Genomic DNA, 144,179 nt, shown 5'->3' with positions numbered 1-144,179 from the left:
CATATTATCATGAATGAGAATGTAAGCTATTTTCCATGTTTGTTTGTCCCCATACGGTAAAAGGAAGTTCCTACGCTAATCTAGGGTCTTGTCGGAGAAAACAACCCTTGCCGAGAACGCTTAGAGGATGGGTCATTTATAATCAGTTGAGGGTGCTGCTACCGGCAAGCCACCTTGGCGCGACCGACCTTGCCCGCGCATATAGCCCCGCCATAAGCGCTCGAAGGAGTGGATCTTGGGCAGCTTGTCGGGGGCGTAGCCTCCGACAAGGTATCGCGACAAGGCCCCCTTCCGTGACAAATTCCTAGTACCGAGAAGGTCGAAAATTCTCAGGGAAAGGAAATGCTTTGTCGGGACCTTTGCCGGCGCGGTTGCCCTGCCGTGGGTGCTTTGAGGAGTAGATCCTTAGCGACCTGCTGGAGGTGCCGCCGCCGCCAAGGTTTCCTCAGCGTAACGGATGTCGCCTCTTAGGTTGCTAAGTGGGGCTCGAAGCAAAACAAGGGCATGCCCGACTACGCCAAGTTCCCCTCGTGGCAAGTCTCGGAAATTGGTTCTCCCATCCTTGCCGGAGGTTAGCGTAACACATATCTATGCATACCAATGTATAAAAAGATCAGTAAGAACTGCGTAACGCTTAACTTTTCACTTATGTTGAGCACAAGATTGAGCTCGTCTCTGCATGAAGGTGCATATGTCCTGCAGACAAGACTTGCGCAAAGGGAAGGTTGCTGGGAGCCCCGGGCATCCGAGCTTCATGGTTCACCGGCAAGAATGTTGTTGGCTGCACGCGGTCAAGGCGGCGCTGGACCTCCCTCGGAGTGACAGTCCCCGACAAGGAGCTATCGTCTCGCCTGGGGTGGTCTCCCTTGCGCCCTCGACGGCAGTCCATGCTCCTAGGGGCGAGCTTGCTGGAACGAGTGTCTGGGGTCTAGCCGGAGCCCCTGGCACGTCCTCGACAACAGCGCATCCCCCCGGAGGGGTGCGCTCGTCGGAGAAGGTGCCGGGAGTCCTACCAGAGCTCCCGGCACATAAGCTCGACAGCAGCACGACACCCTGGAGGAGGTGTCTTCGCCAGAGTGCGTGGAGTCCCAGGGGCCCTCCTCCCCTGGTCTTCGCCCGAGCCTTCATAGTTTTCTGGGATCTCTAGCTTGAACGGGCGGAAGCTGGGCCACTGCACACACCACAGCTTTCGAGTAAACGCTGGGCAGCCCACCTCGTAAGGCAGGTCGCCACGGTACTAGGGTGCAGGTGCGCCGACAGTGGTCCAAGCGCGCTTATCTGACTGATAGCTGCTACCCCACAAACAACAGTGCCAGAAAATGACACGTTGACGGAGGCTGGGCTTGCATTGGTTTTTCCCTTGAAGAGGAAAGGGTGATGCAGCAAAGGAGCAGTAAGTATTTCCCTCAGTTTGAAAACCAAGGTATCGATCCAGAAGGAGGGTCTCGTCAAGTCCAAAGTACCTGCGCAAACACACACAAGCTTGCACCCAACGCTTCAAAGGGGTTGTCAATCCCTTCAAGATTGTTTGCAAAGTGAGATCTGAAGGCGGAAAGTGCAACGAAGTAAAAAGTGTAAGGCTAAAAATATGGTGTGGAGTAGACCCTGGGAGCCATAGTGTACACTAAAGGCTTCTCTCAAAGTAGCAAGTATTACACTGGGTGAACAAATTACTGTCGAGCAATTGATAGAACCGCGCAAAGTCATGATGATATCTAAGGCAATGATCATACATATAGGCATCACGTCCGAGACAAGTAGACCGATACTTTCTACATCTACTACTATTACTCCACACATCGACCGCTATCCAGCATGCATCTAGTGTATTGAGTTCATGACGAGCAGAGTAACGCCTTAAGCAAGATGACATAATGTAGAGGGATAATCTCAAACCAATGATGAAAACCCCATCTTTTTACCCTTGATGGCAACAACATGATGCGTGCCTCGCTACCCCTTCTATCACTGGGTGAGGTCACCGCACGGTATGAACCCAAAACCAAGCACTTCTCCCATTGCAAGAATCATAGATCTAGTTGGCTAGACAAAACCCACAACTCGAAAAGAATTACAAGGATATGAAATCATGCATAAAAGGGATCAGAAGAAACTCAAATAAGATTCATAGATATTCTGATCATAAATCCACAATTCATCGGATCTCAACAAACACACCGCAAAAGAAGATTACATCGGATAGATCTCCATGAAGATCAAGGAGAACTTTGTATTGAAGATCCAAGAGAGAGAAGTCATCTAGTTACTAGCTATGGACCCGTAGGTCTATGGGGAACTACTCACACATCATCGGAGAGGTCATGGTGTTGATGAAGAAGCCCTCCGTGTCCGAATCCCCCCTCCGGCAGGGCACCAGAACGTGCCCCAGATGGGATCTTGCGGAGACAGAAGCTTGTTGCGGCGGAAAAGTACTTTCGATGATCTCCTAGATTTGGGGATTTTTATGGATTTTATAGGCGCAACTCCTAGGTCAGGGGACGCTCAGGGGGCCCACAAGCCTGGATGGTGCGGCCTCCCCCCTGGCCGCGGGGTGGGGCTTGTGGGGCCCTTGAGGCTCCCCTGCCTTGGCTCCCAAGCTTCCCGATCTTTTTCCGTTCCAGAAAAATCTTTTCGGCGATTTTCTTCCGTTTGGACTCCGTTTCAAAATCTCCTCTGAAAGGGGTCAAAAACATGGAAAAAACAGGAACTGGCACTTGGCACTGAGTTAATAAGTTAGTCCCAAAAAATATATAAAAGACATGCATAACATCCAAAGTTTGACAAGATAATAGCATGAAACCATCAAAAATTATAGATACATTGGAGACGTATCAAGCATCCCCAAGCTTAACTCCTGCTCGTCCTCGAGTAGGGAAGTGATAAAGAGCGATATTTTGATGTGGAATGCTACCTAGCATAGTTGTCCTTTGCAACTTCTTTCACGTGGCATGAATGTTCAGATTCTTAAGATTCAAAACAATAGTTTGCTATTGGCATGAAAACAATAATACTTCAAGCAAACTAGCAGAGTAATCATGAACTTTCAAAATAACAAGGCCAATGAAAGTTATCCCTACAAAATCATATAGTCTGGCTATGCTCCATCATCCTCACACAACTAATGTAAATCATGCACAACCCCGGAATTGGCCAAGTAATTGTTTTCGCACTCTTACTTTCTCAAACTTCTTATAACTATCACGCAATACATGAGCGTGAGCCATGGATATAGCACTATAGGTGCAATAGAGTGTGGTGGTGGTTGTGAGACAAAAAGGAGGAGATGTCACATTGACTCGGCGTATCAATAGGCTATGGAGATTCCCATTAATAGATATCAATGCGAATGAGTAGGGATTGCCATACAAGAGATGCACTAGAGTTATAAGTATGTGAAAGCTCAAAAGGAAAACTAGTGGGTGTGCATCCAACTAGCTTGCTCACGAAGACCTAGGGCAATTTTGAGGAAGCCCATCATTGGAATATACAAGCCAAGTTATATAATGAAGATTCCCACTAGCATATGGTAGTGACAAAGCAAAAAGCTCTCAATCATCAAGAACATGGTGCTATCATGAAGCACAAGTGTGGAAAAAGATAGTAGCGTTGTCCCTTCTCTCTTTTTCTCTCTCTTTTTTCATTTGGTCTCTTAGGCCTCTCTCTTTTTTCTTTTCTTTTCTCCTTTTTTTGTTTTTGGGCTCTTTGGCCTCTTTTTTTTATTTCCTCACATGGGACAATGCTCTAATAATGATGATCATCACACTTTTATTTACTCACAGCTCAAAGATCACAATGATGATGAGTCCATAGGAAATGCCTCCAGCAGTGTGCCGGGATGTGCAACGATCTAGCATGGCGTATGACGTTGAAACATCTGGCTAGCTATCTTACGATCATGCAATGGCAATATGAGAGTGACGGCACAAGTCATGATACAGAACAGTGGGAGTTGCATGGCAATATATCTCGGAATGGCTATGAAAATGCCATAGTAGGTAGATATGGTGGCTGTTTTGCAGAAGGAATTTGGTGGGTTTGTGCAACGGTGAGAATTGCGTGGCACTAGAGAGGCTAGCAAGGGTGGAAGGTGAAAGTGCATCTATACCATGGGCTCACATTAGTCATGAAGAACTCACATACTTATTGCAAAAGTTTTTATTAGAAATTGAAACAAAGTGCTAAACGCATACTCCGAGGGGAAGGGTTGGTAGGTCTAAACCATCGTGCGATCCCGACCTCAACACAAAGGATGACAATCAATAGATCAATTATGCTCCCACTTCCTAACATAGCGGTTCACCATACGTGCCTGCTACGGGAATCACTAACTTCAACACAAGTATTTCTAGATTCACAACACCCTACTAACATGACTTTTAATATTACTACATCCATGTCTCAGAACTATTTGAGAGGAATCAAAACTTCTCTTTCTACTCAATGCACATGAAGATGGAGGTTTTTGCATCCTCTTTGGGTACCTATCACATTTGGAACTACTTTCATAGCATAAGCCAACTACCAAATCACGCACCGCCGTGCTCTAAAAGATATAAGTGAAGCACATAGAGCAAAAGTATCTAGCTCAAAAGATATAAGTGAAGCACTATGAGCATTCTAGCAAAATCACGATGAGTGCATGTCTCTCTCTCTCTCAAAAAGGCGTGCAGCAAGGATTATTGTGACACAACAAAAGGAAAATACTCCTACAATACAATACGCTCCAAGCAAAAACACATATCATGTGGTGAATAAAAATATAGCTTCAAGTAATGTTACCGATGGATTGAAGATGAAAGAGGGGATGCCTTCCTGGGGCATCCCCAAGCTTAGGCTTTTTTGTGTCCTTAAATTCGGCTTAGGATGCCTTGGGCATCCCCAAGATTGAGCTCTTTCCACTCCTTATCTCTTTGTTCATGAGAAGATCACCCAAAACTTGAAAACTTCACAACACAAAACTTACACAGAAACTCATGATAACATTAGCACAAGAAAACAAACTACCACTTCTTTTGGTACTGTATAAAACTTGAATTCTATCTATATTGATGATGGTCTACCGTATTCTAACTTTTCCATGGCTAGTACCCCCCGATACTAACCATAGTTTCATCAAAACAAGCAACCAACTCAACAAAAACAGAATCTGTCAAAAACAGACCAGTCTGTAGCAATCTGTATACTTCGTATACTTCTGGTACCTCAAAAAATATGAAAAAATACGACGGTCTGGGAAAAAAGCATATCAATCAGAAGCAAACAGAACCAACTCAAAAGCGCTTTCTGAATAAAAATGAGAAGTCATCTCGTGAGCGAAAAGTTTCTGTCTTTTTCCACCAGGATCAAACAACCATTACCAAGACTAGTCATAAAGGCTTTGCTTGGCTCAAACACAAAAAGAAACACAAAAAGCACAATCACAACAGAATTATGAAAGTGTGGACGCAACAAAACAGAAAGAAAAATATAAATTCATTGGGTTGCCTCCCAACAAGCGCTATTGTTTAACGCCCTTAGCTAGGCATAAAAGCGATAGAATCATGTATCGTCGTCTTTGGTGCTCAACCATAAGTGGCCCTCATCATGGATTCATAAGGCAATCTTATTTTCTTTCTAGGAAACTGTTCGATGCCCTTCCTTAAAGGAAATTGAAATCTAATATTCCCTTTCTTCATATCGATGATAGCATCGATAGTCCTCAGGAAAGGTCTACCAAGAATAATAGGGCATGTAGGATTGCAATCAATGTCAAGCACAATGAAATCCACGGGTACATAGTTCCTATTTGCAATAATAAGAACATCATTGATCCTTCCCATGGGTTTCTTGACAGTAGAATCAGCAAGATGCAAATTAAGAGAACACTCTTCAATCTCATTAAAACCCAGAACATCACACAAAGACTTTGGAATCGCAGAAACACTAGCACCCAAATCACACAAAGCATTGCATTCATAGTTTATGATTTTGATTTTGATAGTAGGTTCCCACTCATCATGAAGCTTTCTAGGCATAGAGACTTCCAATTCAAGTTTCTCTTCAAGAGATTTCATCATAGCTTTGACGATATGATCGGTAAAGGCCTTGTTTTGGCTATAAGCGTGTGGAGAATTTAACATGGATTGCATCAAGGAGATGCATTCAATCAAGGAGCAACTATCATAATTGAATTCCTTAAAACCCACAGTAGTAATTTCATTACTACTCAAAGTTTTAACGTCTTCTACTCCACTTTCAATGCTTTTAGCATCAAGATAGATGGACTCCAAATCATTGGGGCACTTTTCAACCAAAGTGGATTCATATCCAGCCCCAAAATCATTATGTTTGACACAAGAAAACAAAGATTCAATGGGAGTCACACCAAGCACTTTAAGATCTTCGTGATTCTCATCACGAGAACACGCCTTTTAAGCCATTCATGTCTGGCATGAATTTGGGCGGTTCTTTCTTGGCTCTCAATCATGGAAACATGCATGGCTTTCAAAGTTTCATCCATGTTGATTTTGGGAGGAGCACATCTAACTTTCAAAGCATCAACGTCACTAGACATTCTATCAACGCTCTTAGCCAAATCGTCAATTTTGAGTAGCTTTTCCTCTATGGACGCATTGAAAATCTTTTGAGAGTTGATGAACTCTTTGATAATACTCTCTAGATCAGAGGGCAATCTATTGTAATTTCCATGAGTATTGTTGTAGGAGTTGCCAAAATTATTAGAGGAGTTACAAGGAAAAGGCCTAGGAACATAGTTTCCTCTAAAAGCATTGTTGTTGCCAAAGTTATTCCTACCAACAAAATTAACATCCAAGCTAGCGTTTCTACTATCAATCAAAGAAGACAAAGGCATATCATTAGGATCCAAAGGAGCACTTCTACTAGCAACCAAATTCATTAACTCATCCATCTTAGCGCTCAACGAGTTAATTTCTTCTATAGCGTGTACCTTCTTACTAGTAGGTGACCTTTCAGTGTGCCACTGAGAGTAGTTCGTCATGATGTTGTCTAACAGCTTTGTGGCCTCCCCTAACGTGATTTCCATGAACGTTCCACCTGAGGCGAAGTCCAAAATATTTCTAGAAGTGAAATTCAAGCCAGCGTAAAAGATTTGTATAATCATCCAAAGACTCAAGCCATGAGTAGGACAATTTCTAATCATTAATTTCATTCTCTCCCAAGATTGCGCAACATGTTCACGATCAAGTTGCTTGAAATTCATGATATCATTACGGAGAGAGATGATCTTAGCCAGCGGAAAATACTTGGATATATAAGCATCTTTGCACTTATCCCAAGAATCGATACTATTTTTGGGCAAAGCGGAAAACCAAGTTTTTGCGTGATCTCGCGACGAGAAAGGAAAAAGCTTCAATTTAATCATGTAATTATCCACATATTTTTTTCTTCTGCATATCGCAAAGCTCAATGAAGGTATTGAGATGGGATGCGGCATCTTCACTAGGAAGGCCAGAGAATTGCTCTTTCATAACAAGATTCAGCAAAGCGGCATTGATTTTGTATGACTCCGCACTAGTGGCGGGAGCAATCGGAGTACTAATAAAATCATTATTATTAGTATTCGAGAAGTCACAAAGTTTGGTATTTCGTTCAGCAAGCAAGCAAGCACACAAGCAAACAAAGAGCAAGTAAGAAAAAGGGTGAACGAAAAGGCGAACGAAAAAGGCAAATTGGTGAAGTGGGGGAGAGGAAAACGAGAGGCATCTGGAAAATAAAGTAAATGCAAGAGATGAGTTTGCGACACCTTCTTGGATGAGTTCTTCACTTGATCTTCCTCCCCGGCAACGGCGCCAGAAATTCTTCTGCTATCCCACAAACAACAGTGACAGAAATTGACACGTTGATGGAGGCTGGGCTTGCATTGGTTTTTCCCTTGAAGAGGAAAGGGTGATGCATTACACGAGCAGTAAATATTTCCCTCAGTTTGAGAACCAAGGTATCGATCCAGAAGGAGGGTCTCGTCAAGTCCAGAGTACGTGCGCAAACACAAACAAGCTTGCACCCAACGCTTCAAAGGGGTTGTCAATCCCTTCAAGATTGTTTGCAAAGTGAGATCTGAAGGCGGAAAGTGCACCGAAGTAAAAAGTGTAGTGTTCACTAGAGGCTTCTCTCAAAGTAGCGAGTATTACGGTGGGTGAAAAAATTACTGTCGAGCAATTGATAGAACCGCGCAAAGTCATGACGATATCTAAGGCAATGATCATACATATAGGCATCACGTCCGAGACAAGTAGACCGATAATTTCTGCATCTACTACTATTACTCCACACATCGACCGCTAGCCAGCATGCATCTAGTGTATTGAGTTCATGACGAACGGAGTAACGCCTTAAGCAAGATGACATGATGTAGAGGGATAATCTCAAACCAATGATGAAAACCCCATCTTTTTACCCTTGATGGCAACAACACGATGCGTGCCTCGCTACCCCTTCTGTCACTGGGTGAGGTCACCGCACGTTATGAACCCAAAACCAAGCACTTCTCCCATTGCAAGAATCATAGATCTAGTTAGCCAGACAAAACCCACAACTCGAAGAGAATTACAAGGATATGAAATCATGCATAAGAGAGATGAGAAGGAACTCCAATAAGATTCATAGATAATCTGATCATAAATCCACAATGCATCGGATCTCCACAAACACACTTCAAAAGAAGATTACATCGTATGGATCTCCATGAAGATCATGGAGAACTTTGTATTGAAGATCCAAGAGAGAAAAGAAGCCATCTAGTTACTAACTATGGACCCGTAAGTCTATGGTGAACTACTCACGCATCATCGGAGATGTCATGGTGTTGATGAAGAAGCCCTCCGTGTCTGAATCCCCCCTCCGGCAGGGCACTAGAACGTGCCCCAGATGGGATCTTGCGGAGACAGAAGCTTGCGGCGACGGAAAGTACTTTCGATGATCTCATGGATTTTTTGGGATTTTTATGGAATTTATAGGCGCAACCCCTAGGTCAGGGGACGCTCAGGGGGCCCACAAGCCTGGATGGCACGGACTCCCCCCTGGCCACGGGGTGAGGCTTGTGAGGCCTCTGAGGTTCCGCTGCCTTGGCTCCCAAGCTTCCCGATCTTCTTCCGTTCCAGAAAAGCTCTTTTCGGGGATTTTCTTCCGTTTGGACTCCGTCTCAAAATCTCCTCTGAAAGGGGTCAAAAACATGGAAAAAACAGGAACTGGCACTTGGCACTGAGTTAATAAGTTAGTCCCAAAAAATATATAAAAGGCATGCATAACATCCAAAGTTTGACAAGATAATAGCATGAAACCATAAAAAATTAGAGATACGTTGGAGACGTATCAATAGCATGTTTGCCTGTTGCGTTCGATCTGTGTGCAGGCGTCTTCCTTTCGCCTTTCCTCGAGGACCCGCCGCTGATCGCGGCAGGTTCATGGATCGGGCAACACTGTTGAGTCGTCGGAGACATTGACCCGCGGAGGCGGCGGGCGCCGCTTCTGCTGATGAGGGGAGTGTACCGTGGTGATCCCGTCCGTGGCCTTTTCGCCATGGATGCGGGTCGACCCGGAGGATGGTTGTCCCGAGGGCCCTCCCTGTTGTGGTCCATCGCTATTTGCATGGGCAATGAGGCTCTGGATCATAGCCCTCTATTCCTCGCGCTTGTTTTCTTCCGAGGAGTAATCCATGAGCATTTGCGCTTTGACCAGCGCTTCTGCCGGCGTAAGCATTGGCGAGATGTGCGAGGGGCGTGAGGTGCTCTTACTCCTAACAGAGTTAGAAGGAGCTCCGTCGCGTTCTCGTGCATGCGCGGCGCTTCCCCCCGCTTCTGGACGTGCGGCGTGACCTCGGGCATCCTGAGAGGGATGCACCGGAGATTTCCCTCGGCGCCGTCGCTCTCTACGCACGGACCGGAACGGTCGCAGCGTGTATGCTTGAGAAGGCGCCTAAGAGGGCGCCCGCGCATCCCCGTAGTTTACTGCACCGCCCGTGGACACCCAGCTCCATCTCCAGAGGCATTGGGGCGGGGACCATCGTCGGGGCCACGGACGGCACGGTTGGCCTGGGTCTGGTCGCCGGAGTGTCGGGGAGGCTCACGACCCCCACTTCCTATGTCCATTCCCGCTTCGTCGCCTGCCTATGTGGTCGCAGGCATATCGGGTGCTGGTGGGTCGGTCGCCGCTGCACCCCTTCTCTTCGGAGGCATATCATTGACGATGTCGAAAACTGGAGCTCCGGACGCTAGGTAAGATTAGCACACCTCCTTCCCCCTACCTGGCACGCCAAAGATGTCGTGGAACAACACGAACACCCATGGAATCTATGGGTCCTTACAGTTCAGCGGGGGAGGTGGATGCACGAAGGGCAGACGTAAGGATCGGGGCACAATCGTTTTACCCAGGTTCGGGCCGCTCGGAGGCGTAAAACCCAACTCCTGCTTCGTGTTAATGATGTAAAGGTGATCGGCAGCTTAGCGTTAATCATCCAACTAGCTAACCTCCCCAAATGCATGCACAGGGCCTCCTTTTATAGGTAGAAGGGAACTCCCACAGAGGCAGCATAGGGTTTTCACGAGATGCACAGTAGCACAGTGCACCCACAAGTTGTATAGTAAGATAAAACGGTTCTGGCATCTTAGCAAACGCATTAATGGCTTTGTCAGGTGCCCCACAAATGGGACAAGCGTGTGTTCCATCATCACTATGCCCCCAGGTTCCGCTCGACACGCGTCGATCGAAACGACACGTATCAAGTGGCTAAGGGGAAGCTTGATGTGCGTTGGAGTGTTGGTAGCTGCCCCAGCAAGGAGCTTGTCGGGGTCCTCCTGCCTTCCTCCCGGCGAAGGGGCTTGCTGGGGCCTTGCTTCTGGTCTTTGGTCTTGGGGCTCATGGGCCTTCAAAGTAACCTTGGTGCGGCACTTTGGGAAATTGCTCTTGCCAGGATCGTCCTGCCCGGGGCTCTACTAGCCCCTGCTCTAGTTTCCACTGGTTCATTGCCAGGCTCTCCCAGTAGAAGGGGCTTGCCGGGGTTGGCGCCTTGTCGTCTGCCAAAGAGGTTCTTGTGGGCTTCGCCCCTGCCCCTTATTGTCCTTGGCAAGGCTCGTCGAGGGCTACCACTGCCCGTGCACAAGTCAGGGGTACTATTGGACCTATTCTTTAGTGGACCAACAATCATGTCTTACGTCCACACACGACTAGCCTCACTCATGGTAGATCTTCATGAAGTAGGCGATCTCCTTGCCCGTATAAACTTCTTGGTTCAACTCCACAACATAAACTAGAAGGCTCCCAAGCGACACCTAACCAATCTAGGAGGCGCCACCCTCCAAAAGGTAATAGATCTGATAGAATGATGAACTCCTTTCTCTCGTGCTTCAAAAGATAGTCTCCTCAACACTCAATAACTCTCTCATAGATTTGGCATGGGTAGGAGAGATTGTTTTTGTGCAAAGAAACTTGGGGAGCCTAGTGATAAAGTTTCAAATGGTTGGATTGGAATCTCTTGATCTCAACACATGAGTAGGTGGCTCTCTCTCAAAGACATGGATCTGGAAAGTGTGTGTGTTCTGAGTGCTTCCTCTGTGAGTGAGAGGAGGTGTAGCGGCATATATAGGCATCCCCCAAAATCCAACCGGTACAACATTATTGCCAAACTCGGTGACACCGAAATGCATCTCGATGGTACCGAGTTGCACTAAATGTGGCAACTTTTGAATTCTTTGTGAGACCGATATATGAATCTCGGTGGTACCGATACAATGACGTAGGGCAGTTTCCATATCTCGATGAGACTGCTTTCAAACTCGGCAATTCCGACTCTTGAGATCTTCGCAAGAGAAAGTTAGTCACATGCTTTCGGTGGTACCGATGTGAAACTTGGTGGTATGGAGAGATTAGGGTTTGGCAAAGGATCTGTCACTCAAAATATCGACAGGGTCGAGTGGGAAAACTTGGTGGCACCGATTTTTGTGTTTTGTATTGGGACAAAGATATTTGTGGGACAATGACTGGATATTTTTGGTGCCTATCTCTAAGCACTTAAGCAACCAACTCATCATAATACCTCACCCCCTTTTATTAGTATTGGCTTTCCTATGGATTCAAAAGTGATTTCTCACAAATATAAAATGTAGAGTCCTCTTTCTTGCAATCCGATTATTTTCCTTGCATCAAGGGGTTTATCTTCACAATCGTTTAGCCAATGCATCTCTCAACTTTTCTGAAATATACTTGGATAAGACCGTTGGTTGAATGATTCATATATTGTTATTAATTACCAAAACCAGCTTAAGGAGCAATTGTGCTTTCAGTCTCCCCCTTTTTGGTAATTGATGACAACATATATATCAAAGCTTCGACAAAAGATATAATCAATCATTAGCTTCGTCGCTTTTGAGAAGTATGTGAAAAGCAAGAGCTCCCCCTAAATTTGTGCATTATTTTAATTTGCGTTTGAATGCAAATGCACAGTCGATTAGGATCATGGGTCACTCTTCCATGTCACATACATCTTGGTGGTGCGCATAAATGATATGAATGAACCATAATGCACATAACACCAAAAAATAAGTGAATGATCGTCATGTAGATAGCTCAAAGGTATAACATAGTAGCATCAACAATCAAAGTGTATGATCAAACATGAAAGTTTAAGTCAGCGAAAAGACCAAAACTTTTGCAAAACCAAACGAGAGCAAATAAAATGCAAAGCTCTCTCTCTCAGCCGTAATTGATCCATACACTTCTCCCCCTTTGGCAACAAATTACCAAAAAGTTCAAATGTCTAGAACTAAGCGTCGCTCTGGGCTCGATCTCCTCTGGTAGCAGTCGATGGAGTGGTCAAGAGAGCGTCGGCAAAGGATTCTGGGGATGTCCCTAGAGATGGAGGCATAGACACTAGAGGTGTAGGAGCTGGAGCTGAAGCTGAAGGTGCTGATGCTTGAGCTGATGAAGTTGGTCTTGCTTTCACCACTGGCACGGCTACTGACCTAGATTGGGTCCTGAACTAAGTGGTCGTGGGAAGAGGCGACTCTTCATCATCACTGCTGGAATGGGGAATCTGCACTGAATCAACTTCATGCTGGAGTTGCTCAACTGTGGTAGTCAACTCCATCACTTTGACATCCAAATCATGGAATTTTGTCTCCACGATCCTCTCAAGGCTCTTCTAGTTTAATAAAATCTCTGAAATACTCTTCTCCATCCCTTGGATGGTGCTGACAAGAAAAGACATATGCTCTGCCGAAGTTCTGAGGTGTGGAGCTGGAGCATCTCTAGCTGCCTCTGCCTCTACTGCCTCACGCGCTGAAACTGAGCTGGGATGGCTGGGGTCGATCACAACTACATTTTCCTCGAACTCTGGCCAAAGTGGAAGGTGTGGACGATCAAGTTGATATGCATGCTTGCCAATCTTGGCATTGATGAGCATCTGAATGTATGGTGCATACCCACAAGATCTCTTCTGATCTGAAGTAGTCCTCCTGTCAGTCTCTACTATCAAGTCCATCACTCTGAACCGGGTGTGGGTGTCTAAGTGGTGCATCATGTTAATGGAATAACCTCTCATCATCTTGTCATATCCTGATTTAGGCATCAAGGTGTGTCTCATAATAGTGTTTGTTGTAGGTATTCCTACTTGCAGAAAATAGACAAAGCCAAATTTATGTGTCTGACGATACAGATGGGGCACTAGATTGTACATCTTTGCCATTGTATTGTGATTCATATTGGATTCTGAGTACACACCCAAATCTCCCTCTTGTGCCTTTGGGGCACCAATGATAGTGGCCCACTCATCTATGGTAGACTCATATCGGTGACTTTCCATTATCCATACTATCCTTCCATTGGGATAAAAATGAGTAATTGAATAAAATGGCATGATCATCTCATCGTTCTAGGCAGTAATCTCTCTGCCAACAAAATCTTCAATGTCAACTAGCCTCAAATTCTCTCTCACATGAGGAAATTGTCCTCATTGGCCTTGATGTAATCCGAGTCAACATATCTCATGTCACTGAATGAAGGACTCTTCTCTAGCAACACTGTCTCGTGGAAATCTTGTTGCTCCTTAGTGTTGAAACGATGATCAATAGTAGTTTTTCTCCTGATCCTTAGTGTTGAAATCTTGTTGCTCCTTAGTGTTTTGTCTTAGGAAAAAGATATTTGTGGGAGAATGACTGAATATTTTGGTGGCTATCTCTAAGCACTTGAGCAAAAAATTCATCATAATACCTCACCGCCTTTTAATAGAATTGGCTTTCCTATGGACTCAAAAGTGATTTCTCACAAATATAAATTGTAGAGTCCTCTTGCTTGCAATCCTATTCCTTTCCTTGCATCAAGGGGTTTCCCTTTGCAATCCTTTAGCCAATGCATCTTTGAACTTTTCTGAAATATACTTGGATAAGATCGTTGGTTCAATGATATATATGTTGTAATTAATCACCAAAACCACCCTAGGGAGAAATTGTGCTTTCAGCAATCCTCTATCTATTTTTGACCAACAAATGAGTCCTTTATGGCGAACCTGCATCATTGTCCTCGTCGCTGCCACCATCTTCTGTCGGACCATTGTTCAGAATAAAATCAGCATGAATAGCATCCTCTATTAGAGGAGGGGTGCTAATTTCTATTGTGGGCTGACTCCAGGTCATAGTATCGTAGATCTCTTAACAGCCTACACACAATGGATGCCTACACCTGACCTACGTCCATGGCCTTCATAGCCTACCAGCGCGCAATTGAGGTCTATATGTGAGAGGTTATGACCTGGCTGGACCACTTCATATATAACAAGGATCTTCATGCAACATTCATCGACCATTTCCTTGTATTTTTCCCAAGCATAGGCCTCCACAAGGGGGGCCAAAGTGCACAACGACCTATGGCATATGCTGGTGTCATACCTTCCTTCCAACATTACTACAGAACTTTATTTCACATCCATCTCTCGCCTCACCTTATCAACAAGTTCACCAATAATTGGATCCTTAGGGAAACACAACACAAGGCTTTTGGTGTTCACAAATTCCACACTAGTGCTGCCAGATTGCATGTTAAGAGCGATGTCGTGATTTAAATGCACTACATTACGATACGCGAGCCTACATAAAAAGCAAAAATAGACAACATTAACCCACGTCAGGTGCATTGGTTGGCACCCCATATTACCTAACAATATGTAATACACGACTGATATACATCCTGCCAAGTTGGTTCATAAGAAGATCACCTACTGCTTTCGGCTGATCTAGCTGATGCCGCATTGTCTCCACTCTTCTACCGATGGGGGATTTGGTGTTGAGGCGGAGGTTGGTAGGACGAGGGATGATACTTGTGATTTGTGTTGGGTTTTCTGTGAAAAGGAACGGGTAATTGCAGTTGTGACAGCCCGAGACCGACGCTCCAGAAGATTCCCCTCTTATTCTGTTGTCGTCGTGGGATTAGATTGTTTGTCGCATTCATCCTCGCATCATTTGCATCAACTGCATTGCATCGGCACTCCGTTGCCGCCAGTTTTCAAAACTTGCATCCGTTATTAGTTGCCAGTTCTCTCTGTTTTGTCGTTGACCGTTTCGAGACCAACCACACACGCACGCACCCGCGGCATCGTTAAAACCTTGTTTTTAAAAGTGTGTATAAAACTTTCTCGAATTGGGATGAAAGTTGGCGTGTGGTCTTAATATAGTGTAGGTAGGCCGCCTGCCAAATTTTGTCGCAATCGGAGTTTGTTTTATACTCGTACCATTAAATATATAGCAGCACTATAGCCGATTTAGTTATCGGACGTTGCGGTGTTTTAAAACTCTATCACGGGACGCACCGTTTCCCTCTTATCCCAACATAGCTCATCTACACAGCCAATAGACCCACCTAGCTACTTCCTCCGTTCGTAGTCATCGAATCGCAATCGAACGGACGAGGTCCACCCCACCATAGCCCAACCCTATAAAAAGAACCACCCCATGGTGGAGCTCTCTCACTCCACTAGGGTTACCCCCTAGCCATTTTTATATACACCCCCTAGAAAAACCGCACCTGCTAGCTCCACCTCCTCTCTCCCCAAAATCCAATCTCAGGTCGGATCTTGACCATTGGATATCCATCCAAAGGCCTAGATTTGCCCAGTTTCCCCACCTACCGGACACGTCCGCGTCACCAATCGGACATGTCCGACGACCAAAGCCAGAGCAGAGGCTCCTGCAACTCTTTCGATATGCACCGAGAAGCTCACTCCGTAGCCTCCAGCTCTTCAGCCGAATACCGAGGGTCGCCGGAGCATCGCCGAACGAGGCTAGTGCCCCTGGTCTTCCTCTCTCCTTCCTTATCTACCTCCTCCTCTCTCTAATCTCCTCTCTCCCTCGTGTGTCCATGCCAGGGAGCCGGAGATCGCCATCCATGGAGCCCTTGCTCACTGCCAGCCATTCCGCCGCCGGGAATGGACCCCTCGGTCCCAGATCCGGCCACTTCTGAGGGCCGTTGTCGCACGAGCTGCCCCAGCCGCGTGCAGCGCCGCCCACGTCGGATCCCCGCATCCTGGCCGCTGCCATGGCTCCCGCCCGGGAGGACGAGCAAGCGCAGCGCCTCCTACTCGTTGCAACCATGCATGGGCTGCGTGATCCACCCCAGTCTAGCCGAAGTCAGCGCCAGGCCAAGCAGCCAGGCCAGCTGGCCCAGCCAGCGCTCACCAGGCCGGCCTCCTGAGCCACCATCGTCTAGGCCGCAACGAGCGAGATGAGCACCCCCAGTTGTGCCTATCCCCCGCCCCCGGCGCATTATAGTTTCTTGTGCCCATGGCCAGATTCGGCGTGTAGCAGATTTCGGCCAGTTTAGTTTAGTTTTTTAGGTTTGCGAATTTATTAATTTCTGAAAACTTGCATATTTTTAAAACTTGTGTAGCTTTTAATCCGTACATCGGATTGCAGTAAGTCATAGATGTAGAACGTGTAGAATTTCGTGTAGATTATTATTTTCCAGCTTTCATGCATAATTAAAATTATTAGACATATTGTTTGCATTGGTTTGCATGACAACGTGTTAAAATCGGTTTAGTCTGTAGTTAATTAATCGTAGCTCCGTTGGAGATGAGACATATATGTAAATGGACTAGAATGACAAGTAGAAAAATGTGAACCACTTTGTTTTGCTATTTAACAAACTTAAAATACGTTTAGGATATATCTGGACAGATTACAAAGTTAACACATGGGGTCAGTTCGGAGATGCTATATGTCGTTTCCGACCTCACTTAAAATGCTTAGATTGGTAGTTCATTTCTGCTTCACCCCTTTCCATGTTTAAACAACATTTAATATTGGCGTGTACCTAAACGAGAGTGAACTAAATATTTGAATGTGGAGTTTTGTCAATATGCAATTCGTTGCATATTGAGATTCACTTAATGTGTAGCATTTGATTGTTGTGAATTGCCATGCCATGCCTTGCATCATTGAAATGGACATGCATCATATTAGGTTGCCATTAACGTTGTGCATGTGTCGGGGTGAATATCGTGTGTTGATTCTTGTTTCCGGTTTGCTTTGTCTCGATAGAGTTCTACAAGCGTGTCGGTATGTGAGGGTCCGTTCGACTACTTCACGATGTCGTTCTTCTTCCATGCGGGATCACAGGCAAGATGATCATTTCCCTAGATACCATAACTATCATTGCCATGCTAGTTGTTTCGTTTCTATCGCTATGTCTCGATGCCTACCACCTATTTAATAAGCCTCTCAACATTGCCATGAAAACCTTCAGCCTTTCTACAACCTAGCAAACCACGGATTTGCTATGTTACCGCTTGCTTAACCATTGGATAGTGTTGCTAGTTGCAAGTACAGTTGCTTCCATGTGATAATGTGGGTTCCTTGTTATATCACCTTATAATTGCTATTTAATTTCATGGACCTATATACAAGGTAAAAGGTGGAAGGCTTGGCTTTCTAGCATGGTGTTTTGTTCCATCTATGTCGCCCTAGTTTCGCCTACCGGTGTTATATTCCATAATTGAGCGCTCCTAACACGATCACAGTTGTTATGGGGACCCCCTCGATAATTCGTTTTAGATTAAGACTCGTCTCGCAAGGCCCAACTTTGGTACTACATTTGCCTAGTAACTAATGAACCACATAGGGAGTAAGTAACCCAAGGAAATTTAATCAACCCCAGGCCAGTGCTCCTCGTGAATGTTGGTCCAAAAACGGCACACTACGGGGCCACCACGGGGTAACTTGAGGTTTGGTTTTACTCGTAGTGTGACCCATCCGGTCATGTCCTGAGAACGAGATACATGGCTCCTATCGGGTTCGTCGACACGTCGGGCAGCCTTGTTGGATTAGTTTTACCTTTAATGAAATATCTTGTGCATCGGGATTCTGGTGATGCTTTGGGCTATATCAGAGTTCACGTTTTCCACTAAGGAATTCGAGGAGATCACGAGTTTAGTGAGCGAGGCTTTGTATGTGGTTTGTGGTAATTTGTGATGGACTAGTTAGAGCACCCCTGCAGGGTTAAATCTTTCGAAAAACTATGCCAGCGGTTATATGGCAACGTGGAAACTTTGTTTAACATCCGGTTTTAGATGACCTGAAGTAAACTAAATTAAAACTAGCCAACTGAGTGCGTAACCGTGAATGTCTCTTTTGTGATCTCCTTCTCCGATCGAGGACACGGTGGGGTTATGTATCATGTAAGTAGGTGTTCGGGGTCATTCATTTGATCATCAGTAGTTCATGTCTGATGTGCGTAGATCATCCTCCCCCTCTATTATTCTTGTACTCGTAAGTTAGCCACCTCAAATAAATGTATATGCTTAGTCCCTTGCTGCAGCCTCACCACTTAACCATACCTCACCCATTAAACTTTGCTAGTCTTGATACCTTTGGAGATGAGATTGTTGAATCCCCTCTGGTTCATAGATTACTACAACACCAGTGCAGGTACAGGTAAAGCGGTACTTTGACGTGAGCGCGATGATTGTGCTATTTGGCGTTTTCTTCTTCATCATCATCGATCTATTATGGGTTCCAGGCCAGCAGCCTGGGATAGCAAGGATGGACATCATTCTTTTATCATTTGTTTTCGTCCATAGTCGAACACTGCTCTTCTTTATGATTATTGTATATTACTGTATTGATGTGAACTTGGTGTAGCTTATGGCGAGTGTAAGCTAACTCCTTATACTCATCTTTTCAGTACTTGTACTTGTAACGATATCCATTCTTGACAAATGACAAGATACGTTTCTATCCCTGTCGAGGCCCTCATACCAAAATAAGGATAGGCTTGCTTCTTGGGCATTACAAGTTGGTATCAGAGCAGTACCAACCTATGACCCTTGATTAATCAAACTTGGCTGAGTTGAGTGTTGTGAAAAAACTGCTTTGAGTCTAGTTATATATCGAAGAGTAGGACTCTTTTTTTCCTCTTCTATGCTCTAGTGAGGAATCTTGATGTAATAATTTAATTCTACTCCTCTTCTCAGTCAAAAAAATTTAGGATCACGCGGATATTTTTGGAATCTATATGATGTCGGAGTTCTGACTTGGTGCCTCCTGCTATGTTGATTTTATTCCGGGGAGTTGGGCTCCAAGGGATTCTTGAGCACATCGTTATCATTTAGATTTCTTAGTACCTCACGACGGAGGATGTTAGGAATTGCTTCAATACTAGTAGTGGAGAGATAAACCCGGCATCCCCAGTACTAGTGCAGAGAGTTCGGTGGTACCGCTATACTTAGTATCGTTGTGTTTTCGAGGATCTGAGATAAATGAGTTTCTGAGATATCTGGTTATGTGTTGACGGATGTGATACACTCGACGGGTAGTGTTATTGCTAGGAGTTGAGTGATGGATTTTACTCCTTGTATCCGTGGACCCGATTGCATGACAAGAAATTTCGAGAGTTCTTACGTGGGAATTCAAGTAGTTACTTATAGGACAATCTTCTAATAGATGCACGATGTGAGGTTAGGGTTCGACATCTAGTAGATTCGTTTGTTCACGGTCGGCTTACAGCGGTTCTCGTTGTGTCTTAAAGATTCCTTGTAGCTTGCCACGACTCTGGGACGCTTCTATGTCATGTGCACTGCCTTGTACATCATGGCTACTGTAGGATAGAGCCCGTGTGATCCTGTCCACAAAAATATCAGACGAAATCTATGTCATGAATTTGTTCCGGCTTGTTTCGTAAGCCTCATCCTTTGTTTGTTGGATTGTGGTAATTCGAGGTGCTTCGATGTCAAATGGTGATTTCATATCTTTTCCAAGAGGTGTTCTCATATTTTATGGGAATGTTGATTCTTTTGCTCAGTCAAGTTTTCTTATCAATTCTTTCTGTTGGTGTGCTTCTCTTCAAGTGATCAATCTCTTATTTCCTTCCGGAGTTCATCTCATTTGTCCCAAGTTGTCTTTGTTTTTCCCCGCCCTCCCGCCCTTTTCTCCAGTGATACAATTCTCATCCAAGTGTCTTGTTTTCAATGTTGCTTCCGCCATCTTATCTTTTGTGTTGTTTCCGGTGATTCTTGTCAAGATTCTCAGGAGTTGCTAGTTCATCATTCTTCATTCTTGTTTGTTCTTCTCCGGTGGATTCAATTCATGCTTTAGGTGTTCATCATATCCTTTTCATCCTTTAAATTCTTTCCCATGTTGAAAATTCTTATCAAGTCTTTCTTGTTTTCCATTTCTCTCTCATATCCGGAGTGCTAAAGATCCTCAAAAGTTTCTTGTCTTCAATCCTTACAATTATTTCGAGGGTCTGACCTCTTCAAGTTTCCATTTGTCTGGTGCAATATCTCTATTCCTAATCAATTGTTTCAATGGTGGTTTCCTTGAGTGGACCCATAACCCACAGGTTTTCCCAGGATCTTTCCTAGATCTTCTAATCTTTTCCCACGGATCTCTAATTCTTTTGAATTACAGTGTAAGTATGAATTTCATTAGTCATATTCCTTCTCCAAGATTTCTTCAAAATTAATTCTCATATTTTCCTCAACCTTTCATTCTTCATTATTCCAGAGTGTCTGAGTAATTTTGGTGTTGTTCTCGTCTTTATTCTCAGCTTGGAAGAACGAAGTAGTGTTTCTCTTAAATCTTGGTCCATTCTCTTGAAGACTCATCATTTCATCTTTGTGTTATCATCTTTAGTTGTTCTCGATCATGAGAAATTCTTTCCATATCTATCCGGGGCTTTTCAGATTTGTTTTTATTCTCGATCCTCCGAAGGCCATCATTTCAGAAGATTTCTTCGTTCTCACCTTTTAGCTTTCATTCTCAAATTTTTTCTTTTTTTTTCTCCGCTCATCTCTCAATTATTCTGGTGCCCCATTTAAGTTTTCTGTTAGGCGGCTCAAGATCTCTTCATTCTCAAGGTGTTCTTCAAGATTCTTGTGGTAGTACCTCAAGTATTCTTTCTCTGCATTTGAAAGTGCAATTCTTCCTCCTTTATCCTTTGAGGTGGTGTTACAGCATTCTTGTTAGTGGAGGAGTCTCAAAGAGACTTTGTTTCAAGAATGAGATAATTAAACCCACGAATTCCTTCAATCATGAGATATTTCAACCCATGATTTCTTCATTGAGCTATCTTGATTTAGGCTGCACCTAAATCATTGTCTAAGGATTGTTTCTATTATGGTGTTGCCATTAATCGAAGTTTTCAATGTTTCCTCTCGGTGTAAGAAGATTTCATATCCTGTTTCTCCCAATGAATCAATTGTTTTCCAACTGTAGTTGGTTGTCACCTCATTGTTGAAATAGTTTTCAGAAGCGCAGAACAAGATTGTTCTTTCGTTGTTTATTTTCCAATAACTCTATTCAATTCTTCTTGGTAGGCTGCTCCTCAATTCAATTGTGATAGTAGTTTTTATTTTCTTCTCCATTCCATCTTCCCAATGATCTAGTTTCTATTCTCATGTTCGGGAGTTGTGGTGGTGTTGCTCTCGACAATCTATCGTCTTGTTCTATCAATCATGTTCTCTCCTTGCTTATCCAATTTAGTTAGTTGTCGTGAATCTTCTCAAGATCTTTCAATCTTATCAAAAAAATTGTCCCTTTTTTCTACCGAAGTGTTGCCGAAATTTTGTTTGAATTCTCTCTTGTTCCTCATATCATTCTTCATCTCTCTACAACTTTAGGATTCATTGGTTTCACTCGTTTGTCAAAGAAGCAACTAAGTTTCACCTCCTCTTTCTCTTCCTCTTCCCCTTTCATTCATAGATCTCGGGGCGAGATATCATGTTAGTGTAGGAGAGTTGTGACAGCCCGAGACCGACGCTCCAGAAGATTCCCCTCTTATTATGTTGCCGCCGTGGGATTAGATTGTTTTTCGCATTCATCATCACATCATTCGCATCATCTACATTGCATCGCCACTCTATTGTCGTCGGTTCTCTCCATTTTGTTGTAGACCGTTTTGAGACCAACCACACACGCACGCGCCCCCGGCATCGTTAAAACCTTGTTTTCAAAAGTGTGTACAAAACTTTCTCGGATCGGGTTGAAAGTTGGTGTGCGGTCTTAATATAGTGTTGGTAGGCCGCGTGCCAAATTTCGTCGCAATCGGAGTTTGTTTGATACTCGTATCGCTAAATATATAGCGGCACTATATACGATTTAGTTATCGGACGTTTTGGTGTTTTAAAACTCTATCACGGGCCGCACAATTTCTCTCTTATCCCGCATAGCCCATCTACACATCCACTAGACCCACCTAGCCACTTCCTACTCTCGTGGTCATCGGATCGCGATCGGACGGACGAGGTCCACCCCACCATAGGCCAACCCTATATAAGAACCACCCCATTGTGGAGCTCTCTCACTGCACTAGGGTTTCCCCCTAGCCATTTTTGCAGCCACCCCCTAGAAAAACCCCCACCTGCTAGCTCCACCTCCTCTCTCTCCGATATCCAATCTCAGGTCAGATCTAGACCATTGGATATCCATCCAAAGGCCCAGATTTGCCCAGTTTCCCCACCGACCGAACATGTACGGCGACCAAAGCCAAAGCCGAGGTTCCCGCAGCTCCTTCAATTTCCCCCGAGCAGCTCGCCCTGCAGCCTCCAGCTCACCGGCCGGACACCGAGGGCCGTCGGAGCATCGCCGGACCAAGCTAGTGCCCCTGATCTGCCTCTCTCCTTCCTTCTCTTCCTCCTCCTCTCTCTAATCTCCTTTCTCTCTCATGCTTCCATGCCAGGGAGGCGGGCCTCGCCGTCGATGGAGGTGTTGCTCACCGTCGGCCGTTCCGCCACCGGGAACAGACCCCTCGGTCCCAGATCCGGCCAGGTTCGAGGGCTGCCGTTGCGCGAGCCGCCCGTGCCGCCTACACCCCCGCCCTCGTTGGAGCCCCGCATCCCGGCCTCTGCCATGGCTCCCGCCTGGGAGGACGAGCGGGCACAGCGCCTCCCACTCCTTGCGACTGTGCGTAGACCGCGTGATCTGGCCCGGCTCTGTTGGAAATATGCCTTAGAGGCAATAATGAATAGGTTATTATTATATTTCCTTGTTCATAATAATCGTTTATTATCCATGCTAGAATTGTATTGATTAGAAACTCAAATACATGTGTGGATACATAGACAACACACTGTCCCTAGTGACCCTCTAGTTGACTAGCTCGTTGATCAAAGATGGTCAAGGTTTCCTGGCCATAGACAAGTGTTGTCACTTGATAACGGGATCATGTCATTAGGAGAATGATGAGATGGACAAGACCCAAACGATGACCATAGCATATGATCGTGTCAGTTTATTGCTACCTATTTCTGCATGTCAATGAATCTATTCCTATGACCATGAGATCATGCAACTCCAGGACACTGGAAGAAAACCTTGTGTATCAAAAGTCACAACGAAACTGGGTGAATATAAAGGTGCTCTACAGGTATCTCCGAAGTTGTTTGTTGGGTTGGAGTGACTCAAGACTGGGATTTGTCACTCCGTGTGACGGAGAGCTATCTCGGGGCCCACATGTTGGAATTATGCCCTAGAGGCAATAATAAATGTATAGTTATTATTATAATTCATGTATCAAGATAATAGTTTATTATCCATGCTATAATTGTATTGAATGAAGACTCATTTACATGTGTGGATACATAGACAAAACACCGTCCCTAGCATGCCTCTAGTTGGCTAGCCAGTTGATCGATGATAGTCAGTGTCTTCTGATTATGAACAAGGTGTTGTTGCTTGATAACTGGATCACGTCATTAAGAGAATCACGTGATGGACTAGACCCAAACTAATAGACGTAGCATGTTGATCGTGTCATTTTGTTGCTACTGTTTTCTGCGTGTCAAGTATTTATTCCTATGACCATGAGATCATATAACTCACTGACACCGGAGGAATGCTTTGTGTGTATCAAACGTCGCAACGTAACTGGGTGACTATAAAGATGCTCTACAGGTATCTCCGAAGGTGTTAGTTGAGTTAGTATGGATCAAGACTGGGATTTGTCACTCCGTGTGACGGAGAGGTATCTCGGGGCCCACTCGGTAATACAACATCACACACAAGCCTTGCAAGCAATGTAACTTAGTGTAAGTTGCGGGATCTTGTATTACGGAACGAGTAAAGAGACTTGCCGGTAAACGAGATTGAAATAGGTATGCGGATACTGACGATCGAATCTCGGGCAAGTAACATACCGAAGGACAAAGGGAATGACATACGGGATTATACGAATCCTTGGCACTGAGGTTCAAACGATAAGATCTTCGTAGAATATGTAGGATCCAATATGGGCATCCAGGTCCCGCTGTTGGATATTGACCGAGGAGCCTCTCGGGTCATGTCTACATAGTTCTCGAACCCGCAGGGTCTGCACACTTAAGGTTCGACGTTGTTTTATGCGTATTTGAGTTATATGGTTGGTTACCGAATGTTGTTCGGAGTCCCGGATGAGATCACGGATGTCACGAGGGTTTCCGGAATAGTCCGGAAACTAAGATTGATATATAGGATGACCTCATTTGATTACCGGAAGGTTTTCAGAGTTACCGGGAATGTACCGGGAATGACGAATGGGTTCCGGGAGTTCACCGGAGGGGGGCAACCCACTCCGGGGAAGCCCATAGGTATTTGGGGGGGTCACACCAGCCCTTAGTGGGCTGGTGGGACAGCCCACCAATCCCCTATGCGCCAAGATAGAAAAATCAAAGGAAAGAAAAAAAAGGGAAGAAGTGGGAAGGGGGAAGGACTCCCTCCCACCAAACCAAGTAGGACTCGGTTTGGGGGGGGAGAGTCCTCCCCCCTGGCTCGGCCGACCCCTTGGGGATCCCTTGGACCCCAAGGCAAGGTCCCCCTCCCTCCTCCTATATATATGGGGCTTTTAGGGCAGATTTGAGACGACTTTCTCACGGCTGCCCGACCACATACCTCCATAGTTTTTCCTCTAGATCGTGTTTCTGCGGAGCTCGGGCGGAGCCCTGCTGAGACAAGATCATCACCAACCTCCGGAGCGCCGTCACGCTGCCGGATAACTCTTCTACCTCTCCGTCTCTCTTGCTGGATAAAGAAGGCCGAGATCATCGTCGAGCTGTACGTGTGCTGAACGCGGAGGTGCCGTCCGTTCGGTACTAGATCGTGGGACTGATCGCGGGATTGTTCGCGGGGCGGATCGAGGGACGTGAGGACGTTCCACTACATCAACCGCGTTCTCTAACGCTTCTGCTGTACGATCTACAAGGGTACGTAGATCACTCATCCCCTCTCGTAGATGGACATCACCATGATAGGTCTTCGTGCGCGTAGGAAAATTTTTGTTTCCCATGCGACGTTCCCCAACAGTGGCATCATGAGCTAGGTTCATGCGTAGATGTCTTCTCGAGTAGAACACAAAAGGTTTTGTGGGCGGTGATGTGCGTTTTGCTGCCCTCCTTAGTCTTTTCTTGATTCTGCGGTATTGTTGGATTGAAGCGGCTTGGACCGACATTACTCGTACGCTTACGAGAGACTGGTTTCATCGTTACGAGTAACCCCCTTTGCTCAAAGATGACTGGCAAGTGACGGTTTCTCCAACTTTAGTTGAATCGGATTTGACCGAGGAGGTCCTTGGATGAGGTTAAATAGCAACTCATATATCTCCGTTGTGGTGTTTGCGTAAGTAAGATGCGATCCTACTAGAGACCCTTGGTCACCACGTAAAACTTGCAACAACAAAATTAGAGGACGTCTAACTTGTTTTTGCAGGGTATGATTGTGATGTGATATGGCCAATGATGTGATGTGATATATTGGATGTATGAGATGATCATGTTGTAATAGAAATATCGACTTGCACGTCGATGGTACGGCAACCGGCAGGAGCCATAGGGTTGTCTTTATACTAACATATGTGCTTGCAGATGCGTTTACTATTTTGCTAGGATGTAGCTTTAGTAGTAATAGCATAAGTAGCACGACAACCCCGATGGCAACACGTTGATGGATGATCATGGTGTGGCGCCGGTGACAAGAAGATCGTGCCGGTGCTTTGGTGATGGAGATCAAGAAGCACGTGATGATGGCCATATCATGTCACTTATGAATTGCATGTGATGTTAATCCTTTTATGCACCTTATTTTTCTTAGAACGACGGTAGCATTATAAGGTGATCTCTCACTAAAATTTCAAGACGAAATTGTGTTCTCCCCGACTGTGCACCGTTGCTACAGTTCGTCGTTTCGAGACACCACGTGATGATCGGGTGTGATAGACTCAACGTTGACATACAACGGGTGCAAAACAGTTGCGCACGCGGAACACTCGGGTTAAGCTTGACGAGCCTAGCATGTGCAGACATGGCCTCGGAACACATGAGACCGAAAGGTCGATCATGAATCATATAGCTGATATGATTAGCATAGGGATGCTTACCACTGAAACTACTCTCAACTCACGTGATGATCGGACTTGGGATAGTGTAAGTGGATCATGAACCACTCAAATGACTAGAGAGATGTACTTTTTGAGTGGGAGTTTAACATATAATTTGATTAAGTTGAACTCTAATTATCTTGAACATAGTCTAAGTCCACTTTGAATATATTTGTGTTGTAGATCATGGCTCACGCAAGTGTCATCCTGAATTTTAATACGTTCCTAGAGAAAGCTAAGTTGAAAGATGATGGAAGCAACTTTGTAGACTGGGCTCGTAATCTTAAGCTAATCTTACAAGCTGGAAAGAAGGATTATGTCCTTAATGCTGCGCTAGGAGATGAACCACCCGCTACGGCTGATCAGGATGTTAAGAACGCTTGGTTAGCACGTAAGGAGGACTACTCAATAGTTCAATGTGCAGTCTTGTATGGCTTGGAGCCGGGACTTCAACGTCGCTTTGAGCGCCATGGAGCATTTGAGATGTTCCAGGAGTTGAAGTTTATCTTTCAGAAGAACGCCCGGATTGAGAGGTATGAGACCTCCGATAAATTCTATGCTTGCAAGATGGAGGAAAACTCGTCTGTCAGTGAACATGTACTCAAGATGTCTGGGTACTCAAACCGTCTAGCTGAACTAGGGATTGAACTCCCGCAAGAAGCTATCACTGACAGAATCCTTCAATCACTGCCGCCAAGCTATAAAGGCTTTGTGTTGAACTACAACATGCAAGGGATGAACAAGTCACCCGGCGAGTTGTTTGCGATGCTGAAAGTCGCAGAGTCTGAACTCCGTAAAGAGCATCAAGTGTTGATGGTGAGCAAGACCACTAGTTTCAAGAGAAACGGCAAAGGCAAGAAGGGCAATTCGAAGAAGAGCGGCAAGCCTGTTGCCAATCCGCCGAAGAAACCCAAGGTTGGACCTAAGCCTGAAACAGAGTGCTTCTATTGCAAGGGTATGGGTCACTAGAAGCGCAATTGCCCCAAGTATCTGGCAGATAAGAAGGCGGGCAAAGAAAAATCAGGTATATTTGATATACATGTTATTGATGTGTACTTAACCGGCTCTCGTAGTAGTGCCTGGGTATTCGATACCGGTTCTGTTGCTCACATTTGCAACTCGAAACAGGAACTGCGGAATAGACGGAGGCTGGCGAAAGACGAAGTGACGATGCGCGTAGGAAACGGTTCCAAGGTTGATGCAATCGCCGTCGGCACCGTGTCACTTCAACTACCATCGGGATTAGTGATGAACTTAAATCATTGTTATTTAGTGCCTGCGTTGAGCATGAACATTATATCTGGATCTTGTTTATTGCGAGACGGTTACTCCTTTAAGTCTGAGAATAATGGTTGTTCTATTTCTATGAGTAACATCTTTTATGGTCATGCACCGAATGTGAGAGGATTGTTCATATTGAATCTCGATAGCGATACGCATATACATAACATTGAGACCAAAAGAGTTAGAGTAAACAATGATAGCGCCATATTTTTGTGGCACTGCCGCTTGGGTCATATTGGTGTAAAGCGCATGAAGAAACTCCATGCTGATGGACTTTTGGAGTCACTTGACTTTGATTCACTTGACACGTGCGAACCATGCCTCATGGGCAAGATGACTAAAACTCCGTTCTCCGGAACAATGGAGCGTGCAAGTGACTTGTTGGAAATCATACATACCGATGTGTGTGGTCCAATGAGCGTGGAGGCACGCGGCGGATATCGTTATTTTCTCACCTTCACTGACGATTTAAGTAGATATGGTTATGTCTACTTGATGAAGCACAAGTCTGAAACATTTGAAAAGTTCAAGCAATTTCAGAGTGAAGTGGAAAATCATCGTAACAAGAAGATCAAGTTCCTACGGTCTGATCGTGGGGGTGAATATCTGAGTTTCGAGTTTGGTACTCACTTAAGACAATGTGGAATTGTTTCGCAGTTAACACCGCCTGGAACACCACAGCGTAATGGTGTGTCCGAACGTCGTAATCGTACTTTGTTAGAGATGGTGCGATCTATGATGTCTCTTACTGATTTGGCGTTATCATTTTGGGGTTATGCATTAGAAACAGCTGCATTCACTTTAAATAGGGCACCATCAAAATCCGTTGAGACGACACCATATGAACTGTGGTATGGCAAAAGACCAAAGTTGTCGTTTCTTAAAGTTTGGGGATGTGATGCTTATGTCAAAAAGCTTCAGCCTGCAAAGCTGGAACCCAAAGCGGAAAAATGCGTCTTCATAGGTTACCCAAAAGAGACAGTTGGGTACACCTTCTATCTCAAATCCGAAGGCAAAGTGTTTGTTGCTAAGAACGGAACTTTTCTCGAGAAGGAGTTTCTCTCGAGAGAATTGAGTGGGAGGAAGATAGAACTTGACGAGGTTGTCGAACCTCTCATCCCTCTGGATGGTGGCGCAGGGCAAGGGGAAACCTCTGTCATTGCGACGCCGGTTGAGGAGGAAGTTAATGATGATGATCATGAAACTCCAGTTCAAGTTTCTGTTGAACCACGCAGGTCGACGAGATCACGCGCTGCTCCAGAGTGGTACGGTAATCCCGTCTTATCAATCATGTTGTTAGACAACAATGAACCTGCAAATTATGAAGAAGCAATGGTGGGCCCAGATTCCAACAAATGGCTAGAAGCCATGAAATCCGAGATAGGATCCATGTATGAGAACAAAGTATGGACTTTGGAGATGCTGCCTGAGGGCCGCAAGGCTATTCAGAACAAATGGATCTTTAAGAAGAAGACGGACGCTGACGGTAATGTGACCGTTTATAAAGCTCGACTTGTGGCAAAGGGTTTTTCACAAGTTCCAGGAATTGACTACGATGAGACTTTCTCTCCTGTAGCGATGCTTAAGTCCGTCAGAATCATGTTAGCAATAGCTGCATTTTTCGATTATGAAATCTGGCAGATGGATGTCAAAACGGCGTTCCTTAACGGTTTCCTTAAGGAAGAGTTGTATATGATGCAACCCGAAGGTTTTGTCGATCCTAAAAATGCTGACAAAGTGTGCAAGCTCCAGCGATCCATTTATGGACTGGTGCAAGCATCTCGGAGTTGGAACAAACGCTTTGATGAGGTGATCAAAGCATTTGGGTTTATACAAGTGGTTGGAGAATCTTGTATTTACAAGAAAGTGAGTGGGAGCTCTGTGGCGTTTCTAATATTATATGTGGATGACATATTACTGATTGGAAACAACGTAGAGCTTTTGGAGATCATAAAAGGTTACTTGAATAAAAGTTTCTCTATGAAGGACCTAGGAGAAGCTGCTTACATTCTAGGCATTAAGATCTATAGGGATAGATCAAAACGCCTGATAGGACTTTCACAAAGCACATACCTTGATAAAGTTTTGAAGAGGTTCAAAATGGAACAGTCCAAGAAAGGGTTCTTGCGAGTGTTACAAGGTACGAGATTGAGTAAGACTCAGTGCCCAGCAACTGATGAAGATAGAGAGCATATGCGCTCCGTCCCCTATGCTTCAGCCATAGGTTCTATCATGTATGCGATGCTGTGCACTAGACCGGATGTTAGCCTAGCCATAAGTATGGCAGGCGGGTTCCAGAGTAATCCAGGAGTGGATCACTGGACAGCGGTCAAGAATATCCTGAAGTACCTGAAAAGGACTAAGGAGATGTTTCTCGTGTATGGAGGTGACGAAGAGCTCGCCGTAAAGGGTTACGTTGATGCAAGCTTTGACACAGATCCGGACGACTCTAAGTCACAAACCGGATACGTATTTATTCTTAATGGGGGTGCAGTAAGCTGGTGCAGTTCCAAGCAAAGCGTCGTAGCAGATTCTACATGTGAAGCGGAGTACATGGCTGCCTCGGAGGCGGCTAAGGAGGGTGTCTGGATGAAGCAGTTCATGACGGATCTTGGAGTGGTGCCAAGTGCACTGGATCCAATAACCTTGTTCTGTGACAACACTGGTGCCATTGCCCTGGCAAAGGAACCAAGGTTTCACAAGAAGACCAGACACATCAAACGACGCTTCAACCTCATCCGCGACTACGTCGAGGAGGAGGACGTAAATATATGCAAGGTGCACACGGATCTGAATGTAGCAGACCCGCTGACTAAACCTCTTCCACGGCCAAAACATGATCGACACCAGAACTGCATGGGTGTTAGATTTATTACAATGTAATTCACATGGTGATGTGAGGGCTAGATTATTGACTCTAGTGCAAGTGGGAGACTGTTGGAATTATGCCCTAGAGGCAATAATAAATGTATAGTTATTATTATAATTCCTGTATCAAGATAATAGTTTATTATCCATGCTATAATTGTATTGAATGAAGACTCATTTACATGTGTGGATACATAGAGAAAACACCGTCCCTAGCATGCCTCTAGTTGGCTAGCCAGTTGATCGATGATAGTCAGTGTCTTCTGATTATGAACAAGGTGTTGTTGCTTGATAACTGGATCACGTCATTAGGAGAATCACGTGATGGACTAGACCCAAACTAATAGACGTAGCATGTTGATCGTGTCATTTTGTTGCTACTGTTTTCTGCGTGTCAAGTATTTATTCCTATGACCATGAGATCATATAACTCACTGACACCGGAGGAATGCTTTGTGTGTATCAAACGTCGCAACGTAACTGGGTGACTATAAAGATGCTCTACAGGTATCTCCGAAGGTGTTAGTTGAGTTAGTATGGATCAAGACTGGGATTTGTCACTCCGTGTGACGGAGAGGTATCTCGGGGCCCACTCGGTAATACAACATCACACACAAGCCTTGCAAGCAATGTAACTTAGTGTAAGTTGCGGGATCTTGTATTACGGAACGAGTAAAGAGACTTGCCGGTAAACGAGATTGAAATAGGTATGCGGATACTGACGATCGAATCTCGGGCAAGTAACATACCGAAGGACAAAGGGAATGACATACGGGATTATACGAATCCTTGGCACTGAGGTTCAAACGATAAGATCTTCGTAGAATATGTAGGATCCAATATGGGCATCCAGGTCCCGCTGTTGGATATTGACCGAGGAGCCTCTCGGGTCATGTCTACATAGTTCTCGAACCCGCAGGGTCTGCACACTTAAGGTTCGACGTTGTTTTATGCGTATTTGAGTTATATGGTTGGTTACCGAATGTTGTTCGGAGTCCCGGATGAGATCACGGACGTCACGAGGGTTTCCGGAATAGTCCGGAAACGAAGATTGATATATAGGATGACCTCATTTGATTACCGGAAGGTTTTCGGAGTTACCGGGAATGTACCGGGAATGACGAATGGGTTCCGGGAGTTCACCGGAGGGGGGCAACCCACTCCGGGGAAGCCCATAGGTATTTGGGGGGGTCACACCAGCCCTTAGTGGTCTGGTGGGACAGCCCACCAATCCCCTATGCGCCAAGATAGAAAAATCAAAGGAAAGAAAAAAAAAAGGAAGAAGTGGGAAGGGGGAAGGACTCCCTCCCACCAAACCAAGTAGGACTCGGTTTGGGGGGGGAGAGTCCTCCCCCCTGGCTCGGCCGACCCCTTGGGGATCCCTTGGACCCCAAGGCAAGGTCCCCCTCCCTCCTCCTATATATATGGGGCTTTTAGGGCAGATTTGAGACGACTTTCTCACGGCTGCCCGACCACATACCTCCATAGTTTTTCCTCTAGATCGTGTTTCTGCGGAGCTCGGGCGGAGCCCTGCTGAGACAAGATCATCACCAACCTCCGGAGCGTCGTCACGCTGCCGGAGAACTCTCTACCTCTCCGTCTCTCTTGCTGGATAAAGAAGGCCGAGATCATCGTCGAGCTGTACGTGTGCTGAACGCGGAGGTGCCGTCCGTTCGGTACTAGATCGTGGGACTGATCACGGGATTGTTCGCGGGGCGGATCGAGGGACGTGAGGACGTTCCACTACATCAACCGCGTTCTCTAACGCTTCTGCTGTACGATCTACAAGGGTACGTAGATCACTCATCCCCTCTCGTAGGTCTTCGTGCGCGTAGGAAAATTTTTGTTTCCCATGCGACGTTCCCCAACACCACACGGTAATACAACATCACAACAAGCCTTGCAAGCAATGTGACTAAGGAGTTAGTTACAGGATCTTGTATTACGGAACGAGTAAAGAGACTTGTCGGTAACGAGACTGAACTAGGTATGGAGATACAGACGATCGAATATCGGCAAGTAACATACCGAAGGACAAAGGGAACATCATACGGGATTAATTGAATCCTTGACATAGAGGTTCAATCGATAGATATCTTCATAGAATATGTAGGAGCCAATATGGGCATCCAGGCCCTGCTATTGGTTATTGACCGGAGAATGACTCAGGTCATGTCTACATAGATCTCGAACCCGCATGGTCTGCACACTTAAGGTTCGGTGACGTTTCGGTATAGTTGAGTTATAGGTGTTGGCAACCAAAAGTTGTTCCGAGTCCCGGATGAGATCCCGGGCATCACGAGGAACTCCGGAATGGTCCGGGGGTAAAGATTGATATATAGGAAGTCCTGTTTTGGTCACCGTAAAAATATTGGGTACTTCGATAGTGTACGAGGAGTGTCGGGAGGGTACCGGGGACCATCGGGAGGGGTGTCACGCCCCGAGGGGCCTCATGGGCTGTGGGAGGAGGTAAACCAGCCCCTAATGGGCTGTCCTAAGCCCCCACTAAGGCCCATGAGGTTTGAGAAAAAAAACCAAAGGTGGAAGAGGAGGAAAGGTTCCAAGTGGAGAAGAGGAATCCTACTCCTAGTAGGATTGTAGTTGGACTCCTCCACCTCCAATTTCGACAAAACCTTGAGGGTTTGAGGCTGCCTCCTGCCCTCCCTCCCTCCAATGTATACTAGAGGAATTAGAGGCAGCCTTAAGCCTAATTGCCACGTGCTCCCTCTACTTCACCTAGATCGGTTTCTCCTCTAGTATAGTTCGGCGGTGCTTAGGTGAAGCCCTCCGGAATTAGTTCACCTTCACCACCACCACGCCGCCGTGCTGGAGAACTCATCTACCTCTCCGCCCCTCTTGCTATATCAAAAAATGTGGGGATCATCATCGAGTTGTATGTGTGCTGAACGTGGAGTTGTCGTCCGTTCGGCACTAGATCGGGATGGATCGTGACGGAATCGCGGGACAGATTGTGATGAGATCGCGGGACGGGCTGCGGTTTGAATCGCGAAGATGTTGCACTACATCAACCGCGTTATATACGCTTCCTCTTAGATATCTACAAGGGTATGTAGATTCACTCTCCCCTCTCGTAGATGATCGTCACCATGGATAGGTATTGTGTGTGCGTATGAATTTTTTTGTTTCCCATGCTACATTCCACAAACAGTGGCATCATGAGCTAGGTTCATGCGTAGATGATATCTCGAGTAGAACACAAAATTGTTTGTGGGTGTTGATGTTCAATTTTCTGCCCTCCTTAGTCTTTTCTTGATTCAGCGGTATTGTTGGATTGAAGCGGCCCGGACCAACTTTACTCGTACGCTTACAAGAGACCGGTTTCATCGACTGACATGCAACTTGTTGCATAAAGATGACTGACGGGTGTCTTTTTCTTCAACTTTAGTTGAATTGGATTTGACCGAGGCAGTCCTTGGAGAAGGTTAAATAGCAACTTGCATATCACTGTTGTGGTTTTGCGTAAGTAAGATGCGATCATACTAGATACCCATAGCAGCCAAGTAAAACATGCAACAACAAATTAGAGGACGTCTAACATGTTTTTGCAGGGTATGCATGTGATGTGATATGGCCAAAGACATGATATGATATATTGGATGTATGAGATGATCACGTTGTAATAGTCAGATATCGACTTGCACGTCGATGCTACGGCAACTGGTAGGAGCCATAGGGTTGTCTTTAAATTTATTTTGCGCTTGCAGATCCTCTTGCTATATCGCTAGGCACTAGCTTTAGTAGTAACAGCATAGCTAGCGCGACAACCTCGATGGCAGTACGATGATGGATATCATGGTGCGGCGCCGGTGATGATAGAGATCGTGTCGATGCTTTGGTTATGGAGATCAAGAAGCACAAGTTCATGGCCATATCATGTCATTTTTGATTTGCATGTGATGTTAATCCTTTTATGCACCTTATTTTGCTTAGGACAATGGTAGCATTATAAGGTGATCCCTCACTAAAGTTTCAAGATAAAATTGTGTTGTCCCCGACTGTGCACCGTTGCGACAGTTCGTCGTTTCAAGACACCACATGATGACCGGTGTGATAGACTCAACTTTCACATACAATGGGTGCGAAACAGTTGCACACGCGGAACACTTGGGTTAAACTTGATGAGCCTAGCATGTACAGATATGCCCTCAGAACACAAGAGATCGAAAGGTCGAGCATGAATCATATGGTTGATATGATCAACATGGAGATGTTCATCATTGAAACTAATCTCAACTCACATGATGACCGGACTTGAGTTAGTGGGTTTGGATCATGCGCCACTCGAATGACTAGAGGGATGTCTATTTGAGTGGGAGTTCATAAGTAATATGATTAATTGAACTCATTATCATGAACATAGTAAAAAGGTCTTTGCAAATTATGAGGTAGCTTGCGATGTAGCTCTACTGTTTTAGATATGTTCCTAGAGAAAATTTAGTTGAAAGTTGATAGTAGCAATTATGCGGACTGGGTCCATAAACTGAGATTGTCCTCATTGCTGCGTAGAAGGCTTATGTCCTTAATGCACCGCCCGGTGTGCTAAACCTCGAGCGTCGTCTCTGGATGCTGATAATATCTGACATACACGTTTTTGAAGACTACGTGATAGTTCAGTGTGTAATGCTTAACGGCTTAGAATTGAGGCGTCGGAGACGTTTTGAACATCACCGAACATATGAGATGTTCCAAGAGATGAAATTCGGATTTCATGCTCGTTCCCTTGTTGAGAGGTATGAGACCTCCGAAAATATTCTTTGTCTACAAAGTAAGGGAGAAAAACTCTTCACTGAGCATGTGCTCAGATTTTCTGAAAACTACAATCGCTTGAATCGAGTGGGAGTTAATCTTCCAGATGAGATAGTGATGGTTCTCCAAAGTCACTGCCACCAAGCTACTAGAGCTTCGTGATGAACTATAACATATCATGGATAGATATGATGATCTTTGAGCTATTCGTGATGTTTGACACCGCGAAAGTAGAAATCAAAAAGGAGCATCAATTGTTGATGGTTAGTAAAACCACTAGTTTCAATAAGGGCAAGAAGGGATACTTCATGAAACGGAAAACCAGTTGCTGCTCTAGTGATTAGACCCAAGGTTGAACCCAAACCCGAGACTAAGTGCTTCTGTAATGAGGGGAACAGTCATTGAAGAGGAACTACCCTAGATACTTGGTAGATGAGAAGGCTGGCAAAGTCGACAAATGTATATTGGATATACATGATATTGATGTGTACTTTACTAGTACTCCTAGTAGCACTAGGGCATTAGATACCGGTTCAGTTTCTAAGTGTTAGTAACTCAAAATAAAAGCTACGGAATAAACGGAGACTAGGTAAAGGCGAGGTGATGATATGTGTTGGAAGTGTTTTCGAGGTTGATGTGATCAAACATCGCATGCTCCCTCTACCAACGGGATTAGTGTTAAACCTAAATAATTGTTATTTGGTGTTCGCGTTGAGCATAGACATGATTAGATTGTGTTTATCTCAACACGGTTATAAATTTAAAGAGAATAATGGTTACTCTGTTTATTTGAATAGTACCTTCAATGGTCTTGCACCTAAAATGAATGGTTTACTGAATCTCGATCATAGTGATACACATGTTCATAATATTGTTGCCAAAAGATACAAAGTAGTAACGATAGTATCAATTACTTGTGGCACTGCCGCTTGAGTCATATTGGTGTAAAACGCATGAAGAAGCTCCATACTGATGGATCTTTGGACTCACTCATTTTTTGAATCGTTTCATACATGCAACCATGCCTATTGTTGTAAACGCATGAAGACAGTCCATGCAGATGGATTGTTTAGAATCACTTGATTTTGAATCACTTGAGACATGCAAATCATGCCACTCGGGCAAGATGACTGAAGGCCTCGTTTTCATTGAGATGGAACAAGAAAGTAACTTATTGGAAGTAATACATTTTGATGTATGCACTCCAATGAGTACTAAGGCACACAGTGGATATCGTTATGTTCTAAATTCACAAATGATGTTAGTATATACTAGTGTATTTGCTTGATAAAACGCATGTTTGAATTATTGAAAGGTTCAAGTAATTTCAGAGAGAAGTTGAAGATCGTCGTGACAAGAGGATAAAATGTCTACGATGTGATCATAGAGATGAATATCTGAGTTACGAGTTTGGTACACAATTAAGACAATGTGAAAATTGTTTCACAACTCATGCCGCCTCGAACACCATAGTGTGATGGTGCATACTATGATGTCTCTTATCGAATTTTATCACTATCATTTTTGGGTTAGGCATTAGAGACAACCACATTCACTTTAAATAGGGCACCACATAATTCCGTTGAGATGACACCTTATATACTATGGTTTCGAGAAACCTAAGCTCTCGTTTCTTAAAAGTTTGGGGCTGCAACGCTTATGTGAAAAACTTTCAGCGTGATAAGCTCGAACCCAAAGCGGATAAATGCATCTTCATAGGACACCCAAAACAGTTGGGTATATCTCCTATCTCAGATTCGGAAGCAAAGTGTTTTTTTCTAGAAACGGGTCCTTTCTTGAGGAAAAGTTTCTCTCTAAAGAATTGAGTGGGAGGATGGTGGAAACTTGATGAGGTTATTAAACTGTCACTTCAACCAGTATGTAGAAGGGCGCAGGAAGTTGTTCCTGTGGCGCCTACACCAATTGAAGTGGAAGCTGATGATAGTGATCACGAAGCTTCGGATCAAGTTACTACAAACCTCGTAGGTCGACAACGTCACATACTGCTCCAGAGTGGTACAGTAACCCTGTCTTGGAGGTCATGTTGTTGAACAACAATGAACCTATGAGCTATGGAGAAGCGATGGTGGGCCCAAATTCTGACAAATGGCTGGAGGCCGTGAAATCCGAGAGAGGATCCATGTATGAAAATAAAGTGTGGACTTTGGAAGAACTACTTGATGGTTGTAAGACTATTAAGTACATATGGATCTTTAAAAGTAAGACAAACAATGATGGTGAAAATTCACCATTAAGAAAACTCGACTTGTCTCAAAGATGTTTCTGACAAGTTCAAAGAGTTGACTATGATGAGACTTCCTCACTCGTAGCGATGCTAAAAGTCTGTTGGAATTATGTTAGCAGTTGCTGCATTATTTATGAAATATTGCAGATAGGATGTCAAAACATTGTTTCCTCGACGGTTTCCTTGAGGAAAGGTTGTATGTGATACAACCAGAAGGTTTTGCCGATCCTAAGGATGTTAACAAGTATGCAAGCTCCAACTATCCTTCTATGGACTGGTGCAAGCATCTCGTAGATGGAATATACGCTTTGATGAGATGATCAAAGATTTTGGATTTATACAAGGTTTATGAGAAACTTGTATTTCCAAAGAAGTGAGTGTGAGCACTATAGAATTTCTGATAAGTATATGTAGTTGACATATTGTTGATGGGAAGTAATGTAGAATTTATGGAAAGCATAAATGGTTGTTTGGAAGGAGTTTTTCAAAGGAAAACCTGGATAGAGCTACTTGAACATTGAGCATCAAGATCTATAGAGATAGATCAAAATGCTTAATAGAACTTTCAATGAAATACATGCCTTGACAAGTTTTTTGAAGGAGTTCAAAATAGATCAGCAAAGAAGGAGTTCTCTACTTTGTTGTAAGGTGTGAATTTGAGTAAGACTCAAAGCCTGACCACACAGAAGAAAGAGAAAGGACGAAGGTCGTCCCCTATGCCCTAGCCATAGGCTCTAAAGTATGCCATGCTATGTACCGCACCTGATGTGTGCCTTGCCATGAGTCTGTCAAGGTGTACAAAGAGTGATCCAGGATTGAATCACTGAACAGCGGTTAAAGTTATCCTTAGTAACTACTGGACTAAGGAGTTTTTTCTCGATTATGGAGGTGATTAAATAGTTCTTCATAAAGGGTTACGTCAATGCAAGCTTTGACACTAATCCGAATAACTCTGAGTAGTAAACCGAATTCGTATAGTGGAGCAATCATTTGGAATAGTTCCAAATGGCGCGTGGTAGCATCATTTATACGATCACATGGAGATTGGTAAAGCACACACGGATCTGAAAGGTTTAGACCCATTGACTAAAAACCTCTCTCACAAGCAAGATATGATCGAACCCAGAACTGTATGGGTGTTAGATTCATTACAATCACATAGTGATGTGAACTAGATTATTGACTCTAGTGCAAGTGGGAGACTGTTGGAAATATGCCCTAGAGGCAATAATGAATTGGTTATTATTATATTTCCTTGTTACTAATAATAGTTTATTATCCATGCTAGAATTGTATTGATTAGAAACTCAAATACATGTGTGGATACATAGACAACACACTGTCCCTAGTGACCCTCTAGTTGACTAGCTCGTTGATCAAAGATGGTCAAGGTTTCCTGGCCATAGACAAGTGTTGTCACTTGATAACGGGATCATGTCATTAGGAGAATGATGAGATGGACAAGACCCAAACTATGAATTTAGCATATGATCTTGTTAGTTTATTGCTACTATTTTCTGCATGTCAATGTATCTATTACTATGACCATGAGATCATGCAACTCCCGGACACCGGAGTAATACCTTGTGTGTATGAAAAGTCGCAACGTAACTGGCTGACTATAACCGTGCTCTATAGGTATCTCCAAAGGTGTATATTGGGTTGGCGTGAATCAAGACTGGGATTTGTCACTTCGTGTGACGGAGAGGTATCTCGGGGCCCACTCGGTAATACAACATCACAACAAGCCTGGCAAGCAATGTGACTAAGGAGTTAGTTACAGGATCTTGTATTACGGAACGAGCAAAGAGACTTGACAATAACGAGATTGAACTCGGTATGGAGATACCGACTATCGAATGTTGGGCAAGTAAGGTTCAGTGACGTTTCGGTATAGTTGAGTTATAGGTGTTGGTAACGGAAAGTTGTTAGGAGTCCCGGATAAGATCCCATACATCACGAGGAGCTCCGGAATGGTCCGGGGCTAAAGATTGATATATAGGAAGTCCTGTTTTGGTCACCGTAAAAATTTTGGGTACTTCGATAGAGTACGAGGAGTGTCGGGAGGGTACCGGGGACCATGGGGAGGGGTGTGATACGTCCATTTTATATCATGTTTTCATGTTGATATTTATCACATTATGGACTGTTATTATACTTTGTGGAACCATACTTATGCCTTTTCTCTCTTATTTTGCAAGGTTTATTTGAAGAGGGAGAATACCGGCAACTAGAATTCTGGACTGGAAAAAAAGCAAGTCTGAGTCCTCTATTCTGCGCAACTCCAAATGCCCTGAAAATCAACGTGGAATTTTTTGGGGATATATAAAAAATACTGGGCGAAAGAAGTGTCAGAGGGGAGCTGCCAGGGGTCCACAAGCCTGGTTGCCGCGGCCTAACCCCCCCCCCCCCTCGTCGCGGCAACAGGGCTTGTGGGCACCCTGGTGGCCCACTGGCCCCCCTCTTTGGCTATATGAAGGGTTTCGTCCAAGAAAAATAAGGGTGGAGCTTTTTCGTGGATTCGTCGCCGCCACGAGGCGGAACTTGAGCAGAACCAATCTAGGGCTCCGGCAGGACGATCCTGCCAGGGAAACTTCCCTCTCGAGGGGGAAATCATCGCCATCGTCATCACCAACACTCCTCTCGACGGAGGGGAGTCATCTCCATCAACATCTTCATCAGCACCATCTCCTCTCCAAACCCTAGTTCATCTCTTGTAACCAATCTCCGTCTCGGGACTCCGATTGGTACTTGTAAGGTTGCTAGTAGTGTTGATTACTCTTTGTAGTTGATGCTAGTTGGATTACTTGGTGGGAGAGTTTATGTTCAGATCCTTGATGCTACTCATTACACCTCTGATTATGATTATGATTATGCTTTGTGAGTAGTTACTTTTGTTCCTGAGGACATGGGATAAGTCATGCTAATAATAGTCATGTGAATTTGGTATTCGTTCGGTATTTTGATATGATGTATGTTGTTTTTCCTCTAGTGGTGTTATGTGAACGTCGACTACATAACACTTCACCATATTTGGGCCTAGAGGAAGGCATTGGGGAGTAGTAAGTAGATGATGGGTTGCTAGAGTGACAGAAGCTTAAACCCCAGTCTATGCGTTGCTTCGTAAGGTGCTGATTTGGATCCACTAGTTTAATGCTATGGTTAGACGTTGTCTTAATTCTTCTTTCGTAGTTGAGGATTCTTGCGAGAGGGGTTAATCATAAGTGGGATGCTTGTCCAAGTAAGGGCAGTACCCAAGCGCCGGTCCACACACATATCAAACTATCAAAGTAACGAACACGAATCATATGAACATGATGAAACTAGCATGACAGAAATTCCCGTGTGTCCTCGGGAGCGTTTTTCCTCTTATAAGACTTTGCTCAGGCTTGTCCCTTCCTACAAAAGGGATTGGGCCACCTTGCTGCACCGTTGCTACTACTTGTTACTTGTTAATTTTCGCTTGCTACGTTTCACCTCACTACACCATCACTTGTTACCGCTACTTTCAGTGCTTGCAGTTATTACCTTGCTGAAAACCGTTTATCAGAGCCTTCTTCTCCTCGTTGGGTTCGACACTCTTACTTATCGAAAAGACTACGATTGATCCCCCATACTTGTGGGTCATCAGGGTGTCACACCCCGAAGGGCCTCATGGGCTGTGGGAGGATACATACCAGCCCCTAGTGGGTTGGCCTAAGCCCCCACTAAGGCCCATCAGGTTTGAGAAGGAAAAAACCCAAAGGTGGAAGAGGAGGAAAGGGTTTCCAAGTGGAGAGGAGGAATCCTACTCCTAGTAGGATTGGAGTAGGACTCCTCCACCTCCAGTTTCGGCCAAACCATGAGGGTTTGAGGCTGCCTCCTCCCCTCCCTCCCTCCTATATATCCTAGAGGAATTAGAGGCCGTCCTAACCTTAATTGCCACGTGCTCCCTCTACTTCATCTAGATCGGACACTCCTCTAGTCTAGTTCGGCGGTGCTTAGGCAAAGCCCTGTTGGGTTAGTTCACCACCACCACCACCACCACGCCGCCATATTGGAGAACTATCTACCTCTCCGCCCCTCTTTCTAGATCAAAAAAGTTGGGGATTGTCATCGAGATGTATGTGTGCTAAACGCGGAGGTGCCGTTCGTTTGACACTAGCTCGGGATGGATCATGGTGGGATCGCGGGACGGATCGTGATGATATCGCGGACGAGCTGCGATTAGAATCACAAAGATGTTCCACTACATCAATCGCGTTATATACGCGTCCGTTAGCGATCTACAAGGGTATGTAGATTCACTTTCCCCTCTCATAGATGATCATCACCATGGATAGGTATTGCGTGTGCATAGGAATATTTTTTGTTTCCCATGCTATGTTCCCCAAACAGGCTAGCCTAAGCCACCGTCACGCCTAGCAGCTAGGTGAGCTGGCCCAGCCAGCGCTCTACGAGGCCAGCCTCCTCGGCCACCATCGATCTGGACCGCAGCCCACGAGCTGAGCACCCCCACTTGTGCCTATCCCCCACCACGGACGCATTATAGTATCTTGCGCCACTGCCAGATTCAGCCTGTAGCAGATTTTGGCCCGTTTAGTTTTTTTAGATTTGCAAATTAATTAATTTCAGAAAACTTGCATATTTTTAAAATACACGTAGCTTTTAATTTGGAAGTCGTATCGCAGCAAGTCATATATGCAAAATGTGTAGAATTTCACGTAGATTATTATTTTCCAGCTTGCATGCATAATCAAAACTATTAGATATGCTGTTTGCATTGGTTTGCATGACAATGTGTTACAAATGATTTAGTTCGTAGTTAATTAATCGTAGCTCCGTTGGGGATGAGCCATATATGTAGATGGACTAGAACGATGAGTAGAATCAGGTGAACCAATTTGTTTTGTCGTTTAACAAACTTAAAATACATTTAGGACAGATCTCGACAGATTACAAAGTTAACACATGGGGTCAGTTCGGAGATGCTATATATCGTTTCCAACCTCATTCAAAATGCTTAGGTAGGTAGTTCATTTGTGCTTCACCCCTTGCCAAGTTTAAACAACATTTAATATTGGCGTGTACCTAAACGAGAGTGAACTAAATATTTGAAAGTGGAGTTTCGTCAATATGCAATTCGTTGCATATTGAGCTTCACTTAAAGTGTAGCGTTTGATTGTTGTGAATTACCATGCCATGCCTTGCATCATTGAAATGGACATGCATCATATTAGATAGTGATTCATGTCGTGCATGTGTCGTGGTGAATATCGTACGATTCTTGTTTCCGGTTTTCTTCGTCTCAATAAAGTTCCGCAAGCGTGTCGGGATGTGTGGATCTAATCGACTACGTCGGTTTGTCTACTTCATGGAGTCGTTCTTCTTCCAAGAGGGACCACGGGCAAGATGATCATTTCCCTAGATACCATTTCTATCATTGCCATGCTAGTCGTTTCATTTCTATCGCTATGTCTTGATGTCTACCACCTGTTTAATAAGCCTCTCAACAATGCCATGAAAACCTTCAACCTTTCTACAACCTAGCAAACCATTGATTGGCTATATTACTGCTTGCTTAACCATTGGATAGCGTTGCTAGTTAAAGGTGCACTTGCTTCCATGTGATAACATAGGTTCCTTGTTATATCACGTTATAATTGCTATTTAATTTAATGGACCTATATACTTGGTAAAAGGTGGAAGGCTCGGATTGTTAACCTCGTGTTTTGTTCCATCTTTGTTGCCCTAGTTTCGGCTATCGGTGTTATATTCCATATTTTAGCGCTCCTAACACGATCGGGGTTGTTATGGGGACCCCCTTGATAATTTATTTTAGATTAAGACTGGTCTGGCAAGGCCCGACTTTGGTACTACACTTGCCTAATAACTAATGAACCACATAGAGAGTAATTAAATAGAGGAAATTTAATTGACCCTGGGCCAGTGCTCCTCCTGAGTGTTGGTCCAAAAAGGGCATACTGCAGGGCGACCATGGGGAAACTCGAGGTTTGGTTTTCCTCATTGTCTGACATATCCGGTCGTGTCCTGAGAACGAGATACGTGGCTCCTATCGGGTTCGTCGACATGTCGGGCGGTCTTGCTGGATTAGTTTTACATTTGACGAAATATCTTGTGCATCGGATTCCGGTAATGCTTTGGATTATCACAGAGTTGAGGTTTTCCACTAAGGAATCCCAGGAGATCACGAGTTTCGTGATCGAGGCTTTCTATGGGGCTTGTGGTAATTTGTGATGGACTAGTTGGAGCACCCCTGCACGGTTAAATCTTTTGGAAAGTCGTGCTCGCGGTTATGTGGCAACATGGGAACTTTGTTTAACATCTGGTTGTAGATGACGTGAAGTAAACTTAAATAAAACTTGCCAACTGAGTGCGTAACCGTGACTGTCTCTTTCGTGAGCTCCTTCTCCGATCGAGGAAACGGTGGGCTTATGTATGATGTAAGTAGGTGTTCAGGATCATTCATTTGATCATTAGTAGTTCACGTTTGTTGTGCGTAGATCACCCCCCCCCCCCTCTTTTATTCTTGTACTCGTAAGTTAGCCACCTCAAATATATGCTTAGTCGCTTGGTGCAGCCTCACCACTTAACCACACCTCAACCATTATGCTTTGATAGTCTTGATACCTTTGGAGATCAGACTGGCGAGTCCCCTCTGGCTCACAGATTACTATACCACCAGTTGCAGGTATAGGTAAAGCGATACTTTTACGTGAGCGTGATGATTGCGCTATTTGGAGTTTTATTCTTCTTCATCATCGATCCGGGATGGGTTCTAGGCCGGAAGCCTGGGATAGCAAGGATGGACGTCGTTCTTTTATCGTTTGTTTTCGTCCATAGTTGGACCCTGCTCTTCTTTTATGATGACTGTATATTATTATATCGATGTGAACTTGATGTAGCTTATGGCGAGTGTAAGCCAAATCCTTATACTCATCTTTTCAGTACTTGTACTTGTAACGATATCCATTCTTGGGAAATCACGAGATGCATTTCTATCCTTGTCGAGGCCCTCGCGCCAAATAAGGATAGGATCGCATCTTGGGCATTACAAGTTGGTATCAGAGCAGTACCGACCTAGGAGCCCCCTTCATTGATCGAACTTGGCCGAGTCAAGTCTAGTGAAAAAACTGCTTTGAGTCTAGTTATATATCAGAGAGTAGGATTATTTTTTTCTCCTCTTCTATGCTCTAGTGAGTAATATTGACGTAAGAATTTAATTCTACTCCTCTTCTCACTCAAAAAAAATTTAGGATCACGTGGATATTTTTGGAATCTATATGATGTTGATGTGACGGAGTTCTGACTTGGTGCCTCCTGATGTGTTGATTTTATTCCGAGAAGTTGAGCTCGAAAGGATTCTTGACCATATCGTTATCATTCATATTTCTTAGTGTCTCAAGATGGAGGATGATCGAAATTGCTTCTATACTAGTAGTGGCGAGATACTGTTGTAGAGAGTTCAAGGGTACCTCCATATTTAGTATCGTTGTATTTTCGAGGATCTGAGATAGATGAGTTTCAACGATCTCTGGTTATGTGTTGACGGATGTGATACACTGGACGGGTAGTGTTATTGCTAGGAGTTGAGTGATGGATTTTACTCCTTGTATCTGTGGACCCGATTCCATGACCAGAAATTTCGGGAGTTCTTAGGTGGGAATTCAAGTAGTTACTTATAGGACAATCTTCCAACAGATGCATGATATGAGGTTGGGGTTCGACATCCAGTGGATCCGTTTGTTCACGGTCATCTTACAGTGGTTCTCGTTGTGTCTTAAAGAATCCTTGTAGGGTTCTACGACTCGGGGACGCTACGTATGTCATGTGCACTGCCTTGTACATGATGGCTACTGTAGAATAGAGCCTGAGCGATCCTGTCCACGAAAATATCAGTCGAAATATCTCTCCTGAATTTGTTCCGGATTATTTCGTTAGCCTCATCCTTTGTTTTGTTAGAGTGTGGTAATTTGAGTTTCTTCAATGTCAAATGGTGATTTCATATCTTTTCCAAGAGGTGTTCTCATATTTTTTATGGGAATGCTAATTCTTTTGCTCAATCAAGTTGCCTTATCAATTATTTCAATCGGTGTGCTTCTCTTCAAGTGATCAATCTCTCATTTCTTTTCGGAGTTCATCTCATCTGTCCCAAGTTGTCTTTGTTTTCCCCCACCCTCCCGCCCTTTTCTCCAGTGATTCAATTCTCATCCAAGTGTCTTCTTTTCAGTGTTGCTTCCGCCATCTTATCTTGTGTGTTGTTTCCGGTGATTCTTCTAAAGATTCTCAGGAGATGCTAGTTCATCATTCTTCATTCTTGTTTGTTCTTCTCCGGTGGATTCAATTCAATCTTTGGGTGTTCATCATATCCTTTTCATCCTTTAAATTATTTTCCATGTTGAAAATTCTTATCAAGTCTTTCTTGTTTTTTATCTCTATCTATCCTATCCGGAGTGGTGAAGATTCTCAGAAGTTTCTTGTCTTCAATGTTTTCAATTATTTCGAGGGTCTCACCTCTTGAAGTTTTCATTTGTCCGGTGCAATATCTCTCTTCCTAAAAAAAATCAAGAGTGGTTTCCTTGAGTGGGCCCATAACCCACAGGCTTTCCCAGGATCTTTCCTCGCTCTTCTAATCTTTTCCCGAAGATCTCTAATTCTTTTCAGTTATGGCGTAAGTATGAATTTCATCAATCATATTCCTTCTCCAAGATTGCTTCAAAATTGATTCTCATATTTGTCTCAACCTTTTATTATTCATTATTCTTGAGTGTCTCAATAATTTTGGTGGTGTTCTCGTCTTCATTCTCAGCTTGGAAGACCGAAGGAGTGTTTCTCTTAAATCTTGGTCCATTCTCTTGAAGATTCATCATTGCAGCTTTGTGTTATCATCTTGAATTGTTCTCTGTCATGAGAAAATCTTTCCATATCTATCTCGTGCATTTCAGATTTGTTTTCATTCTCGATCCTCCGAAGGCTATCATTTTAGAAGATTTCTTTGTTCTCAGCTTTCAGCTTTCATTCTGAAATTTTTCTCATTTTTGTCTCTTCGTTCGTCTCTCAATTATTCTAGTGCCCCATTCAAGTTTTCTGTTCGGCAGCTCAAGATCTCTTCATTCTTAAGGTGTTCTTAAAGATTCTTGTGGTAGTACCTCAAGTATTCTTTCACTGCATTTCAAAGTGCAATGCTTCCTCCTTTATCCTTTGAGGTGGTCTTATAGAATTCTTGTTAGTGGAGGAGTCTCGAAGAGAGTTTGTTTCAAGAATGAGATAATTAAACCCACCAATTCCTTCAATCATGAGATATTTCAACCCATGATTTCTTCATGGAGCTATCTTCATTTAGACTTCACCTAAAGGTTTGTCTAAGGATTGTTGCTATTATGGTGTTGCCATTAATCCAAGTTTTCAATGTTTCCTCCAAGTCTCCTTTTGGTCGTGCCCTATTAGCTTGTGCCTCCCTCGTGTGCCTTTCGGTCTTCTCCCGAGACCTCGAGGTCTCCTTTTGGTCCAGAAAAAATAATAAAAAAGTTTCCTGGCAATTGGACTTCGTTTGGTATAGTAAACTTGAAAAGTAAAAATCCCGCAGAAAACAACAACTTGCACTTCGCACTTGGTCAATAGGTTAGTGCTAAAAAATAATATAAATTGGTAAATTATGACTCAAAAAGTATCCTAGAATGATAATATATCAACATGGAACAATAAAACAATTATAGATACATTGCAGACGTATCAAGGGGATGCGGCCGGGGATGTTGCTTTCGTCACGGGCACTAGCCGGTGTATGACGGGCTGCCTAGAATGATCGCCAGATCCATGGGGAATGTAGGGGGATCTGTGAGTCTGGCTTTATGGAGTGGATGCTAGGAAGGGGGTGACTTGTTTCGGGGGAGGGTGGGTGGGTGCGGAGCAGTAGGGGTAACCGGAGCTCAAATAGACAAATTGCACCGCGATGATTTTTTTAAGAATGCACACGTGAATGCAAAAAAGGGCAAGGGCGAAGGACAAACTCGTCAGTTAGGATGCGGACGAGGCCGACATGAAATGTAGAATTGAAAGGAGGCACACACACCTGAGACCACATGACAAAGCTTTCACTACATGAATCAGCTTTGCCGTCTGCCATAGCGAATGACAAAGGGTCACTACACTGACGGCCAAGCTCTTTGTCCTTCGCCGGTCGATGGCCAAATTTCTACGACTGCTTGCATCGCTAAAGGGCCTTCTTTGTCGTCTGCCTCCATGCAGCGGACGGCAAAGAGTTTTGTCATTTGTCTGACATGACAAGCATACGACAAAGTATTTAGACTGCAGCCGTCAAGCACCAACTCCGTTAGGTGGCTAACGGAGTATTTGCCATTTGCCATTGATGGGGTCTTTGTCGTCTGTCATTGATGGGGTCTTTGTCGTCTGCCTGGGCAGCCCTTTGTTGTTTCTAGGTGGCAGCCCTTTGTCGTCTTCCAGGCGCGACCCTTTGTTGTCTACCATGTGCGGCCCTTTGTCGTCTGCCAAGTGCGGCTCTTTGCCGTCTACCAGACACGGCCCTTTGTCGTCTGCCAGGGGCGACCCTTTGTCGTCTGCCAGGGGCGGCCCTTTGTTCTCTGCCATGCGCGGTCCTTTGACGTCTACCGTGGGCTATAGAAGACGACAAAGTGACCATATGGGTCAGCCGACTGCCCCAGGTTGCACACGTGGGTGCCACGTGGTGCCTTTGTCATTCGCTAGCACACAGCAAAACGCTTGTATTGGCACTGTTTTGTTTGCTTTTAGTTATTTCCCTGTATTTTTATAATACACATATGGTATATATAATATCTAACACCCACTATAGTTTCAAACATCATATAAGAAGCATAGGCCATGTATCGAATATCATATAAGAGCAAGACAACAAATAGGCTAGCTTCCAATACATACAGATAGTTCCAATCATCATTTTGGATAAGATGATTATAATACTTATCCTATCTTCATACATACACATAGTTTCACAATGTTCATCAATACAAATCGAAACAAAAAGTGAACAGTAGTAGTCAATCAATGTTGGCTTCCATGAATGCCAGCTTCCATGAAGTGAATCAAATCTGCAAAATGAGAATAAGAAAGTTAGAAGAAGAAGAAGAATAAAACTAGAAGAAGAAGAAGACTAGAAGAAGAAGAAGAAGAAGAAGACTAGAAGAAGACTAGAATAAGAAGAAGAAGAAGGAGGAGGAGGAGGAGGAGGAGGAGGAGAAGGAGGAGGAGAAGAAGGAGAAGAAGAAGAAAGTGGAGAAGAAGAAGGAGGATGAGAAGAAGAAGAAGGAGAAGAAGAAGAAGAAGAAGAAGAAGGAGGAGAATAAGAAGGAGAAGAAGAAGGAGAAGAAGAAGGAGAAGAAGAAGGAGGACAAGAAGAAGAAGAAGCAGGAGGAGGAGAAGGATAAGAAGAAAGAGGAGACGAAGAAGAAGGAGAAGGAGGAAGAGGAGGAGGAGAAGAAGAATGCAACGAAGAAGGAGGAGGAGAAGAAGGAGAAGAAGAAAGAGGATAAGGAGAAGGAGGAGGAGAAGAAGAAGGAGAAGAAGAAGGTGGAGGAGAAGAAAAAGGAGAAGATGATTATAATACTTATCGTATTTTGAGCTTATTATGTCATTTTAGAGGAAGATAAGCTAAGTTATAAGATAACCAAGGTCCTTGTGCTATTTTTGAACTAACTAAGCTAATTATGTCACAAATGAACTAAATAAGATAATTATGTCATTTTGGAGGATAATTAGCTAAGTACTCCCTCTGTTCCTAAATATGAAGTGTATGAGTTAATAAAAAAGTCAAACCTTGTTTATGTTTGACCAACTTTATAGAAGAATATATAATGATTTACAATACTAAATATATATAATATGAAATTTTATTTCATGATGAATCTAGTAATAATGATTTGGTATTGTAGACTTTGATATTTTTGTCTACAAACTTGGTCAAAGTTAAAGAAGTTTGAATTTTAAAAAAAAACAATACACCTTATATTTAGGAACGGAGGGAGAATGTCTTTCTTGTGGAAAATAAGCTAAGTATGCCACATAACACTAGACAAAACTTACCGTCGTCATCATCCAGGATGTGAATCACGGGGTTCGCTAGGGGTGGGTTCACTTGGAGAAGGTTGCCCTGGAGAAGGGTTGTGCAATGCGGCTCGGGAATTATTATGCACCAAAGATATTTTGCAATGTATCATTAGCATGGTGACACTCCAATGTTAATACTAGTAAATAATGACAATTGAAATGAAACACACCGTTCCACCCGCAAAATGTCTAGCATCGGCGGAGGGGTTTGGCCGCTCTGGAGGCACATAGACTGCACATTTGGTTTTGAAGAGTCGGTCATATCAGTTAGTAATGAAACAGACATTACATGCATGATTTCGCTAATGTGAAAAATAAACTTACCACAAGGAGATCATACATGGCCTAGTTAGCCACCTCATTCTATGGCCTCTCCTCCTCCAACAACCGAGCCTTGTTCTGCTCCGTGGACCGACCCGTCTCCGCTGCCATCCGGTCCCTCTCCTCCAGAAGCTCATGTATAGCAGTGTGGGTTGTCGCTCTCTCTCTCTCTCTCACTCTCTCTCTGAAGAGCATCCTGCAACACCACTCCTCGTTAGCATTGTAATCATCGATGGCCACACACACAATGTAATGGATGAAATTTTTCTAAGTCCATATAACTAACCTCGATGGCGAGATCGACTGGCCGTGGACGAGGCTTATCTCAGGACAGGAGCTCGTCTGACGCGCCTTGATCTCCGGGAGAGTGAGAGGATAACGTATCAGCCCATCTCCAATGGCTATCGAGCCATGGGGCCTCCTGCCACCAGATATCATCACGAGATCTGGATCGAAAGGTTACTGGCTCGGGTTAAAGTCCTCCCATTTCCTCGCCCTCCGCCCTCCTTATATCTCATGAGCTTGTTGTGGGAGGAGATGTTGGTGAACTTCTCTGGATGATCTAGGTCAGACTCAGAGAATGCCTTGGCCTTCTTGTAGGAGGCAGTATGGGCCATGCCATAGAGGTCATACAACTCTCGCACCTCTGTGTTATTGTGATGTGCCTAAAAGAGAGGAACAAAGTATTAGTAAAGGGCTCAAGCTAGCATGAAGAATGAATTGCACGAATCATGAAGAAAACAACATACCCAGTTTCGTCCGAACTGAAATAAGTTGGCGATGCCTTGATGGTGTGGCACACCAACCATTTGGGCACGCCGGTCCTTCGCATTGTCGTGGGCAGCTTGCCATTGGCCTGTGCACCACTCATCCACCAATGCCTCCCAACAATCCATCTGATCCGCACACCATCTCGGGGGCACCTATAAGTTAGTAAGGAGAAATTTGAGTGCTATGCCTACGAAACAAATAAAGAAAACTGCGTACAAGGCCTTAAGAATAGGTAATTACCTTCATGTATTGCTCCTTCTTCACATACTTTCCACAGCATGACTTCTTGTCCTTCTTAATACCATGCATGGCGTAGTAGTCTCGAACAGCCCACGGCCGAGCCTCGTGGCATAAGTTCTGTAATAGCCGCTTGCACTCAGCCTCGATAACCTTGGCCACCGCCTCCTCATATCCCTCCTTACACCTGTAGAAGGTCTGCAATCAAACGAGATGTCGGTGATGCGAGGTCGACACCTATGGGAATCAACATGAAACCCTTGTGATCGTAGGGCGGGGAGAGGTGACGTGAAGAGCAGAGTTAACAATCAGGACCCAGCAAGCCTGTTTACCCAGGTTCGGGCCGCTTACGCGTAAAACCCTATGTCATGCTTGTCTGGTTGTATTAAGCGTTTTGTTGTCGATTGTTACAGTGAGCGTTGATGACCGTCTTATGGGTCCATGTCCAAATTGTCTAACCCCTTCGAAATGAGCAAAGGGCCTCCTTTTATAGGCAAAGGGGTCGCCTACAGTGCTCGGTGGTAGGTTCACGAGGAGGTACAGTGAACCTAGGGCGGTGCTTATCCATCTACCGTTGTTAGGTGCATTTAATGCACGTCTTGTCCTTGTCAGCGATGTGCTGGTGAAGACACGTATCTAGGTGTTTCGACACCTGGACGTTGTGCTGGCACATGCAGAATGCGCTGGCACTTGGGGGCGGTTGCACTGTGGCAAGGGCGGTTGCCCACCAGTGGCCAGGACCGTCATCCCGACAAGGAGCTTGTCGGGGTCTTGAGTCTTCGCCCCCGCAAGGGAGCTTGCCGGGGGCTTCAGTCGTCATCCCAGCAAGGGAGCTTGCTGGGGTCTTGTACTTGGTGAGTTCATCACGCCCACCAAATGGGTGCATCCTTGGTCATCTTCCCGGCAAAGCAGGCTTGTCGAGGCCTTGATAATCTTGGGGGTTGTATCTTGACTGGGTCCTGCCATGCTCTGCCGACAGGGGCTCTTCGCGCCCGTCCACAAGTCTGGGGCACTAGGGACCCCAGTCTTTAGTGCACCCATAGGAGCCCCCGGGCCTGGGCCACACACGTATGTGAAGCGTTGTTGGGCCAGGCCCAAAGAGGTGCACGGTCTTTCGTGGCTGGATCCGCTGGCAGTTGCTTTTCCCGCGCCGCGCATTGGACGCGCGAAGTGGGGGGTTCTGCGTGGAGTGGCCTTTCCACCTCCTGAAACGCCTCTGCCATGCGTGTGGCATGCACAGTTATGGATGGACAGGTGGCAGACGTGGCCTTAAAAGGCGCAGTAGTGGTTGGGCCCACCCGTGCATGCATTGGTTCAGCAGGGCGGTTCCCTGTTCGCATGTGAGCACGAGCGATTGGGCGAGAGGAGTGGTGGCTTCTGGAGCAAGGGAGGCTAGTTCCCGCGCCCGTCCTATAAATAGGGAGGGTTTGCGGGGGGTTTTGCTCACCCAACTCCTTCTAAATCCATCAACTCCTCAGCCTTGGTCTTCACGGTCTTCTTCTGTCTATAGGTGGCGCTCGCGCCTAACCATGGTTAGGGGACGGGGTCGGCCACCGACGGCTGCCAGGGCGGCGAGAGGATCCCGTTCGAATCATGCCACAACTTCTAGGGGCGCCATGGCGGAAGACGGCCCGAGCGCCCGGACTTCTACTCCTCCATCTCTCCCGACCTCATTCTCCTCCGTGCAGTGCTGGTCCCGGAGGAACCATCCTGGATCGCGCGGAGGGCCGCTCCATGTCTTCCTGAACTCTAGTCCGGCGAGCGTAGTTCCTCGCCAAAGACAATATTTCTAGGTTAGAGTAGATCATATCATCCATGTAATATGTTTGAGAGTATCCCAAACAAATGAATGAAAAGACTGTTATCCCTTTCTCCGATTCCATTCTTTGTATGATTTGTCTTTGCATTTTCTGGGAGCTTGCCGGCAACTACCGGCAAGGCTCCTTTCTGTGTTCAGTGCAACCATAAAAATCGCCAAGCGGAGCTTGAGACAAAATCAGGCGCTACGTAGCCGCTTGCTGTGTTGATCAGGTTCGAAACAGTTTGAAGGCGCTCTGTGGCTATTCAGGTCGTTTGAACGAGTTCGAAACAAAGACAAGGTGCACTGATCTTTGGAAAGGTCCCAGTATGCGCAGACTCCACACACAAATATTGGAAACTTTTAAAGGGAAAACAGAGGATCTAACTACTTCAGATGTGAATCTTAAACTTGAAACGTATCTGCTCGCGTCGTGGTTGCATGGCGCTTGAATCTTTTGCCGGGGCGTCGGGGTCCCCGGCAAGAAGGAAATTACTGCTCCCGGCAGCTTTTTCTCCAGCAAAGACTTCTTGTCGACAGTCCGCGACCGTCGTTTGGAGAAAAAGTTGGCCAGGGTGTAACCCCTTTACTTTTCTATTGCTAGGTTGTGCGTGCGGAGCCCCTGCGCGCATCTCGGGCGACGATACGACGCTCTCAGGGGCAGAACACTTACGCTGGAGTGTGCGTCGGGGCTTCGGGACCGTTTGGCGCATCCTCAATGATTATGCATCACTCCACAGAGGTGCGTCCGCCGGAGTATGCACCGAGGCCTCTGTGAAGCTCCCAGGTACGCACTCGACAGTTGCGCGTTGGTCCCGAGCGACGCATCGGCTTGACGGTGCCGCCTTTGGAGCCTACACCTCCCTGCCTCGCGCTCGCGCAGGCCTTGCGAAGTCGTAGCAGAACAGAGCGTCCGCCGCGATACCCCGTTTCCGGGGGAACTGCAGCGCAGCGCCCAAACTTCCAAGAATCTGGTGCTGAGTTTTCTTAGATTTGCGCAAAACTCCACACCCCCTACCTGGTGCACCAAAGATATCGGCGATGCGAGGTCGACACCTATGGGAATCAAGATGAAACCCTTGTGATCATAGGGCAGGCAGAGGTGACGTGAAGCGCAGAGCTAACAACCAGCCCCCGGCAAGCCTTTTTACCCAGGTTCGGACCGCTTACGCGTAAAACCATACGTCCTGCTTGTCTGGTTGTATTAAGCATTTTGTTGTCGATTGTTACAGTGACCGTTGATGACCGTCTTATCGGTCCATGTCCAAAGTGTCTAACCCCTACGAAATGAGCTAAGGGTCTCCTTTTATAGGCAAAGGGGTCGCCTATAGTGCTCGGTGGTAGGTTTACGAGGAGTTACAGTGAACCTAGGGCAGTGCTTAGCCATCTACCGCTGTTAGGTGCATTTAATGCACGTCTTGTCCTTATCAGTGACGTGCTAGTGAAGACACGTATCCAGGTGTTTCGACACCTGGACGCTGCGCTGGCGCATGCGGAATGCGCTGGCACTTGGGGGGTGGTGGCACTGTGGTAAGGGCGGTTGCCCACCAGTGGTCAGGCCCGTCATCCCAGCAAGGAGCTTGTCGGGGCCTTGAGTCTTCGTCCCGGCAAGGGAGCTTGCCGGGGCTTCAGTCATCATCCCGGCAAGGGAGCTTGTCGGAGTCTTGTACTTGGTGAGTTCATCACGCCCAACAAATGGGCGCGGCCTTGGTCATCTTCCCGGGAAGGCAGGCTTGCCGAAGCCTTGACAATATTGGGGGTTGTATCTTGACTGGGTCCTGCCATGCTCTGCCGGCAGGGGCTCTTCACGCCCGTGCACAAGTCTGGGGCAATAGGGACCCAGTCTTTAGTGCACGGACACGAGACAACACTGATTAGTACAATAACTATCTATATTGTTAATTTTAGATTGTGTAAAAGGAGAAATTACCCAAAAGTTGTTGATCACCATCTCGGCCTTCATGTGGCACAAGACACCATCGATAATCTCCTCCGATGGGGCATGGGCAGCCTTGTAGTGCTCCTAGGGAAATCCTAGTGTAGGAACCTTAGTGTGACGACTAAGATGCGGTCCTTTCCGATTTGGGAACGAGGCCCCAAAATGGAAAGAAGCGCATCCAAGCGTTTCGCAAGCACGATAACATATCACATACATAATAATAGAATGACAAATAGGGATTCATCTGCCATCTCATAAATAATATCAGAGTTTACATCACACATTTATTCAAACAAGGTAGTTCCGCTACGGACTACATAACATGAGAAAAGGTTATGCTACCCTGCATGCTTGCCCACGATCACGACCACACCTTAGTCTTCTGGATAGTTCACGTACAAGCGGTCGTTCTCCTCATCGTACTACCACGCCAGCTGCGTGCCATCGGGATCACCTGTATCGGGCGTACCTGTACCTGTTAATGTGTTGAAGTAATCTGTGAGCCACGGGGACTCATCAATCTATGACCTCGGTGCCAGAACTAGTCAAGTTATTAGGCAAGGAAGGTTCAGTGTTTCGGTCGCAGCATCCTAAACATTTATGGTGGCTAACTTACGTAGGACAGATATAGATGGTGGTCTATGATAGCGGGCGAAGTCTAGCTGACCACTAAGTGATCCTGAACACCTACTTACGTCAATCATAACCCCTCCGTGTTCCCGATCGAAGAGAGGTCTTCGAAGGGGACAGTCACGGTTACGCACACAGTTGGCAATTTTAGTATAATTAGTTCAAGTTATCTAGAACCGGATGCTAACAAATATTCCAAGTTGCCACATAACCGCGGGCACGGCTTTCCGTAAGATTAAACCCTGCAGGGGTGCTCCAACTAGTACATCACAAATGTTCACGGGCCGCAAAGTAATCCTCTATCACGAATCTCGTGATCTCATCGGATTCCTTAGAGGAAAACCTCAACTCTAGGGAGAACCAAAGCTTCACCGGGATTCCTATACGCAAGATATATCGCTAAGGTAAGACAAGACTAGCAGGACCTCCCGTCGTGTGGACGACCCCGATAAGAGCCGCTTATCTCAGTCTCACGACACGACGGATGAGTCACACTACGGGTATACCAAACCTCAGGTTGCCCTGTGGTGGCCCCATAGTTTGCTCAATTGGGACCAACACTCATGAGGAGCACTAGCCCGGGTTGTTGATTAATTCCTCGGGGTAGCTATTCCCTATGCACATTATTATTAAGTGATTAGCAAATTAACACCAATGTTGGGTCCAGCCGGACAAGTCTTAACACTACACGATTTATCAAGGGGGTCCCCATAACAACCCCGAACGTGTTAGGAGCGATCCGTTATCGAATCAAACAACAGTAGCCGGAAACTATGGCGGGAATAACAGAACAAAACACCCGGCAAAAGGCTAGGCCTTCCGTTATTTACCAAGTATATAGGTGCATTAATTAAATAACATATTTAACATAATGATATCAAGCTCATGTTATCACATGAGACAAAGCACCTGCAACTAGCAACGCTAACATTAGTAGCAGAGCAAGCCTACTTAGCCATTCAATATTTGCTAGGAGGGGAAAGTGTTTGGGTTTCATGGCAATATCAGGAGGCAAATATGTCAGTGGTAGACAGCGAGCATATGACGAAGGAAACGTGAATCTAGCATAACAAGTCTAGAGATGGAATCAAGGTCATATCATCTCGCGTGTGATGTCTTCAGCTTGAAACTGCTCTTGTTCGTCCTGCACGTACTCTCCCGGATCCACGTAATCGCTCTCCGATCCCGGTGCTACGCAACATAAAAATAGCATACAATGAACAACAGCACCACAAGATGCAACAAGCACATGATGCATGAGATGAAAATGGACATGCATCTCTATTGTAGTCACCTGCACATGCCTGAGAAGAAAATACAAGTTCCTGTACAGAACTGCACTCTAAGCTACCTTGAAATGCATGAGGATGACATGAACAGATGCATCATGCGAAAACGATGCAAAAACATATAAAGAACGTTACGAACGGAGCTACGGATCAACCGGAAACAACGAAACAAGAAATGGAGTCCTAAGGATCAAATCCAACACAACACACTCCAATGGCATACTTCTGGTATTCCCGGGTTGCCAAATCACAAAACAAACAAGTAGGGATGGGGTGGTGCAAGGAATATCACCACACCATCAACTATGCACTCGCAATCATCAAAACATCAAAACTATACATTTTGTCCTGAACAGCATCATAACAGTTTGGGAGCTACATGCAAAGCACCTACAGCCACCCAAACGTGTCAAATAGGATATGTGGCAGAAGCTATTCAAAAGCTCTACAAGCATGAGCAAAAACATAATACAAAAGACTCTCACACAGAAATATCTACAGCTGCTAACTTGGACAAAAATATCAGTTTTCAGGGACTTAGTGAAAATCTCAGATTCTCACTAGCTGTTTATGCTCTGAAGCATTTTGACAGCACCTAGACAAACACAAAAGCTACAACTCCTCAGTTGATTGCAAGGGCTGATTCCCAACACATAAACTTCTACAAGCACAACTACGAGGGTAGAAAATAACAGCAGTTTCTCACACTTAGTGAAAATCACAGATTTTCACTAAACTGGAATTTTCAGCCACATGCCTACCTTGACTAGGCACAACTTGCAGATATGAACTCCTAAGCATGAAACAAAACCAACATGCTATAGAGGGGTTCACCCTCTATTGCCACAACAAGGAATCAACCTCTTGGGCTCATCACATCACATGGAACCAAGCTCTAAACATTGAACAAAACAGAAATATGGCATTCCCAGAAAGTGATCCAAAGTGGAATCTGAACCCACCATTGGATTCCTGGGATGATTCTACCCCAATAACATATATAATACATAGGCACTTGCATAGAACAAATGGGCACAAACTTGAAAGGAAAATCTACATGGAATCACAAGGGGGTGAATAGTGCTATATCACATGCTACTCACTAGATCATCATCTACACATGCACTTGCACACTCTCGCAAGTCCAATGGTGACATGAGGGTTTAGACCTCATGTATGTGTGCCATAGCACATCACCATTCACACACACATCCTCAAGCATATACCACTCACATACATACACTTCATCATGCATCCTACACCTACACATAGAAGCTAGCCACAAGTGCTTATCAAGGCACATCATGCCTTCGGCATGTGTGTGACACCACACACATGCTCACACACACATGCACACACAAACATCACTTGATCATCTACACCACACACAAAGTATGTGGAGGGGGAAACCCACACACACTCACAAGATCATGGCACTTGCACCACACAACAACTTCACACTCTTGGGTGATGCTCCACACACATGCACATCATGGAAGCTTGCATATGCACATAAGCATCACTATAGTTCCATACACATGCATTGATACACACACCCATACATGATAACTACACATACATATATGCACTCAAGGCCTACACATGCAAGCAAACTACTAGGGACACCTACTTGTTGTGAGGAGAAAAAAAAATATCACACAAAGTAATCCTAACAGGCCACAACAATTAGCATGGTAAACAAATGCAATTCTGAAAAGAAATGGCAAAAAAATAAAAGGAATGAGGGGATTCGAACCCAAGACCCCCTACTAATGCTCCTGTGCTCGATAGAACTGGGAAGTCAAGGAGGGTAAGCCATCCCCCTGCGCTACTGTGCCGAAACAAATCACAAAAAAAGGGGGTGGCGCCGCGGGGTGTCGATCCCACGACCGCCTGATCAACAAACCACACTGCAAATCACTACGCTGCGCTACGAAACTTAACAGAGAAGAGGGGGTTTCCCTATTGGGTACCCCTTTGTGCTCCTGCAACAGAGACAACGCGGTGTCGCTCGCCGGAGCATGACCTCCACCGCTACTGTTGCGCCAGCGGATCATCTAACGCTACTACTCCCGCTGCGTGGGACGTCGTTGCTTTGAGGAACGGGACGAGCAGAGCACATACGCACAACACATGACATGGAACCAACGCACTCTTCTCCGAACAGAGGCACGGCAACGATCAACTAGGCCGGATGTAATGAGGGGGGAGGGAGGAAGGAGCTAGGCTCACTGAGGGGAAGGAGTGGAGAGGGTCCCGGGCAGAGGAAGAAGCCTGAAGAAGAACCGGAGCTGATCGGATGTAGAACCAAAGCAGAACCGATGCAGGGGTACGGGACCGCCGGGAACGCGTCGAAGACGTGGTCCTGCCCGGTGATGTGGTCGCGCCCCGACCTCAACGATGACGGGAATGGAACGCGGATGCCTTCCCCGAGCTCCTTGACATGCTGGCCGGCGCCGGAGGCGAGGGACGCACGGTGGACGACGGCGGCGGCCTACTCCTATCTCTCTGCTATTCACCTCTACAGATCTTACCTTTGGGGAAGGGAGAGAGATATGGAGGGGAAGTGGCGGCGCTAGGAGGGGGATGCGGAACCCTAGGCACTCGGGCACGCACACCGAGGCTATATGGACCACGGATGGGACGGTGCCGTCAACTTCCTCGCTCTCTCTCTCTCTGATGCTCTGACGGAAAGCAAGCACGGCAATGACGCCGTCAGGAGAAAGAAGAAGGAGCGCACGGTGGGCTCTCGCTAGGGAAACAAAGAGAGAGAGATGGGCCTCGGGAGGGGGAGAGAGTCCCATGCTGGCGCCTGATAAGGGAAAAGAAACCGACTGGGGTTTCTTATTTAAAACCAACACAGACAAAAAAATAAATACACCGGCTAAACTGAGATGCTAAAAATAAAGCAAAAAATACCCCTGGTCATAAGGAATTATGACCTAATTGAATAAAATATAAAAGGAATATTTGGAGCAACTAAATAATTAAAAAACAGAATTTAATCCTTTGTTTTGTGAATATTTGCACCTCTCAAACAAAGTTTCAAAACACTAAATGCATAACAACACATCCACCAGAGATCATACTAAAACATGGGCACTTTTGAATCAAGGATGGAACAAGTGAATCTTGACCTTGAGATAAATAGAGAGGGAGTTGTTTTTGAATCCTATTGCAAACCACAAAGTGCTTCCTACTTTCAAACAACACCCACATCATTTCACATATCATCATCACACCACATACACATGATCACAAGGCAACAACACAACAAGGGAAAACAAGACAAGGCGACATCACATGAAATAACACATGCATTGAACTCTCATGGCACTGACAAGATGGACCCACATACAGAAGGTTCCAAATATCGCAAGTTACACTCTTGGGGCATTACACTTACTCTCATCGGGCAACGTGACAAACCCTCGAAAATTTTGCAGGCAAAGCCCACCAAGGACGGTGTTTGGCTTACGGACTCCAAGGGGGTGATTCCAACCCCTGCGGTATGACAAGGTCAACACATTAGATATTTGAAGAAACTTGAAGGCAAAAGGTACAAAAGGAGTAAATGGACTTACTTCTCCCCTTCAGGCCTAACATCGGCCTCTACTCGCGGGTCGCCGGCATGACCGAGATACGTGTACTACCACATTGGTACATGGTGACCCCCTCAACCACCTCGCCCTCACTATCACTAAACTCATCCCCGCCACCATCAGAATGGCCACTCAGCCCGTGAGTCCGATCTGGCCAGGTATCCCATCCGGACGTATCCGCATTGGCCGAAGCCTCTGGGGTGGGAGTCTCCTGGGACATAGCCCCTGGTACAGGAGTCTCGTGGGCTGAAGCATCAGGAACCGGAGTCTCATGGGTTGAATGCCCATCGACCCGAGGCTCTTGTACCACAGTCCACATAGCCACCACCTCAAACGGGTCCACCATAGTAGTCATGTGCTCGGGTGAATGAGCTGGGGGTGGCGGCGAGGATGGCGTAGCAGCCCGCCTAACTCTCCCGGAGCCACGTCATGTACCCTTCGCCTTCTTCCCTACCGTATCTCCTCTCTTGGTGGGTAACGATGCCGACGAAGAAGCACCTATGGATGTCCCTAGACTGTCTACCAAGACTCTATGGAGAGATAGGGGTGGAATGGAAGTACCCCTCGCGCGAGCCGCCGACGAAGATGTACCCGCCGAGCGATCTGGACCCGCGCCCACCATCTTTCAACACCTGCCATGATAAAGAGTAAAATAAATTAGTACAACATAAAAATTGAATACTTGACATGAATAATAATACATACATATATAATTTAAGTTGGGATGCATACAAACTAATAATAGTCTAGATCAATAAATGCATCATCATCATCACTATCACGCGTGTCTTCATGAATGACGTGCTCATCGGGTTCACTGACATCAACTTGTTGAAGGCCTTTCTGTAATCGGTCAAGCATTGACAGGTCATTCGCAGCAGTAACCTCTTCTAGTTCTGGCTCTACTGGTTAAGGCTCACGGGTGAAGTCAGATTCACTCTCGCTGTCTACTTCCATGTTCTAGGGTGAAGTACAACGGTTCGTGAAATGTTTCTTGGAAAGATGTGTTTCTTGGAATAATTCTCCTTCATATGTGTCTGTGTTAATGTGAGGTTCATAATCCTCTTCATCTAGGGGAGCTGGTCTAGCATGTGGTAGCACTTCATAAACAACATCCCAACCATTCGGGTTCTTATTAGTTTCGAGGCCCACAGTAGATAGAAAACTTGGGTCGCTTGTTGAGTCCTAATATAAACACCGGGAACATCTAAATGGGTGCTTTCATTGATTTTGACTAGCCCTATATGCTGATGAGTCATTCTATTCTCCTTCGGCTGGAACCAATAACATTTGAAGACTACGATGTTCGGTGGGTTTTCACCATAGAATTGAAGTTCATAAATTGTTTCAACTCTTCCATAATACACGGTACCTCCTTCACCGATAGCAAAGACACCACAATTTGTAGATTACCGGTCAGGCATATATAGCACTTTACCAAACGTACGAAAGTGATACCCTTTGATGTTGTATTTCTCAAATGAACGGACCTTATAGTCAAAACCATTAACGACTTGTCTCAATTCGGAGTCCATAGACTCTGAATTAGCCTACAAGTTTAATATGAGATGATTTGTGCATTAGCTGCAAATTAGACCAAGAAATTAAATGGTCTATTATTAATAATTACCATTTGTTTGAACCAAGAGATGAAACCGGGATAGCTGCCTCCATGCTTTGCCAGAAGTTCATACTATTCGACAGAATCATTTTGGATTACCGCTCCATCCGAGGATTTGGCGATGGTATAAAATATCCGGGAATAAGAGTAGTTCAAAGGAATTAGAAGTTGCGGAAAAATGTACCGAGAACTTACTCGATGTACGCCTGCACTTCTGTTAGGTTGTTAAGGATATACAACAAAATGGTCCGCCATTCTGCGACATCCAACATTATTGGTTTCAAAGAACCGGCCGGTGCGAGCTTCCCTTTGAATAGGTTGAGGTTGGATCCACCTTTTTTAGGGTTGCCATCATTGTATCGAGGCTTCGGATTATAAAAATGACGATTTTGGCTTCGTAGTGTGCTGTCACGAAGTTTGACACCTCCTCACTAATGAATGCCTCGTCCATCAATGCTTAAATTATACGTTTATTTTTACATTTAGCTCGAAGCATCTTCTGCATCCTCTCAGTTTCAAAGCACCAACGATTTTGCATGGGCCCACCCAATCTTGCCTCGGTCGGGAGATGTAAAATCAATTGATGCATTGGATTAAAGAAGACCAGTGGAAAGATATTCTCTAACTTGCAGAGCAAATACGGCGCCAAGTCCTCCATGTCATCTACCACGCCAAGCGGCAGTTCTTTCGCACAAAGAACACGGAAGAAATACCTCAGCTCTGCGAGTACTAACCATTCATCCTCGGGTATAAAGCCATGTAACATCATCGACTTTACCCGCTCAAGCCATATGTGCCCATTATGACTCTTGACACCAAGTATTTTTCAATTTTTCAAGACTCGCTCCCCTCTTTAGATTCGCTGCATACCCATCGGGGAACATCAAGTGCATTTTGACCCACGAGATAATTTCCCTCATAGCTGGCCTTCCAAGATTGAACCAAGCCTTTGGCTTCAACAATTTACGCTTTCCTTTCGATTGTCTCATGTCTTGTAACGGTCTATGACATAGTCTCTTGATCGACTCTAGCCTTAGGATTATCCTTTGAATTCCCCTCTATGCCAAACAATGTACCAAAAGTGGCCTCTCCGATATTCTTTTCAGTGTGCATCGTGTCAATGTTGTGTGGAAGAAGGAGGTATTTGAAGTAAGGCTGATCCCACAAGCATGTCTTGTCAGTGCAGGCGTATTCCGAATTATACCCCTTGAAGTACCTTAGACACTCTGGATTAGGCTCTAGAGCGTTTAACTTATCCAGGATCAGTTGTCTTGTCAACGCAGGTGGTGCCGAGTTTTTGAAAACTTTACCTTTGGTAAAGTTCTTCTTGTCTTTTCTGAACTGATGGTGAGGATCCAGGAATTGTCTATGCAAGTCAAAGCAACAATACTTACGACCGGCCTGCAACCAATGAAACTGAAGAGCTGCCTTGCATGTGGGGCACGGGAACCTTCCATGCACACACCAGCGAGAGTATAGCACATACGCCGGAAATTCATGCATCGAGTACATGTACCAGACATGCATTTTAAAGTTTTCTTTTCTAGCGGCGTTGTATTTCTTGAACCCATAATCCCAAGCTTCTTGTAATTCATCCTTAAGCGGTTGCATGTACACATTCATATTCTTCCCCGGATAGTTGGGCCCTGGAATTATCAACGTTAGGAATTTGTTCTTTCTTTGCGTAATCTGTTCGAGGGAGATTGGGTGGATTGACATACCTGGAAGACTTGCAAATGGGACAATAGTTCAAGTCCGCATACTCAAGCCTAAATAAGGCACATCCTTTCTCAGAGACATATATCTTATCATAGGGCATCTTAAGTACACGAAGTATTTTGTCCGACTGATACTGGTTTTCACTCATGACTTGGCCATTGGGTAGAAAGCGTCCAAATAGTGTCATCATCGTGCCGTAGCATTCCCTTCCCAAGTTGAATTGAGCCTTCAAAGCCATTATTTGTGCAATGGCATCCAGCTGACAAAGCTCGGTGTGCTCATGGAGAGGACGTTTTGAAGATTCCATCATTTCATAGGAGGCCTTTGCAGATTCCTCCATCTCATCTCTAAATCCCGAGCATCATCAAAGTCTTTCACCATGTCTTTGATCCCAGTACCATGCTCGTCGGTGCTATGATGAACCACCTCAGCTCTACTGTGTTGTCTAGACTCACCATGAAATGTCGACACTGTATAATCAAACTTAAAACCCCTCTTGTGCAGGTGTTTAATCATTACAACCTTTGTCCTCCTTTTATAGTTGTCGCACCCAGGACAAGGGCACTAGTTTGTTGTTTGGCCATTTGCAAATGAGGCTTTCACAAACTCCTTGGTTTTTATAAACCATCATTTCGTCATCTTTTTCTGACTAGTGTGACCGGTGTACATCCACGCATGATCACTCATCTTGCCTAGCTGCCAAAGACACCATATATATAATTCAATATGTATATTCATAAGTTAATCTAGTTTGTAAATTTTATTATGTCCATGCAACCTACATGCAAATAGGTAAAGATAGGTCCTAATCCCACCCGAGTATGTATAGAGTGAGTACGTTCTCCATGCTCTACCCCATTCCGAGAAAAAAAATTGGCAACACCTCCCCGTTGTTCTCCAAATACACGTCACAGCAAAAGCCGAGAGAATGTGCATCCGGAGAACAACGGGGAGGCGCTGCCGAAACTTTGTCTTGGAATTGGGTAGAGCATGGAGAATGTACCCAATCTACACATCCTCGGGTTGTCCGTGGAAATAGCTGGACAATCCGAATGAGTTACTATGATAAATATGCAACTGAATGCATATTTATTGATGCAACACTTTCGGATGGGAGACCCCTAGGTTACTCGACTTAGCGTGAAAATGAAATCTACTGACATGACTAAAAGAGCATATGAGGTTTATAACCCACAAGTATAGGGGATCGCAGAAGTTTTCAAAGGTAGAGTATTCAACCCAAATTTATTGATTCGACTCAAGGGGAGCCAGAGAATATTATCAATATTAGCAGCTCACTTGTCAATTCAACCACACCAGAAAAACTTATTATCTACAACAAATTATTTAGTAGCAAAGTAATATGTAAGTAACGGTAACAGTGGCAAACATGACAGTAGCAGTTTCGTAGTGATTGTAACAATAGCAACGGAGAAGTAACTTAGCAAAGACCAATATGTGGAAAGCTCGTAGGCAATGGATCAGTGATGGATAATTATGTCGGGTGGCATTCATCATGCAACGGTAAAACATAGGGTGATACAGAACTAGCTCCAATTCATCAATGTAATGTAGGCATGTATTCCATATATAGTCATACGTGCTTATGGAAAAGAACTTACATGACATCTTTTGTCCTACCCTCCCGTGGCAGCGGGGTACTATTGGAAACTAAGGGATATTAAGGCCTCCTTTTAATAGAGAACCGGACCAAAGCATTAGCACTTAGTGAATACATGAACTCCTCAAACTATGGTAATCACCGGAAAGAATCCCAGTTATTGTCACCGTGGGGGATGCGGATCATAACTCGTAATAGGTGTTTATAACTTGCAAGATAGGATCTAGAACACATATATATATTCATCAAAACATAATAGGTTGAGATCTGAAATCATGGCACTCGGGCCCTAGTGACAAGCATTAAGCATAGCAAAGTCATAGCAACATCAATCTCAGAACATAATGGATACTAGGGATCAAACCCTAACAAAACTAACTCGATTACATGATAGATCTCATCCAACCCATCACATGTCCAAAAAGCCTGCGATGGAACTACTCACGAACTATGGAGAGCATCATGAAATTGGTGATGAAGGATGGTTGGTGATGACGACGACGTCAATTTCCCCTCTCTGGAGCGCAAATCAGACTCCAGATCTGCCCTCCTGAGGAAGAATAGGAGGTGGCGGCGGCTCCGTATCGTAAAACGCGATGAACTCTTCTCTCTGATTTTTTTCTCCGCAGATGGGAATATATAGGAGCGGAAACGAGGTCGGTGGAGCTCCACGGGCCCCACAAGCCGAGGGGCGCGGCCTAGGGGGCGCGCAGTGCAGGCTTGTGGCCTGGGGGTGGCCCCCTCTGGTAAATTCTTTCGTCGGTACTTTTGATTAAATCTAGAAATATTCTACGTAAATTTTCAGGTCAATCCGAGAACTTTTATTTCTGCTCAAAAATATAACCAAGGCAATTTTGCTGAAAACAGCGTAGTCCGGGTTAGTTCCATTCAAATCATGCAAATTACATTTCAAAACAAGGGCAAAAGAGTTTGGAAAAGAAGATACGTTGGAGACGTACCAACTCCCCCGGGCTTAAACCTTTGTTTGTCCTCAAGCAATTCAGTTGATAAACTGAAAGTGATAAAGAAAAACTTTTACAAACTCTCTTTGATCTTGTTGATGTAAATATGTCTAACTTATGTTCAGGTTTTCAGCTCAGATTATAGACTAACCACATTCACAATAATATTTAGGTCTCATGTTTACTTATATCAATGGCGTAATCAACTAGCAAGCAATAATAATAAGTCTCGGATGACAACAAATTTATCAAAACAATCATAATACAATATGATAAACTGGTATCTCACTAGCCCTTTCTCAGACCGCAAAACATAAATGCAGAGCACCTCCAAAGAGCAAGGACTAACTAGACATTGTAATTCATGGTAAAACAGATCGAGTCATACTCATACTCAATATCAATTAATAGCAAAGCATGTAGATGAAGAGGGTGCTCTCTAACTGGTGCCTTTTATGAGAAGAGGATGACTCAACAATAAAGTAAAATAGATAAGCCCTTCACAGAGGGAAACATTGATTTGCAGAGGTGCCAGAGCTCGAGCTTTTAAAACAGAAATGAATCAAAAATTTGGGTGGTATTCTTTCATTGTCAACATAACAACTAAGATATCTCAATATCATCCATGATAAATACATTATAGGCGGTTTCCAAACAGAATAGTAAACTTTTTACTCCCCGTCCACCAATCAATCACATTCCACGGGTACCGTCCATACAAATAACAATCGTGGGGGAGTTTTGTTTCATTAAGTTTGATTTGAATTTTGAGCATGGAACTAGGCATCCGGATTACCAACCACTTTCTCGTGAATGATAGTGAATCAACACATATCTTGAGAATAACCCACCTAGCATGGAAGATATTGATAGCCCCTACCCACCACATAAGCGATTCGGGCATACATTAGAAAATATTTATTTGAAGGTTTAGAGTGTGGCACATGCAAATTTACTTAGGACGGCAGGTGAATACCGCATATAGGTAGGTATGGTGGACTCATATGGAATAACTTTGGGTTTATGAGGATGGATGCATAAGCAGTATTCCTGCTTAGTACAAGTGAAGGCTAGCAAAAGACTAGGAAGCGACCAACTAGAGAGCGACAACAGTCATAAACATGCTTTGAGATTAACCAACATTGAATACAAGCATGAGTAGAATATAAATCACTATGAACATAAACATCATAGAGGCTATGTTGATTTTGTTTCAACTACATGCGTGAATGATAACCCACAAGTATAGGGGATCGCAACAGTTTTCGAGGGTACAGTATTCAACCCAAATTTGTTGATTCGACACAAGGGGGAGCAAAAGAATATTCTCGAGTATTAGGAGTTGAGTTGTCAATTCAACCATACGTGAAAGACTTAGTATCTGCAGCAAAGTTTTAGTAGCAAAGTAGTGTGGTAGCAACGGTAACAATAGCAGTGACAGCAGTAGCGGTAATAGTAGCAGCAGTGACAGCAATAGGGGTAACAGTAGCAGCAGTGACAATAGTAGTGGCAAAGTAACGTAGCAAGGACCAGTAGGAAAAGACTCGTAGGCATTGGATCGGTGATGGATAATTATGTCGGATGATATTCATCATGTAACAGTTATAACATGGGGAGATATGTAACTAGCTCCAGTTTGTCAATGTAACGTAGGCATGCATTCTGTATATAGTCATACGTGCTTATGGAAAAGAACTTGCATGACATCTATTGTCCATCCCTCCCGTGGCAGCGGGGTCCTAATGGAAACTAAGGGATATTAAGGTTCTCCTTTTAATACAGAACCGGAACAAAGCATTAGCACTTAGTGAATACATGAACTCCTCATACTATGGTCATCTCCGGGAGTGGTACCGACTATTGTCACTCCGAGGTTGCCGGGTCGTAACACATAGTAGGTGACTACAACACTAATGGAATTCAATTATTTGCCGTCGGCCTCTTCTTTGTCGTCTGCTCGCTGATGGCAAAGACCCTATTTGCCGTCAGTCTTGTCTTTGCCGTCTGCTGGCGCACGGCAAAGAGCGGGAGGGCAGACGGCAAAGAGCACGGGGCGGCCCACCACACACCCCCTCCCACCCCATAACGGGCGCTCCCTTTGTCGTCTGCCCTCCTGCTCTTTGTCGTCAGGGGCGAACGGCAAAGAGAGCCCCCTCTAGCGGCCGTCTCCCCACCCCACGTCCCCCTATCTCCTCCTCTTTGTCGTCGGGGGGCGGACGGCAAAGAAAGCCCCCCCCCCCCTAACGGTCGTCTCCCCACCCCACGTCCCCTATCTCCGACATCTCTCTCTCTCTAGCCCGCTCTCTCTGCTCGTCCCCCGCCCGTCGGCCGCCTCCCCTCCGCTCGTCCGAGCGCCGCGGCACCCCTCCTCCCCCCCGCCCGCCAGCTGCCTCCCCTCCCGCCCGTCGGCCGTCCCCCCCCCCCCCCGCCCGCCGGTCGCCTCCCCTCCCGCCCGCCCGCCGGCGCCACCCCCCCCCCCCACGCCCGCCCGCCGCCTCCCCTCCCGCTCGCCGGCCTTCCCCCCCCCCCCCCCCCGCCCGTCGGCCGCCTCCTCTCTGCTCGTCCGAGCGCCGCGCCACCCCTCCTCCCCGGAGCACGACCTCCCCTCCTCCCCGCCCCCTCCTCCCCGGCTGCCCCTCCTCCCCGGCTGCCCACCGCCCCGACGTCCCACTGCCCCGGCCGCCCCTCCTCCCCGGCTGCCCACTACCCTCCTACAATAGGTGAGTTTACTTTTTGTTATTTGATTAGATTTAGTTAGTTGATTTAGTTATTTGATTTAGTGGTAATTTAATTAGTTGTTTTAGTTAAATAGTAGATTTAGTCCTAGATTTAGTTAATTAGTGCTAGGTTATTTGTTATTTGTTAATTTAGAGGTAGATTCTATTTTGTTAATTAGTGGCAGATTCTTTTTAGTAAATGATTGGTAGATTCTGTTTTTGTTATTTTTTTTGTTGTTTAGTGCTATATAGGTTTAGCGATAGGTTTAGTGATAGGTTTAGATTCTACATAGTCATAATTGAAATAAGTAGAAAAAAGATGAAGAATAAAAGAAGAATAAGTAGATAAGGGAAGAGAATAAGAAGAAGAGGAGGAGGGGGAGGAGGAGGATAAGAAGAAGAAGAAGAAGAAGAAGAAAAAAAAGAGGAGAGAGGAGAAGAATAAAGAAGATGAAAAAGGAAAAGAAGGAAGATGAAGAAGAAGAGGGAAATGGAAAAGAAGGAAGAAGAAGAAGAAGAAGAAAAGGAAGGAAGGGAGAAGAAGAAGAAGAAAAGGAAGAGGAGGAAAAAAAGAAGATGAGGAAGAAGAAAATGACACCCTGATACCACGACACGATGCCCGAAACCCCGACACGACACCCTGGCAGAAAACTCTGCGCAGCTGTTAATACGCCGCCCCCGATGCCATTGACGCCCAACCCCCGACCTCTGACACCTCTTCGGCCTCTTGTTCACCGAAAAGTCCCCCGACCACCGACCTCTGACGCCACTGACCCTGGACCCCCGACGACACTGACCCCCGACCACCGACGCCGCTAACCCCCGAACCCCGACACCACCGACACCCGACACCACCGACCCTCGACGGCACTAACTCCCGACGCCACTAACCCCCACCCCCGACAACTCTTCTGCCTCCGGTTGAACGAGAAGGTGCTTTTCGACCTTCCACAAACCGACGGGGTCATAGTTTTGTAAATTATGAGTTAGGTCACATATTTTCTGATTATGTTTTAAAAACATCATATTTGTGTTGATCGTGTGAATTTCAATGTGCAGTTGTTTGACGACCTCCACATGCGTTGGACGAGCTACGCCCCTGCGTTTGTTGGTGAGCACAAATGACTTCTCCTCCTGCCCTCTTAATTTGCTCTGTTCCGGTCTTCGTGCCGATGAAACTTACTAGATATAGGTTTCTTCAATCATGAGTATGCGTGACCAGTATGTGTCTCCTGTTCGAAAGGGCGACATCTATAAGTATGCATGTCTTTGCATATTTATAACCGCCATCCTTTCGAATTGTCCAACGTTATCCATGGACAGCCTATGTATCTGTAGATTGAGTTTGTTTTCCCGTATGCTATGCTCCGGATACGATGCGGAATTTCGTCAGTGCCTCACTGTTCTTCTCCGGGTACACATCCTCTCTGCTTATTGCCTAGACGTGTATCAGGAGAACAGCGGGGAGGTGCTGCCGAAATTCTGCGTCGCATCTGGAGCAGAGCATGGGAAAACGAACCCAGTCTACACATACTCGGGTGGGATTAGGACCTATCTTTACCTATCAGCGTGTAGGTTGCATGGACGTAATAAACTGACAAACTTGATTAGTGGATGAATATAGATGATGAATTATATAATTATTTCTTGTGCCCCCATAGGTATCTAGGCAACATGAGTGATCGTGCTTGGATGTACACTGGTCACCCTAGTCAGAAAGACGTGACCAATGAATGGTTAACAAAAACCAAGGGGTTTGTGAGAGTCGCATTTGCAAATGGCCAGCAAAAAACATGGTGCCCCTGTCCCAACTGCGACAACTGGAAAAATCGAACAGAGTTTGAAATGGGTAAACACCTGCAGAAGTGGGGTTTTACGCCTAATTATACGGTGTGGGCTTTTCATGGTGAGTCTGACCAACGTGCCACAGCTGAGGTGATTCGTCGTCGCACCGACGAGCATGGTACCGTGATCAAAGACATGGTGCAAGACTTTGATGATGCTCGGGATTCGGGCGATGAGATGGAGGAATCTGCAAAGGCCTTCTATGAAATGTTGGAGTCTTCAAAACATCCTCTCCACGAGCAGACCGAGCTTTGTCAGCTGGATGCCATCGCGCAAGTAATGGCTCTGAAGGCTCAATTCAACCTAGGCAGAGAATGCTACGACGCGATGATGACGATATTTGGACGCTTTCTACCCAAAGGCCATGTACTGCCTGCAAACATGTACGAGTCAGAGAAAATCCTCCGTGTACTTAAGATGCCCTATGAGAAAATACATGCCTGTGAGAATGGATGTGCCTTATTTAGGCTTGAGTATGCGGCCTTGAACTATTGCCCCATTTGCAATTCTTCCAGGTATATTGTGGTAGACAACGGTATGGGTGAGAAGAATCAGACCAAAATCCCCATTAGTGTTCTTCGGTGTCTGCCAATCGTACCAAGACTTCGACGTCTTTTCATGGTCGAAGAGACGGCCAGACAGATGACATGGCACAAATTGGGCAAAAGAACCGAACTAGATGCGTAAGGGAACAAGATGCTGGTACACACTTCAGATGGTTTTGGGTGGAGGCACTTCAATGCATTACATAAGGATAAATCGGAAGATCCAAGGCATCCTAGAGTTGCCATCAACACGGATGGGTTCAATGTGTATGGTATGACGGTAGCACAATACAATTGTTGGCTTGATTTGTGTGACAGCCCGATGCCGACGCCCCAGAAGATTCCCCTTTATTTCCGTTTCCGTCGGTGTTATTTCGTTCGTTGCATCATCATGTAGTTTGCATCAAGGCATCATGCATGGCATCATGTCAACTGTGTTTTGTCGTTGTTGCTTGTTGCTCCGTGTTGTTGGGTGTGAGTGCTTTGCGAGTGTGGCGTTGTTTGTTGGCGTGATGAGAGTGGGTGCAACAGAGCCGCTTTAAACCCTGTTACACCGAGGACATAAAACCGTTCTCTCATCTCTATTCTATTTTGTGGTTGCGTAAAAGATTTCAGTTTTGACCCCCTTTAAAAAAGATTCGTTTTCTTTTAAAATGTCATTTTATTAAATGTGGGGGCAACCCCTTGGGTTTTTCTTTTATTTCTTCTTTTGTTTTATTTCAAAACTAGAGTCTCTTCTTATTTGTTAAAAGGGGTTTTATTTTATTCTCTTGTAAAAAAGGGTCTTATTTTAATTCCTCAAAAGGTTTTATTTTTTATTTGTTTAAAAAGTGCCCAATCTATTTTATAGTTGGGGTTTTTTTTAAAGGAGTCAAAAGTATTTTTTTTATTTTGTTTAAATCTTTTTTTCCTTTGTGTGTGTTTTCTGATTTAAAAAAAACAAAAGAGAGCAAAAGGGAGAGGGAGCCAGCCCAGCCGGCCAAGGCCCAAAGCCCAGTTGGCCCCTGCTTGCCCTAGCGACACGGAGGTCAGCCCCCTCATCCCCGTGCTCTCCCCTTGCGCAGCCTCCCCTTTCCCCGAGCCGTCTTCCTCCCCTCCTCATTCCCCATCTCCTTCCCTGTGTGCCGAGCCCCCTTGCCCCTTGCTCTCGATCCCACAGCCGTGGTCGCCTCCCCGCCGCCAGCAGCTCCCCCGTGTTGCCTCTTCCGCCCCTGCGCGCCGCCGGCGGCCTCTGCAGCAGTTGCTCGCCTAGCCCCGAGGTGCCCCGAGCCCCCTGTCGCGCCATGCTTGCCGCCGTTCCCCTCGAGGAGCCCCTCCAGGCCACCGTGCTCGCGCCACCCCCGCCGCAGTTGTGCCCTGCTGCCTGCTGCGTCCGTGCCACCAGGGAGCGCGTTCCCGCGCGCCGCCTCGCCCCTCTCCCTCGTGGGTCGCCACGCCCCAGGACCCCGCGTCCGCCTCCTCCCGCCTCCCTGCCCGCCAGCCTCCATGGCCTCCGCCGGCAGGAGCCCCTGCGCCAGTGCTCGCCGCCCTATGCTCTCCCCTTGCCATTGTGCTGCTGCGAGATGTGCTTGCTTGCTGATGTGTTGCTCCTGCCGCCGTATTGCTTGCCTGTCGGTTGGAGTTTGCTGTTGTTGTTCATGTTGCCGCTGGTTGCTGTTGCCCGATGCTATGTTGTCATATGCTTGCTTGCGTTTGCTGTTGCTCGTGCTGCTGTAGTTGCTCCTGCTGCGTGTAGCTGATGTTAGGTTCTTGTAGATGCTTGATGTGCTTGATGCCGCATGTGCATGCTGCCATTGCTAGTGCTAGCCGTGTAGTTGTTGCTGCCAATTTGCATCTATTGTTAGCCATGTTGTTGTTATTAGTTGCTGAGCTAGGCTGCTTGCCCTGCCTGCTGTTGCTGTCATTAGCCGCTGTCGTCGCCGTTGTTGTTGCTATTGATGCGAGTTCCTGTTGCTGCCGCCTGATGATAGTTGATGTAGGTTGCCTGCATGTTGTTATTGGTTGCCTGCTGCCACTTTGTTTCTTGCGTCGCGTTGCTATTTGCTGTCGCGGGTTGCCATCACCGAAGACCGCGTGCACCATCCCCTCCTTCATGGAACCGACAAGATCACTGAGACCACGACGTCCTCGACGATCCCGACCATCTTCGGAACGTGTTCGACTACCGACGCCGAAGACCCGTGTACCGATGCCGAGTGAACGACTACCATCGACGAGACCCAAGTACCACGACGTCCGCTATGACCTGAACCCCTCCGATATGCACGCTTCGAAGGTATACCGATGAGACGTGTCGTGTACCGATGCATGTGTTGTATGAGATGTTTCGTATGTTTGCGCTATATGTTGCCGTTGCACGTGTTCCTCTTTTGTTGTGCCCTGACACATGGGAACCTGGTAGCGGGATAACCCCATCTTTATTTTAGCATTCCCGCACGCGCTCCCTATACGTTGGCACCGATATCTCGTTGAGTATCGGGATAGGAATGTTGTTGTGGCATCGTTTCCGTTTTGACGCCATGGTTCCCTCTCGCTCGCCGTGGCGACACATGTTTCTTTCTCTTCTTGCCCGTGTTGTTTGAACTTGCATGCATGTCACATTCATGGCATAATATCATGTGTTGCACATCTCTTGTAACCGTAGATCCGTTCTATGCTCCGCGTGTTAACCGACTAGGATGACTTGTAGGATCACCTGCTTCACCCCTTACCATGTTAAGAACAATGTAAAATTGTCGTGTAAATAAACGGGAGTGAACTTATAATTAAACGTGGAGATTCATCGATATGAAACTCGTTGCATATCGAGCTTCACTTAATGTGTAGAGTTTGTGTGAGGTGAATTGTCATCCATCCCTTGCATTTTGATCTGTTCATGCATCATATTAGGTTGTGCATCATGTTGTGCATCGTGTGGTGAATATCTGTGTTGATGTTTGCTTCCGGTTTGCTCCGTCTCGATAGAGTTCCACAAGCATGTCAGAATGTGAGGACCCGTTCGACTACGTTGGTTCACCGACTTCACAGAGTTGTTCTTCTTCCAAGCGGGATCTGAGGCAAGATGACCATTTCCCCAGATACCATTACTATCATTGCCATGCTAGTTTTACCGTTTCTACCATTTACGTCTCGTTGCCTACCACATGTTAAATATCAGCCTCTCAACAATGGCATGATAACCTTCAACCTGTTCGACCTAGCGAACCACTGATTGGCTATGTTACCGCTTGCTTATCCTTGTTGTTAGTGTTGCTAGTTGCAGGTGCAGTTGCTTCCATGTGATAACCTGGGTTCCTTGTTATATCACCATATTAATTGCTATTTAATTTAATGCACCTATATACTTGGTAAAAGGTGGAAGGCTCGGCCTTTCTAGCCTGGTGTTTTTTGTTCCACCTTTGCCCCCTTAGTTTCGGCTACCGGTGTTATGTTCCATAAACGAGTGCTCCCAACACGATCGGGGTTGTTATGGGGACCCCCTTGATAATTCATTTTAGATTAAAGCTGGTCTGGCAAGGCCCAACTTTGGTACTACATTTGCCTAACAACTAAATAACTTCATAGGGAGTAATTAACCCAAGGAATTTAATCAACCCCGGGACCAGTACTCCTCATGAGTGTTGGTCCAAAACAGAGCAGCTTATTAACGCTACCCGGGGCAACTCGGCGTTTGGCATGGTAACCATCGCTCATCCGTCGTGTCCTGAGAATGAGATACGCGGCTCCTATCGGGATCGTCGACACGTCGGGCGGCCTTGCTGGATTTGTTTTACCTTTGACGAGATATCTTGTGCATCGGGATTCCGGTGATGCTTTGGGTAATCTCGGAGTTGAGGTTTTCCACTAGGGAATCCGACGAGATCGCGAGCTTCGTGATTGAGGATTTCTATGCGGCTTGTGGTAATTTGTGATGGACTAGTTGGAGCACCCTTGTAGGGTTAAATCTTTTCGAAAAGCCATCCTGCGTTTATGTGGCAACGTGGAAACTTTGTTTAACACTCGTTCTAGATAACTTGAAGTTAACTTAATTAAAACTTGCCAACTGTGTGCGTAACCGTGATTGTCTCTGTCGTGAGTTCCTTCTCCAATCGAAGACATGGTGGGGTTATGTATGACGTAGGTAGGTGTTCAGGATCATTCATTTGATCATCAGTAATTCACGTCCGCTATGCGTAGATCTCCCCCTCTTATTTCTTGTACTCGTAAGTTTAGCCACCAGATATATGTGCTTAGCCGTTGTTGCAACCTCACCACTTAACCTGACCTCACCCATAAGCTTTGCTAGTCTTGATACCTTTGGAAATGAGATTGTTGAGTCCCCTGTGGCTCACGGATTACTACAACACCAGTTGCAGGTAAAGGTAAAGGTTACTTGACGCGAGCGTGTTGATTGTTCATTTGGAGTTGCTTCTTCTTCTTCTTCATCATCATCGATCTAGGAAGGGTTCCAGGCTGGCAGCCTGGGATAGCAAGGATGAACGTCGTTATTCTTTTCTCGTTTGTTTTCATCCGTAGTCGGACCCTGCTCTTATTCATGATATTGATGTATTGTACTGATGTGACTCTGATGTAGCTTGTGGCGAGTGTAAACCAATTCTATATATATAACTCTTCTTTTCAGTACATGTACTTGTAACGATATCTATTCTTGCGACACGACGAGATGCGCTTCTATCCCTGATGAGGCCCTCGTGCCAAATTGAGGATAGGGTCGCATCTTGGGCGTGACAATTTGTCATTCCACTCAATTTGCCACCCGGAGAGATTATGAAAAGAAAGAACATTTCCTGACGTTGATAATTCCAGGGCCCAACTATCCGGGGAAGAATATGAATGTGTACATGCAGGCGCTTAAGGATGAGTTGCAAGAAGCCTGGCATAATGGGACCGAGATCTACGACGCGGCTACCAAAACAAATTTCAAAATGCATGTATGGTACATGTACTCGACGCATGATTATTCGGTGTTTGCGCTATTCGCTGGCTGGTGTGTGCATGGAAGGTTCCCATGCACCTCATGCAAGGCAGCTCTTCAGTTCCGTTGGCTGCAGGCTGGTCGCAAGTTTTCTTGCTTCGACATGCATAGACAATTCCTGGATCCTGACCATAAGTTCAGAAAAGACAAGAAGAATTTCATCAAAGGTAGAGTTGTCAAAAACACTACACCAGCTGCGTTGACAGGCCAACAGACCCTTGATCAGCTAAACGCTCTCGAGCCTGATCCTTTGCGTCCAGGATACTTCAAAGGGTATAATACGGAACACGCCTAGACTCACAAGTCATGCTTATGGGATCTGCCTTACTTCAAAGACCTCCTTTGCCCACACAACATCGACGTGATGCACACTGAAAAGAATATTGCGGAGGCCATTTTTGGTACATTGTTCGGCATAGAGGGGAAGTCAAAAGATAATCCTAAGGCTAGAATCGACCTGGAGGCTCTATGTGATAGACCGTTGCAAAACTTGCGACAATGGAAAGGAAAGCAAAGCATAGCGAAGCCAAAGGCATGGTTCAACCTTGAAAGGCCAGCTATGAGGGAAATGCTATTGTGGGTGAAAATGCGGTTGATGTTCCCCAATGGGTATGCTGCGAATCTAAAGAGGGGAGCGAGTCTTGAGAAATTGAAAATATTTGGTCTCAAGAGTCATGATTGGCACATATGGATTGAGCGGGTAATGCCTGTGATGTTCGTGGCTTTATCCCTGAGGATGAATGGCTAGTACTGGCAGAGCTGAGCTATTTCTTCCGTTCTCTTTGTGCGAAAGAACTATCGCCTGTCGTGCTAGATGAAATGGAAGAGTTGGCGGCGGAGTTGATCTGCAAATTAGAAAAGATCTTTCCACCGGGCTTCTTTAATCCAATGTAGCATTTGATTTTGCATCTCCCGACCGAGGCAAGAATAGGGGGCCTTTCAAAATCGATGGTGCTACTCAACTGAGACGATGCAGAAGACACTTCGAGCTAAGTGTAAAAATAAACGTAGAATTGAAGTATCGATGGCCGAGGCATTCATTACTGAGGAGGCGGCAAACTTTGTGACAGCACACTATGAAGCCAAAAATCATCATTTGCATAACTCGAAGCCTCGGTACAATGATGGCGATCCAAAAAAAGTTTGATCCAACCTCAGCCTATTCAAAGGTAATCTTGCACCATCCGGTGCTTCAAAAGGGAAATCCTTGGATGTCCAAGAATGGCGGACCATTTCATTGTATATCTTCACCAACCTAACAGAAGTGCGGCCGTACATCAAGTAAGTTCTCGGTAAATTATTGTTCCACAACTTCTAATTCCTTTGAACTACTCTTATTCCCGGATATTTGATATAGTCGATACGCCGCCGAATTCTCACATGGAGCGGTCATCGAAAAGGATTCCGTCGAAGAGTATGAGCTTCTCGCAAAGCATGGAGGCGACTATCCCGGTTTCATCTCTTGGTTCAAACAAAGGGTAATTAATGACCATTAAGGGCCCATTTGATTTCTTGGTCTAATTTGCGGCTAATGCATCCATTCTTTCGTATTAAACTTGTAGGCTGATGCAGAGTCTATGGACGCCGAGTTGAGACAAGTCGCTAATGGTTTTGACTATAAGGTCCGTTCATTTGACAAATACAACATCAACGGGTATCACTTTCGTACCTTTGGCAAAGAGCTATCTATGCCCGACCTAAAGACTACAAATTGTATTGTCTCTGCTATCGGCGAAGGAGGCACCGAGTATTATGGAAGAGTTGAAGCAATTTATGGACTTCTATTCTGTGGTGAAAACCCACCGACCGTCGTAGTCTTCATATGTTATTGGTTTGAGCTGAGGGAGACTAGAAGGACTCATGAACATATAGGACTAGTCGAAATCAACCAAAACACCCACTTAGATGTTCCCGATGTCTATATTATAGCTCAACAGGCGACACCAGTTTTCTATCTACCGTGGGCCTGCCAAACTGATCCAAATCTCAAAGGTTGGGATGTCGTTTATGAAGTGCCACCACATTTTAGACCACCTACCCTCAATGAGGAGGATTACGAACCTCACATTAACCCAGACACATATGAAGGAGAATTCTTCCAAGAAACACGTATGTCCAAGAAACGTTTCAAGAACCACTCTACTTCACCCCGGAACATTGAAGTAGACAGCGACAGTGAATCCATCTTAACCCCTGAGCCCGAACAGGAAGAGCTGGAAGAAGAAGAGGTTACTGTTGCGGATGACCTGTCACTTCTTGACCGATTACATAATGGTGGTCTTCCACATGTTCTTCCTTATAGTGATGATGATGATGCATTTATTGATGATAGTGATGATCATGATGCATTTATTGACCCCGAAGCATATATAGACGAGCATGATTATTATTAGTTTATGTCAGGTATTCAACTATTACTATATATAAATTTTGAGTTCATGTTAGGTATTCAATTTTTATTAGTCATGTTGGTATTTATTACGATTATACACTTAAATTATATACATTTTATTACTCATGTTGGTATTTATGTTGTACTAATTCCATTTACTCTTTGTCATGACAGGTGTTGAAAGATGGTGGGAAAGCATCGAAAGCACTCTCGGCTCCTTCGTCGGCGGGTGGTGGGATGGGTACTTCCATTCCTGCCTCGCCTCTTCGGAGAGCGTTGCTCTCTACTGTCCAAGGAGCGCCCCCGTGAGAGGAGGTCGACCCCCCGCGAAGCCGAGAGGTACTAAAGGTACATGTTGTATTCATGTTGGTATTTATGTTGTACTCATGTTGTATGCATGTTGGTATTTATATACATTTTATTACTCATGTTGGTATTTATGTTGTACTAAAGGTACACGTGGCCGCGGGAGAGGTAGGGCGGTGGCTGCCATGCCTTATGAGGTGGAGGCTACATGGTCTCCGCCACCACCCCAAGCTGATTCACCTGAGCACGGGACTTCTAGGGTGGATTCGTCTGAGGTGGAGGCTACACGGTCTCCGTTTCACGAGCCTTGGGTTGACGAGCCTCAGGTCGATGAGCCTTCGACCCACGAGACTCGTGTCCCAGAGGCTTCATTCCAGGCGACTCCGGAGCAAAGCAGGGATGAGGGTGCGTCCCCAGAGACCAAGTGGGATACCTAGGCTGAGCCAAGTGGCCATGCTGATAGCGACGAGGAGCTGGGTGAGGGGGCTACCATCTACCGGCGTGGTAGTTCGGGGCTCCCGCTCGTGCCGGCGACCCACGAGAACAGGTGGTCGATTAAGCCAAATGGGTACAAGTAAGTTAATTTACTCTTATTTAACCTTTTGCCTTCACGTTTTCACAAATATCTAATGTTTTGGCTTTAATTTGTCATACCGCAAGGGTTGGATTGTTGCCAAGGGTGTCCGCAAGCCCAACAGCGTCCTTGGTGTGCTTTGCCGTCAAAACTTCCCAGGGTTTTTTGCGTTCCTGGTCGGGAGCGAGAGGTAGGAATGACCTGGGAGCACTACTTGGGTGCCCTGGCCCCGCCGGAGGTGGAGATCGACGGTGTTTTGTGCCACACGAGGGCCGACATGGTGATCCAACAGTTCTGGGTAATTTCTCCTTCACATAATTATAAATCAACCATAGCTAGTTATTGTACTAATCGGTGTTGTCTCATTTGCAGACCTACTACAGGTGTGAGGAGGGATACGAGGAGGACGCGGCAAAGGTTATCGAAACCGAATGTCGCCGCCTACTTCAAAACTTTCGGCACGAGGCTTGGGTGCGGGCTGTTCGAGACTACTATGCCACGCTGCGTGTTAGGATGGACAAGGCGAAGTGTCATGATTCTAAGATGGAGAAGGAGCATTACATGAAGGTAATTACATATTATTAAGGCTTTGTAGTTAGTTTCCTTGGTTTGGTTCTTACGCGCTCAAATTTCTCTTTATTAACTTAGGTGCCCCCGAGACGGTGTGTGGATAAGATGGATTGTTGGGAGGCCTTGGTGGATCAGTGGTGCTCCGAAACGTGGGAGGCCAGCCACAACAATGCCAAGGAGAGGCGTGGCAAAATGGTGGGTGTGCCACACCATCAAGGGAGTGTCAACTTAATCCAATTTGGCGAGAACTGGGTATGTGGTTTGCTTCATGCCTCATGCAATTCATTCTTAATGCTATCTTGAGCCCTTTACTAATACAATTTTTGTCTCTCTCTCTTTTAGGCGCGTCACAATAAGACGGAGGTGCCACCGATGTACGACCTATATGCGATGGCCCATACTGCCTCATACAAGAAGGTCAAGGCATTCTCTGAGTCTGACCTCGAGCATCTAGAAAACTTCACCAACATCTCCTCCCACCACAAGCTCGTGAAGTACAGATATCACGGGAAGGCGAGGAAAGGGGAGGATTTTAACCCGAGCGAGGGGCCTATTGATCCAGAGCTAGTGATGATAGCTGGCAACGGGAGGCCCCATGGCTCGATCGCCATTGGAGACGGTCTTATACGTTGTCCTAGCACTCTCCTGCAGATAAAGGCACGCCAAACAAGCTCCTTCGTGAGATAACACCTCGTCCACAGCCAGTCGAGCTCGCCATCGAGGTTAGTTTAATGGACTCAACTATCTTTCCGCATTATGTTGTGCGTTGGAACCAATATGATTACAATGCTAACAATGAGTTGTGTTGCAGGCTGCTATTCTGAAAGAGAGAGAGGCAATGCAGGCGGTTATGGTGGAGAAGGATAAGGAGATGAGGGAGCTGGAGGAGAGGACGACTGCATTGGTGGAGGCAGCGAGGGCACGGAATGATGCGTTTAACAAAGCCATATACGAGCTCTTCGTGGTAAGTTTCTTATTCATATTATTTCAAATCTTGCATTTTAATGTCCGTTTCATTAAAAACTAAAAAGTTTGACTTGTCGAAACCAAATGTACAGTCTATGTGTGAGAAGACCGGCCAAGTCCCTCCGACGATGCCAGTCATTAACATGGCGGGTACGGTGAGTTTCATTTCAGTGCAGTGATCTTAAGAGTGTCCTCATGCTAACGACACATTGCAAACGATGTTTGGTGCAGAATATCTCCCGCAACGCATCGCACGACCCTTCTACAGTGGAGACTTCTCCAGGGCAGCCTTCTCCAGGTGAAAGAAGCCAGAGCCACCGTGCTTCACCGCCGTGATGACGATAATGGTATGTTATTTCTAGTGTTTTGTTGAACAACCGCATAATTGTCCAATATGGCTTAATAAGCGCAGTTAGCTCCAAAATGACATATTTAACCCAAGTTAGCTCCAAAATGACATGTAGTTAGCTTGGCTTCCACCTAAATGACATAATTACCTTAGTTAGCTCCAAAATGACCTATTTACTAAAAAATGGCCTATAGTTAGCTAAGTTCTCTCCTAAATGACATAATAAGGCTTACGTAGCTCCAAGATGACCTATTCCCCCTAACTTAGGTATTAAATGGCCTATAATTAGCTTAGCTAGATCCAAAATGGCTTAATAAGCATAATTTGCTCCAGAATGGCCTATTTTACCCAAGTTAGCTCCGAAATGACCTATAGTTAGCTAGGCTTCCACCTAAATGACATAATTAGCTTAGTTAGCTCCAAAATGGTATATTCAACAAAAATGACATCTACTTAGCTAATTATCCTCCAAAATGAAATTATTAGCTCCAAAAAGGCATAATTAGCTAATTTAGCTTGAAGAAGGGGACAAGAGGAGAAGAAAGAGAAAAAATGAAAAGAAGGAAGAAGAAGAACAAGAGAAGGAGAAGAGAAGGAGAAGGAGAAGGAGAAGGAGGAATAAGAAGGAGAAGGAGTCCTTCTGCTCCTCCTTGTTCTCCTTCTTCTTGTCCTTCTTATTTTCTTCTTCTTCTCCTCTTCCTTCTCCTTCTCCTCCTCCTCCTTCTTCTTCTTTTACTTCTCCTTCTTCTTCTCTTCTTGCTTCTTCTCTTTCTCTTCTTCTACGTAGCTTAGTCTCATCCAACAAAGACTAAATTGGCAAATTATCCTACAAAATGACATAATTAGCTTAGTTAGGTGAAAACATCATAAGTAACCTTGGTTAGCTCATTAAAATGACCAATTTCGCTCAAAAATGAAATAATAAGCTCAAAATGGCATAAGAACCTTGGTTAGCTCATGAATATTATATACTTAGCTTGGCTTCCACCTAAATGATATAATTAGCCATTTTAGCTCCAATATGGCTTAATAAGCATAGTTAGCTCCAAAATGACATATTTAACCCAAGTTAGCTTCAAATCGACATATAGTTAGCTTGGCTTCCACCTAAATGACATAATTAGCTTAGTTAGCTCCAAAATGGTCTATTTAATAAAAAATGGCATATACTTAGCTAAGTTCTCTCCTAAATGACATAATAAGGCTAACTTAGCTACAAGATGACCTATTCCCCCTAACTTAGGTATTAAATGGCCTATAATTAGCTTAGCTAGATCCAAAATGGCTTAATAAGCATAGTTTGCTCCGGAATGACATATTTTACCCAAGTTGGCTCCGAAATGACCTATAGTTAGCGAGGCTTCCACCTAAATGACATAATTAGCTTAGTTAGCTCCAAAATGGTCTATTTAATAAAAATGACATATACTTAGCTAATTATCCTCCAAAATGACATAATTAGCTCCAAAAAGGCATAATGAGCTAATTTAGCCCGAAGAAGGGGACAAGAGGAGAAGAAAGAGGAAAATGAAAAGAAGGAAGAAGAAGAAGAAGAGAAGGAGAAGAGAAGAAGAAGGAGAAGGAGAAGGAGGAAAAAGAAGGAGAAGGAGGAGAAGGAGGAGAGAAGCTCCTTCTCCTTCTTCTCCTCCTTCTTCTCCTTCTTCTTGTCCTTCTTATTTTCTTCCTCTTCTCCTCTTCATTCTCCTTCTCCTCCTCCCCCTCCTTCTTATTTTACTTCTCCTTCTTCTTCTCTTCTTGCTTCTTCTCTTTCTCTTCTTCTACGTAGCTTAGACTCATCCATAAAGACTAAATTGGCTAATTATCCTACAAAATGACATAATTAGCTTAGTTAGGTGAAAACATCATAAGAACCTTGGTTAGCTCGTTAAAATGACCAATTTAGCTCAAAAATGAAATAATAATCTCAAAATGGCATAAGAACCTTGGTTAGCTCATGAATATTATATACTTAGCTTGGCTTCCACCTAAATGATATAATTAGCCAATTTAGCTCCAATATGGCTTAATAAGCATAGTTAGCTCCATAATGACATATTTAACCCAATTTAGCTCCAAAACGACATATAGTTAGCTTGGCTTCCACCTAAATGGCATAATTAGCTTAGTTAGATCCAAAATGGTCTATTTAATAAAAATGACATATACTTAGCTAATTATCCTCCAAAATGACATATTTAACCCAAGTTAGCTCCAAAACGACATATAGTTAGCTTGGCTTCCGCCTAAATGACATAATTAGCTTAGTTAGCTCCAAAATGACCTATTTAATAAAAAAATGACCTATACTTAGCTAAGTTCTCTCATAAATGACATAATAAGGCTAACTTAGCTCCAAGATGACCTATTCCCCCTAACTTAGGTATTAAATGGCCTATAATTAGCTTAGCTAGATCCAGAATGGCTTAATAAGCATAGTTTGCTCCGAAATGACATATTTTACCCAAGTTAGCTCCGAAATGACCTATAGTTAGCTAGGCTTCCTCCTAAATGACATAATTAGCTTAGTTAGGTCCAAAATGGTCTATTTAATAAAACATAACCTATACTTAGCTAATTATCCTTAAAATGACATAATTAGCTCCAAAAAGGCATAATTAGCTAATTTAGCCCGAAGAAGGGGACAAGAGGAGAAGAAAGAGGAAAAGTGAAAAGAAGGAAGAAGAAGAAGAAGAGAAGAAGAAGAGAAGAAGAAGAGAAGAAGAAGGAGATGGAGAAGAAGGAGAAGGAGCCCTCCTTCTTCTTCTCTCCTCCTTCATTTCCTTCTTCTTTTCTTCTTCTTCTCCTCTTCCTTCTACTTCTCCTTCTCCTCCTCCTCCTCCTCCTCCTTCTTCTTCTTCTTTTTCTTCTCCTCTTCTCCTCTTTCTTCTTCTATGTAGCTTATTTTCCCCAACATAGACATACTTAGCTAATTATCCTCCAAAATGACATAATAGCTTAGTTAGGTAAAAACATCATAAGAACCTTGGTTAGCTCATTTAAATGACTAATTTAGCTCCAAAATGACATAATAAGCTCATAATTGCATAAGAACCTTGGTTAGCTCATGAATATTATATACTTAGCTTGTTTTCCTCTAAAATGACATAATTATCCCATTTATCTCCAAAAAGACATACTTAGATAATTTAGCTCCAAGAAGAGGAGAAGAGGAGAAATGAAAAGAAGGAAGAAGAAGAAGAAGAAGAGAAGAAGAAGAGAAGGAGAAGGAGAAGGAGAAGGAGGAGCCTTCTTCTCCTTCTTCTCCTCCTTCTTCTTCTCCTTCTTCTTCTTCTTCTTCTTCTTCTCTTCTTCTTCTTCTTCCTTATTTTCATTTCTCCTCTTCTCCTCTTCTTGGAGCTAAATTAGCTAAGTATGTCTTTTTGGAGCTAAATGGATATGAAACTTACTTATTTCTTCTCCTCTTCATCTAGTCTTCTTCTTCTAACTTACTTATTTCCCATTTTGTAGATTACATTCAATTCACGGAAGCTTGGATTATATTGATGGAGTGCTTCAATATGGTTTCTTCTAAAATGGCTTCACAGAAGCTTGGATTGAAACTATTGTAGTAAATGGATATGAAACTTTGTATGTATGGATGAAACTAGTGTAATATATGGTTTGGTACGAATGAAATTTGCATAATATGTATGGATTATCGATGAAACTTATTTTAATATAGTTATGAGTATGGGTAGTTTGTGTGAAATATATTATGTCATTTGGAGCCTTTGTGTGAAATATATTATGTCATTTGGGGCAGTTTGTGTGAAATATATTCCTGATTTGTGTGAAAATTGTTGGATATTATTAAAAATAAAATAAACAGTGGCAGTTTGGAGCCTTTGTCGTGTGCCCACCGACGGCAAAGGACTACAACAGACGGCAAAGGGCCCAAACTGGACTGTTGAATCAAATTGGGTTCCCCCTTTGCCGTCTGTCGTGCTGGTGGGCAGACGGCAAAGGTTAAAAGGGCACACGGCAAAAGGGCAAGTGAGAGGGGCTTTGCTGGTACCTTTGTCGTCAGCCCACCAGCACGGCGGACGGCAAAGGGGCAAAGGGCAGACGGCAAAGGGTCAAAGGGCAAATGGCAAAGGGGCAAATGAGAGGGGGCTTTAGCGGTGCCTTTGCAGTCAGTCCACCAGCACGGCAGACGGCACAGGGGCAAAGGGCGGACGACAAACTATCTATGGGCCCAGCAGGCCGCCGTTAGCACTTGACGGAGGTGCCCGCAGATGTGTCGTCCCATATTCTTTGTCGTCAGCCCCCTCACGGCAAAGATCCTTTGCCGTCAGTTGTCCCAATGCACACGGCAAAGAGGCCCTTCACCGGATTTTCGTTTGCAGTCCAGTTTGCTGTCTGCTGACGGACGGCAAAGGCCTTTGCCGTCCGGGGTGGCCCCCTTTGCCGTCCGCCATGGCAGACGGCAAAGTATCAGATTCCTGTAGTGCAACTTGCAAGATAGGATCAAGAACACACATATATTGATGAGAACATAATAGGTTCAGATCTGAAATCATGGCACTCGGGCCCTAGTGACAAGCACTAAGCATAGCAAAGTAGTAGCAACATCAATCTCAGAACATAGTGGATACTAGGGATCAATCTCCATCAAAACTAACTCGATTACATGATAGATCTCATCCAACCCATCACCGTCCAGCAAGCCTACGATGAGATTACTCACGAACGATGAAGAGCATCATGGAATTGGCGATGACGAAGGCGTCTATTCCCCCTCTCCGGAGCCCAGAACGGACTCCAGATCTGCTCTCCAAAGGAAGAACAGGTGGTGGCGGCGGCTCCGTATCGTAAAACGCGATGAACTCTTCTCCCTGATTTTTTTCGAGCGAAAGAGATTAAATAGAGCTGGAGTTGGAGGCGGCGGAGCTCCAAGGGCCCCACAAGCCTGCTAGGCGCGGCCAGGGGGGCCCGCCCCTCCTGGGTTTGTGGGATCCTCGCTCCACGTCTCCGGTTGATTCTTGCAACAATATTTTTTTTATATATTCCACAAAAAATCCTCATAAATTTCGAGGTCATTCAGAGAACTTTTATTTCTGCGCAAAAACAACACCATGGCAATTCTGCTGAAAACAGCGTCACTCCGGGTTAGTTCCATTCAAATCATGCAAATTAGAGTCCAAAACAAGGGCAAAAGAGTTTGGAAAAGTAGATACGATGGAGACGTATCAACTCCCCAAGCTTAAAGCCTTGCTTGTCCTCAAGAAATTCAGTTGACAAACTGAAAGAGACAAAATAAAAAACTTTTACGAACTCTGTTTGATCTTGTTGTTGTAATTATGTCTAACTCATATTCAGATTTTCAGGAAGATCATAAGCTAACCACATAAGCAATGACATTTAGGTCTCATGGCAAACTCATATCAATTGCAAAATCAACTAGCGAGCAATAATAGTAAGTTTCAAACGTCAACACTTCAATTGAAACAATCATGAAGCAATACGAATAGATGTATCTCGCTAGCTCTTTCTGAGACCGCAAAACATAAATGCACAGCACCTTCAAAGACTAAGGGATGACTGAACATTGTAATTCATGGCAAAGAAGATCCAGTCACGGTCATACTCAATATCAATTAATAGCAAAGAATAAAAATGACGGAGGTGCTCTCTAATTGGTGCTTTTTGAAAGAAGAGGATGACTCAACAGAAACATAAATAGATAGGCCCTTCGCAGAGGGAAGCATTGATTTGCAGAGGTGCCAGAGCTCAAGCTTTTAAGACAGAGATAAATAATTTTGGGTGGCATGCTTTCATTGTAAACGTAATGACCAAGAGTTTTCACCATCTTCCATGCTACACATGCTATAGGCAGTTCCCAAACAGAAAAGTAAAGTTTTGACTCCCCCACCACCGATCAATCACACTCCACGACTAGCCGAATCCTCGGGTGCCGTCCATACCAACAACAATCCAGGGGGAGTTTTATTTGCAATTATCTTTTCAATTAGAGCATGGAATTGGGCATTCCAATTACCGGCCCCATTCTCGTGAGTGATAGTGAATAAACATGTATCGAGGATAACACGCCTATCATGGAAGATACTGATCGCCCCTTATCACCACATGAGCGGTTCGGGTATGCAAAACAGATTATTACTTCAAGGTTTAGAGAGTGGCACATGCAAATGTACTTGGAACGGCAGGTCGATACCGCATATAGGTAGGTATGGTGGACTCATATGGAACAACTTTGGGTTTATGGAAGTGGATGCACAAGCAGTATACCCATTTAGTACAAGTGAAGGCTAGCAAAAGACTGGGAAGCGACCAACTAGAGAGCGACAACAGTCATCAATAAGCATTGAAATTAACCAACATTGAGTGCAAGCATGAGTAGGACATAAATCACCATAAACATGAATATCATAGAGGCTATGTTGATTTTGTTTCAACTACATTCGTAAACATGCGCCAAGTCAAGCCATTTGAATCATTCAAAGGAGGTTACCATCCTATCATACTACCTCATAATCATGTTGAAATTCATGTTGGCATCCAAGATAAACCATTATAAGCTCCTAGCTAATTAAGCATGGCATCAAAAACTATGATCTCTAAGTTGTCATTGCAAACATGTTTCCCTCATAACAAAGCTGAATTAGGAACGATGAGCTAGTCATATTTACAAAAACAAAATAGATCGAGTTCATACCAGCTTTTCCAGGCTCAGTCACTTCATCATATATCGTCATTATTGCCTTTCACTTGCATGACCGAATGATGTGAACAATAATGAGAGTCTTCGTGCATTTGACTAAGCTGGAATCTACAAGCAAATGCAGAGGAGAAGACAAAGTAATATGGCTCTTTGACGGATAAACAGATATGCATGTGAGAGCCACTAAACATTTTAATCATGGTCTTCTACCTTGACCCAAAGAAAAATAAAACTATTTACACGGGAAAGCTCCCAACAAGCAAAAGAAGAACGGGAAACGCGGAAAACAGGAAAACAAAGCTAAATTTATCATTTTCTTCTAAACAACCAAAAGTAAAAGTTCAGAACAGAGGGTTGTGACTCCTAGATTCATCCATCTCATGGTCATCAAAAGAAATCCGTCAATGAGGTTGATCAAGTCTCCTTGACAAACTTTTTTCGAATCGCATAAATCGGAGAATTTTGAATAGTCACTAGGTTGCCTCAATGGGGATGTGCATATACCCAACAAGCAAATCATACTTCATCTTAACAGTAGGTATAGGGCATTCAAAGCTCCCAGTAAGAATTGATGAAGTTCTTTCAATAGCATTGATGCAATGTACTCGATATTGTTTCTTCGGAAAGTGCACCGTATGCTCATTACCATTGACATGGAAAGTGACATTGCCTTTGTTGCAATCAATAACAGCCCCTGTAGTGTTTAAAAAGGGTCTTCCAAGGATGACCATCATGGCATCATCCTTGGGAATATCCAGAATAACAAAGTCTGTTAAGATAGTAACGTTAGCAACCACAACAGGCACATCCTCGCAAATGTCGATAGGGAAAGCAGGTGATTTATCGGCCATTTGCAAGGAGATTTCAGTGGTTGTCAACTTATCCAATTCAAGTCTACGATAAAGAGAGAGAGGCATAACACTAACACCAGCTCCAAGATCGCATAAAGCAGTTCTAACGTAGTTGCCTTTAATGGAGCAAGGTATAGTGGGCACTCCGGGATCACCTAGTTTCTTAGGAGTTACACCCTTGAAGGTGTAATTAGCGAGCATGGTGGAAATCTCAACCTCGGGTATCCTCCTCTTATTAGTCACAATATCCTTCATGTACTTAGCATAAGGAGATATTATGAGCATATCTGCCAAACGCATTTGCAGAAAGACAGGTCTAATCATTTCAACAAATCTCTCAAAATCCTCATCATTCTTTTTCTTGGATGGTTTGGGAGGAAAGGGCATGGGTTTCTGAACCCATGGTTCCCTTTCTTTACCATGCTTCCTAGCAATGAAGTCGTTCTTATCGTATCTCCTATTCTTAGGTTGTGGTTATCAAGATCAACTGGTTCAATCTCCACATCCTTATCATTGCTAGGTTGAGCATCATCATGAACATCACTATCGATATTATCATTGGGCTCATGTTCATCACCAGATTGTGTTTCGGCATCAAAAACAGAGATATCATTTGGATTCTCGGGTGTAACAACAACAGGGTTGCTAGCATGCAAGTTCCTATTGTCTTTCTTTTTCTTCCTATTACTAGGATGACTAGGTGCATCAGTGCTAACTCCTTGAGAATCTTGTTCAATTCTCTTAGGATGGCCCTCAGGATACAAAGGTTCCTGAGTCATTCTACCACCTCTAGTGATGACTCTAACAGAATTGTCATTCAACTCATTGAGCAAGTCATTTTGAGCCTTAAGTACTTGTTCTACTTGAGTAGTGACCATAGAAGCATGTTTACTCAAAAGCTTAAGATCATTGACATTTCTATCCACACAGGCACTTAAATGACTAAGCATACGAGCATTCTGTTCCAATTGTCTGCTAACATAATCATTGAAACTTTGTTGTTTGGCAACAAAGTTATCAAATTCATCTAAGCATAAGCTAGCAGGTTTATCAAAAGGAATATCACTCTCATTGAATCTACAAAGAGAATTTACCTCTGTTACCTGTGTCGAGTTATCAAGACCATGAGTCTCTTCGATAGGTGGTAGATACTTGACATTTTCAGATTTAATGCCTTTCTCTTGCATAGATTTCTTGGCTTCTTGCCTATCTTCAGGACTGAGGAATAGGATACCTCTTTTCTTCGGAGTTGGCTTCGGAGGTGGTTCGGGAATAGTCCAAGCATTCTCATTGCACAAGATATTATTCAATAGAATCTCAGCTTGTTCCACAGTTTGTTCCCTGAAAACACAACCAGCACAACTATCTAGGTGGTCCCTAGAAGCATCGGTTAGTCCATTATAGAAGATATCAAGTATTTCATTTTTCTCAAGAGGGTGATCAGGCAAAGCATTCAGTAGCTGGACAAGCCTCCCCCAAGCTTGTGGGAGACTCTCTTCTTCAACTTGCACAAAGTTATATATATATCCTGCAAGGCAGCTTGTTTCTTATGGAGAGGAAAATATTTCTCAGAGAAGTAGTAGATCATATCCTGGGGACTACACACACAACCAGGAGCAACAGAAGTGAACCAAGTCTTAGCATCACCCTTTAGTGAGAAAGGGAACAACTTAAGGATATAGTAGTGGCGGATCTTTTCCTCACTCGTGAATAGGGTGGCTATATCGTGCAGCTTAGTAAGATGTGCTACAACCGTTTCACACTCATAACCATGAAAAGGATCAGATTCGACCAAAGTGATTAACTCACGATCGACAGAGAATTCATAATCTTTATCGGTCACAAAGATAGGTGAAGTAGCAAACTTAGGATCGTATTTCATTCTAGCGTTCAGAGATTTTTCTTTCCACTTGCGCGGTAATTTCTCAAGATCATAGCTATCCTTACAAGCAAGAAAGTCCTCAGCTACCTCTCCCTCCATAACATAACCCTCAGGTATATCAGGCAATTCATATCGAGGAGAGCCAGTTCTAACAGGTGAAATAGCAGGTTCTACTTCAATAATCTCAGCAGTTTTAGAAGTATCATCACATCCAGCAACAACTCTAGCAATTTGTGCATCAAGGAATGCACCTAGTGTCAAAGCAGTATCAAGAAAAGCATCATCACAAGCATCATGGATAGCAGAAGTAGCATCATCAAGCACAAGCGACATATCAAAATTTCTAGCAGGTGGCGTTGTCGCAAACTTGCTCATAACAGAAGGTGAATCAAGTGCAGAGCTAGATGGCAGTTCCTTGCGTGTCCTCGTAGTTGAGGGCAAGACTTTAGTTTTTGGATCTCTCGAATTCCTCATAGTGATCAACATATGTAAATCCCAAGTGACTGAGAGAATAGAGCTAGGCCTCCCCGGCAACGGAGCCAGAAAATAGTCTTGATAACCCACAAGTATAGGGGATCGCAACAGTTTTCGAGGGTAGAGCATTCAACCCAAATTTGTTGATTCGACACAAGGGGAAGCAAAAGAATATTCTCGAGTATTAGCAGTTGAGTTGTCAATTCAACCACACCTAAAAGACTTAGTATATGCAGCAAAGTTTTAGTAGCAAAGTAGTGTGATAGCAACGGTAGCAACGGTAACAATAGCAGTGACAGCAGTAGCGGTAACAGTAGCAGCAGTGACAGCAGTAGCGGTAACAGTAGCAGAAGTGACAGCAGTAGCGGTAACAGTAGCAGCAGTGACAGCAGTAGAGGCAAAGTAACTTAGCAAGGACCAGTAGGAAAAGACTCGTAGGCATTGGATCGGTGATGGATAATTATGTCGGATGACATTCATCATGTAACAGTTATAACATGGGGAGATATGTAACTAGCTCCAGTTCAACAATGTAATGTAGACATGCATTCCGTATATAGTCATACGTGCTTATGGAAAAGAACTTGCATGACATCTATTGTCCATCCCTCCCGTGGTAGCGGGTGATGACCCACAAGTGTAGGGGATCTATCATAGTCCTTTCTATAAGTAAGAGTGTCGAACCCAATGAGGAGCAGAAGGATCTGACAAGTGGTTTTCGGCAAGGTATTCTCCACAAGCACTAAAATTATCGGTAACAGATAGTTGTTTGGTAAGATGATTCGCAGCAAGTAGCAAGTAACAATAGTAACCAAGGTGCATCAAAGTCGCCCAATCCCTTTTGTAGCAAGGGACAAGCCAGCACAAACTCTTATAGGAGGTAAAGCGCTCCTGAGGACACATGGGAATTTCTGTCAAGCTAGTTTTCATCATGTTCATATGATTCGTGTTCGCTACTTCGATAGTTTGATATGTGGGTGGACCGGTGCTTGGGTGCTGCCCTTACTTGGACAAACCTCCCACTTATGATTAACCCCTCTCGCAAGCATCCGCGACTACGAAAGAAGGATTAAGACAAAGTCTAACTGTAGCATTAAACTAGTGGATCCAAATCAGCCCCTTACGAAGCAACACATAAACTAGGGTTTAAGCTTCTGTCACTCTAGCAACCCATCATCTACTTACTACTTCCCAATGCCTTCCTCTAGGCCCAAATAACGGTGAAGTGCTATGTAGTCGACGTTCACATAGCACCACTAGAGGAAAAACAACATACAACGCATCAAAATATCGAACGAATACCAAATTCACATGACTACTTATAGCAAGACTTGTCCCATGTCCTCAGGAACAAAAGTAACTACTCACAAAGCATAATTATGTTCATGACCAGAGAGGTATTGAATAGCATCAAGGATCTGAGCATATAATCTTCCACCGAGTAATCCAACTAGCATCAACTACAAAGAGTAATTAAAACTACTAGCAACCTTACAAGTACCAATCGTAGTCGCGAGATGGAGATTGGTTACAAGAGATGAACTAGGGTTTGGAGATGAGATGGTGCTGATGAAGAAGTAGATGGTGATGAGTCCCCTTCGATGAGAGGAGTGTTGGTGATGACGATGGCGGCCATTTCCCCCTCCGGGAGGGAAGTTTCCCCGACAGGACGACCCTGCCGGAGCTCTAGATTGGTTCTGCTCAAGTTCCACCTCGTGGCGGCGGCGATTCCTCCCGAAAGCCTCCTCTTGATTTTTTCTGGAATGAATACCTCCTTATAGCAAAAGAGAGGAGTTAGAGGGCCAACGGGGAGCCCACAAGCCCCCTAGGCGCGGCCAGGGGGTAGGCCGCGCCTAGCAGGCTTGTGTTCTCCTGGTGGCTCCCCTTTGGTACTTCTCCTGCCCGGTATTTTTTATAAATTCCAAAATAATTCCTCATTGATTTTCACGGCTTTTGGAGTTGTGCAGAATAGGTTTCTCAAACTTACTCCTTTTTCATGCCAGAATTCCAGCTGCCGGCATTCTTCCTCTTCATGTAAACCTTGCAAAATAAGAGAGAAAAGGCATAAGTATTGTACTGTGAAGTGGAATAACAGCCCATAAAGCGATAAATATCAACATAAAAGCATGATGCAAAATGGACGTATCAACTCCCCAAGCTTAGACCTCGCTTGTCCTCAAGCGGAAGCCGAGATCAATAAATATGCCCACATGTTTAGAGAAAGAGGTGTCGACAACACAAAATACGGACATGCAGGCATCATGATCATAATCAGAACAGCAATATCATCATATAATATCTCATGCTAAAGTGATAATTGCATCACAAAGTAAAGTATGGATCAAGAACCTTACTGAGAATTAACAACTGATAGCCTTTAGCCATTGAAGCAATTGCAATTTATCATAACATCGGAAGGAGTCAAATAAGAGCTTGTAAAGCAAATCCACATAATCAATCATCCTTTCGTCTCCTATAATTGCTAAAACTCACGTGGTACTCATGAGATCAAAGTTTCAGTTGGACACGGAGAAAGATAGGGGCTTATAGTTTCGCCTCCCAACTACTTACCTCAAGGGTAATTTCAACAATAATAATTCATGAATACTTACTTCCAAGTTGACATATGAATATAGATCTTTCCCTAGCATATGACGTTAGCCAAGATAAAGGCGAAATAAGGAATTGGTGTCGATCACCATGACACTTCCAAGGACAAAAAGTAAAGGTACAAGATAGGCCCTTCGCAGAGGGAAGGAGAGGTTCTCATGCGCTTTTGAGGTTTGGATGTGTGACCTCTTAGTGTGAAGGAACGTCACTTTTTATTGCCTCGTGTGATAAAGAACTTTATTATGTAGTCCGTCGCTTTTATGTCTTCCTCATCACAGGTTCGTACAAAGCTTATTTTCCACACACTGATAGATCAGACATATTTAGGGAGCAATTTTTATTGCTTGCACCGATGACAACTTACTTGAGGGATCTTCTTCAATCCATAGGTAGGTATGGTGGACTCTCATGGCAAAACTGGGTTGAAGGTTTATGGATGCACAAGTAGTATCTCTACTTAGTGTGGAAGTTTTGGCTGATATGAGGTGGAAGCAAGCGTCACATGCTAAGGGATCTCTAGTCATATAACATTGTTCGGAACCAAGCAAACATAATTCATTATGTTGTCTTCCTTGTCCAACATCTACTTCTAATCATGTAATAGTTTAGTGAGTGTTCACAATCATAGATGGTGCCCAAGATGATATATTTATATGTGAACCTCTCCTTCTTTATCACTTCCTATTAATTGCAACAATGACCAAGGTCTACGTTTGTCCACCCTCAACTAGTTTCAATCAACATTCTTTTTATATGTGAAGCCATCACTTCCCATAAGATCATTCCATGATCTTTCATGCTTTTGTTCTTTTATCATTCTCTTGATCACCCTTAACTAAAACTATCTTTATTATATGACTCACGAGCTCGAATACATTGGGGGTGACACAAAGCAAAACTCAAGCCTAAAACACTAAGAACTTTATTCTACTAGAGAAAGATAAAACCAAAAAGGATCAAACTAAGAAAAGGTAAAGGCAAAAGATGTGATGGTGATACGATACCGGGGCCACTCCCCCAAGCTTGGCACAAGCCAAGGGGATTTCCCATACCCGTGCTTAGTAGTCTTCCTTCGGAGGTGATGGTGGTTGAGTTGTCTTGTCTTTTGATTCCAAGAGGGCCATCAATCTTTGATTTATACCTTGGAGCTCTGTGATATGCTTCTCCAGCAAAACAACTTCACGAGTGAGAAAAGTATTACGAACACGAGTTATTTCACATAACCTCAAGAGCTCGATCAAGGATGGAGGTCAAAGGTGGAGGTAAGGTTGAAGAAAATCCTGTTCCTCAGCTTCTTCCTTGTTGAGCACAGATTGCCCTTCGTCCAACGCCGGATTCTTCTCCTTACTTTTGCCCTTAGTCACTTTAGGTAGCCTTTCCTTGGCCTCCACGACCTCCATTCTTTTCAGATCAGCATTTACTTCTTCATAGACTTGAGGGAGACCGTTCTCCCCTACAGATTCCCGAGACAACATCTTGCCCTAAATCCGCGGAAGAAAACAGGCTCGAAACGAAAACAGAGGAAAATTGTGTGATATGAGGGTCGGACCTTTCGGGAGAATATATAATGATTTTTCCGACAAGAAGGAGTACTCCGCAAGAAAACAGAGTCCAGGAGGCACACGAGGTGGTTACAAGCCCCCCAGGAGTGGCCACGGGGGAGGCCCGCGCCTAGCAGGCTTGTCGCCTCCTCGTGCGCTTTCCGGACTACTTTAATTTTTTCTATTTTTCTAAAAATTCCAAAACGGAGAAAAATTACTACTCGAAAAGTTTAGGAGTCGGTTTACTTATCGAATCACATACCTCTTTGTTTTCGCAGTCTGAAACAGGCTGATAAATATCCCTTATGTACTCCTGCGGAGTTATGGTATTGATAATATTGCTTTCAACATTTATGGGAGTACCTGAGATATAATGCTTGATTCTTTGCCCATTTACCACTCTCGGAAAATTATCTTCCGTGTTGTTGATCTTGATGGCACCGGAACAATATACTTATTCAACAATGTAAGGACCTTCCCATTTAGAGAGAAGCTTGTCCGCAAAATATCTTAAACGAGAATTATATAGCAAGACATAATCACCTACATTGAACTCACGTTTTTGTATCCTTTTATCATGCCACCTCTTAACCTTTTCTTTAAACAACTTCGCATTTTCATATGCCTGAGCTCTCCATTCATCAACCGAGCTAATATCAAATAACCTCTTCTTACCAGCAAGTTTGAAATCAAAGTTGAGCTCTATGATTGCCCAATAAGCCTTATGCTCTAGCTCAAGAGGTAAATGACATGCTTTACCGTAAACCATTTTGTACGGAGACATGCCCATGGGATTCTTATAAGTAGTTCTATAAGCCCACAGTGCATCATCGAGCTTCTTAGACCAATTCTTTCTAGACCTGTTGACAATCTTTTGCAGAATTAGTTTAATCTCTCTATTACTTAGCTCTACTTGACCACTGGACTGAGGATGATAGTGAGATGCAACTCTATGGTTGGCATCATACTTAGCAACCGTTTTACAGAAAGCACCATGAATAAAATGTGAAACACCATCAGTCATTAGATATCTAGGGACTCCAAATCTAGGGAAAATAACTTCTTTAAGCATCCTGATAGAGGTGTTGTGATCAGCACTACTAGTTGGGATAGCTTCTACCCACTTAGTAACGTAATCAATAGCAACTAGGATATGAGTATACCCGTTGGATTTTGGAAAAGGTCCCATATAATCAAAGCCCCAAACATCAAATGGTTCAATGACAAGTGAATAATTCATAGGCATTTCCTGACGTTTACTGATATTACCTATTCTTTGACATTCGTCACAAGACAAGACAAACTTACGGGCATCCTTGAAGAGAGTGGGCCAATAGAAACCTGATTGCAATACCTTGTGTGCAGTTCTATCTCCCGCATGGTGTCCTCCGTAAGCCTCGGAGTGACACTTCTGTAGGATCTGTCCCTATTCATGTTCAGGTACACAACGTCTAATAACACCATCTACTCCTTCCTTATAAAGGTGAGGATCATCCCAAAAGTAATGTCTCAAATCGAAGAAGAATTTCTTCTTTTGCTGGTATGTGAAACTAGGTGGTATAAATTTGGCAACAATATAGTTTGCATAATCATCATACCACGGTGTACTACGTGAAGCATTGATGACATTCAATTTCTCATCAGGAAAGCTATCATCAATAGGTTGTGGGTCATCAAGAACATTCTCCAACCTAGACAAGTTATCTGCTATGGGTTCTCAGCACCCTTTCTATCAACAACATACAAATCAAATTCTTGTAGCAAGAGAACACATCTGATAAGTCTAGGTTTAGCATCTTTCTTCTCCATGAGGTACTTAATAGCAGCATGTTCAGTGTGGATAGTGACTTTGGAATCAACTATGTAAGATCTGAACTTTTCACATGCAAACACGACTACTAAAAATTCCTTTTCAGTAGTAGCATAGTTTCTCTGGGCACTGTCTAGAGTTTTACTAGCGTAGTGAGTAACATTCAACTTCTTATCAACTCTTTGTCCTAGGACAGCACCAACAGCATAATCACTAGCATCACACATGATTTCAAAAGGTAAGTTCCAATCAGGTGGTTGAACAATAGGCGCAGTTACCAAGGCATTTTTAAGTATTTTGAAGGCTTCCTCACAATCATCGTCAAAAACAAAAGGAATATCCTTTTGCAATAGATTGGTAAGAGGCCTAGAAATCTTATAGAAGTCCTTAATGAACCTTCTATAGAAACCAGCATGACCAAGGAAACTTCTTATACCTTTGATATCTGTGGGGCATGGCATTTTCTCGATCGCATCAACCTTAGCCTTATCGACTTCAATACCTCTTTCAGAAATTTTATGTCCTAAGAAGATGCCTTCATTAACCCTAAAGTGGCACTTCTCCCAATTCAAGACAAGACTGGTATCTTTACATCTCTACAAAACTCGATCAAGGTTGCTGAGGCAATCATCAAAAGAAGGCCCGTAAACGGAGAAGTCATCCATGAAAACCTCAACAATCTTTTCACAAAAGTCAGAGAATATAGCCATCATACATCTTTGAAAGGTAGCAGGTGCGTTACATAAGCCAAAAGGCATACGTTTATAAGCAAAGGTACCGAAAGGGCAGGTGAAAGTGGTTTTCTCCTGATCAGATTGTGCAACAGGTATTTGGGAGATACCAGAATAACCATCTAGAAAGCAGAAGTGTGTGTGTTTAGACAGTCTTTCTAGCATTTGGTCGATAAAAGGCAAAGGGTAATGATCTTTCCTAGTGGCTTTATTCAATTTCCTAAAATCAATCACCATCCTATAGCCAGTAATAATCCTCTGTGGGATCAATTCATCCTTATCATTAGGGACAACGGTAATACCTCCCTTCTTAGGGCGCGGACTTACCCAATCACTATGAGCAACAGGATAGATAATACATGCTTCCAGGAGCTTTAGTATTTCTTTTCTTACTACCTCTTTCATCTTAGGATTTAATCTCCGTTGATGATTAGCAACTGGTTTGGAATCAGGATCGGTTTTAATCTTGTGCTGGCATAGAGTGGGACTAACGCCCTTAAGATCATCAAGAGTATATCCAATAGCAGCACGGTGCTTCCTCAGAGTTTTTAGTAACTTCTTTTCTTCATGCTCTAAGAGGCTAGCACTAATAATAACAGGATATATCTCTTTTTCATCGAGATAAATATACTTAAGAGTATCAGGAAACTGTTTAAGCTCGAACACAGGATCACCCTTTGGTGGGGGTGGATCTCCAAGCAGTTCAACAGGCAAATTATTCTTAAGGATAGGATATTTTTCAAAGATAACTCTATCTATCTCATTCCTTTCATCCATATGCATATTATTTTCATGATCAATCAAGTATTGCTCTAAAGGATCAGTAGGAGGCACAGCAATAGAAGCTCGGGCAATAATTTCATCCTTACTAGGCAACTCTTTTTCATGAGGTTGTCTACCAAACTTGGAGAAATTGAACTCATGTGACACACCTTCAAAGCCAACAGTGACAGTTTGCTTCTCACAGTCAATATGAGCATTGACAGTATTGAGAAAAGGTCTGCCAAATATGATGGGACAAAAGCTATATTGTGTGGTAGCAAGAACGAGAAAATCAGCAGGATACTTCGTTTTACCACACAATACTTCAACATCACTAACAATTCCCAAAGGGCAAACAGTATCTCTATTGGCAAGCTGAATAGTGACATCAATAGGTTCCATCTCGACAGGTGCAATCTCGTCTTTAACTTCATCATATAAAGATTGAGGTATTGCACTAACACTAGCACCCACGTCACATAAACCATGATAACAATGATCTCCTATCTTAACAGAAACAACAGGTGTGCCAACAACACATCTATGTTTGTCTCTAGCATGTGGTTTAGCAATTCTAGCAGCATCTTCACAGAAGTGAATATCATGGCCATCAACATTGTCGGACAGGAGATCTTTGATAATAGCAATGCTAGGTTCAACTCTAATTTGCTCAGGGGGTGTAGGTGTTCTAATGTAGCCCCTACGTATCACATTTGAAGCTTTAGAATGATCCTTTATTCTAATAGGGAAAGGTGGTCTCTCAATGTAAGCACTAGGAACAATAGGATCATTATAGGCAATGACTTTCTCTTCAACTGGATTGGGTTTAACTACATTGACTTCTAAGGGAAGATGATATTTAAACCACTTCTCTTTAGGGAGATCAATATGAGCAGCAAATGATTCACACAATGAAGCTGCTATCTAAGAGTCAAGTCCATGCTTAGCGCTAAAATCACAAAAAGTATTTGTTTCGACAAAGGATTTAACGCAATCAAACTTGAGATTCATACCTAACTCCTCACCTTCTTCAAACTCCCAATATTCAGAGTTTCATTTAATTCTTTCCAATAAATTCCATTTGAAGTCAATATCTCTCTTCATAAAAGAACCAGTACAAGAAGTGTCAAGCTTGGTGCGATTATCATGAGAAAGCCGAGCATAGAAGTTCTGAATGATAATTTATCTCGAGAGCTCATGGTTGGGGCATGAATATAACATTGATTTAAGCCTCCCCCGAGCTTGAGCGATGCTTCCCCTGTCACGAGGCCAAAAATTATAAATATAATTCCGATCACGATGTACTAGATGCATAGGATAAAACTTTTGATGAAATTCCAATTTCAATCGGTTGTGGCTCCATGATCCAGTATCGTCAGATAGCCTATAACATGTCAATGCTTTATCCCTAAAAGATAAGGGAAAGACCTTCTTCTTGACCTCATCCTCGGGAAAACCTACAAGCTTAAATAAACCACAAACTTCATCTACATAGATTAGATGCAAGTCGGGATGTGATGTTCCATCTCCTCTAAAAGGATTAGTCAGCAGTTTCTCAAGCATGCCCGAAGGAAATTCATAGCAAATATTTTCAGTAGGTGCAGAAGGTTGAGGAGCAACTCCTTTTGCTTCCGTTCGAGGTGAAGATACCCCGAACAAGCTCCTCAAAGGATTATTTTCCATAGTGACAAGTGACAATAAATTTCAGCACACTATATAAATGTTTCCTTACCAAATTCCACTTACCAAAGGCGCTTCACCTCCCCGGCAACGGCACCAGAAAAGGGTCTTGATGACCCACAAGTGTAGGGCATCTATCATAGTCCTTTTGATAAGTAAGAGTGTCGAACCCAACGAGGAGCAGAAGGATCTGACAAGTGGTTTTCACCAAGGTATTTTCTGCAAGCGCTGAAATTATTGGTAACAGATAGTTGTGTGGTAAGATTATTCGCAGCAAGTAGCAAGTAACAATAGTAACAAAGGTGCATCAAAGTGTCCCAATACCTTTTGTAGCAAGGGACAAGCCAGCACAAACTCTTATAGGAGGTAAAGCGCTCCTGAGGACGCATGGGAATTTCTGTCAAGCTAGTTTTCATCATGTTCATATGATTCGCGTTCGCTACTTTGATAGTTTGATATGTGGGTGGACCGGTGCTTGGGTGCTGCCCTTACTTGGACAAACCTCCCACTTATGATTAACCCCTCTCGCAAGCATCCAAAACTACGAAAGAAGAATTAAGACAAAGTCTAACCATAGCATTAAACTAGTGGATCCAAATCAGCCCCTTACGAAGCAACGCATAAACTAGGGTTTAAGCTTCTGTCACTCTAGCAACCCATCATCTACTTAGTACTTCCCAATGCCTTCCTCTAGGCCCAAATAATGGTGAAGTGTTATGTAGTCGACGTTCACATAACACCACTAGAGGAAAAACAACATACAACGCATCAAAATATCGAACGAATACCAAATTCACATGACTACTTATAGCAAGACTTATCCCATGTCCTCAGGAACAAAAGTAACTACTCACAAAGCATAATTATGTTCATGACCAGAGAGGTATTGAATAGCATCAAGGATCTGAACATATAATCTTCCATCGAGTAATCCAACTAGCATCAACTACAAAGAGTAATTAACACTACAAGCAACCTTACAAGTACCAATTGGAGTCGCGAGACGGACATTGGTTACAAGAGATGAAGTAGGGTTTGGAGATGAGATGGCGCTGATGAATATGTTGATGGTGATGAGTCCCCTCCGATGAGAGGAGTGTTGGTGATGACTATGGAGACGATTTCCCCCTTCGGGGGGAAAGTTTCCCCGGCAGGACGACCCTGCCGGAGCTCTAGATTGGTTCTCTTCAAGTTTCGCCTCGTGGCGGCGGCGATTCCTCCCGAAAGCATCCTCTTGATTTTTTTATGGAATGAAACCCTCCTTATAGCAAAAGAGAGGAGTCAGAGGGCCAACAGGGAGCCCACAAGCCCCCTAGGCGCGGCCAGGGGGTAGGTCGCGCCTAGCAGGCTTGTGGCCTCCTGGTGGCTCCCCTATGGTACTTCTTCCGCCCAGTATTTTTTATAAATTGCAAAATAATTCCTCGTTGATTTTCACGGCTTTTGGAGTTGCACAGAATAGGTATCTCAAACTTGCTTCTTTTTCAGGCCAGAATTCCACTTGCCGGCATTCTTCCTCTTCATGTAAACCTTGCAAAATAAGACATAAAGGGCATAAGTACTGTACCGTGAAGTGTAATAACAACCCATAAAGCGATAAATATCAACATAAAAGCATGATGCAAAATGGACGTATCAGCGGGGTCCTAATGGAAACTAAGGGATATTAAGGTTCTCCTTTTAATAGAGAACCGGAACAAAGCATTAGCACTTAGTGAATGCATGAACTCCTCATACTATGGTCATCTCCGGGATTCTTGCGCTCCTCGCTATTGTCTCCGGGGTTGCCGGGTCATAACACATAGTAGGTGACTACAACTTGCAAGATAGGATCAGGAACACACATATATTGATGAGAACATAATAGGTTCAGATCTGAAATCATGGCACTCGGGCTCTAGTGACAAGCATTAAGCATACCAAAGTAGTAGCAACATCAATCTCAGAACATAGTGGATACTAGGGATCAATCCCCATCAAAACTAACTCGATTACATGATAGATCTCATCCAACCCATCACCGTCCACCAAGCCTACAATGAGATTACTCACGAACGATGAAGAGCATCATGGAATTGGCGATGAAGGATGGTTGGCGATGACGAAGGCGTCGATTCCCCCTCTCCGGAGCCCAGAACGGACTCCAGATCTACCCTCCAGAGGAAGAACAGGTGGTGGCGGCGGCTCTATATCGTAAAACGCGATGAACTCTTCTCCCTGATTTTTTTTCCAGGCGAAAGAGACTAAATAGACTGGAGTTGGAGGCAGCGGAGCCCCGAGGGCTCCACAAGCGTGTCAGGCGCGGCCAGGGGGGCCGCGCCTCCTGGGCTTGTGGGCTCCTCGCTCCACATCTTCGGTTGATTCTTGCGCCAGTATTTTTTATATATTCCACAAAAAATCCTCGTAAATATCCAAGTCATTCCGAGAACTTTTATTTCTGCACAAAAACAACACCATGGCAATTCTGCTGAAAATAGCGTCAGTCCGGGTTAGTTCCATTCAAATCATGCAAATTAGAGTCCAAAACAAGGGCAAAATAGTTTGGAAAAGTAGATATGATGGAGACGTATCAGTGAACATGTGCCAAGTCAAGCCACTCGAATCATTTGGAGGAGGATACCATTCTATCATACTACAACACAACCATTTTAATATGTATGTTGGCACTCAAGACACACCATTATTCACTCCTAGCTAATTAAGCATGGCATAAATAACTATAATCTCTAATTGTCATTGCAAACATGTTCAATCCATAACGAGCTGAATCCAGAACGATGAGCTAATCATATTTACAAAAAAAATAGGTCGAGTTCATACTAGCTTTTCTCCATCTCCGTCACTTCATCATATATCGTCATTATTGCCTTTCACCTGCACGACCGAACGGTGTGAAAAATAATAATAGGAGTGATCGTGCATTGGACTAAGTTGCAATCTGTGAGCAATAACTCAAAGGAGAATGACAAGGTAATATGGACTCTCTAATAGATAAACGATAGTGAATACGAGAGCCACTCAACATGTCATCGTGGTCTTCTCCTTATGACCCAAAGAAGAAAGAAAAATTATTTACACGTGAAAGCCCGCAACAAGCAAAAGAAGAACGAAAAATCTTTTGGGGTTTTATTTTAACACTACAACTAAACAACTAGAAGGTAAAGCTATTTTTTTCTCAAGGTTAATGAAACACAAAAGAAGAAAACAAAAGGAAGAAATAAACAACCATGGATAGTACAATGAAAAAGTATGAACACAAACAATGGAATGTGTGTGTGAACATCAATGTAATGTCGGTGAGAAATATGTACTCCCCCAAGCTTAGGCTTTTGGCCTAAGTTGGTCTAAGGCCATGGCTAGGAATAACCCTGTCCTGGATACTCCGGAGAATACTGAGGGTTCCACTGGTTTGCGAGCTCCTGAAGCTCCCACTGAAAAACTCAAACTTGATACGGATCGAGGGCTAATGCAGGCTCATGTGCTGGGGGTTGCAACACCCCCAATATTTGTAAATGTCCTCGGGCATAATAGAGTACTTTCCTGCATGGATATCGCACAAAGAAGGAGCACGCAAAGTAATTGAAAGGACTTGGATGTCGCCTAGAGGGAGGGGGTGAATAGGCGCTTTAAAGTAATTACGGATTAGGCTTGAACAAATGCGGAATAAAACTAACGATTAATTTGTCAAGCACAAAACCTAAAACAACTAGGTTCACCTATGTGCACCAACAACTTATGCTAAGCAAGATAAACAACTAAGTGATAGCAAGGTATATGACAAGAAACAATATGGCTATCACAAAGTAAATTGCATAAGTAAGAGATAACTGAGGCACGCGGAGACGATGATGTATCCTGAAGTTCACACCCTTGCGGATGCTAATCTCCATTTGGAGCGGTGTGGAGGCACAATGCTCCCCAAGATACCACTAAGGCCACTGTAATCTCCTCACGCCCTCGCACAATGCAAGATGTCGTGATTCCACTAAGGGACCCTTGAGGGCGGTCACCGAACCCGTACAAACAAGGTTGGGGCAATCTCCACAACTTAATTGGAGGCTCCCAACAACACCACGAAGCTTCAGTACAATGGTATATGGCTTCGAGGGGACCACAAATGCTCGGGGCAGTCTCCACAACTTAATTGGAGACCCCGATGCTTGCCCGAAGCTTTACACCACAATGATTGAGCTCCGAGGCACCACCAATCTTCTAGGGGGACCAAGTACCCAAGGGTAATAAGCTTCTCAACTTCTCACTTACACGTACCACCGTGGAGAACTCAAACCAATGCAACTAATGCAATGACAAGAACACATGAAGTGGTCAAGTCCCTCACGCTCAAATCCCTCCACAACAACAAAAGCTATGGAGAAATATCACAGGAAGAACAAGGAGCTCACAAAGAACTCCAAGATCAAGATCCAAGGGGTTCCCCTCACATAGAGGAGAAAGTGATTGGTGGAGATGTGGATCTAGATCTCCTCTCTCTTTTCCCTCAAGAACTAGCAAGAATAATTGGAGGGATTGAGAGTTAGCAAGCTATAAAAGGTCAACAATGGGGGAAGAACACGATCTCGATGGATAGATAAGGTCCAATGGGGAAGAAGACCTCCATTATATAGTGGGGGAGAATCCAATCATTACCCCCACTCACAGCCCGACCGGAGCGGTACTACCGCTCCCAGAACGTCCGAGGCAGCGGTACTACCGCCTGGGAGCGGTAATAAAAAATTACTTCCGCTCCAAGCGCGGTACTACCGCTCGAGGAGCGGTACTACCGCTCGCAACAAGAGCGGTACTACCGCTGGATACTGAATATGCCATAACTTTTGCATACGAACTCCGAATCAAGCTAACTCAAGCTTGTTGAATTCACGGCGACAAGAGTTATCCAATCTTAATAACATATAGTTATAAGAAATCCAATGATACAGAGATGTAAGACCTCTGTGAATGAAGAACCGGCAAAAACTTCCAACATCGAAAACATCATAGAAGATGCATATAGACTTCGTTTTCGATGAACTCGAGCTTGTCATGAAGATGATCATAAACTCCAAAAGTCACAAGGAGAAACACCAAACAAGAACCAAGATATGATGCAAGTATGCAAATGGTTTGAGCTCTCAACAAACGATACGATCAAGCTACTCACTTGAGAGCCCCCCTTGACAGTACGGCAAACTATCCTACAATAGAAAAACCTATCAAGGGCAAACCTATACCTTGCACCTAGTCCTCTTGAACTAGATGATGATGATCTTGGCTTCCTCAAGATGGACCACCTTTCTTGATTTCTTCCCGATATCCACTATGGGTGAGCCACTCTTCAGCACATTCTTCACAAGTCCATTACCACCACAATGGACGGCAAGCTTCAAGCATAATATCTCTGTGATGCTCCACTTGAACTTGCACACCGCAATCTTGATGACGAACACCACTTGATGTCATTCTTCATAGGTTGAATGACATCTTTCTCTCAACGCAAACCCATGGAAACACACCTAACCCCACATAGAACTCTCACGAAGACATGGGTTAGTACACAAAAGTGTTATGGACAATGCTTACCATACCATGGGATCACTTGATCCTTCTTGGTACATCTTGTACGCTTTGTGTGTTGATCATCTTGATTTACTCTCTGCCTAGTCTTGATCAACCGTGTGTCTTTATGACCAATCTTCGGATAATACTTTGAATACCACCTTGGTAATCATATAAACTCCTTGAAACCAACGGATGGACTTCAAGAAGTGCCTATGGAAAAATCCTTCGAATATAACTTAAGGCAACCATTAGTCCATAGGGATTGTCATCAATTACCAAAACCACATATGGAGAAACATGCTCTAACAATCTCCCCCATTTTGGTAATTGATGACAATCAGTACAAGAGAATTTATATAAGGAAATAGGCATAACCAAGTGCACACATACAAAGCAATAATGCATGTGTACAAGATGTAAATGCTTAAGCAATTAAAGCAAAACCTTCTAAGCATCACCAAATTAAACTCTCTAAACTTCTCCCCCATTGGCACTGATTGCCAAAATGGACAAAAAGTTTAGAAAGCCAATATAGTAGGTGGTCCTCCAAAGAGTGTGTACTTCTCAACAATAGTGCAATGAAATACACAAATACAATGATAAACGTTGGAGGAAAACGAACTATATCGAGGACCCAAAGATTGCAAGAAGGATCGTATGTCACAAAGACATACAAAAGAGAGAAGCAAGCAATCAAAAGATACGGATAGGAACAATCAATCATACGGTCCTACGAACCACATGAAAAAAAGATATTATGATAAGGGCAAAGGAGTGTTTTATCAAAACTAGAGAAGCTCCCCATGATTTGTGCACTAATAAGAATTTTTGTATTTGATACAAGTGCACAAAATAGGATCGTTGCTCCCCCAAAATTAATTAAAACACACAACAAGTGCAAGGAAATATATGAGACAATAAGCATATCACTTGCATAAACCATATGGTTGAGCAACATGTAAAAGAGGCAATATAATAATAGGCTCAACCAAATGGATGTGTGTGAGTCATGGCAAGGCACTTGAGAAGACTAAGATAAGGATGAGCATTACTCATCAACATTGTATTTAAGTAATGAGAAACAAAGTGCAAGACATATCCTTCCCACACACACACTACTAGCAAATGGGTTCACAAGCTTACTAATAAACAAATTGAGAACCACACTTGTGACAACCAATGGTGAAGAAAGAAAATAATAACCTTGTCAAGAGAAGGGATACCAACCAAAATGTCAAAACCCTCGTCAAGACAAGCATGAGGAAAAATAATCTTCCCACCAAAGAGTGAATCAAGATGCAAGGATAAAAGATCTACACTCAAGACAAATCCTTTCACGAAGCCACCAAAAACTAAAAAAGGAAATGCAATGGTGGACGTGAAAGAAAAGAGGATATCAACTAGAGATGTAATTTCTCTCATGTGTAAAATATTCTAGGTAGAACACAATCATGATGATATATGTCCACAAAGAAGGATGTACACATGAAATGGTTACAAGAAGGAACAAACAAGATATCCAAAAGGAAGTCCTAAATATACCAATAAGATCTTTGCTTGAAAGCATAGCACATGGCCTAATGTTTTCTTATTGTACAATATGAACTTCCAACTTATGAACATCAAGGACATCCCAACTAGCAATAAGACATCATCGTTTAGATGCTTTGAGGAAGGAAACAAGTACCACAAGAACGAATCGAGAAATTCATGCCATGATGCAACCTACGAAAGGTTGAAAGCAAGAAATGTATGCATAAAGTAGATACTTGTTACCGAGATAGCATTAGATTGATGTAGTAGATAACGGTTCATCGATCATCCTAGCTTGGCTCCAATAAGTCCATGGTGTCAACACCTTCCTTGTAGGTGAGCCGAGCATCCAATGCATCTCCAATTGTTTCTATAACAATAACACAAACAAAATGGTGCCCGAACTCATTGGGACCAAAGAGTTAGAAAACCAACAACACATAGGACAAACTCCACATAAATATGTGCATATTGATATGAAATTGAATTTCATGCACACTTTAGCCAATTTATGACAAGGTGGAGTTTTCACTATATATCGGGTCAAGGAAAGAAAGCATGCAAAAAGAAACTATATATATATAGTAAATATGCATGCTCAAGGCATTCAAAAATCAAATCAACACATAGTTGATAAGACACCAAAAGACAAGGTATCAAGTAAAAATAAAATACCAAACGAAAAATTATCACTTGAAGGATACAAATTAAAAGATACATCAAGGAATGATATCTATTGACACATGCCAGACAAAATGAAACAAGATACCGATTGAAGGAAAACAAACACGAGGTATCTAGTTTCCAAAAGAGAACTAGGTTCCAAACAAACCAAACCATCAACAAATTTTCATGATGGCACAAAGCATCGTAAAGAGCAAGACTTGCCTCCCATCAACACACACTTGATGAGGATCAAAAGATTTTATGATAGACGTATAAAGAGCGTGTTCCAAAGAAAATAGGATAGCTCCCCCAAGGGATGTGTATTATATAGAATTTACATTTGAATACAAAATGCACAAGATGGTATCATCACTTTCTCTATATCTGTAGAAACACAAGACATCTTCAAAGCATCCAATGATACAGAGATGTGAGACCTCTATGAATGAAGAACCGGTAAAAACTTCTAACATCGAAAACATCGTAGAAGATGCATATAGACTCCGTTTTCGATGAACTCGAGCTTGTCGTGAAGATGACCATAAGATCTAAAACTCACAAGGAGAAACACCAAACAAGAACCAAGAGATGATGCAAGAATGCAAATGGTTTGAGCTCTCAACGAACGGTAGGATTAAGCTACTCACTTGAGAGCCCCCTTGATAGTACAGCAAACTATCCTACAATCGAAAACCTATCAAGGGCAAACCTATACCTTGCACCTAGTCCTCTTGAGCTAGATGATGATGATCATGGCTTCCTATATATGGACCACCTTTCTTGATTGCTCCCCCATACCCACTATGGGTGAGCCACTCTTCAGCACATTCTTCACAAGTCCATTGCCACCACAATGGACGGCAAGTTTCAAGCATGATATCTTCGTGATGCTCCACTCGAACTTGCACACCGCAATCTTGATGACGATCACCACTTGATGTCATCCTTGATAGGTTGAATGAGATCTTACTCTTGACTCAAACCCATGGAAACACACCTAACCCCACATAGAACTCTCATGAAGACATGGGTTAGTACACAAAAGTGTTATGGACAATGCTTACCATACCATGGGATCACTTGATCCTTCTCGGTACATCTTGTACGCTTTGTGTGTTGATCCTCTTGATTTACTCTCTGCTTAGTCTTGATCAACCGTGTGTCTTTATGACCAATCTTTGGATAATACTTTGAATACCACCTTGGTCATCATATAAACTCCTTGAAACCAACAGATGGACTTCAAGAAGTGCCTATGGACAAATCCTTCGAATATAACTTAAGGCAACCATTAGTCCATAGGGATTGTCATCAATTACCAAAACCACATATGGAGAAATATGCTCTAACAGTAATAATATCACAGGTACCCTCACTAAATACTAAGTTATCAGCCCCCTACTAGTATATTTCTTAATAAAATCATGTGCTACCATCCTATCATAGTCTAAATATCTCATAGGTAGTCGCATTCCATCTTCCTCGTTAAGCCTAATAGGTATTTCAAAGTGTTTATCTAAACGATATGCATAGATACCTCCGAATATAATGCCCTCCAAATGGTTTAAATTCAACCTTTGAGCCACTATAGCACCCAGACTATCAAAGGGAATAGTGAGGTCGGGAGGACTGAGGCTTCCACTCTTACCGTGACCACTCCCTGCAAATAATGAATAATAACGTAGAATGGGAAAATGTATGCTGGCTGCTATTGCCTTTGACACCCCTCTTTCTTATCCTACAATGATTACGGGAATAAAATCCTCCATGTCTCTAGGACGTGGTTCACTCATGCTGCCCTCAAAAGGTAATTTGCAAACATTGCAAAAATCATAAAGTGACATTTCCTTAGGCACATCATATAAATGAAATTCTACCATGACAAGATTCTTCCTAGGATAAAAGTGAAAAATTTGCACGTAAGTATTAGTAAGTAGGAGATACTGGTCACACTAATCGTTGAGGAAGTCAGTGATGCCTGCGTTTTCTACTAGATAGTAAAAATCCTCATAAATTTCGGCCGCCCTCAAGAATGCCTCACTTGGCCATTCACATGGTCGAACTTCAGCGGTGCGAGGAATATTGCATCTAGGCTTCTCATTTTCATTTTCTTTAGAACCCCGGCTTTAAGAGCCTCTTAACAATCTCCTCATCCTTTCTTTTTCTGAAAATAAATCTAAATTTTTTAGTGACTCAAAATAAAAATGAACAAAGCTCAATCAAAGCTTATAGCAACTACTCCCACAAGTGCCTAGAAGCCATATGATGCATCAAAATTACTTGGGACTCTACAAATTTGACATGCAAGCTCAAGAACAAGGTCACCATAGCAGCAAGATTTTTCAATATATAAAGCACTAGAACAAAAACTAATTGGACCATTGGAGGAGTTACATACCGATGATCAATCCCCTAAAATAGTTTTGCAAATGAAGCTTTGAGCAAGGAGATCGAAAATGGCAACAAGATGAGCTAAAACACGGGTTTGAGCAATGGTGGGATTTTTTCTAGAGGAAGAAGGAGTGGATGGGTACTGGAATAAGTGAAGGGGGCCCACATGAGACCCACAAGCCAGGGGGCGCATCGAGGGGGTGGTCGCGCCCTGCAGGCTTGTGGCCCACTGGGGCAGCCCCCTGATGTGTTCTTAGTACCAGAAATTCTTAAATATCCCAGAAAAAATCATACTAAATTTTCATGGAGTTTTGAGAACATTTATTTTTGATATTTTTCTATTGCACGGGTAAAACGGAAAACATGGAGATAATAACTTTTTACTAAATTGAAACAAAAGAACAGAAAATAAAAAGTTAGGTATAGAAGGTTCTGCTTTCTAAATTCATCCATCTCATGCGTGTCAAAAAGAATCCATAAATAAGGTTGATCAAGTCTTATTGACAAACTTTTTTTCGAATGACATGGAACCGGAGAACTTTTGAATAACACTAGGTTACCTCAATGGAGATATGCATGTCCCCAACAATAAGTATATCATATTTCTTCTTGGCAGTAGGAAGAGGGAATTCAAAGTCCCCAATAATGAACATTGGAATTTTTTCTATGGAGTTGATGCTATGAACTTGCGATTGCTTCTTCGGACAGTGTACCGTATGCTCATTACCATTGACATGAAAAGTGGCATTGCCTTTGTTGCAATCAATAACAGACCCTGTAATATTCAAAAAAGGTCTACCAAGGATGATCGACAAACTATCGTCCTCGAGAATATCAAGAATAACAAAGTTCGTTAAGATAATAACGTTTGCAACAACAACAGGCACGTCCTCACAAATACCGATAGGTAAACTAGTTGATTTATCAGCCATTTGAAGAGAGATTTCAGTAGGTTTCAACTTATTCAAGTCAAGTCTATGATATAAAGAGAACGGCATAACACTAACACCAGCTCCAAGGTCACATAAAGCAGTTTTAACATAATTTTCTTTAATGGAGCATGGTATAGTAGGTACTCCGGGGTCTCCTAATTTCTTTGGATTCCACCCTTAAAAGTATAATTAGCAAGCATGGTGGAAATCTCAGCTTCAGTTATCTTTCTCTTATTAGTAATAATATCTTTGTGTACTTAGCATAGGGAGACATTTTCAGAATACGAGTTAAGCGCATACGTAAGAAAACAGGTCTTAGCATTTCAGCAAAGCGCTCAAAATCCTCGCCATCCTTCTTTTTGGATGGTTTAGGAGGAAAGGGCATGGGTTTCCGAACCCATGGTTTTGTTTCTCTACCATGCTTCCTAGCAACAAAATCTCTTTTATCATATCTCTTATTCTTAGGTTGTGGGTTATCAAGATCAACAGCAGATTCAATCTCCACATCATTGTCATTACTATGTTGAGTATCAACATGAACATCATCATTAATATTATCATTAGGTTCATGTTCATTACCAGATTGTGTCTCGGCATCAGAAATAGAGGTATCATTTGGGTTTTCATGAGACTCTATAACAGGTTCACTAGCACCATGCAAAGTCCTATAATCATTATTTTTCTTTTTATTAGAAGGACCAGGTACATCAATATTAACTCTGTGAGAATCTTGCTCAACTCTCTTAGGATGGCCCTCGGGATACAAAGGTTCGCGAGTCATTCTACCACCTCTAGTCACAACTCTAACAACATGATCATTGTTCTTACTAGTCATCTCATTGAGCAAATCATTTTGTGCCTTAAGTACCTGTTCTACTTGAGTAGTTACCATGGAAGCATGTTTACTAATAAGTCTAAGGTCATTAACAGTTCTACTCATATATTCACCCAAGCGATCAAGCATGTAAGCATTCTGTTTCAGTTGTGTACTAATATAAGCATTGAAATTTTCTTGTTTAACAACAAAATTATCAAATTCTTCCAAGCATTGTCTAGCAGACTTATTATAAGGAATATCACTTTCATCAAATCTACAAAGAGAATTTACCTCTACTACCTGTGTCGGGTTATCAAGACCATGTATTTCTTCAATAGGTGGTACATTCTTAACATCTTCAGCTTTAATACCTTTTTCTTTCATAGATTTCTTTGCCTCTTGCATATCCTCAGGACCGAGGAATAGAATACCTCTTTTCTTCGGAGGTGGTTTTGGAGGTGGTTCGGGAATGGTCCAATCATTATCATTGCTCAATATATTATTCAATAGTAGTCTAGCTTGTTCAACAGTTCGTTCCCTGAAAACACAACCATCACAACTATCTAGGTGGTCCCTAGAAGCATCAGTTAGTCCATTATAAAAGATATCAAGTATTTCATTTTTCTTGAGAGGGTGATCAGGTAAAGCATTAAGTAACTGGAGAAGCCTCCCCCAAGCTTGTGGGAGACTCACTTCTTCAACTTGCACAAAGTTAAATATTTCCTGCAAGATAGCTTGTTTCTTATGGGCAGGAAAATATTTTTTAGAGAAGTAATAAATCATATCCTCGAGACTATGCACACAACCATGAGCAAGAGAGTTAAACCATATCTTAGCATCACCCTTTAATGAGAACGGAAAAAGCTTAAGAATATAATAGTAACGGATTTTTTCCTCATGAGTAAATAGGGTGGCTATATCATTCAGTTTAGCAAGGTGTGCCATAATAGTTTCAGATTCATAACCATGAAAAGTATCAGATTCTACCAATGTAACTAACTCAGGACCGACAAAGAATTCATAATCCTTATCAGTAATACACGTAGGTGAAGTAGCAAACTTGGGTTCATATTGCATTCTAGCATTCAAAGATTTTTCCTTCCACTTGCATAGCAATTTCTTAAGATCATCTCTATCATTACAAGCAAGAAAGTCCCTAGCTACTTCTCCTTCCATAACATAACCCTCAGATATATTAGACAATTCATATCTAGGAGATCTAGGTCTAATAGGTGAATCATAGTGTTCAGTTTCATCAGATTCAACAATATTATCACTTTCACCATTCACTCTAGCAACTTGTTCGTCAAGAAATTGACCAAGTGGCACAGTAGTATCAAGAAAAATATCATCATAAGCATCATGCATAGTAGAAGTAGCATCATCAATTACTTGTGACATATCATATTCAGTAACACGTGGTGGTGTCGTAAGTTTACTCATAACAGACGGTGAATCAAGTGCAGAGCTAGATGGTAGTTCCTTACCTGCCCTCGTAGTTGAAGGGTAGATCTTGGTTTTAGCGTCTTTTAGATTATTCATAGTGATCAACAGATATAAATTCCAAGTGACTCACAGAATAAAGCTACGCTCCCCGGAACGGCGCCAAAAAAAGGTCTTGATAACCCACAAGTATAGGGGACTGCAACAGTTTTCGAGGGTAGAGTATTCAACCCAAATTTATTGATTCGACTCAAGGGGAGCCAGAGAATATTATCAATATTAGCAGCTCACTTGTCAATTCAACCACACCAGAAAAACTTATTATCTACAACAAATTATTTAGTAGCAAAGTAATATGTAAGTAACGGTAACAGTGGCAAACATGACAGTAGCAGTTTCGTAGTGATTGTAACAATATCAACGGAAAAGTAACTTAGCAAAGACCAATATGTGGAAAGCTCGTAGGCAATGGATCAATGATGGATAATTATGTCGGATGGCATTCATCATGCAACAGTCATAACATAGGGTGATACAGAACTAGCTCCAATTCATCAATGTAATGTAGGCATGTATTCCATATATAGTCATACGTGCTTATGGAAACGAACTTGCATGACATCTTTTGTCCTACGCTCCCGTGGCAGCGAGGTCCTAATGGAAACTAAGGGATATTAAGGCCTCCTTTTAATAGAGAATCGGACCAAAGCATTAGCACTTAGTGAATACATGAACTCCTCAAACTACGGTAATCACTGGAAAGAATCCCAGTTATTATCACCCTAGGGGATGCGAATCATAACTCGTAATAGGTGTCTATAACTTGCAAGATAGGATCAAGAACACATATATATTCATGAAAACATAATAGGTTCAGATCTGAAATCATGGCACTCGGGCCCTAGTGACAAGTATTAAGCATAGCAAAGTCATAGCAACATCAATCTCAGAACATAATGGATACTAGGGATCAAACCCTAACAAAACTAACTCAATTACATGATAGATCTCATCCAACCCATCACCTGTCCAGCAAGCCTATGATGGAATTACTCACGAACGATGAAGAGCATCATGAAATTGGTGGTGAAGGATGGTTGGTCATGATGACATCGTCGATTTCCCCTCTCCGAAGCCCAAATCTGACTCCAGATATGCCCTCCCGAGGAAGAACAGGAAGTGGGGGCGGCTCTGTATCATAAAACGCAATGAAATCTCGATAGATGGGAATATATAGGAGTGGAAACGAGGTCGGTGGATCTCTAGGGGCCCCACAAGCCCACGGGGCACGATCTAGGGGGGGCACCCTTCATGCTTGTGGCTTGGGGTGGCCCCTCTCCGGTAGATTCTTTCGCCGATATTTGTTATTAAATCCTGAAATATTCTCCATAAATTTTGAGGTCAATCCGTGAACTTTTATTTCTGCACAAAAATAACACCAAGGCAATTCTGCTGGAAATATGGATAGTCCGGGTTAGTTCCATTCAAATCATGCAAATTAGAGTTCAAAACAAGGGCAAAAGAGTCTGGAAAAGTAGATACGTTGGAGACGTATCAGAGGTGAAGGTGGATTCGTAGCTCACCCTCGGCTGTAGAGGAAGTAGTCAAACAACGGCGGGATCACGGACCAAAAACTTCCACGATGATGACTCCAAGGAGATGAAAGTATCTGGTAATTCAATTGGCGTGTGTGAGCTCTAGTAACTGGACCAGTATGTATAGCAACGGGGGCTGTGGGTGTAACAATGGTGTTGATGTCCTCATCATCCTCCCCTTCTTGAACTGAAGTCGTCCTCGACGGAAGCTCATCATCCTCACCCAAATATGGCTTCAAATCTGCAATGTTAAAAGTGGGACTAACCCCAAAATCAGCAGGCAGCTCAAGTCTATATGCATTATCTTTTATTTTCTCTGACACTTTGAAAGGACCATCAGCACGTGGCATTAGCTTTGACTTGCACAAATTAGGAAACCTATCCTTACCCAAATGCAACCAAACAAGATATCTAGGTGCAACATGTTTTCTACCCTTATCTCCAGCAAGTTAATATTTAGCATTCATGCACTCAATTTTTTCCTTAGTTAACTCATGCATCTTTAATATCAAATCAGCATGTTCTTTAGCATCAAAATTAACCTTCTCCGAAGATGAAAGAGGTAACAAATCAATAGGTGCACGAGGTAAGAAACCATAGACAACTTCAAAAGTACACATCTTAGTAGTACAATGCAGTGAACGATTATAAGCAAATTCAATATGAGGCAAGCATTCTTACCAAAGTTTTAGATTGTTCTTCAAAACGGCCCTAAGCATAGTAGACAAAGATCTATTAACTACTTCAGTTTGTCCATCAGTTTGGGCGTGACATGTAGTACTAAAAAGCAATTTTGTCCCCAACTTAGCCCATAAGCATCACCAAAAGTGGCTAAGAAATTTAGCATCACGATCTAAAACAATCGTATTTGGCACACCATGCAAGCAAATAATTTCATGAAAGAACAAATCAGCCATATTAGCAGCAGCATCACTTTTATGACATGGTATAAAGTGTGCCATTTTTGAAAATTTGTCCACAACAACAAATATGCTATCCCTCCCCTTCTTTGTTCGAGGTAAACCTAAAACAAAGTCCATAGATATATCCTCCCAAGGGACACTAGGTATAGGCAAAGGAATATGGCATTGAGGATTGCGTCGTGACTTAGCTTTTTGACATGCTGTGCAGCGAGCAACAAAACTCTCAACATCCCGTCGCATCTTTGGCCAAAAGAAATGTGTAGCAAGTACGTCCTCTGTCTTCTTTACGCCAAAGTGTCCCATCAATCCTCCTCCATGCGCCTCCTGTAGCAACAAAAGACGAACGGAGCTAGCTGGAATGCATAGCTTGTTAGCACGAAACACAAATCCATCATTAATGATGATCTTGTTCCATGTTCTCCCTTCTTTACAATTCTCCAACACATCTTTGAAATCAGCAGCATGCAAATATTGATCTTTGATTGTCTCCAAACCAAATATTTTAAAGTCAAGATGTGGAAGCATAGTATAACGACGAGACAAAGCATCAGCAATAACATTTTCTTTACCCTTCTTGTGTTTAATGACGCACGGGAAAGTATCAATGAATTCAACCCATTTAGTATGTCTACGGTTCAGTTTTCCTTGACTTTTAATACGTTTCAAAGATTCATGATCAGAATGTATGACAAATTCTTTCGGCCATAAATAATGTTGCCATGTTTCCAAAGTCCGAACAAGAGCATATAATTCCTTATCATAAGTAGAATAATCGAGACTAGGTCCACTTAATTTTTCAAAAAAGTATGCAACAGGTTTACCATCTTGTAATAACACACCTCCTAACCCAATTCCACTAGCATCACATTCAAGTTCGAAAGTCTTATTAAAATCAGGAAGTTGTAGTAAAGGAGCATGTGTTAACTTATCTTTCAAAACCGTGAAGGCTTCTTCCTGTGCGGTACCCCAAGCATAAGGCAGATCCTTCTTTGTAAGCTCATTGAGAGGTGCAGCAATGGTGCTGAAATCTCTCACAAAACGCCTATAAAACCCGGTGAGTCCAAGGAAACTCCTCACTTGTGTGACCGTTTTAGGCTGCGGCCAACTCTCAATAGCTTCAATCTTGGCTTTATCAACTTCAATTCCCTGTGGAGTAACAACAAAGAAAAGAAAAGGTACTCGGTTTGTGCAAAAGGTGCACTTACCAAGGTTACCAAACAAACGTGCATCATGTAGAGCAATAAAAATAGCACGCAAATGATCCAAGTGTTCCTCCAAAGATCTACTATAAATCAGTATATCATCAAAGTAGACTACCACAAATCGTCCAATGAAAGCACGTAAAACCTCATTCATTAATCTCATGAAAGTGCTAGGTGCATTAGTCAATCCAAAAGGCATAACTAACCACTCATATAATCCAAACTTAGTTTTAAATGTTGTTTTCCATTCATCTCCCAATTTCATTCGAATTTGATGGTATCCACTATGCAAATCAACTTTGGAGAAAATTGTAGAGCCAATTAATTCATCAAGCATATCATCTAGCCTAGGATGAGGATGAGGATAATGAATAGTAATATTATTAATGCCTCTACAATCAACAAACATACGTGATGCACCATCCTTTTTTGGCACTAGAATAATAGGAACATCACAAGGACTAAGAGATTTGCGTATATAACCTTTGTCGAGCAGCTCATGTACTTGACGCATAATCTCCTTCGTCTCCTCTAGATTGGTACAGTATGGTGCACGGTTGGGTAGCGATGCACCAGGAATTAAGTCAATCTAATGCTCAATCCCACTAATAGGTGGTAATCCCGGTGGCACGTCTTCTGGAAAGACGTCAGCGAACTCCTACAAAATGTTAATGACAGCAGGAGGCAAAGAGGGTGGCATGTCCTCGAATGAAAATAATACCTCTTTACATACGAAAGCATAGCAAACAGTGTTGGAAATATGCTCTAGAGGCAATGATAAAATAGTTATTATTATATTTCCTGTTTCAAGATAATCGTTTATTATCCATGTTATAATTGTATTGAATGAAAACATAGATACATGTGTGGATATATAGACAAAACAATGTCCCTAGCAAGCCTCTAATTGGCTAGACAGTTGATCAAGGATGGTTAAGGTTTTGTGATCATACGCAAGTGTTGTCACTTGATAACTGGATCACATCATTAGGAGAATCATGTGATGGACTAGACCCGAACTATGAACATAACATGTGATCGTGTCATTTTATTGCTATTGTTTTCTGCGTGTCAAGTATTCATTCCTATGACCATAAGATCATATAACTCACTGACACCAGAGGAATACCTTGTGTGTATAAAACATCACAACGTAACTGGGTGACTATAAAAGTGCTCTACAGGTATCTCCGAAGGTGTCTGTTGAGTTAGTATGGATCAAGACTAGGATTTGTCACTCCGTGTGACGGAGAGGTATCTCAGGGCCCACTCGGTAATACAACATCACAAACAAGCCTTGCAAGCAATGTGACTCAAGTGTAAGTCACGAGATCTTGTATTACGGAACGAGTAAAGAGACTTGCCGGTAATGAGATTGAAATAGGTATAAGGATACCGACGATCAAAACTCGGGCAAGTAACATACCGAAGGACAAAGGGAATGACATACGGGATTATATGACTCCTTGGCACAAAGGTACAACCGATAAGATATTCGTAGAATATGTAGGATCCAATATGTACATCCAGGTCCCGCTATTGGTTATTGACCGGTGAGTGTCTCGGGTCATGTCTACATAGTTCTCGAACCCGCAGGGTCTGCACACTTAAGGTTCGATGATGTTTTAGTATAGTTGAGTTATATGTGTGGTTACCGAAGGTTGTTTGGAGTCCCGGATGAGATCATGGATGTCACGAGGATTTCCGGAATGGTCCGAAAACGAAGATTGATATATAGGATGGTTTCATTGGGTCAGTTTTGGGCATTACCGGCAGTGTACCGGGAGTGACGAATGGGTTCCGGGTATTCACTGGGAGGGGCCAACCCATCCGAGAGTGAGCCCCGTGACCCTAGGATGGCGCACCAACCCTTAGTGGGATGGTGAGGCCAGCCCAATAGGGCCATGGCGCCACAAGTGGAAAAAACCAAAAGAAAAGAAAAAACAAGGAAAGAGGGAAGTGGGAAGGAAGGAGGGGACTCCTTCCCCCAAACCGAATTGGGGTGGGAGTCCACCTCCCCCCACTCGGTCGGCGCCTTGGGGATCCCTTGAGCCCCAAGGCAAGCCCCTCCCCTCCTCCTATATATATAGGTGGTTTAGAGCTTTTTGAGACATAACTTTGCCACGCGCAACTCAAACCTATGCCACGTTGTTCTTCCTCTAGATCGGATTTCTGTGGAACTCGGGCAGAGCCCTGCAGGAGTAGATCATCACCACCACCGGAGCGCCATCACACTGCCGGAGAACTCATCTACTTCTCCATCGCTCTTGCTGTATCAAGAAGGCCGATATCGTCATCGAGTTGTACATGTGCTGAATGCGGAGGTGTCGTCCGTTCGGCGCTAGATCGGAATGGATTGTGGGACGGATCGTGGGACGACGGTGATTTGAATCACGAAGTTGTACCACTACATCACCGCGTTTCTTAATGCTTCCCGCTTAGCAATTGTAGCATCTTGAGCTTGCGTTGGTTTTCCCTTGAAGAGGAAAGGGTGATGCAGCACAGGAGCAGTAAGTATTTCCCTCAGTTTGAGAACCAAGGTATCAATCCAGTAGGAGAATCAAAGCCAGGTGTCAAGAGTACCTGCGCAAATACAAGCAAGCTTGCACCCAACGCTATAAAGGGGTTGTCAATCCCTTCAAGATTGATTGCAAAGTGAGATCTGAAGGCGAAAAGTGCAACGAAGTAAAAAGTGTAAGGCTGGAAATAAGATGTGAAGTAGACCCGGGGGCCATAGTGTTCACTAGAGGCTTCTCTCAAAATAGCAAATATTACGGTGGGTGAACAAATTACTGTCGAGCAATTGATAGAACTGCGCAAAGTCATGACGATATCTAAGGCAATGATCATACATATATGCATCACGTCCGAGACAAGTAGACCGATACTTTCTGCATCTACTACTATTACTCCACACATCGACCGCTATCCAGCATGCATCTCGTGTATTGAGTTCATGACGAACAGAGTAACGCCTTAAGCAAGATGACATGATGTAGAGGGATAAACTCAAACTAATGATGTAAACCCCGTCTTTTCACCCTTGATGACAACAACATGATGCGTGCCTCGCTGCCCTTCTATCACTGGGAGAGGTCACCGCACGGTCTGAACCCAAAACCAAGCACTTTTCCCATTGCAAGAATCCTAGATCAAGTTGGCCAAACAAAGCCCACAACTCGAAGAGAATTACAAGGATATGAAATCATGCATATAAGAGATTAGAAGAAACTCAAATAAGATTCATAGATAATCTGATCATAAATCCACAATTCATCAGATCTTGACAAACACACCGCAAAAGAAGATTACATCGGATAGATCTCCATGAAGATCATGGAGAACTTTGTATTGAATATCCAAGAGAGAGAAGAAGCCATCTAGCTACTAGCTATGGACCCGAAGGTCTATGATGAACTACTCACGCATCATCGGAGAGGCCATGGTGTTGATGAAGAAGCCCTCCGTATCCGAATCCCCCCTCCGGCAGGGCACCAGAACGTGCCCCACATGGGATCTTGCGAAGACAGAAGCTTGCGGCGGCGGAAAAGTATTTTCGTGGATCTCTCGCGCGGTTTTGGATTTTTCAGGAATTTATAGGCGGAAAAGGTAGGGTAGACGAGCCACGGGGGGGCCACAAGCCTGCTAGGCGCAGGCCGCCCTGGCTGCGCCTAGGGGGCTTGTGGAGTCCCCTGGTGGCCTCTGTCTTGGTTCTCACGTCCCCTGCGTATCTTCTGTTCCGGAAAAAATCTTTTCGGAAGTTTTATTCCGTTTGGACACCGTCTAAAATTCTCCTCTGAAAGGGGTCAAAAACACGGAAAAAACAGGAATTGGCACTTGGCACTGAGTTAATAAGTTAGTCCCAAAAAAGATATAAAAGGCATACAAAACATCCAAAGTTTTACAACATAATAGCATGGAACCATCAAAAATTGATACGTTGGAGACGTATCAAGCATCCCCAAGCTTAACTCCTGCTCGTCCTCGAGTAGGGAAGTGATAAAGACTAAATTTTTGATGTGGAATGCTACCTATCATAGTTGTCCTTTGTAACTTATTTCAGGTGACATGAATGTTCAGATCCGTAAGATTCAAAACAATAGTTTGCTATTGACATGAAAACAATAATACTTCAAGCAATGTAGTAAGGTAATCATGAACTTTTGAAATAACAAGGCCAAAGAAAGTTAGCCCTACAAAATCATATAGTCTGGCTATGCTCCATCATCCCCACACAACTAATTTAAATCATGCACGACCCCAGTATTGGCCAAGTAATTATTTCCGCACTCTTACTTTCTCAAACCTTTTTCAACTCTCATGCAATACATGAGCGTGAGCCATGGATATAGCACTATGGTGGAATAGAGTGTGGTGGAGGTTGTGAGACAAAAAGGAGGAGATGGTCACATTGACTCGGCGTATCAAAGGACTATGGAGATGCCCATTAATAGATATCAATGTGAATGAGTAGGGATTGCCATACAACGGATGCACTAGAGCTATAAGTATGTGAAAGCTCAAAAGGAGAACTAGTGGGTGTGCATCCAACTTGCTTGCTCAAGAAGACCTAGGGCAATTTTGAGGAAGCCCATCATTGGAATATACAAGCCAAGTTATATAATGAAGATTCCCACTAGCATATGGTGGCAACAAAACGAGAGGCTCTCAATCATGAAGAACATGGTGCTATTATGAAGCACAAGTGTGGAAAGAGATAGTAGCATTGTCCCTTCTCTCTTTTTCTCTCTTTTTTTGTTTGTTTGGGCTCTTTGGCCTCTTTCCATATCTCTTTTTTTGTGTGGGCAACTTTGGCCTCTTTTTTTTTTATTTCCTCACATGGGACAATGCTCTAATAATTATGATCATCACACTTTTATTTACTCACAGCTCAAAGCTTAGAACGATGATGACTCTATAGGAAATGCCTCCGGTAGTGTACCGGGAGGTGCAACGATCTAGCTTGGCGTATGACGTTGAAACATCTCGCTAGCTATCTTACGATCATGCAATGGAAATATGAGAGTGACAGCACAAGCCATGAGACGGAACGGTGGGAGTTTCATGGCAATATATCTCGGAATGGCTATGAAAATGCCATAGTAGGTAGGTATGGTGGCTGTTTTGAGGAAGGCATATGGTGGGTTAGTGCATCGGCGAAAATTGCGCGGTACTAGAGAGGCTAGCAATGGTGGAAGGTGAAAGTGCATCTATACCATGGACTCACATTAGTCATGAAGAACTCACATACTTGTTGCGAAAGTTTTTATTAGTAATCGAAACAAAGTGCTAAACGCACACTCCTAGGGGAAGGGTTGGTAGGTGTTAACCATCGCGCGATCCCGACCGCAACACAAAGGATGACAATCAACAGATCAATTATGCTCCGACTTCCTAACATAGCGGTTCACCATACGTGCATGTTACGGGAATCACTAACTTCAACACAAGTATTTCTAGATTCACAACACCCTACTAACATAACTCTTAATATTACCATATCCACGTCTCAAAACTAATTGAGAGGAATCAAACTTCTCTTTCTACACAATGCACATGAAGATGGAAGTTTTATTGTATCCTCTTTGGGTAGCTATCACCTCTGGGACTACTTTCATAGCACAAGCCAACTACCAAGTTACGCACCGCCGTGCTCTAAAAGATCTAAGTGAAGTACATAGAGCAAAATTGTCTAGCTCAAAAGATATAAGTGAAGCACAATGAGCATTCTAGCAAAATCACGATGAGTGCATGTCTCTCTCAAAAGGTGTGCAGCAAGGATGATTCTGACACAACAAAAGAAAAGAATCCTACGATACAAGATGCTCCAAGCAAAGCACATATCATGTGGTGAATAAAAATATAGCTCCAAGTAATGTTACCGATGGATTGAAGACGAAAGAGGGGATGCCTTCCCGGGGCATCCCCAAGCTTAGGCTTTTTGGTGTCCTTGAATTTGGCTTGGGATGCTTTGGGCATTCCCAAGCTTGAGCTCTTTCCACTCTTTATCCCTTTGTCCATGAGAACATCACCCAAAACTTGAAAACTTCACAACACAAAACTTAAACAGAAACTCGTGATATCATTAGCACAAGAAAACAAACTACCACCTCTTTAGGTACTCTAGCAATCTTGATTTCTATTTATATTGGTGTTAGATTAATGTATTCTAACTTTTCCATGGCTAGTACCCCCCCCCAATACTATCCATAGTTTCATCAAAACAAGCAACCAACACAACAAAAATAGAATTTGTCAAAAACAGACCAGTCTGTAGCAATCTGTATACTTCGTATACTTCTGGTACCTCAAAAATTCTGAAAAATTACGACAGCCTGGGCAAAAGGCATATCAACCAGAAGCAGAAAGAATCAACTCAAAATCTATTTCAAAATAAAAAATGAAAAATAATTTCGTGAGCGAGAAGTTTCTGTCTTTTTCCAGCAGGATCAAACAACCAACACCAAACTAGTCATAAAGGTTTTGCTTGGTTCAAACACAAAAAGGAACACAGAAGACACAATCATAATAGAATTATGATGGTGTGTACGCAACAAAATAGAAAGCAAAAGGCAAAGATAAATTCATTGGGTTGCCTCCCAACAAGCGCTATTGTTTAACGCCCTTAGCTAGATATTGATAATTCAATGATGCTCACACAAAACACAAGAATTGAAGCACAACGAGAGCATCATAAAGCATGTGAAAATCACATCTAAGTCTAACATACTTCCTATGCATAGGCATTTTACGAGAAAACAAATTGGCAAGACAACCAATAGTTACCAAATGCAAGGAAGAAGAAAGAGACAATATCAAACTCAACATAACGAGAGGTAATTTGGTAACATGAAAGTTTCTACCATAATATTTTCCTCTCTCATAGCAATTACATGTGGGATCATAATCAAATCCAACAATATAGCTATCACGTAGGATATTCTTTTCATGATCCACATGCATGCAAAGTTGACGCTCTTCAAAAATAGTGGGATTATCATCAACTAAAGTCATGACTTCTCCAATCCCACTTTCAATATTATTGCAAATATCATAATCATCATGAGGCTTAAACAAATTTTCAAGATAAGAAAAATCATTACCCCAATCATGATCATTGCAACAAGTAGTGGACATAGCAAAACTAACATCCCCAAGCTTAGGGTTTTGCATATTTTTAGCATGATTGACACTAATAAGATTTATAGTGAAACCATTGCAATCATGCTTTTCATTCAAGGAGCCCTCGTGAATCACTTCAAAAATTTCTTCATCATGATTTTCAGATTCACGCATCTCAAGCAAAACTCCATAGAGAAAGTCAAGTGCACTCGACTCACTAGCAAAAGGTTCAACATAATTGGATCTCTTAAAGAGATTAGCAAGTGGATGAGGATCCATATCAATGGATTTTCATCAAGAGAAGATGCAAGCATATCGAAGGCACATAGCACACAAGCAAAGGAAAGGCAAACGAAAAAGGCAAATATTTTTGTAAATTTTTGTTTTTCAGAAGTGGGGGAGAGGAAAACGAGAGGCAAAAAAGTAAATCCCTATAAACAAACAAGCTTGCACCCAACGCTATAAAGGGGTTGTCAATCCCTTCAAGATTGATTGCAAAGTGAGATATGAAGGCGGAAAGTGCAACGTAGTAAACACTGTAAGGCTGAAAATAAGATGTGAAGTAGACCCGGGGGCCATAGTGTTCACTAGAGGCTTCTCTCAAAATAGCAAATATTACGGTGGGTGAACAAATTAATGTCGAGCAATTGATAGAACCGCGCAAAGTCATGACGATATCTAAGGCAATGATCATACATATAGGCATCACGTCCGAGACAAGTAGACCGATACTTTCTGCATCTACTACTATTACTCCACACATCGACCGCTATCCAGCATGCATCTAGTGTATTGAGTTCATGACGAACAGAGTAACGCCTTAAGCAAGATGACATGGTGTAGAGGGATAAACTCAAACCAATGATGTAAACCCCATCTTTTTACCCTTGATGGAAACAACATGATGCGTGCCTCGCTGCCCCTTCTGTCACTAGGAGAGGTCACCGCACGGTATGAACCCAAAACCAAGAACTTATCCCATTGCAAGAATCATAGATCAAGTTGGCCAAACAAAACCCACAACTCGAAGAGAATTACAAGGATATGAAATCATGCATATAAGATATCTGAAGAAACTCAAATAAGATTCCTAGATAATCTGATCATAATCCACAATTCATTGGATCTTGACAAACACCGCAAAAGAAGATTACATCAGATAGTTCTCCATGAAGATCATGGAGAACTTTGTATTGAAGATCCAATAGAGAGAAGAAGCCATCTAGCTACTAGCTATGGACCCGAAGGTCTGTGGTGAACTACTCACGCATCATCGGAGAGGCCATGGTGTTGATGAAGAAGCCCTCCGTATCCGAATCACCCCTCCGGCAGGGCACCAGAATGTGCCCTAGATGGAATCTTGTGGAGACAGAAGCTTGCAGCGGCAGAAAATTATTTTCATGGATCTCTCGCGCAGTTTTGCATTTTTTAGGAATTTATAGGCGGAAGAGGTAGGGAAGACGAGCCACAGGGGGCCCACAAGCCTGCTAGGCGCGGGCCCCCCTGGCCGCGCCTAGGGGGCTTGTGGAGTCCCCTCGTGTCCTCTGCCTTGGTTCTCATGTCCCCTGCGTATCTTCTGTTCCGGAAAAAATCTTTTTGAAAGTTTTATTTCGTTTGGACACCGTTTAAAATTCTCCTCTGAAAGGGGTCAAAAACACGGAAAAAACAGGAACTGGCACTTGGCACTGAGTTAATAAGTTAGTCCCAAAAAAGATATAAAAGGCATATAAAACATCCAAAGTTTGACAAGATAATGGCATGGAACCATAAAAAAATATAGATACGTTGGAGACGTATCAGCAATCTACAAGGGTATGTAGATCTAATCTCCTCTCGTAGATTGACATCACCATGATAGGTCTTCGTGTGCATAGGAAAGTTGTTGTTTCCCATGCAACGTTCCCCAACAGTGACATCATGAGCTAGGTTCATGCGTAGATGTTATCTCGAGTAGAAGACAAAAGGTTTTGTGGGCGTTGATGTTCGATTTGCTGCCCTCCTTAGTCTTTTCTCGATATGGCGGTATTGTTGGATTGAAGCGGCCTAGACCGACATTACTCGTACGCTTACGAGGGACTGGTTTCATCGTGTGACATGCAACTCGTTTCCTAAAGATGACTGACGGGTGTCGGATTCTTCAACTTTAGTTGAATTGGTTTTGACCGAGGCGGTCCTTGGAGAGAGGTTAAATAGCAATTTTCACATCTCCGTTGTGGTTTTTGCATAAGTAAGATGCGATCATACTAGATACCCATAGCAACCACGTAAAACATGCAACAACAAATTAGAGGACGTCTAACTTGTTTTTGTAGGGTATGCTTGTGATGTGATATGGCCAAGGACATGATGTGATATATTGGATGTATGAGATGATCATGTTGTAATAGTTAATATCAACTTGCACGTCGATGCTACGGCAACCGGCAGGAGCCATAGCACGACAACCTCGATGGTGGCACGATGATGGAGATCATGATGATGGAGATCATGGTGTGGCGTCGGTGACAAGAAGATCATGCCGGTGCTTTGGTGATGGAGATCAAGAAGCACAAGATCATGGCCATATCATGTCACTTATGAATTGCATGTGATGTTAATCCTTTTATGCAGCTTATTTTGCTTATAACGATGGTAGCATTATAAGGTGAACTCTCACTAAAATTTCAAGATGAAATTGTGTTCTCCCCGACTATGCACCGTTGCGACAGTTCGTCGTTCCGAGACACCACGTGATGATCGGGTGTGATAGACACAATGTTCACATACAAGGGGTGCAAAACAGTTGTACACGCGGAACACTTGGCTTAAACTTGACGAGCCTAGCATGTGCAGACATGGCCTCGGAACACAAGAGACCGAAAGGTCGAGCATGAATCGTATAGTTGATATGATTATCATATAGATGCTTACCACTGAAGCTATACTCAACTCACGTGATGATCGGACTTGAGTTAGTGGATTTGGATCATGTACCACTCAAATGTATAGAGGGATGTACTTTTCAAGTGGGACTTTATTAAGTAATTTGATTAGTTAAACTCTAATTATCTTGAACATAGTCTAAGTCCACTTTCCAATATTTTATGTTTTAGATCAATGGCTCGCGTAGTAGCAACCCTGAATTTCAATACGTTCCTAGAGAAAGCTAAGTTGAAAGATGATGGAAGCAACTTTGTAGACTGGGCATGTAATCTTAGGCTCATCCTACAAGCTGGGAAAAAGAATTATGTCCTTGATGCTGCGCTAGGAGATGAACCACCCGCTACGTCTGACCAAGATGTTTTGAACGCTTGGCAATCACGTAAGGAGGACTACTTAGTAGTTCAATGTGCAAACACAAACAAGCTTGCAAGGATGGTTAAGGTTTTCTGATCATACGCAAGTGTTGTCACTTGATAATTGGATCACATCATTAGGAGAATCATGTGATGGACTAGACCCGAACTATGAACATAGCATGTGATCGTGTCATTTTATTGCTATTGTTTTTTGAGTGTCAAGTATTCCTTCCTATGACCATAAGATCATATAACTCACTGACACCAGAGGAATACCTGGTGTGTATAAAACATCACAACGTAACTGGGTGACTATAAAGGTGCTCTACAGGTATCTCCGAAGGTGTCCGTTGATTTAGTATGGATCAAGACTGGGATTTGTCACTCCGTGTGACGGAGAGGTATCTCGGGGCCCACTCGGTAATACAACATCACAAACAATCCTTGCAAGCAATGTGACTCAAGTGTAAGTCACGGGATCTTGTATTACGGAACGAGTAAAGAGACTTGCCGGTAACGAGAATGGAATAGGTATACGGATACCGGCGATCAAATCTCGGGCAAGTAACATATCGAAGGATAAAGGGAATGACATATGGGATTATATGAATCCTTGGCAAAGAGGTTCAACCGATAAGATCTTCGTAGAATATGTAGGATCCAATATGGACATCCAGGTCCCGCTATTGAATATTGACCGGGGAGTGTCTCGGGTCATGTCTACATAGTTCTCGAACCCGCAGAGTCTGCACACTTAAGGTTCGATGATGTTTTAGTATAGTTGAGTTATATGTGTGGTTACCGAAGCTTGTTCAGAGTCCCGTATGAGATCACTGACGTCACGAGGCTTTCCGGAATGGTCCGAAAACGAAGATTGATATATAGGATGGTTTCATTTTGTCACCGGAAAGTTTTGGGCATTACCAGCAGTGTACCGGGAGTGACGCCTGGGTTCTGGGTATTCATCGGGAGGGGCCCACCCACCCGGGAGTGAGCCCAGTGACCCTAGGGTGGTGCACCAGCCCTTAGTGCACTGGTGAGGCCAACCCAATAGGGCCATGGCGCCACAAGTGGAAAAAACCAAAAGAAAAGAAAAAACAAGGAAAGAGGGAGGTGGGAAGGAAGGAGGGGACTCCTTCCCCCAAACCGAATTGGGGTGGGAGTCCACCTCCTCCCACTCGGCCGGCACCCTTGGGGCTCCCTTGAGCCCCAAGGCTAGCCTCTCCCATCCTCCTATATATATTGGTGGTTTTGGGCTTTTTGATACACAACTTTGCCACGTGCAACTCAAACATATACCACGTAGTTCTTCCTCTAGATCGGATTTCTGCGGAGCTCGGGCGGAGCCCTGCCGGATTAGATCATCACCACCACCGGAGCACCGTCACGCTGTCGGAGAACTCGTCTACTTCTCCGTCTCTTTTGCTGGATCAAGAAGGCAGAGATCGTCATCGAGTTGTACGTGTGCTAAACTCGGAGGTGTCGTCCGTTCGGCGCTAGATTGGAACGGATCGTGGGACGGATCGTGGGACGACGGTGATTTGAATCACGAAGCTGTACCACTACATCAACTGTGTTTCTTAACGCTTCCCGTTTAGCTATCTACAAGGGTATGTTGATCTAATCTTCTCTCATAGATGGACATCACCATGATAGGTCTTCGTGTGCGTAGGAATTTTTTTGTTTCCCATGCAACGTTCCCCAACAAACAAATGTAGTAATATCAGAGTTATTGGAAAGTAAACAACCACTCTTCAGTTTTATTTCAGATGCAACACTAGATGATGATTTAGCATGCTTATTGTGTTGCTCAAATTCCTGTGCTACAACCTAATTTTCACTCTTATGTAGGTCCTCTTTTGCTTTACTAGCTCTAGCGATGTCATCTTTCATAATATGTTCAGGAGACATAGGAAGCAAAGTTATATTCTGATCCTTATGAATAAGAGTATACTGATTTGTTCTACCATGGTGTAGAATTTTTTTAAGAAAATTGCCATGGTCTACCAAGTAAAAAGGAGCATGCTTTCATGGGTACCACATCACAATCAACAAAATCAGAATATGTAGCAATGCTAAAATGCACACGAACAGTACGTGTTACCTTAACCTTGCCACTATTGTTGAACCACTGGATATAATAAGGTGAGGATGTGGTCTTGTGGTGAGAGACAACTTCTCCACCATATCCTTGCTAGCTAAGTTGTTGCAACTCCCTCCATCAATGATTACACGAACAGAACGTTCCTTTACCACTCCATTGGTATGGAACAAGTTGTGCCTCTGATTTTGCTCAGCCTGTGTTACCTGCACACTTAAAACACGTTGAGCCACTAAGCTTTCATACGTGTCAGCGTAGTTAGCAGCCATGTATTGTGTCTGTTGTTCAGTATCATCTACACCATGTTCTTCACTTGCAATAAGAGCCACGATCTCCTCGTCATAATCACTAGCGGAGTCATATCCCCAATCCTCCGTAATAATCATCACACGCTTGGATGGGCACTCTCTCGCATAATGACCTCTTCCCTTGTAACAACGACATATACCCTCATGTGTTTGCCCTGTGGGTGCCATGGATGAAGAAGAGCTCTGTGCGGGCCCGGCAGGTGTACTCTTGGTGATGGGTGGTGCAAGGGCATGTTTCCTCGTATCTCTGGTGGAATTGGCGGCTGAAGAAGGCGGTGCTGATGAAAGAGGACGTGTGAAAGTAGATGTGGTTCATGGCGTCCATGAGGAAGTGCGACCTGCAGAAAAATTAGTTCTTGCCAATGCCTATCGATCTTGCACTTCACGTTCAACTTTGCAAGCAAGATCGAATAAACGAGTGATAGTGTTATAATCCTTATATTTTATAATAGTCTGAATATTTCTATTTAATCCACCCATAAAACATGCAAGCATAGCTTCATTTTCCTCAACAATACCACATCTAATCAGTCCAGTTTGTAATTCCTCATAATATTGTTCCACAGACTTGTTCCTTGTCTTAAACGCTGCAAGTTTTGAAGTAATTCACGTTGATAATATGGTGGAACCCAACGAGTACGCATGGTAGTTTTCAAAGCAGCCCAAGTAGTTGGAATATTAGCATGATGTATTCAACAGTATTCAAACCACCAAACACAAGAAAAACTAGTGAATGAACAAACAGCAGCAGCAACACGTCTATCATCAGGAAATTGCAAGCATGTAAAACGTTGCTTTGTTTCTAACTCCCAAGTAAGATATATATATCAGGAACATATCGACCATCAAAAGTAGGAATATTCAATTTAAGTTTAGGGAGATGGTCATGATCCCGTACCTGAGGGTGTGGTGCATCCCTACCATTGCAATTGTATCCATGTGGACGACCGACAGCTTACAGTGGTTGTTGTTTTTCCTGGTGCTAAACTGGAGCAACCTCTCCCTCATCATCGTAATCACCATCATAATCCTCCTTCTGCTCAGCCATAGAAACCTCGGTAGTAGCAGCAGCGGCAGGAGCAGCAGTAGGAGCAACAACACCACAATTCTGAACTTGGCCGACATGCACACGTCGCGCTCGTAGGCATTGTTGTTGTTGTGGTTGAAGAGGGACAAAATCTGCAGCTAGTGGTGGTAAACGGGCAAGCGCCTCATTGAACTTGGAGTTCATCTTGGTGTCGAATTTCTTCTCCGTACCTTCTAGCTTCTCCATGGCCTCTCAAAAGGTGGTCACGAAATCATGTACCTGGCCAGACATCATTTGCTGAAATTTATCATGGAGCTCTCGGTTGGCCAGGTTCGATCTCCTCTTCATGTGATCCTGGCATGGTTAGCAGCAATAGGAACATAGGAGAATATGAACCTACAGACTACTAGGAAGTGGTGGTGGTGGTGTGTCACAAATCCGTCAAGCAAATCTCAATTTCTTACCAATTCTTACCCAGCAATAGGTGGCGATCGGCAAACTGTGTAGTCAAAACTCTCAAGGCTTGGATAGAGCGAATGTCAGGTGGTGGCAAACACATGATGTAGATATATGTGGAGCTGGGAAGGCTTATAATATGGTAGCAAGAAGGGTCAGCAATAATCAGTTCAGAGATGCAAAGTTGAAAAGACACTCAACGACGGTACCGTGCTGGTCCTAGGCTAGACCGTACTAGAGACGTGAGCCTATAACACCAACAAAATCACGATGACACGTAATCATGGGAAGAGCCACTCTGGTTTTATTTTTTATTTTATTTTCGCTTTTTTCCAGAAAATCACTATAATGGCGAGTGTCTCAAAACTCTTCCGAATGACCAAAAACAGGATAGGCACGAATAAAAAATTGACAATTTTTTTCTGGAGCAATTCGGGGCTGCGACGACCAAAAATTACGACAAAAATCACTATAATGGTGAGTGTCTCAAAACTCTCTAAAAAGCCTAACAAAATGATAGGGAATTTTTTTCACCCCTCAAAATTTTGGCCTAAAAAGTGCTCTAAAAAGTGTGCCAGACTTTTTTTCTTTCCGAAACCTACTCAGGTAAGGAAACATGAAACCAAAAGCAAAAGGATCTCAAAATTAACCTAAGGTGGAAAGGACGGAGACTAGGATTGTGGTGGATGTATGGTGGTGGTATATGACAGCAAGGATAATGGTGGCATGGTGGTGGTATATGGCAGCAGCGATGATGGTAGCGTGGAGGTGGTATATGGCAACGATGAAAGACGGTGCGGTGGCGGCGTGACAACCTGTGAACAGAACTCGAAACTCTAAAGGACTAGACACTAAGACCAGCAACTTGACACGACGATGTAACCGCAAATTCAACAATGCAAACTACTGAAAAGACTATGCAAAGGCTCAGGTTGATTCAGATATGATGATCTAACGCTAATTTTTATGGCTTTTTCCTGGACTATAGGTATGAAAAACGTATGTGATCTAACTATGAAAAACAGGTCAAATCTCACCGAGCAACCTGGAAATCTGATACCACTTGATATAGGCGAATTTATCCCTGTCTTTCAATGAGATGGTGGTTTTGTTTTGGTGGAGTAGACTTTAATGATCCGACTACGAACGTGTGAGGATGTCGCGCCTTAGAAATCGCTAAACCAACTCCAAGAGGTTATTGACCACGCCGGAGCACGACCAACCTGACCACGAGGGTTTGTTTTCGGCATGCAAATGAAGAACAAGCAAGAAACTAATATTGCAATCAAGATATTGCGAATATAAGAGGAAAGCTTCATTGATGAAGGTGGGGTTCTGTGACGCCTTTGTCTGGTCGTAGAACACAAACGAAGAATGCGAAGTTGCAGCTATGGCGAACTTGTAATCTAAACAAAACCCAAGTCTAAACGGTGCCCTAAGGGTTGTATATATGAGGGAATAGAGAGGCAATTTCGTGACCCTTGGAGGAAGGGTCCGAAAACAACCCTAAACTCGGTTTCCCCACACATGCAGACTCTAAAAACAGCCTATATTATGGTATTTCGAAATTACATGGGCCTAGCCCAAAAATAAGGTGGCGCAACACCTATAATAGCCTATGGACGAAATTTATAAAGTGGCGTCTTGAATATTTCGTCCAAGCCTTCATGCTCTCCTTATGGTGGCTTTAAAGTGCGAAAATCACCAGTGGAAGCTCCATTGTTCTTTCCCAGTGTGCACCTTCTTCTCCATGCTTGATACCACTCCAACTGATATCCTTCTTGTCCATGATAGGTCCTTCATTCATGATCACAACAAAAGTATCTAACTTAGGCAGCAACATATGTTCATGAACATTAGAAGTATTTCCAAGAAACGAAAGTACCTGGTAATTCAATTGGCGCGTGCGAGCTCTAGTAACTGGACCAGTATGTATAGCGGCGGGGGCTATGGGTGTAACAATGGTATTGATGTCCTCATTAGAGTGCGGGGCCGGCGAGGTGGTGTCGGGAGGGGCAGGGGCACCGGTGGCGGGCAGGGTGTCTCTCGGCATCAAAACTGGCATATCTCGGGTAGGGGGTCCCGAACTATGGAGCTTAGATCGATGGGTTGCGGGAGAGAGGGGGAGACAATGTTTACTGAGGTTCGGGACCTCTTATTATAAGGAGGTAAAATCCTACGCCCTGCTTGATTATATCGAAGGGGGAACGATGATTACAAAGTTGATCTTCCTCGAGATCGTATGAGTTAACCCTAGATCAGATGATTCCTCTCCTACGTATAGAGGCCTCTGGTTTATGTATACACCAGGACCCCTAAGGTTACATGCTACCGATATAAATCGATAGTAGACGGGACGAACACGTCATCTTGTCTTGGAGTGCATGTCTGTCTTTGGAGCTTTCCATCCTGATCACGTAATCGTCAGATAATCCAGTTCTTCTATAGCGTAACCCATATGATCGGCCCATGAGGGACAACCCGACTGTCGGAGGACCCCTTAATCCGGAACTCCCTCAGTAGCCCCCAAACTGGCCTTCAACGCCGATGAGTGTGGTCTTCGGGAGCCGAGCACATAAACAAATTGGCTTCCACGACGAGTTCCCTTTATATTCGTCCAACATCGTCTTTAGCCATTTCATCAATGTAGCGTTATCAAAAACAGACGTCATTAAATCCTGAGGCTATTAAAAACCCGAAGGTGAACAACAATTTATTCTCACAACTCCTTTGACGAAAAGTCACAATAAAAAGTAATGAGTAAAACTCGAGTTGCGGCTCGAGGCCACTTTGCCCGGGGCACGTTCCATCATCAAAAAAGATCGTGCCCCTCATTTAAGGGGCTTTTGATTTAAATGACTTGAGCCAATCCACGCACGTCCTATTAACGGTGCGGTTGTTTCGGGAAGTTGAGGAGCTGGTGGCGCAGTAAGCGGAAACCCTTGGTTTAACAGCCTCCCTTTTTAAAAATGGAAAAGATCTAAAGCCCACCACAGGAATTCCAAACCCCTTGCTCCTTCTTCTTCCTCACCCGAGTGCCTAGATCCGTTTTGCCTCACATCCCTCCAGTCGCCCTCCATCTCAAGCTCCGCAGTGGCCAGCTCGGGCGCTTATGGCAAATGGGAGGTCTCCAGCGTCTCCGAAGGAGACATCCATGAGCTGAAGCATTGCGGTTACATCTGCCCCGACATCGCCCACCGAGCACCCGAAAAGGGCCAGGTGGTTCCTACGCCAAGGCCTGGGGAGAAGATAGTGTTTGTCCCCCACTTCCTCTGGGGACTGGGCTTCCCGCTCCACCCCTTCGTCGGTGGTCTAATGTTTTACTATGGGGTGGATTTTAATGATCTCCCCCAAACTCTATTATGCACATATTCGTCTTCATCACCGTCTGTGAAGCTTTTCTGCGGGTTCACCCGCACTTCGGTCTTTGGTGTCAAGCTGAAGTCGGTCAGTAGTTAGCATGCCAACTGCGGTGGGGTCATGATAAACAAGATTTGTCCTGTGACATGGCCAGAGGGCACGTTGATCGACACCATCAAAAACTGAGAGAAAAGAGTGGTTCTATATCACAGAACCACGAGAAGAAAACTGGGCAGCACTCGCCGAGTTCACGTCTGGTCCCCGTGCAAGGCTGACCTCATGGGTCAGGAAAGGTCTGTACTGGGCTCGTCTTTGGACTTGAAGAATCTCCAAAACCGCATCAGGCAAATGGTGGAATCCAATATCCGGCTGGCCGATGTGGTTCAGGTCGCGCTCCATCGCCATATCCTTCTGTGCCAGCATCGGGAAACCCCGATGTGGTCTCACAAGGCCGACAAGCCTTGGACAGTGCTATAGTTCTACCGCACCACCCATTACGGTGACGGCGTTTATATTTGTTTTTCCTTGGCTTGCTGTTTCCGCCCTGGACCTTAGAGGTTCCGGGGTCGTCCGCATTGTGGCTACGCCGAGCAAGACAATTATCCTCGCCTGCACAAAAGCGGGTCATTAGTGAGGTAAGGGCGAACATTGTTCTCGGCCTATTCTGGCCGAGCTGTCTGGCGAGCCATTCGTCCCGGATGCTGTGCCGAAAAGAGGCTATTGCTTCGGCGTCCAGACAGTCTACGATTTGGTTCTTCTTGGTGAGGAACTCATTCCAGAATTCTCTGGCTGATTCCCCAGTCTTGTGGATGATGTTTCTCAGATCGGATGAATTTGGTGGATGAACATATGTTCCTTGAAAGTTGGATATGAAAGTTTCGTCAAGGTCTTTCCAACATCCGATGGAGTCTTCCGGTAGGCTATTCAGCCAATGCCGTGTCAGTCCTTTGAGTTTTAATGGTAAATATTTTATGGCGTGGAGGTCGTCTCCTCTGGCCATATGAATGTGGAGAAGGAAATCCTCTATCCACACTGCAGGATGTGTTGTCCCATCGTATTGTTCGATGTTTACGGATTTAAACCCTTCCGGAAACTCGTGCCGCATGACCTCATCCATGAAACATAATGGGTGGGCAACGCCTCTTATCCGGGCTATGTTGTGTCGTAGATCGGCTCCGGGTTGAGCCCGATACACTTCCCGTCCTCTGCTCTTGTAAGCGACCCGAGGTGATTCGTCATCCCATCGAGTGGGAGAGTACCTCCTTGATCCATAGATGGACCTGTTGCGACCCGATTTATCAAATCGTGGGTCGGGTCTATCCCCATGGTGCATATGCTCTTTACCTTTTCGGCACGGAGGTTCGGGTTTATACCCGTTTTCTCCGGTCGTTCAGCCGCGCCCTCTGGGTGGGCGATGAGGCTGGTCGTAGTCGGTGTGTCGGGGGGACACATGTGCTGCGGCCTCGTCGACAAATTATGGGAGCATTTGTCGGCGTGGGTATTTCTTCTTCTGGTCCGGCCGTTCCATGTCGTATCCATCTTTGGCCGCTAGGATTTTGGTCCACCTATTATTAATGGTATCATGTTCATCATGGAACTGTTGTTGCTTTACTTTTAAGCTTTGGGCGGTGGTGATAAGCTGCTGCCGAAATTGCTCCTGGCCTTCAGGGTCTTCGAGAATTACGAACTCTTCGGTTTCAAGGCCGTTAAGGTTGTCGACGGGAGGGAGGTAATCATCGTCGTCGTCCTAATTGTTGCATCCGTCGGGATCGTCGTTGGCCAGTTCCTCTGGTTCGTTTTCGGGAGCCTCGGGGTTGCCGTGTCCCTCAGGGGTCACATTTTCCCCTGTGCCTTGTGTGGAGCCCCTTCCCTTGTTTGCCTTCAAGCCCTTACGTGACTTTTGGTGTTTTGAGGGATCTTGTGTGGGCTTATCGTTGTTCCTCTTGGGTGTATTGTTATCTAGATAGCGAGGCGTGTCTACCATGTAGACATCATAAGTTGAAGTTGTCGTCCACTTCCCTGTATTTATGGGGGTGGGGTAGTAGGCATCTTCGTCCATGTCCTCAAGCTCTTCAGAGGCGTAGTCTAATGCGTTACTTAAATCTTCGACGGTGGCGATCAAGTGGGTGGTGGGTGAGTCGTAAAAGTCCCCATAATCCACCTTGGAGACGATCTTTGAACAAGTCAGACTGCGAGCAAGCGAGATTTGGAGAGACTCGATTTGGTCGATCGTCTCGTTTAACATCGCGAGGCTGACCTGACCAATCCTTTGTGTGATTTCGGAGTTAACCTCCGTGACTTCCGGGAAGGAAGATAGTTCGGCAATTGCCATTTCCCTCTGTCCTGTCGGAGTAATCGATTCCGAGCTCAAGGCCTTCTTTCTGAGGAGGAGGAGACAAAGACCATGGTTGGACAGGGGACCTGGAGATAAGGCTTTGGGGTTTTGCACCTCGTTAGCCGAGGCCGTGGGATTAGGGGGGACCAGATTGCCTCGCGAGTCGGTGGAGACTTCGAACTCTCCGAACCTCATCTAGTGACCGGGGGCAAAACCACCGATCAGGCCAGGATGGCTGGTTAGGTCCGTACTCGGCGTCAAATGGCCGAGCGTGGAGATGTGTTCAGGAGCAAAGATGCCCTCATTGCAGACTCGATCGTCGATGATCAAGCGGGCCATCGATCTTAGCAGCGATCCAATGGCGGAACTCTCAATGAAAGCACCAATGTCGGTGTCAAAACCGACATATCTCGGGTAGGGGGTCCCGAACTATGGATCTTAGATCGATGGGTTGCAGAGAGAGGGGGAAACAATGTTTACGCAAGTTCGGGCCCTCTTAATATAAGGAGGTAAAACCCTACGTCCTACTTGATTATATTGAAGGGGAATGATGATTACAGAGTTGATCTACCTCGATACCGTATGAGTTAACCCTAGATCAAATGATTCCTCTCCTACGTATAGAGGCCTCTCGTTTATGTATACACCAGGACCCCTAGGGTTACATGCTACCGATATAGATCGGTAGTTGACGGGTCGAACATGTCATCCTGTCTTGGAGTGCACGTCTGTCTTCGGAGCTTTCCATCCTGGTCATGTAGTCGTCAGATAAGCCAGTTCTTCAATTGCGCAGCCCATATGATCGACCCATGAGGGACAACCCGACTGCCCGAGGACCCCTTAATCCGGAACTCCCTCAGTGGCCGCGGGGAGGGGTAGCCGCAAGGAGGATGGCCGGCGCAGGGAGGAGGTCTGGCGAGGGGTGGCTGACCATGGGGGATATGTGGTGGTGGTGGAGTAGAAAGAGATCCACGATGACGAGGGAGAGGCCGTGCATGCGGTGTGTGGGTGGAGAGAGAGAGGGGAGACGGGGGAGAGAGAGGGTGGGTGGGGCCGGGGGGAAACAACCGTTAGCGGAACTGCCCTCTTTGCCATCTTCTTTTATGTCTGCCGGCCTGTTCTTTGCCGTCAGCTGGCAGGCAACAAAAAATTGGCTGATGGCAAACGTAATCTTTGCCATCAGCCAGTTCTTTACCGTCAAGAACAACCTGATGGCAAAGATCACATTTGCCATCAGCTAGTTCTTTGCCGTCAGTTTTCTGGAAGCTGGTGGCAAAGACCTTCTTTGCTGCCCGCTCATAGACGACAAAGAAATGGCTGATGGCAAATCCTTTGATTCGTCTAGTATTTTCGAAAGGCGACGTCGTATATATGATAAGCCACGCCAAATAACAAGGCGTGCTATGCGTTGCGTATGAAATGCCAAACCATAAGGCGCTGGCTGAGACTTGGAACGCCAAACAAACTTACGTTTTGAACTACATGTTGTCACGCCTATTTGTGAGGTGTTTCAGCCTTTGGTCAAAACATCCAAACGAAAGAACAGATGATCTGTCGTGATGACGCTTTGGGACAAAGGAAAGGCACACTATCCCGCCAATATAGCGTTGTTTCATCTGACGCTTCTGGCAGGCGCCACGCTGACGACGTGACCGACGACCATGGACCATGACTGGTCAAAGTCGTCTAAGAGGAAGACACGCAGAGGTGCAATTAACACGCCTATGTGTAAGGCACGATAGGCGAGATCACGCGACGAAATAAGATTTTTGGGATGAGTGCACGACATAAGGCTGGTCATAGTGGGGAGTATCACATAGTAGTATCATGCATATGATACTATTGTATGATACTACCTTCATAGTGCATAGTATCATAAAGTAATATCATAGATGACCTTATTTATTGACATGCATGACACATAGTAGCATAACATTTAACATGTTATGGTATCTACCTATCTTACTCTAACTCGCTCTCTTCTTTAATTGTCTGCCACATCACCATGTTTGCTAGTCCCAAGTACATGATACTACCTTAGTTACTCTCACTATGGCCAGCCTAAGACCCTCCAAGGGCCATTTAGGACATGGTCAAAGCATAGACTTAGGGTGATGCTTCGTATGTTATGTAGGATCAGATGCAAGAAAAAATAGGTTTAGATGAGGAAGCGAAATCCTTTGAAGGAGGCGGGTGATTGAAGAAAAAAGTGTGGTCCGGTATAAAAAAATGAAAAATTTAAAGTGAGAAGTAGAGATGCATGTGTATTGAAATCTTTTTTTATGAGACCTACTAATGATAGCTCGTATTAGAGAGAGAAAGTCAATATAAATGTCTTAAGCTATTTTTTATCCTGAGATATCTTTACTTATACGTCACAATATGCCCTTAGGCTGCGTTTGGAACGTTGTTTTTTCTATACCCTTGTAATATTTTACACTTGTATTATACTAGCCTACAATCAAAATACATGTGAGGATTGTATTTCCATTCTGCTTCCCAGCCTCTGTTTGGATTGTTGTTTTTGTCCCACCCTTGTAACCTGGCTGCCATAGCCTAAACTTTCAAAAGCACAAACTTTCAACAACAACATAATTTCAACAACACAGAGTGCACTTTAACAACATAAATTTTCAAATATGCACATACAGACTTGAAAACAGCACAGATTGCACTCCCACACATATTGCACACGTATAAAATGAGATAATTTTCTATTTATATAACAGTACCACAACATAAACAAAAGATAATATTTTTGCATCCATCCATTCGAACATAGTTCCGATAACTCATAGTGCTCAAAATCAACAATTTAAATTACAAATTTAATGAGGCATGCTTGTCTCGTCTCGTCCATTGCTACATAACCAAAGTTAGGACTCGCAATTGTTCAATCATTGTGCATTTAGACATAAAGTATTTCAGAAAGATTAATCCTCGATAATAGTTCAAGCAGTGAAGCAGCTTTGGGGCAGAAGAGTAATCCTTGGAAACAAGAAATATCTGACCAGGCTAGAAAAGAGTATCTGGATAAGTAACACAAGCAACATCTGCATAACTAACAAGGGCTTGTCATGATTCAAGATAACTATCAATCCGAAAAATGCTGACTAGTTCTCTAACGTAGATATCACCTAAGGAAGGCAATGCACACAACTAGCAGAGGCATCTAATCTAACACGAGCTTATCTTTTTTTTCTGTGACATGATCATATCAGGCGGCATAACTAACAGAAATAGGTGTGTTATGCACGACCATATATATAATACGCTAACAGAAGAACAAACCAAATAATTGAAGAAATGATGAACGCATCTATGGGTTTTACCGAACATAATTATTCTTCTTCATGTTTTTAACGGGTCCTAGCATAGAAGATCAAGGAAGGAACTGAAGCATGTGTTTTCTTTCTTTCTACTGATCATGTTTAAGCGTATGAAAGATTGCTTTGATCCAATCACATCGGCTTGGCAAAAGTGATCAGAAAGCAGGGGGTACACTCCACTTCTGAAGGGGATAAAGCCATCTTTTATGTGATTATATTTACTTGTACTACCTTTTTAAGAACATTTACTTGTACTACCTAGCCAAACAGGTATCGACAGTTGGAAACAAGAACATGTACCCATGTGCTCAACAAAAAGGAAACAAAGTAGTAGTATAGTCTACAAAGGGGGAAGAAAACAATAGAGAAAATGGATCAAGCAGGCATCAAAATGGAGAAGAGACGGGAATTTTTCCCTCCCCTGGTAAGAGAAAATAAGAATAGCATTTCATTCCTTGCTGACAAAACAAAATAAAATCCTTCTAAAAACGCTAGGTGCTACTACTATATATTCCAGATTTCCAAAAAGAAAAGGAAGAAGGGAACTTTGGTAATTGGACTTGTCCAAAAATATCTCCCGAGAGCAATGAAAAAGAAGAGCGAAGAAGCACAAGCTGGAATTGATAACTGCTGCATAAGCAACTCTAGGACGGACCTGAAGTATACACAAAGAAACAACAGGATCATCCATCTACAATACGACTGTCATTTATGGTAGTTCTCAGAGATTTCCGCATCTCTAGATTTCAGCAAGGTAGTCATTTTGAACTGCAGCTAGGCATTCTGGCACTTAATTTGCTATGCTATCTATCACTCTAGTGTTACTGCTCTCTGTTTCTGTTCCCTGTTTACAGCAAGGAGTACTCACTCTATAGAGTGCTAAGTCAGCTTAAATAATCCATATTATTGTACTGTATGATGATTCCTACTGCCCGGCCGGCCGGTGTTATTCTGGACCATTTCCATCTAGCTAGTATTCAGACTTGATGCCGCCCAAATAATTGTTTGGTGTTAATTTTCAACTGTGCTAGCTCAAGAATGGTACTAGAATGGAAAATACATCATATACTATATATTTATGTTGATCAATGAATACTATATAGATATCTACAGTACGACTGCCATTTATGGTAGTTCTGAGAGAACTACCATACATTTATGATCCTGATCAATGATAAGCACCCACTGAACCAAAAAGTAAACTAACACCTATTTTCTTCCACATCATCCAGATTTGGAGCTAGTGAGATGTCGTAATGAATCTTTGAGAGGAGAGGGAGCAAGGACAATACCTATGATCAAAGCACCAGATTGATTGAAGGAATATCGCCAGGTGAAAACCGAGCTGCAAAGGAATACTCGCTCAAATAAGCCTTGGAAACTTATCTTTAGTGGGGAGAATAAATGTAGAAAACCAAGTTTTTGTTGGAAATATGCCCTAGAGGCAATAATAAAATGGTTATTATCATATTTCCTTGTTCATGATAATCGTCTATTGTTCATGCTATAATTATATTAACAGGAAACAGTAATACATGTGTGAATAAATATATCACAATGTGTCCCTAGCAAGCCTCTAGTTGGCTAGCTCGTTAGTCAATAGATGATCATGGTTTCCTGATCATGGGCATTAGATGTCATTGATAACGGGATCACATCATTGGGAGAATGATGTGATGGACAAGACCCAATCCTAAGCATAGCACTAGATCGTATTGTTCGTATGCTAAAGCTTTTCTAATGTCAAGTATCTTTTCCTTCGACCGTGAGATTGTGCAACTCCCGGATACCGTAGGAGTGCTTTGGGTGTATCAAACGTCACAACGTAACTGGGTGACTATAAAGGTGCACTACGGGTACCTCCGAAAGTGTCTATTGGGTTGGTACGAATCGAGATCGGGATTTGTCACTCCGTGTGACACAGAGGTATCTCTGGGCCCACTCGATAGAACATCATCATGAGCTCAATGTTACTAAGGAGTTAGTCACACGATGACGTGCTACGGAACGAGTAAAGAGACTTACCGGTAACGAGATTGAACAAGGTATAGGTATACCGACAATCGAATCTCGGACAAGTTCTATGCCGACAGACAAAGGGAATCGTATACGGCATTGATTGAATCCTTGACGTCGTGGTTCATCCGATGAGATCATCGTGGAGCAAGTGGGAGCCACCATGGGTATCCAGACCCCGCTGACGGTTATTGGCTGGAGAGGCGTCTCGGTCATGTCTGCGTGTCTCCCGAACCCGTAGGGTCTACACACTTAAGGTTTGATGACGCTAGGGTTATAGGGAATTGTTATACGAGGTTACCGAAAGTTGTTCGGAGTCCCGGATGAGATCTCGGACGTCACGAGGAGCTCCGGAATGGTCCGGAGGTAAAGATTGATATATAGGACGGATGGTTTCGAATACCGGAAGTGTTTCGGGCATCACCAGTAACGTACCGGGACCACCGAAGTTGGCCCCGGGGGTCCAACGAAGGGGGGCAACGACCCCGGGAGGTAAGATGGGCCAAGTGGGGAAGGGAACCAGCCCCTAGGTGGGCTGGTGCGCCTCCCCACTCAGCCCAATGCGTGGGGGAGAGAAAAGGGGGGGCAAACCCTAAGCCAGGTGGGCCTAAGTCCCACCACGGGTGCGCCACACCCCTCCTCCCCCCCTTGGCCGCCGCACCAGCCCCCATCTAGGGCTGCCCCCCCCCAGGAGAGGGAAACCCTCTAGGGGGCGCAAACCCCCCCTCCCCCTATTTATTGTGGGCACTTTTGGCCATTGGAGATTAGACTTTTGCCTCTCTCTCGGCGCAGCCCTGCCCTTCTTCCTCCTCCTCTCTGTCGGTGCTTGGCGAAGCCCTGCCGGGAGACCCCGTCTCTCCATCGACACCACGCCGTCGTGCTGCTGGAGTTCTTCCCCAACCTCTCCCTCCTCCTT

This window comes from Hordeum vulgare, chromosome 5H (assembly GCF_904849725.1).
Source record: "Hordeum vulgare subsp. vulgare chromosome 5H, MorexV3_pseudomolecules_assembly, whole genome shotgun sequence".
In the NCBI taxonomy this organism is placed as follows: Eukaryota; Viridiplantae; Streptophyta; class Magnoliopsida; order Poales; family Poaceae; genus Hordeum; species Hordeum vulgare.
The sequence above is the reverse complement of the archived record's forward strand: the minus strand, read 5'-3'. Positions refer to the sequence as shown.